At 41.0% G+C, this 119438-nt stretch overlaps 4 protein-coding genes and 1 long non-coding RNA gene across 10 annotated transcripts; 2 read left to right on the forward strand and 3 right to left on the reverse strand.

Annotated features, from left to right (window-relative positions):
* Window positions 1-870: 870 nt before the first annotated feature.
* Window positions 871-16383, reverse strand: BYSL (bystin like). Its single transcript, XM_020796744.3, has 7 exons — window positions 16037-16383; window positions 11975-12137; window positions 7536-7674; window positions 6982-7115; window positions 4925-5085; window positions 2946-3048; window positions 871-1843 (listed from the first exon to the last, which is right to left on the reverse strand). The coding sequence occupies exons 1-7, from the start codon at window positions 16320-16322 to the stop codon at window positions 1495-1497; spliced, it is 1335 nt and encodes a 444-aa protein (XP_020652403.2). The 5' UTR covers window positions 16323-16383; the 3' UTR covers window positions 871-1494.
* Window positions 16384-16419: 36 nt separating this feature from the next.
* On the forward strand, window positions 16420-36372 carry MED20 (mediator complex subunit 20). Of its 2 annotated transcripts, none has more exons than XM_020796722.3 (4): window positions 16420-18524; window positions 26584-26738; window positions 32131-32384; window positions 34535-36372. In XM_020796722.3, the coding sequence occupies exons 1-4, from the start codon at window positions 18511-18513 to the stop codon at window positions 34748-34750; spliced, it is 639 nt and encodes a 212-aa protein (XP_020652381.3). In that variant the 5' UTR covers window positions 16420-18510; the 3' UTR covers window positions 34751-36372. The 2 variants fall into 2 exon arrangements, with proteins under 2 accessions (XP_020652381.3, XP_078249244.1); XM_078393118.1 differs by having other exon boundaries at window positions 32136-32384.
* A 1055-nt stretch (window positions 36373-37427) lies between these two features.
* LOC110080646 (uncharacterized) lies at window positions 37428-53641 on the reverse strand. The gene is made up of 2 exons (XR_013545021.1): window positions 53145-53641; window positions 37428-41803 (listed from the first exon to the last, which is right to left on the reverse strand). It is a non-coding gene; the product is annotated as an uncharacterized LOC110080646 (long non-coding RNA).
* Window positions 53642-53681: 40 nt separating this feature from the next.
* On the forward strand, window positions 53682-110161 carry USP49 (ubiquitin specific peptidase 49). Of its 4 annotated transcripts, XM_072997363.2 has the most exons (8): window positions 53682-53872; window positions 56531-56633; window positions 84576-84702; window positions 90271-91681; window positions 93061-93265; window positions 96523-96631; window positions 97410-97615; window positions 101886-110161. In XM_072997363.2, exons 4-8 carry the CDS (start codon window positions 90299-90301, stop codon window positions 102074-102076), a joined length of 2094 nt encoding a protein of 697 aa, XP_072853464.2. In that variant the 5' UTR covers window positions 53682-53872; window positions 56531-56633; window positions 84576-84702; window positions 90271-90298; the 3' UTR covers window positions 102077-110161. The 4 variants fall into 4 exon arrangements, 3 of the variants coding, with proteins under 3 accessions (XP_072853464.2, XP_072853463.2, XP_072853465.2); XM_072997362.2 differs by having other exon boundaries at window positions 53682-56633; XM_072997364.2 differs by having other exon boundaries at window positions 53689-56633; window positions 97410-97464.
* Window positions 98935-115589, reverse strand: TOMM6 (translocase of outer mitochondrial membrane 6). 2 transcript variants are annotated; one of them, XR_013545020.1, is made up of 4 exons: window positions 115382-115589; window positions 113713-113817; window positions 110112-110230; window positions 98935-99235 (listed from the first exon to the last, which is right to left on the reverse strand). XR_013545020.1 is itself a non-coding variant. In XM_020796690.3 (3 exons), the coding sequence occupies exons 1-2, from the start codon at window positions 115501-115503 to the stop codon at window positions 113721-113723; spliced, it is 219 nt and encodes a 72-aa protein (XP_020652349.1). In that variant the 5' UTR covers window positions 115504-115583; the 3' UTR covers window positions 98935-99235; window positions 113713-113720. The 2 variants fall into 2 exon arrangements, 1 of the variants encoding a protein (XP_020652349.1); XM_020796690.3 differs by lacking the exon at window positions 110112-110230 and having other exon boundaries at window positions 115382-115583.
* Between the last annotated feature and the right edge of the window lie 3849 nt (window positions 115590-119438).

Raw genomic sequence — 119438 nt, forward strand, 5'->3', positions numbered from 1 at the left:
GTACAATGTGGGAAGAAGCAATTGCGAGAACCAGCATGTCAGCACACCACTTGTTGTCATCTGCAGCCATTTAAAGCAGTCAATGGAAAGCCTTGAATTCTGCAATACACAATGCTCAACATTCCTTTGGCTTGAACTGCAGCCTGTTTTACAAACCATTTGGGGGGAGAATAGCACAATTTGTAATTATTAGACATGCAACACTTAAGTGGATGGAGTAGAGGAACCACGAGATCTGAAGTTCTAGTACAGCGATGGCAAACCTATGCCACGCTTGGCACAGCTGGCCCACAGAACTCTTTCTGCAGGCACGCGAGACACAAGTCACTGGATCGCTACTCCCCCCCCCAGCCAAACCTCAGGAGGCGGCTACAGCCGCAGTGCTGTTGCTTCTACAGGCAGCGGGCCAGGATCCGGAGCAGCTGGCGCTGGTGGCGGATCCAGAGTGGGGTCTTGAGGCACCTCCGTGCCCGGGATTCCCCCTTCCACTGCCACTTCCAGTTCTGCCCCATTCCACCACCGCCTGCTGGGTTTGTTTTTCTTTCCCTCTTTCAGTTTGGGCACTCGGGCTCAAAAAGGTTCGCCACCACTGTTCTCGAACATGGGTTCCCAACCTGTGGGTTGTGACCACCAAGGGGATCATAAAGTGTTTTGGAGGGTATTGTCAGGCTTCAACCAACTTGGGATTTCTATCCACATGCTTATGATGAAGCTAACGGGTTTCTAGTTGTACTTCACTTTCTCAGCAAGGGTTAATGGCACTGAGTTGAGTTCTTAGAGAGGAAGGGAGGCAGGGGTGCAGGACAGGGTGTGCAGTCAAAAAGGTCCCTTCTTGTCTCTCTTTTTCTTCCTCTGTTATTTGTGACTAACAAAATTTCAGTGATTTTATTATTATTAAAATAACAGTGCTATGTCCTCATAATTTTGAAATGTACTGTGTCACATAACACAGATACAGATTTACACATACGTGTACTGTATTACTTCCAGGTTCAAACATGATTATGAAGAACCACTTTAGATTTCAGATCTACCAAAGAAATCTGCTGCAGATTTCCAGACTCCTCATATCTACCTGATGCATGCTTTACCTCCCACTAATCTGCTGCCCAACAAATTGATCTTGCCATTGTTTATTAACATCTTTTGTCCAGAACCTTCAAGAGGCAGAGAGATATTATAGTGCTTTCTGGCAGTAGCGATCTCGGTGAACATTACAATTCTACCATGAAAAGATTTAATCATCACAGGTTGGATACCAGCCTTTCAAATACATCTGAGTCGCAAAGAGTGCAGGTCTGTTTAAAGGAAACAATTATAAATACTTCCACCTGTGCACAAGGGCAACTTGCCAATCTCAAAATGGAGAGAAGCACAAGCCTCCATTCAATTTACACTGCGTTTTAGCCTCAAAAATAAAGTAGCTACTGCTTAACAGAGTTCCATTTTGAGCAGAACTGGATACGTCCAATATACGGCGTCCATCTCTTTCATTCAGTCCATGGCTACCGGCTGCATCCCCTCCACATCCCGACACTTGGAGTTCACTAGCTCCCTACGAATCTCTGGAGAGATCTGAGCATGGCTGTGACACTTGAGCAACTCCAACAGGGCCTCTTTCTGCTCAGAGGACAAATCCTCCTTGTAGCGCTGCACAAAGGTCAAGAAACACTGGTGCCAGAGGACAGGGAGGGTACGCTGGTCTGCCCGGAAGGATAAGAAGTGAAAGACCAAGGCATCCACAACACGGAAAGGCAAGGCATATTTCTTGTCAATGAGCAGACGGAGGAAGATGCTGTTGGCACCACTGTACTCCATCTCAGCAATCTTTAGCATCGCAGCCCTGTCAGTGTGAGAGGAAGAAGAGAAGTGAGGTTTTGAACATTGAACAATATACCAATGGCCAAAAGGAAGATACAAGGGGCCAAAAGTGTCCATTGGGGAAGTATGATGCAAATACTAGCTCAGAGAAATGAACACAGGATTCATGTTTGCTTTGAAAGATGGAGCTTGCCTTTGTAACAATGAGGAAGCAATGAGGAGAATGCAGCCAGGGAAATGGCTAGCCTAACAAGCACCAGAAATGGCAGTTCAGTCTTGTCACTGAATGTACAAATAGCCACAATGAGGCCTGCCAACTTCTTTGCTCACTGTACTCCCATGTCTTTGGCAGTAGCCTACTTTGCACAGGTCAAGCATCTGAAGCTTCTCCCATCACCTATTTCGAGCTGCTTTTCCTGTTATTGTTCCCCAATAAATATCATTATGAGAAAACATAGGTGGCCTAAACCCGAAGTATAACTTACGTAGCACTTCTGGGCACTGAGGAAGGATAGGAAAAGCAAGGGTAGGGAAACAGTTTGATAGAACAGACCAGATCCCCACCCCTATATATGGGCCGGATGATGTCAGAAAGCATCACTCTATCCCCTAATAACAGTGGTTCTTTGGTGATCTGTTCAAGGTAGTTCTGGCTTAATTGACCATTCATCTTCCTTATTTGGAGAGAAAGATGCAATCAGGTAGAGATGCCAGCAGAGTGCCAGCAGAAGGCGCTGTGCTCTCCACTCACCTTCCCAGCACAAGGAAGATAAGCTAATTCCAAGTCACAGAGGTCCTATCTAGACGTACTCTCTCTTCTGAGGGAACAGGACTTTAAGTAACCTCTGTGGACTGGATGAGGGACCCTGGCAAGCCAGAACAGGCTCACTATGCAGAGAGTTCCATTCCCCTGATGCAGACAAATAAGGCAAAGTTTCAGTCTAGCAGGTACTCCTGAGCTGGTTGTTTCTTTGTTGACACCAGAGACACGCTCCATCCAGCTAGACTTCGGAGAACATTCCATCAGGAACAAATACACATAAGCATAGGAGAAACTGCTATCTGCTCCCTCCCATTCTAATGCACTTGCCTTCCTACCCTCAGATTAGCCCAGCGCTCCTTACCCAGAATGAAGAACAGGGATAGAACACTTGGTGAGGATGCTGCCAATAATGATTGCTTCCCGAAGCGTGCATGTCCCTGACTCGCACAAGGGGAGGAGGATTCCTAGGGGGAAAGGAGGAAGGATTATAGAGCCATCCCTATCAAAGCACATAAAGGACAGCATCAACAGTTCAAACCATATTAAAAATAAATAAGTCCAGAGCAACAAGATCATTTAACTTTCAATGGGGAAAATCCTGCTGGCATAAATTTAGATTGGCAAATGGAAATGTTTAATTTAAACTAACGGAAAGCTTCCCATCCTGCCATTTCTGGCTCCAAGGGTCCTAAGCATCCCTTTTGCCCTGGGGAAGCTTTTGGGGGGTCTCAGGATGGGGATTGGAGGCTTTAATAGCAAAAAAGAAAAGAAAAAAAGAAAATCACTGCTGGATCACTGCTGGTGGGACCAGGACAACTGGCAGTGTCCTTTGACTATCCACAGGCAAAAGGGAACTCTAGGGAATCTCGGAACCTGGAGGGAGGCGAGATGTGAAACTTTACATTAGTTTAAGTTAAGTATTTCCAGTGCCTGATCTGAGCTACTCTGATATAAATTTTAAGATAAATTTTAGCTTTTGCTCACTATCTTAAAGGATGACCAACCAGAAATCACAGAGGTATGCAATGGATTCAGGTACACTGCTGGTGTGGCATACATACTCACACCAGCATGTTGTTCAACATTGCAATATAGCAAATTTAAGAATGTTATCATGAGACTCACCCAAACTCATTCAGGATGAAACTAGACACAACCACAGCAGACTCATCTCTTTAAGTATAAAGTTACCTCTTGGCAGGAATGGAACAGAACCAATGAGGCAACATGGGTAAGAGGTGCTGAATTCTTACTTTGCACCTGTCTCTTATCACCCCGCAGCACCTTTCCCTGATGTGTTGCTTCCAGATGGGTTCACTTTCACTACTGGAGTCAGAGAAAAGACTGCCATTGGATTACAGGCTGCATGAAGTAAGTGGCAGGGCAAGGGAGGTTTTCAGCGACAGTTGAATTTCTCCAGTTCTAATCCACATTCTTTTCTTTCTGCACATTTTTTACTATAATTTTGTTCCATATTCACTCTTCTCCTCTTATCTTCTCTCCTTCACCCTTTTGGTACTCAGTCCTGTACTCCAAACCCACCTTAGCCAGCTTATTGTTATGATCAGTCTGCCAGCATGTGCAGTGTTCTACTCCTACTCAAATACAGCGATCTGCAGTCCCCTCCATACATCAAGGCTCACTACTGCCACCTTACCTTGTAGCAAAGCATGTACCAGTCCTGACCTATCCCTAGTTTAATCTACTTAAAACTGTACATCAATGTTTCTGTCAATGTGCATCAGAAAGCATCTTCTTGTGGTTCCATCTCGACCTAATTAAGTCACTTAATTCACCCAAGTTCTCCTTCTGTCATCTTTAACCAGGCAGAAGCCATTCTGTTAAGCCACAGTAGAGGTGGAGATGGGAAACAAAGGCATTCCATCAGCTCTTTTGAGACCAGCTCCTTTAGCTTCCTCCAATCCTGTTTCTGTTCCAGCACATAAAGACTCAGTAACTTAAGAACTAACATCCGAGGTTGCTTCCAATTCCTTTTCCTTCCATCTACTGCCTTTTAAAGTGCATGGCAGAAAGTGGCTTTATTACTATACTTTGTGTAAAATGATTTGGGCATCCTTTTTATTTGAAGAGCAAAATGGAAATCCCCATTTTTTAAAAAAATGTGATTGGTCCTATTCCACCAGAGCTATCTTTCTTTAGCAGCAGAACATGGAAGCAGTCATACCGACAAAATATAACAAATCTAAACCAAACACTTGTACAAAAGAAAGCTCTTGAAATTGAAATGCTACTAACTACACAAATATAATGAAATAACAGAACCCAGAAATAATTCTACATACTAAGTTGCTATCATTTAAGTTTCAGCTTTCCTCTTACCTTTGAACCAAGCTCCAGGCTTGAACAAAGCCTTTTTTAATGCCATATAGAGATGGAAATTGAGACGTTTGTATTCTGCAATGTCATCTCTAATGCGTGGAAGAAGCACCAGATTGTAGAACCTCTGGGCCATCCTCTCTTTGAGATTTGATGAGAAAATTCTAGGATGAGAAGCAAAGATACCAGGTTGAGGAAGGAAACAACTTATTAGCCTAACTGAGGAGCAGAGTACTCCCTTGTACAGACACCATACATGACATGTAATCACTGCAGCATACAAATGGCATCTTCCAAATTTAGACACTGAAGTTCACCCGTGCGCACTATTTTACAGTGGTGCCTCGCATAGCGAGGTTAATCCGTTCCGGATTAACCTTCGCTATGTGAAAACTTCGTTAAACGGAAAGTAAAAAGCCATTAAACGATGTTTAATGCATTCCAAATCGGCTGAAAACTCACTGTTTAGCGAAGTCTTCCCATAGCTGGCAGCCATTTTCGCACCCTTGGTAAGCGAGGGAAGGGCGCGAAAATGCTGCGTGCGGCCATTTCGGCTGTTCCCACGGCCATTTTGGACCCGCCGAACAACTGATCCGCGGGTCGCAAAGCGAAGGTCGGTAAGCGAAACGCTTACCGAAATTCGCTATGCGAGTTTCGCCCATTGGGGCCATCAGTAAGCAATCGCATTAGTGATCACGGAAACCGCATCGCTATGCGATTTCGTCGTTATACGGTGCGCTCATTAAGCGAGGCACCACTGTATTTGCAAAATTTCTATACCATCCTTCAACAGGTAAAATGAGGAAATTTAATAATATCAAGCAAAATTAGAATCCCAAACAATTAGAATGTGGGTCCTGATGATGGCAATTTTAATTGTATTTTAATTGTATTTTAATCATTTTATTTTTATTGTATTGAATTTTAATTATTGTAAGCCGCCCAGAGACCTCTGGGTAGAGTGGGCGGCATATAAATTCAATAAATAAATAAATATGGTGGCGCTGTGGGCTAACCGCAGAAGCCTGTGCTGCAGGGTCAGAAGATCCGGCAGTCGTAAGATCGAATCCACGCAACGGAATGAGCACCCGTCGCTTGTCCCAGCTCCCGCCAACCTAGCGGTTCGAAAGCATGGGAAGGTAAACAGCGTTCCGTGTCTAAATCACACTGGCCACGTGACCACGGAAAGATTGTCTTCGGACAAAACGCTGGCTCTATGGCTTGAAGAGCGGGATGAGCGCCGCCCCCTAGAGTCGGACACGACTGGGCAAAAAATTGTCAAGGGGAACCTTTACTTTACTAAAATGTCGGACGCAGCAGAAAAGCCACATCCTAAGCATCTTTGGCGCTCATAACATTTTATATGAGATTCCAGGGAGAAAATCACACTTACCATCTATATAACAGAATACAGTGATGCCTCACTTAACAATTACCTCGTTAAATGACAAATCCGCTTGCCGATTAGGTTTTTGCGATCGCAAAATGATGTTCTAATGGGAAAAAACCGCTTTATGATGATCGGTTCCCTGCTTAGGGAACCGATTTTTCGCTTTACTACGATCAAAACAGCTGATTGTCGGGTTTCCAAAATGGCTGCCTGCTGTGCAAAATGGCTCCCAGCTGTTTTTAGGATGGATTTTTCGCTATACAGGGAGCAGAAAATGTCCGCCCTTTGGAGGATCTTCGCTGGACGAGCAGGTATTTCGCCCATTGGAACGCACTGAATGGTTTTCAATGCATTTCAATGGGCTTTTTTATTTCGCTTTAGAAAGATTTCGTTCTACAGCAATTTCGCTGGAACAGATTAACGTCGTCAAGCGAGGCACCACTGTATTAATCTTTGCAATGGCAATGGCAGTGATTTTCAGCAAATTACATGTGCACTGTGTCTGCAGTGAAAAGGAAGAGGAACCAAAGCACCATGTGGGAGAACAAGGAATGTACATCAGATGTTGCAAGAAAGGTGAGACTCAAACGAATAGTGACAGTCTGTGGGATGAGAAGCGGGAAGAGCAATGGCACTGTCGTAAATAACAGAGTCACACAGAGCATCCCACCTTGTTGCCTGGTACATGGCAGCTGCTGTCCACGTTTCTGGCTCTGTGATATAAAGGATCTGCTCCCAGTTGGACAACGCTGGGATAATCTTGAATGCTTTGGGTAATTTTCCACTCCTGTATTTTGACAGCACCTTCAAAAAGATTCAGATATAGTTGAAAACCAGAGACAGATCAGCAAAATTGCTTTAGACTTCTATTAACTGTTCACAAGGGCTTTTATGAAAATACTTTCAGCACCATTCAGAGATTTCCTCAAGCATTAGTACAAACCCATTAACATTCAGATCTAACACGTTTTCTTAAAATGCAACGTCAGGGCAGCACAGAGTAAGAACTATTTTCCCCAAGCCCGCTGCAGCAGTACATCAGCAAAAGGCAATAGTAGTACAAGAATTATGATTTCTAGGGTTTACGGCTCTTGGCTTTAGGATCACAGGCACACGCGTGCATACGCGCGCGCACAGAGAGAGAGAGAGAGAGAGAGAGGAGAGACATGTGAGCATAATAAAGAGAGAGAAAATACATACATTTTGCACAAAAACTAGTTTTACCTCTCTGACACCCTTGTAGACTTCTAGGACACGAGGGTTGAGCTGTGGCATGAGGCAACCAGATATTTCAGACATTACAGTCTCCACCTCTGTCTGCTTCTCTGTTATCTTCTCCATGATAATGTCTGCCAAGGTGCGTCTAATGGAAACAAAATAAGAAAAAGAAAACAAAATAAAGTGAAGAATTTCAAAACTCTCTCCTCAGCAAAACAAGAAGTAAAGGTAGCAATTGGATAGATTGCTTCTCTGCTGTCGAACTAGATAGGATAAATGCTCAGTTAGTCTTCTTCTCTAAACAGGGATAATCATATGGGGGAAAGCAATTCAAAAGACTACAGTGGACACAAAATGACAACGTCCTTAATACCACCATCAAACATGTTTGCTCGAGGAAACTGGTCAGCAAACCTACAGACAGAGGAACTGCTGCATTTTTTGGTATGCCATTTGCATTATTTCCGATACATAAGCCAGAGCAGGCAGCTCTTGGAAAGTTGTAAAAATGAGCATTCTAATACATTATTTTTTTAATGTTTATTTACAAATACATGATGCCAAAGACAGAGGCTAGCCTCACTCTATACCGTGCAAAGACGTGTTTTTGCATACGAGGAACAAAAATGAGTTAGTTAGAAATAAATTAATAAAAGGAATAGAAGCAATCTGCAGTCCCTAAGTTTCTGTCCTCTGCTGCAGTTTGCAGAGACAGAATACTGTATTATCATTTTGAGGTGTCTGCATAATGCTGAAAAAAACAGGTTGAGACTGGGACCTCTAGTGACCCATATCAACAGCAATATGGCTTGTTAGGTACTGAAATCACTGTCTAATGGCTGAGAAAACATGAATGAAAACCAAAACATATCCTGCAGCTGGATGCAGCATGGCTTTCTTTGTTTCATTCTTGAGGATCTGAGGAATTCATGACAATGCTCTGCATTACCTTCCTTAAGCCCAGTCGTCATGTCATGCTTGAATTAAATATCCTTGAAGGGCCTGCTGATGGATATAATCCCCTTCATGGATTGCTGCCTAGTCGTGGCGAAGGGGCTTGAGTAACTCAGAGAAGCTATGGGCTATGCCGTGCAGGGACACCCAAGACGGACAGGACATAGTGGAGAGTTCCGACTAAACGCAATCCACCTGGAGTAGGAAATGGCAATGCCACTCCAGTATCTTTGCCAAGAACGCCCCATGATCAGAAACAAAAGGCTAAAAGACATGACGCTGGAAGATGGGCCCCTCAGGTCGGAAGGCGTCCAACATGCTACTGAGGAAGAGTGGAGGACAAGTACAAGTAGCTCCAGAGCTAATGAAGTGGTTGTGCCAAAGCCGAAAGGACGCTCAGCTGTGGACGTGCCTGGAAGTGAAAGGAAAGTCCAATGCTGCAAAGAAAAATACTGCATAGGAACCTGGAATGTAAGATCTAGGAATGTTGGGAAGCTGGAAGTGGTCAAACAGGAGATAGCAAGAATAAACATCGACATCCTGGGCATCAGCGAACTAAAATGGACAGGAATGGGGGAATTCAATTCAGATGATTATCATATCTACTATTGTGGGCAAGAATGCCGTAGAAGGAATGGAACCATCCCAAAGAAAAGGAAATGCAAGAAAGCAAAGTGTGTCTCCAACTAGGTCTTACAAATAGCAGAGAGGAGAAGGGAAACAAAATGCAAGGGAGATAGGGAAAGCTACAGAAAATTGAAGGCAGACTTCCAAAGAATAGCAAGGAGAGGCAAGAGGGCCTTCTTAAATGAACAATGCAAAGAAATAGAGGAAAATAACAGAAAAGGAAAAACCAGAAATCTGTTCAGGAAAATTGGAGATATTCGAGAAACATATCATGCAAAGATGAACATGATAAAGGACAAAAATGGGAGGGACCTAAGAGAAGCAGAAGACATCAAGAAGAGGTAGCAAGAATACACAGAGGAATTATATCAGAAAGAGTTGGATATACCGGACAACCCAGACAATGTAGTTGCTGACCTTGAGCCAGACATCCTGGAGAGTGAAGTCAAGTGGGACTTAGAAAGCCTGGCTAACAATAAGGCCAGTGGAGGTGATGACATTCCAGTGGAACTATTTAAAATCTTAAAAGATGACGCTGTTAAGGTGCTACATTCAATATGCCAGCAAGTTTGGAAAACTCAACAGTGGCCAGAGGACTGGAAAAGATCAGTCTACATCCAATCCCAAAGAAAGGCAGTGCCAAAGAATGCTCCAACTACCGCACAATTGCACTCATTTCCCACGCTAGCAAGGTTATGCTCAAAATCCTACAAGGTAGGCTTCAGCAGTATGTGGACCGAGAACTCCCAAAAGTACAAGCTGGATTCCGAAGGGGCAGAGGAACTTGAGACCAAATTGCTAACATGCGCTGGATTATGGAGAAAGCCAGAGAGTTCCAGAAAAATATCTACTTCTGCTTCATTGACTATGCAAAAGCCTTTGACTGTGTGAACCACAACAAACTATGGCAAGTCCTTAAAGAAATGGGAGTGCCTGACCACCTTGTCTATCTCCTGAGAAACCTATATGTGGGACAGGAAGCAACAGTTAGAACTGGATATGGAACAACTGATTGGTTCAAAATTGGGAAAGGAGGACGACAAGGCTGTATATTGTCTCCCTGCTTATTTAACTTATATGCAGAATACATCATGCGGAAGGCTGGACTGGAGGAATCCCAAGCCGGAATTAAGATTGCCGGAAGAAATATCAACAACCTCAGATATGCAGATGATACCACTCTGATGGCAGAAAGTGAGGAGGAATTAAAGAACCTTGTAATGAGGGTGAAAGAGGAGAGTGCAAAAACAACCTGAAACTCAACATAAAAAAAACTAAGATCATGGCCACTTGTCCCATCACCTCCTGGCAAATAGAAGGAGAAGATATGGAGGCAGTGACAGATTTTACTTTCTTGGGCTCCATGATCACTGCAGATGGAGACAGCAGCCACGAAATTAAAAGACGCCTGCTTCTGGGGAGGAAAGCGATGACAAACCTTGACAGCATCTTAAAAAGCAGAGACATCAGCTTGCCAACAAAAGTCCGAATAGTCAAAGCTATGGTTTTTCCAGTAGTGATGTATGGAAGTGAGAGCTGGACCATAAAGAAAGCAGACCGCCGAAGAATTGATGCCTTTGAACTGTGGTGCTGGAGGAGGCTCTAGAGAGTCCCATGGACTGCAAGGAGAACAAACCTATCATTTCTAAAGGAAATCAACCCTGAGTGCTCACTGGAAGGACAGATCCTGAAGCTGAGGCTCCAGTACTTTGGCCTGATGAGAAGAGAAGACTCCTTGGAAAAGACCTTGATGTTAGGAAAGTGTGATGGCAAGAGGAGAAGGGGACGACAGAGTATGAGATGGCTGGACAGTGTCTGTGAAGCAACCAACATGAAATTGACAGAACTCCGGGAGGCAGTGGAAGATAGGAGAGCCTGGCGTGCTCTGGTCCATGGGGTCACGAAGAGTCGGACACGACTAAACGATGACGATGGATATAATATGCATGCAAGATTGCTTCTTTGTGTTCTTTCTCTGCCTACTAAGCACTTGGAAAAATGGACAGCTATTCTTAGACAGAAATATGGCAATGTGAAGTCAAAACCATTTATGTGACACCAGTATCTCCAGAAAACGGCACCAAGAAATTGCTGATAATCTTGCATCACATGTAAGACCACTACCACCTTACATAGGACCCTCTTCATGTACCATAAGTGCACAACTGTTAAGAATGATCAAAAAGAAGGTATTCAGTGACTGACAAGGATGAAATGGGCTTTGAATCCAAAAAGCAACTATGTGACTTCTTTCAGCTAACTGATAGAAGACAAGTAGTTCACTTAAGAGAGCTGACTTTTCACTGGGATTGGGCGGAGGGAAATAGGCAGGGTGAGGAGCACATGATAAAGCCCAGAAAAATATGAGGCTTCTAGGAGTCTAAAAATTGACAGACCTAGGAGCCCTACAATAACATGACAAGTTTTAACTCCTCAGTGAAGGAAACAATTCTTTTAATAAACATATTTAATAATAAATAACTCCTTTCTTCAAAATATATGCAACTATTTTATTTTGATTTGCTATTCATTTTCATTACATGCACTTTGCTATTTTATTTATATTTTGTTATTTTACAGCTATATTTTTTTAGTTGGGGCTCTTGTGGTGAAGGGTAAAATAAAAATCAAGCAAAAAATTTAAACTGGAGAACTGTCCTATATAGGATGTTAACTGTCCTAAATGGGGCGTTACACATTCATATAAAGGAAAAGACACACTGGAGACCACCTTCCACACAAGAGTGTGTGTCTTTCATTTTTGGTCTAATTGAAGTAACAAAACAAGACTCATTCAGACAGGCACTTTTTCTGCAGATGGTGACATTTTAAGAAAAAGCCAGGATCTGTCTTCTGAGATTTACCTCACTGGTGGATTTTTGTTCATGAACATCTCAATGGCCTTTTCATCTTCTGGATTCACAGTAACTTCCTCACAGCATTCTCCCTTTTCCAGGGCTGCAGCTCTCTCCAGTGATGGCCACTCATCATCATCATCATCTGAATCTCCATCTTTTGAGACAGGCCCTGGAGAAAGTAAGGACAACATTTAGACCTTCATATTGAAGCACAGCAAGCAATTTCCTTGAGGAAACACTGTCTTTCTTGATATCAAATGGCAGCAAGCTGGGAAGAGGCCAGAAGAGAGGCTTCTTCAAATCCCCTTCCTCATTCTCTGATTCAGTGGGGCAATACTTCACACGTGATTTTTAGTCCAATAGGCTTGCCAGTCCCAACGGTTGGATGCCCCTGGTTAGGCAAAAGCAACTGTCTTTTCTTTCCACTCAAAATGGGACCTGGCCAAGCGTAAATATCAGCTTCTGACCGCCTGCTCTAAATTCCACTGCCCATTTTGAAGTGAGATAGCAATGAGAATCACTGGCATCTTCTTCACAAGGGCCAGCTAGTGCAGTGAAGTTAGTGTGTATCAGAGAACCTCCTTCCCTTCCCCTTTGCAGCTCTAGGAACCACATAAAATCAGCTCCAGAAGGTTTCTCAGGTTTCAAGTACAGGGAGTGCTCTAGAGCACTGGTTTTTAACCTTAGCTTACTCAGGAGTTTTGGACTGCAACTCCCAGAAGCCTTCACCACCAACTGCGCTGGCTGAGGTTTCTGGGAGTTGCAGTTCAAAAACATCCGAGTAACAAAGGTTAAGAACCACTGCTCTAGAGGCTGCAGAGGGAAAGAAAGATCCCTTTCCCAGCCATACTGTACACCTACAGTTGTGTTCAAAATTATTCAACCCCCAATGCTGTAAAGGGGTTTAGGGACTATAGTGTACATTTGGAATTGTATTCAGAATGAAATCCTACAAGGACGTTTTAAAGAACCAAATGCAACTAAAATAACATCAATTGTTTCTGTAATACAGTAGTAAATGTTTCTTTTGTGGTTTCTTCATTGCCACAATTATTCAACCCCTTAAAGACTACCACTCTGAAGAAGAGAGGTTCATTCAGGTGTTTTCGATCAGGTATTGAAAACACCTGTGGATGTCACCGAGCACCAATCAAGCATAATAAGCACCAATTAGGCAGCTTTAAAATGACTGTGATACTCAGCTCCTTCTAGACATTTACTGGTGTGGTTACAAACATGGTGAAGTCAAGAGAATGGTCCAGGAAGACAAGAGAAGAGGTGATTTGTCTTCACAGGAAGGGCAGTGGCTATAAGAAGATTGCAAAGAAGTTAAACATACCAAGAGACACCATAGGAAGCATCATTCACAAATTCAAGGCAAAGGGCACTGTTGAAATGCTACCTGGTCGTGGAAGAAAGAAGATGCCCGACTTCGACTGCTGTGCGCTACCTAAAGCGTAGAGTGGTGAAAAGTCCCCGTGTGACTGCTGAGGAACTGAAAAAAGATTTGTCAGATGTGGGTATAGAAGTTTCAGCTCAGACAATAAGGCGCACACTGCGTAATGAAGGTCTCCATGCCAGAACCCCCAGGCGCACCCCTTTGCTGTCTCCCAAGAATAAGAAGAGTCGACTGCAGTATGCCAAAAGTCATGTGGGCAAACCACAAAAGTTGTGGGATAGTGTTCTGTGGACTGATGAAACAAAATTAGAACTGTTTGGGCCCATGGATCAACGCTATGTTTGGAGGAGGAAGAACAAGGCATATGACGAAAAGAACACCTTGCCTACTGTGAAGCATGGCGGAGGGTCAATAATGCTTTGGGGCTGTTTTGCTTCTGCAGGTACAGGGAAGCTTCAGCGTGTACAAGGTACCATGAATTCTCTTCAGTACCAGGAGATATTGGATGAAAATGTGATGCAGTCCATCACACACCTGACGCTTGGGAGACGTTGGACCTTTCAACAGGACAATGATCCCAAGCATACCTCCAAGTCCACTAGAGCATGGTTGCAGAGGAAAGGCTGGAACATTTTGGAGTGGCCATAGCAGTCACCAGACTTAAATCCGATTGAGAACCTCTGGTGGGACTTAAAGAAAGCAGTTGCAGTGCGTAAGCCTAAGAATTTGACTGAACTGGAGGCTTTTGCCCATGAAGAATGGGCGAAGATACCCGTAGATCGCTGCAAGACACTTGTGTCAAGCGATGCTTCACGTTTAAAAGCTGTTATAACTGTAAAAGGATGTTGTACTAAGTACTAAGATTGAATGTCACTTGGGGGTTGAATAAAAACTAATAATGATGTGAGCACAGAAAAGACATTTGTGGTTATTTCATTATAAACTTAAGGTTATATTTCTCTGACCTACAAGTGCCTCTTTCATGTAAATGTAAGCAAGATGACTGAATGATCAAAATCAATGTCAAAATGGCCAAAACATTCAATTTCAGTGGGGGTTGAATAATTCTGAACACAACTGTACGTTCTCATGTAAACAGTGTCTTTATCCATTATAGCACAGCCTTTGAGTTTGTCCATTTTTTAAAAAAAATTTAATGTAGCACTGATACATTTTATTTCAAGGCTTTCCCGTGTTATGTTACAATTCTATTTTATTGTTTATATTATTACTTAGTTGTAAGCACCTCCAAAAAAAATCATCAGAAATTCCCCACACAAACAAAACATTAAGCACCTCTGAATATCAGAGCAATTATGAAGGTGCTGGAGAAAGGCCCATTCCCCCATTCACTAGGACAGTGGTTCCCAACCTATTATTGGACTGCAACTCTCAGAAGCCTTCATTTGCGCTGGCCAGGGATTCTGGGAGTTGCAATTCAGTTCTAGGTTACCCAAGGTTGGGAACCAATGCACTTGGGCAAGGCTGGTCCAACGGTCTAACATGACCAACTGAAGCAGCTGATCTGGGGTGCTACTAAATGGCAGCAAATGGTTAGTTATTAAATGTATTACTATCAGGAGGGAAATAAGTACATGCATGATCTTCTCCCCCAGGAGCTAAAATAACTTAACCAGTGGAAACACTGTGACCATGGGAAGGTCAATCACAACTAGGCCTTGGACAATGGGCATGTTTATCAACATTTCTTGATGAAGGCTCGGACCTGAAAGGAGGTCCTGGCAGGATCCTGGGAAGCACCTTGCAGCAAACCAAAACATGGAAGTTTCTATCTTAGTATTCTCTGCTGACTGAAGTTCCTCTCCAGGACTTGTACTAAGACCTATTCCAGACTTTCCTGAAGATGTTCCGCTAAAATATATAGAGCTACAACTATATACAGTTCCCAGTGTGATTTAGTGGATAGGGTAATGGAGACCTCGGTCTGATTCCCTAGCTCTGCCATGGAAACCCAGTGGGGAGTGAAACTGGTAAAACCTCTCCTCCAATACCACACTTACCTTGAAACCCTATTATGGTAATCATAAGTCAGGTTCTGACTTGACAATAATTATATATACACATGTTGTTTTTGTTGTTTTGTCGTCAAGTTGTGTCTGACTCTTTGTGACCCCATGGACCAGAGCACATCAGGCCCTCCTATCTTCCACTGCCTCCCAGAGTTCTGTCAAATTCATGTTGGTAGCTTCGGTGACACTGTCCAACCATCTTGTCCTCTGTCGTCCCCTCCTCCTCTTGCCCAACATCAGGGTCATATATACAACATATATACACATACAAACATATTTATATACTACTGACTTTTACATTGTTTCATATACTATGTAGTGTGTATCTCTATACTATTGTATGTAGTGTGTACCCAGTACGGTGTAATAGATGGAGTGGTGAGTAGGACTCCGGAGACACCCTCACTGGTAAAACGACCTACCCTGAAAACCCTGTACTGTAAGGGTCCTTAGGGATCGGTTCAGACTTGATAGCGCGTAATACTGTAGTTGGCCCGTTGGTCATGTTTGTGCTGGCTTTGTGAGGGTGTGAGTACAGTATGGTGATAGCTGTATGTAACCCAGCCCATCTGAAGCGCATGGACTTGGGCGGGGGCTGCCGGAAGGTGACGGCTCTGCTCCAGCCGCCCTCACACTCACCCAGGACAGTCGTCCTCTTCTTGGGCTCGTCACCTCCGGCAGGGCCGTGCTCGGCCTCCAGCTCCTCTTGCTGGATCCGCGCCTGCTCCAGGATCCTTCGCGAGAGCTTCTCATCCACGTAGTCGTCCGTGTCTCCATCGCCGCCGCCCTGCTTGCCGGCCTTTCCACGTCGTTTGACCCGCGTGATGGGCTTTACCGAATCGCTCTGGATGATCTGCTCAGCCAGCGACACGTTCCCCGTCGCTCCCGCTCCGCCGGAGCCTCTCGCCCGCTTCACTTTCGGCATGATCGCCGACCGCGAACGACTGGCACCCACGTGGGAAAGTGCCGCTCAAAGGCGCATGCGTCGAACGACCCGTGAGACGGCAGAGTTTACAAGGCAACTACAGAGACAAAACGTGAGAGAGACGCCTCTCAACTGCTGAAACGAATGGCTTCCGAGTTCTCCAACTATTTCAAAATGATCATCCTGGGATGGAAACGAAAGCTCCACAGAGCGATCGATGGAGGACATCCAAGATTTTATCATGGTTGTTGACTTGTGTTACAGCTTTATGTCCCCCGGAAACAAAACGTAGCACTAAGGAGATTTCCTGATTTTTGTAAAAACTCCAATCTTATTTTAAGGAAATATTCCCTGCTTCAGAAAGCATTGTGAAAAAAGCCCTGGCGTTATTCTTCCACTGTGTGTTAAAGATCTCAAGTAAAAATCTTGAGAAAACAGCTTACAGCAGCACTTTTTCCATGCAGTCCAATGCAGGTTGAAGCTGCATGGTTTACAACCCTATACAGTTCGCTGATACTCGCCCAGTGTGTTGTAATGGATAGAATGAAAGATTAGGGCTCAGGAGATCTCGATTTGAATCCCTCCCTATTAGGCCATGAAAACACATTGAGGTGAGGGTGGCACTGATGCAACTACTCCTTAAAGACTTTCTTACCATGAAACCCCCATTTTTGTTGTTGTTTAGTCATGTCTGACTCTTTGTGACCCCCATGGACCACATCACGTCAGGCCCTCCTGTCTTCCACTGCCTCCTGGAGTTTGGTCAAATTCATGTTGGTAGCTTTGATTACACTGTCCAACCATCTCATCCTCTGGCGTCCCCTTCTCTTCCTGCCCTCACACTAAATCGGGTCATAGTTGACCAGCATTTGCTAGATGCAATACTGTACCCTTACTGCTGAAGCTCAGGGAACACTGTTTAATATCCCTGTCTTACAGTCCGGTATGAACACTAGAGAGAGACAAGACGTGGTTTATTCTCTTGGATTTTCCAACCACAGATGGGCTATGCAAGATATCACTCGAATCACAGCAAACATCTGTTTATGTCTGGCTTTTCCGTCCTAGCTCAAATCCAGAGCTTAACTACACACATAAGCCTGGTGCTGATGTGCTTGGAGGCCTACAATGACATGACTTATATCAGGTAGTAAGTCTTGTTGAGTTCAATAGAACTTACCTCCATTTCCAGTGCAATTGTATTGCAAGTGTCTAATACCATCACTTATAAAATAAAAGTTTTTTTACACAATGTAGAACCAGAAGTAAAAAGGGCAATAATTCCTTGCACTACATTGTAGTGAGACAACTAATGATATCCAATCACAGTTGTCCTGACGTCACTGTTGTGGTCTCACTGAGTTCTACGGGTAGGTCTCCCTTTGCATTGAAATTTTAAAAAAGAAAAGGTATTGAAACTGGAATAAATCTGTGCTGGGCATTAATCTATTTTTACATGATTGTATTGAGTAGTATCTTTATTGGATCCCGAATAACTTACAATCAAGGTGTTTTTTTGAGTTCTTCAGGCTTGGATAGTATAAAATCCAAAATATATTCCTCATCCCAAATTTTATACCTTCTAAGCTTGAAGAAAGGTTCTGCAGAGCTCAGAAGCTCGCCTTTATTTGTACTGACCCAACAAAAATATTACTGTACCAATAATTTTGTATCTACTTACGAATTCCTCAGCTATCATTGTTAGAAAAGAAAGAACGAGAACAACAACTGCCTCCTTCCCTAATACTGTCGTTTTAATTTCTTACAGTTATCAGTAGTGTGTTTTACTGCTTCCGGCCCCCTCCTTCTGATCACTTATTCGCATTATGAACTAAATAAGTACAGTATCAAGAACTCTGAATAAAATCCGAGCAACAACACAGTCGTGGAGACGGTTCTGCGTTACCCGTTTGGAACACTAGGAGGCTGGTTTTGAGCTGGTTTTGAGCCGGATTATCTCACTCTGTTACATCACTTCCTTTTTGTTTTCCTCAGAGGGAGGAGAGGTCGTCTGAAGGGAGGCCAGCGGCTGATGTTCTGGCCAGGACGCAGACAGACAGACCCCACTAGTTCCCCACCTCTGCAAAAACAGCACCAGTCGTTGCCGACTTAAAAGAAAACAAAATTGGAGTCGTGATCGCTTATTCTGTCGAAAGGAGCTCAGCCCCACGTGGCGACCATTGGAAGCATGGGTGTTACCTGGTATGACTTTTTTTGCTACGGTTGCGGTGATACGTTTTGGCATGAGAATCTGTGCTGCTTTAGAAAATTAATTTTGCAGAAGATTGGTCTCTTTAAAGAGGCACCAGCTCAGGCTAGGGATTTGGTATGTAGAAATGTTCAAAGGGGGAGTCGGGGGAAGGACGATCTCTTTGAGTGTAACGTGGGGACAGTCGAACAATGCGTGTCTGAGGCTCTCAAGGGCGGAAGAGAGGACGCAGGCAGGCTTGGTCGTGTAGCGGTTCTCCGCTCGTCCGTGGCGGAGGGTGTCTTCGCTGCATGTTTGCTGTCGGAGCTGCGCATCCTGCAAAGGGCAGATGATGCAGACGTGCGAAATGCTCCGCTGGGAACGCCTGGGAATGGTTGATGTTTACGGGGAAGGAGGTGGCGGAGATCCGGTTGCGATAGCAAAGACCACCGAGAGGGCGGATTCTGTAAGCGCCGTCGCCCTCGGCTGGGGTCGCCGCTATTGCCCGCGGGACGGTTGTTCGCTCGGTGGGTTGCTTCAGTTGCTGATGGCCACCAGAGTGGAGCTCGCTGGGGGACGTGTTGCCGCAGCGGCTTAATGATCACTTCTAATTATGCCTTAGGAACATCTTCAAGGCCAGCCTTGAAATGCGAGGGGAAAACTGTGCTGTGATCTAGCAAAGGTAGAATGCTTACACACATGCCAATTTTTATCTGTGGTTACTTTTCTAACCTGCTTTTCCTCCAAAATGCTTGAAGTGGCATACCAGGTTCTGTACAGTGGATATAAAAAGTTTACACACCCTGGTTAAAATGTCAAGTGTCTGTGATGTTAAAAAATGAGACAAAAATAAATCATTTCAGGACTTTTCCCACCTTTAATGAGACCTATGAACCATACAACTCAGTTCAACAACAAACTGAAATCTTTGAGGTGGAGGGAAGTAAAAATTTCAGGATGCCCGTAATATAAGCCCTACCACAAAAATAAGCCCTGTGAAACCCCACCCTCCACCATTGTGTAGCAACCAGAAGAAGGTGGCATGACTGTAAAATAAAACATCCCCTTAAAATAACCCCTAATGCATTTTTGGAGCAAAAATTAATATAAGGCCCTGTCTTATTTTCAGAGAAACACGGTAGGAGTCAGTACACCCCTGCTATCATTTAAAGTGCCTCTGAGGAATCCCAAATAAAGATCAGCTGTGCTAGTAGGTCTTTCCTGACATTTTCTTAGTCACATCCTATGGCAGAAGCCATGGTCCACAGAGAGCTTCCAAAGCATCAGAGGGATCTCATTGTTTAAAAGTATCGGTCAGGTAAAAGGTAAAGGTAAAGGTTCCCCTTGACATTCTTAGTCCAGTCGTTTCAGACTCTAAGGAGCGGTGCTCATCCCGTTTTCAAGCTGCAGAGCCAGCGCTTGTCCGAAGACAGTTTCCTTTGTCACATGGCCAGCATGACTAGGGAACACCATTGCCTTCCCACCAAGGTGGTACCTATTTATCTACTCGCATTTGCATGCTTTCGAACTGCTAGGTTTGCAAGGAGCTGGGACAAAGCTACAGGACCTCACTCCATCACGTGGATTCGATCTTACGACTGCTCATCTTCTGACCTTGCAGCACAGAGGCTTCTGTGGTTTAGCATGCAGCGCCACCACGTCAGGAGAAGGGTACAAAAGAATTTCCAAGGTATTAGATATACCATGGAACACAGTGAAGACAGTCATCAGCTGGGGAAAATATGGCACAACAGTGACATTAATCTTCAAAATTGATGAAAAGATTAGAAAAAAATTGGTCAGAGAGGCTGCCAAGAGGCCTACCGCAACGTTAAAGAAGCTGCAGGAATATCTGACAAGTACTGGCTGTGTGGTACATGTGACAACAGTCTCCCATATTCTTCATATGTCTGGGCTATGAGGTAGAGTGACAAGACAGAAGCCTTTTCTTACGAAGAAAAACATCCAAGCCCGATTAAATTTTGCAAAAACACCTCTGAAATCTCCCAAAAGATGTGGGGAAAAGTTTTATGGTCTGATGAAACCAAGGTTGAATTTTTCGGTGCTAATTCCAAACGATATGTTTGGCGCAAAAACAACACTGTGCATCACCAGAAGACCACCATACCCACAGTAAAGCACAGTGGTGGCAGCATCATGCTTTGGGGCTGTTTTTCTTCAGCTGGACCTTAGTCAAGGTAGAGGGAATTATGAACAGTTCCAAATACCAATCAATATTGGCACAAAACTTTGAGGCTGCTGCTAGAAACCTTAACATGAGGAGGGCTAAACATGAGGAGGAACTTAATTTTTCAGCATGACAAACAACCCAAACTGAATGAAAAACTGAATGCAGACTTCCAAAGAATAGCAAGGAGAGACAAGAGGGCCTTCTTAAATGAACAATGCAAAGAAATAGAGGAAAATAATAGAAAAGGAAAAACCAGAGATCTGTTCAGGAAAATTGGAGATATTAGAGGAACATTTTGTGCAAAGATGAACATGATAAAGGACAAAAATGGGAGGGACCTAACAGAAGCAGAAGACATCAAGAAGAGGTGGCAAGAATACACAGAGGAATTATACCAGAAAGATTTGGATATCCCAGACAACCCAGATAATGTGGTTGCAGACCTTGAGCCAGACATCCTGGAGAGCGAAGTCAAGTGGGTCTTAGAAAGCTTGTCTAACAACAAGGCCAGTCGAGGTGATGGCATTCCCATGGAACTATTTAAAATCTTAAAAGATGACGCTGTTAAGGTGCTACATTCAATATGCCAGCAAGTTTGGAAGACTCAACAGTGGCCAGAGGACTGGAAAAGATCAGTCTACATCCCAATCCCAAAGAAGGGCAGTGCCAAAGAATGCTCCATATACCGTACAATTGCACTCATTTCCCACGCTAGCAAGGTTATGCTCCAAGGTAGGCTTCAGCAGTATGTGGACCGAGAATTCCCAGAAGTACAAGCTGGATTCCGAAGGGGCAGAGGAACTAGAGACCAAATTGCTAACATGCGCTGGATTATAGAGAAAGCCAGAGAGTTCCAGAAAACCATCTACTTCTGCTTCATTGACTATGCAAAAGCCTTTGACTGTGTGGACCACAGCAAACTATGGCAAGTCCTTAAAGAAATGGGAGTGCCTGATCACCTTATCTATCTCCTGAGAAACCTATACGTGGGACAGGAAGCAACAGTTAAAACTGGATATGGGACAACTGATTGGTTCAAAATTGGGAAAGGAGTACAACAAGGCTGTATATTGTCTCCCTGCTTATTCAACTTATATGCAGAATATATCATGCAAAAGGAATCCCAAGCCGGAATCAAGATTCCAGAAGAAATATCAACAACCTCAGATATGCAGATGATACCAGTCTGATGGCAGAAAGTGAGGAGGAATTAAGGAACCTTGTAATGAGGGTGAAAGAGGAGAGTGCAAAAAACGTTCTGAAGCTCAACATCAAAAAAACTAAAATCATGGCCACTGGTCCCATCACCTACTGGGAAATAGAAGGGGAAGATACGGAAGCAGTGACAGATTTTACTTTCTTGGGCTCCATGGTCACTGCAGATGGAGGCAGCAGCCACGAAATTAAAAGACGCCTGCTTCTTGGGAGGAAAGCGATGACAAACCTTGACAGCATCCTAAAAAGCAGAGACATCACCTTGCCAACAAAAGTCCGAATAGTCAAAGCTATGGTTTTTCCTGTAGTGATGTATGGAAGTGAGAGCTGGACCATAAAGAAAGCTGACCACCGAAGAATTGATGCTTTTGAATTGTGGTGTTGGTGGAGGCTCTTGAGAGTCCCCTGGACTGCAAGGAGAACAAACCTATCAATTCTAAAGGAAATCAACCCTGAGTGCTCCCTGGAAGGACAGATCCTGAAGCTGAGGCTCCAATACTTTGGCCATCTCATGAGAAGAGAAGACTCCTTGGAAAAGACCTTGATGTTAGGAAAGTGTGAAGGCAAGAGGAGAAGGGGACGACAGAGGATGAGATGGTTGGACAGTGTCATCAAATCTACCAGAATGAATTTGACACAACTCTGGGAGGCAGTGGAAGATAGGAGGGGCTGGCGTGCTCTGGTCCATGGGGTCACGAAGAGTCGGGCACGACTAAACGACGATGGTTTCACCAGAAGATTAACATTTTGGAATGGCCCAGCCAGAGCCCAGACCTGAATCCGACTGAATATCTGTGGGGTCATCCGAAGAAGGCTATGCGCAGGAGACACCTTTGCAATTGACAGATTTGGAGCATTTTTGCAAAGAAGAGTGGGCAAATATTTCCAAGTCAAGATGTGCCACACTGATAGACTCATACCCAAAAAGGCTGAGTGCTATAATAAAATCAAAAGGTGCTTTGACAAAGTAGTAGTTTAAGGGTGTGCACACAGATGCAGCCATATTATTTGTTTTTTTATTTTTGCTTCCCTCCATCTAAAAGATTTCAGTTTGTTGTTGAACTGAGTTGTATGGTTCATAGGTCTCATTAAAGGTGGAAAAAGTTCTGAAATGATTTATCTTTGTCTCATTTTTTTACATCACAGATACTTGATATTTTAACAGGGTGTGTAAACTTTTTATATCCACTGAATATTCTCCTTACAACAGCCACTTATGGTAGAGTAGGTTGAGAGAAAGGGGCTGACCCAGTGAGTTTTATGTCAGAGTGGCGTTTGAAGTTTGGCTTCAGTTTGATTTTCAGACTATTGCACCCTGTTGAGACTGGCAAATTTTTGTTATTTAAAATAATCTTATTGAAATGAAAAGGAGCTATGTGGCCATTACAAAATACAAATGCAAGAATTGGCAATACTTTTATAGACCACTAAAAAAGAAATTCATAAAATCTGCTAACTTTTGTGGATCAGGATTCATCAGACATGTACAGACTGGTGTGAAGAACTTACAGTATTTTTTGATGTATAAGACTATACTTTTGTGTAAAATCTTTAGAATAAAAATTGAGGGTCTTCTTATACACGGAAGTAAGCTGAGGAGAGAAGAAAAATAAGTGGAAGGGAAAGCAGGGATCAAAGCAATCCTGCAGTGCTTTCATCCCTTTTCCCCTACACTTGCTAAGTCCCACTTAGATTTCTTACTTTTGGGTTAGAAAAGGGGGCGTCTTATACATGGGGGTGTCTTATACACAGAAAAATATGGTAAAAGTCCAGCAGTTCATGGCAAGACATATTTTGTCAGTAGAGTTTTCTTTAGATGAAAAGTCCAAAAGTTCTTGGCAAGATGGGTTTCCTCCAGCACATTTTTCTTAGATATAAGTTGGGAAAGATGCAGACCGCATTAGAGTTTGTTATCCATAATGCACAAGTCAGCTACATAAAACTATGTGCATGTTCTATGCCATCAAGTCAGAGCCAACTTATGGCAACCTTAATAGGGCTTTCAAGGTAAGTGAGATATTTAAGGAGTGATTTTACCAGTTCCACTCTTTCAGTGAGTTTCCATGGCCAAATGGGGATTTGAATCCTGATCTCCAGAGTCCTAATCTGGCACTGTATCCACTACACTAGACTGGGAAGCAAGAGGGTGTGTTATCATTAAAAGCTATTTTGAATAAAATTTTCACCAACTGTAACCAAGAATGGCTGTCAAGCAAGTAACTCCTCTTCAGCTTCTTCAGCTGAAAAGAAGGTCTTGAGAAGAATGTCACATTTTAATCTCAGTTATATAGGGCAGACTTGTACAGGAGAAGGAATACTTGCATGAATTACTTCTCTTCTAACAAACTGTACTCTCATACAACATTTTAACTATGTGGTGTCCATCAGATGTTTGGGGGCACATTTTCCATAAACCCATGCTACCATGGCCAGTAGTCAAATATGTTGTAGTCTGAAACATCTGGAGGGTAATAAGTTCCCACCCATAGGCTAATCATAGTTATGCTACATAATTTGCGCCAATAGAAGTTTGTGTGCCTTCACCAGGACAGCATTAGAATAACTTCTGTGATTATACACACAAATCTAAGATGTGGAGTGGGGGATCTAAAGCAGGTGGATTATATATGTTGTGGCCTCTGCTGCTCTCGCTGAAATGTATTATACAGGCTTGCAAATGAGGCCGTGGAAGTTAGTATGCCTGATTTGTTTTTGATATTTTTTTTTTACCAGCACACTTTCTGACTTGTATCAGCAGTTCGTAGCATCTCTGTAGCTGGGGAGAACAATAATTTTCCTGGTTTCTGGGTCACCCTGCTTGTCTTCCTAATTATAATTTTTGCTTGCCAGAGATGACTGTGCAGCCGCCTTATTCTTAAACCTGTTTTTGTACTTATAATGGCTCTGAAATAGGAAGGTTTTTTTCTCTTCATCTCAGATAATTACACGGTATGACAAATTTTGCTGATTTAGTTAGTATGATACACTAGCTCTTTCATGTTTTCTTTAGCATCTCTCTCTCTCTCTCTCTTTCTCTCTCTCTCTCTCTCTCAATTTGTGTTTACTGTGTCTTTAAAAGTTCCCACTTATTCACCATTTCGAGTTTCTTAACTAAAATAAATTCTGGATATCAGAATGAGTATATTGCAATAATTTATTGCCCACTGCTCTACAGAGGAATAATGGCATCTTAATTAAAAGCCTACCAGCATATGCATGCTTGTAATACATGTCTTGTTGAATTTACCAAAGTATTGCAATATATTAATACTGTTGTTTTTATTTTAAATTGCTTTTACTGTTATGTATTTTTGTTAGCCGCCCAGAGTAGACTTCGGTATAGATGGGCGGGGTATAAATTGAATAAATAAATAAATTTATACCCTGCTGGTGTTTAGAATCAGAGCTGAAGTTCTTCATTAAGTTGATTGTGAACCTGATTTCTCGTGTAAGAATTTGATTTGTCCCTACCAAGACTTTCGGTTGGTTCCAACATCTTCCCCATGTTGAAGACAAATCCTTACCTTTGCTCCTGGTTGAAGGCAATAGTACTTTATCTGTAGATTGCAGCTGCCTTGCAAACTTGATAGTGAAATGGGATCAAATGCTAGTTTCCAATCCTAGTTTGCCTGGAAGTACAAGCTATACAGTAGTGTAAAATCAACCTGTAGTTTGCCTCAGACTAAGAAAGGGAATACATCTCTATATGTAAGCCATTGACCTCTTGCTGACAGCTGGCTTTCATAGCATCGGGTCATAGTTCAGTATTACATATAAACCACCCTGTAGGGCTATTCCGCTTACAAAGAGACACAAGTCCTGTAACTTAGGCATTTGCTTAATTTTTTTTTTACTACAAAGCCAAAAACTTAAAAGGTGGCAGTCGAAAGATTTATATAAAGCAGTGCTGCAGACCGAAACAGTTCATTTTAAGGTACCTTTGTGAAAAAGATCCCTATCCTCCAGACTGATATTATCCTTTGAAAAGATTTCATTCCATGTGCTCACGTCCTTCTGAAAATACAATATTTTATGATTATTCACAGGCAATTCACCTTTAAATGACAATTGTGACTACATGCCTGACATAATTTTTGTTTATTTCTAACTATCCATTTTCCAAAAGTTTCTATAGAAGGAAGAATGCTGACATTCAGCAAAGATGAACTCCAGGAAGACGGGGACATCTTGCAGTCTCATTAGTGTGTAATGTGGAAGAGTGAACACTGACAGCCTGTAGTGGGAAGAAAATACTTTTCTCCACATCCCTGCTTGAACTCCATTTGGTGGAAAAGCACGAAGCAAATTTAACAAATAAATAGTGGCACTCTGTTCCTTCACTCATCATAGTTAGGCAGAAGGAAAAGTTGACAGTGCATAAGGGAGAAAAGTTTTAAGTTACCGAGAATTCCTTTTCTTGATAGGAACATATTTCCTACAAAGTCCCACAAAAGCTTGAGTATAGCTCACTGCATTTGCTCACTTTCATTTTTTGTATTGTTTGTTTACATTGGTATAAAATGTGTCACGTGCCCTCAATGCTGTGTTAGTTGACAGTAATAATACAAACCTGGGTTTCCTTGGGTAGCCTATAAAACTAATAATGGCTGTGATCCTTATTATTTGGGGCTGGGGAGTATTACGTTAAAATCTTTCTCCTGTTTTAGTGTGTCTCAGATGCCCATAGCAGAAGGAAAAAGTGTCCAGCAAACAGTTGAAATCTTAACAAGAAAACTGGAACTACTCGGAGCTGAGAAACAAGGAACGTTCTGTGTGGACTGTGAAACCTACCATACTGCAGCCTCCACAATGGGCAATCAAGGTAAACATTTGATTTTCTACAATAAATTGGTGCCTTCAGATTTCTCTGATGAAAGTCCATTAAGGAACTTCAGGCTTAATTCGTCCCCAAGGAAAGAACTTTATGTAATACCTTTTCTGTAAAATGGCTTTACAGAAGTTCCAGCATTCAAAAATTCCTCCTCCAAACAATCAACCTATCCATCAGTTAATGTTATTTATAAACTAGGACATGAAATCAGGATTAGATCAAAAGATAGCACACATTGGAGGTAGCAAATAATTTGGAATCATTGGTTCCTAAATGGTTGAGGGAAAGTATGCTACCCTAGATAATGGTCAGAGGCAAGGAGCCTTCTGCAGTCTCTGTTAGAGGGTTGCCGTTCCTTTTTTGTGTCCTGTTTTTGTTTTTTTTTGTTTTGTTTTGTTTTTGTTTTGTTTTGTTTTGTTTTACTCTCAACTTGCAGAATTGCCCAGGCAGCATTTTGAGCAATTCTGCCAACAGAAAGAACTTGCACCCACCTATATTTCACTCACCTGGAACAGGTCTGATCTTCTAGGTTATCTTAGGCCTACTTGGGACTTGGGGACTCCACTCTTCAGTGCTTCCAGTCCTTCCTTGAGGGCTGATCTTAAATGGTGCAGTTTGGGGAGGCTATGTCCACTTCTTGGGACCTCCATTATGGGGTCCCTTGGAGATTGGCAATTTCCTGATGCTTTTCAATATCTATATAAAGCTGATGGGAGAAGTCATATGGAGATTTGGAGTTCATTATCATCAATGTGCACGACATACATGTGCACATCTCCTCTTTTCATCATCTGCAAGTGATACGGTACAAGTCCTTGAGTGCTGTCTATTGTCAATAAAGGTTTGAATGAGGGCCAGTAAACTGAAACTGAATCCACATAACATGGAGATCTTACTGTTGTGAGGATCATCAGACCTGTTAGAGGGATATTTATCTGCCCTCAATGAGGGTTGCACTCTCCCCAAAGGATCAGGTTCACATCTTGGTTGTACTCTGGGACCTAATATGTGCTGTGGCCAAGAACGCCTTCCATCAACTTCAGTTGATTGTCCAGCTGCACCTCTACCTTGGTAAGAAATGCCTAATAACAGTGGTTCATTTGTCAGTAATCTCTAAAATAGACTACTGTGATATGTAGCCCTAATCTGTGTAGGGCTGCCCTTGAAGTTAGTATAGAAACTTTAGCAGGTCCAGAATGAGGCAGCCAGACTGATCACAGGTACAGTACTAGTAGATATGTACACATATCCCCAGTCTCGGCACACCTTGATTGGCTCCTTGTTAGTTTCCATGCTCCCTATTAGTTTCCATGCTCCCTGTTAGTTTCCAAAGACCTATGCCTCCATGTGGGAGGCATAGGTCTTTGGGTGAAATGTAGTCTTGGTGCCCATTAGGCCCTATATAGCATCAGTCCCCAACATTTTTTGGACCACGGAGCAGTTGGGGGTGCGGACTCTGTGCGCAGGGTGGCGGGGGCACCCCCATGCTCACGGGTGGGCATGTCACGCTCACAGGTGGGCATGTCGAGCTTGCAGGTGGGCGTGTCACGCTTGTGTGCACAAGCACGACACGCCCACCCACAAGCACGACACGCCCACCCACTCAAAATCTGCTGGGAGTGGGAGCAGCAGCAGCACCTCCATGGCAAGCGCGGGACTTCCTCCCTGCCTCGTAGGGGCTTGGTCCCACCTGCCCCCCAAGGGCCCACATGTCCAGAAGGGGAGCCGTCTACCTGCCCGGCAGTTTTCTCCCTCGGGGGTTTGACACCATTGGGGCTTCTGGTTTTAGGTCTCTCCTCCCCCCCTGCTCTTCGCGGGTCACCTGGCAAGGCTGCTGCGTCCGTCGCCTCGTCCTGTCTGCAGCTGAGGTGAAGGAGGGGCCTCGCTCACAAGCTGGCCATGTGCTTCTCCTTCCTCCTACCTGGCGCTCCTCCGCTCCCTGCCCAGACATGCTGCGGGAGGGGGGTGATGCCAAGAGAACAGCCTTCTTGCGTGTCCTCCCCTCCCCCAGTCTCCTTTCACAGCCTGCCACGGAGAGCTCGCGCCTGTCCATTCGTCCGTCTTGACAGGCTGTCGCTCGTTCCCTCCCTCTCTCTTCCTTTCCTTTTCCTTTCCTGCTGCTGCTTATTTGCTGTCGCCACCAGGGCTGAAGAGCCGCGGCCAACAAGGCTGAATGAATGTTCCATCTGAGAGAACAAAGCAGCCAGTAGCAGGCACGCCAGCTGGCACACCCGCCAGCCAGTGGGGAGCCGCGAAAGTGTGATACGCCCGTCCGCAAGCACGACACGCCCCCCCCCATACATGTGGGGGCTGGAGATCTGTGTCCACAGCCCAGTTCAAGGAAGCCCATGGACCAGCACTGGGCTGTGGACTGGGGGTTGGGGATCCCTGCTATATAGGACACATCTAAAGAACTACACCTCCCACAAAGAACTAGTCCTCTCAGGAAGGACTGTGGCAGTTTCCTTTGCTATAGAAAGTAGGTCTGACATAGTTTGAAAGATGGGTCCTGTTGCAGTTGAATAAAATATAGGTGTGTGTAGATTTCTGTGGTCAGGAATGCCCAGAATATTGCCTTGGAAAATTTTGGAGTCATTAAAAAGCAAAGCAACAGTGAACAGTTGTTGTTTCTTCTTCTTCCTCCTCCTTCTTTCTTCTTTCTTCTTCTTCTTCTTCCAGGGTTTCAATGTTTCATATACTATACTGTGTTTTTAAATAATTTTGCCTCAAATTCTTTTATACCTTCAAGCCTCTAGTGCTTTTAATGGCTTGCTTTAGTATGCTTTTTCTGGTGTGTGTGTGAGAGAGAGAGAGCGAGAGAGAGAGACTTCTTAACATTTATGTTTTTAGTGTACGTTGCCCCGAGAGCTATTAGCTAGGGGGGAACTAATGAACATTAGAAATAAATGCATACAGCCATTAGAGATGTATAGTGGGATTCTGCCAGAATTTCTTCTGGCATATAAGTCTGATATCTCTTTTGGGCCCCAGTCAAAGTGAGGGTAGCCCCTGGCCATTTTTAACCCACCATGAGAAAACACTGTCAATCCGGCCACAGCTTTCACCTTTCCACAATTGGTGAACTTGCTTTGCTTCCCTGCTGCTTCCCATTCTTTACCTGCATCATGTGAAGCAAGTGACAACAGCAGGCTACAAACTTCCTGTGGCATCTCCTTTCGCTCACATTTAGCCATCTCTCCTTCATATGCTGTTGCCTGCCTTGCTTTCCACCCATTCTAAGGGCTAGGGTCCAAAATGAAAGAGAGGATAGAGCTTCCATATCATTAATTATTTGTGTGAAAAGGGGAAGCTCAGCAAGCACTGCTTAATAGGCAAGGCTACACTGCTGAAATCCCCTCTTCTTTGTAGTTACTAACGGTACAGGATCCTTATCCTCTTCTTTGTGTGGCCACCTTATCAAGGACCCCTAGAGAGGAGAGTGAGGAAAGAGAATTTTTTTAGCACTCTGCCCGCAGTCTCCAAGAATAATAAAGGTTGTGATTTTCTCCCCCTTACTCTATCATAGGTACTGTACAATTATTATGCTCTGTTTTAAAAGAAATTACAATTAACAGAAAAAATGGTAAAACTTGAGCTCAAAAGCCTCCATCTTCTAAATAAATTCATCTTGCTTCCTTTAAGAATCAGGCAGCGTTTGGAGATTTGATATCCTATGCCACAGAATAACCTAACAACAACAATAATGTGCCAGCAAGTTAATTCTGACTTATAATGACCCCTTTCCGGGTTTTCCAGCTAGAAACTACAAAGAAGTGGTTTACTATTTCTTTCTTCTGTGGATGCTCTGGGAATATATATGGTAGCTTGCCAAGTCCACACCGGTTGGCTGTTCCGGAAAACACAGTAGGGAATGTAACTTTCAATTTCTGTCTCTTCAATCAGTTAACTAAACTACTGAACTGTCCAGCCAGCTTGCATAAAGATACTAGGAAGTTAGAATGCAGATTTTGTTCGAGCCCAGGGCATATATGTTTCAGTCTCTGGTATTGGTAGGTTAACCTTTCAGTCCATTTTCTGGAAATCTAATAATTAAAAGAACAAGTCTTGTTCCTCTGCCTAATTAGTGTGTAACTGAGTGCAGTTATGGGCCTGATGCCAGAGAGAAAAATGATGGATATAATCAGTGCTTTTTATTTTAAAAAGACAGTTCTTAAGAATTTAGAGCAATTTTTAAAGCCAAACTATATTATTTTTATTGTTAAAATTAGAAATGGGCACGAACCTCAGTTCAGACGTTCATGCCCGTTTGTCGAACCAGCACCACAGTGCCATACATTCCCTTCCCCCACCCACCCCAGCCAGCTCCTCCACTCACCGACCAGCGTGCACTGCTCTCCTCCTCCTCTTTGGGCATTTGACTAGTCCCAGAAGGAGCACATGGTTCCCGCCTCTGCCTCCTCTAGCAGCTGCCCATTCAGATGAGGAGGTGAGGCAGGGATTCCTGCAGTGCTGCCTTTGAGTGGCTGGCTGTTGGAGGAGGCCGAGGAGGGAAGCACACACTCCTGCTGGGATTGACTGAACACCCAAAGAGGAGGAGAAGAGCAGTTCACGCCTGCTGGTGAATGGGGGATCCAGGCAGGGTGGGTGGGGGAAGGAAATGCATGGCACCTATGGTGCTGGTCCAATGAACTGGCATGAACCTCAGAACCTAGGTTTGTTCCCATCTCTAGCTAAAAGGCATTTTGTTTTAAAATGGCCTTATGCAATTATAATCACTTCAAAATATATTATAAATTGTTTGGCTTAGTGATAAAGCAGGAATGGAGTTCCTGGAGAATTTTCAGATCTTATATGTGAATTGTTAAACACAGATTTTAATTCTATATTATTTGAAAATGTATTCATACAAAATTTTCTATAAATTTTATAAGTGATCTTGGAGTGTTGTCTTAATCTTATGAGAGGTCATTGCGTTTCGCACAGATTTTTTTAGGTTAATCTTTCCAGCTCTTCTAGTAGTCTGGTACATACAACTGGAAAAATCTGCAGTTCTCAAACTGGGAGAAAAGATATAACTATACTGAAGATTTTTTCCCTCAGTGTACCAGACAATTTTGTTCAGTGTGCTCTTGTGACTGGTTTAAGTCATATGTGTTGCTATTTGAAAGATACTACTTTAGAATGGGCAAATGTTAACTTGTCTCATGAAAGAGGTTCTTTTGGGGAAATAAAGTTAATTATGAAATGCTATTTGGCAAACAGTGCCAGGCAGTAATTAATGCACAACACAGAGATTCTGTATTAGAGTCAATAGTTTGAAACACAAAGGACAAAAAAGGATGTAACAGATGTTTCATTTTAAAGCATGTAAGAGAGAGGGAATATCCTTCCTGAAGCGAAAATAATGCTGCTCTTGTTTCAGGGCAGGCTGCCAAGCTGATGTACGTGATGCACAATTCCGAATATCCTCTCAGCTGTTTTGCTCTCTTTGAAAATGGCCCCTGCCTCATAGCAGATGCCAACTTTGATGTTCTTATGGTGAAACTGAAAGGCTTCTTTCAGAATGCCAAAGGAAACAAGATAGAGAGCCGGGGCACTCGGTACCAGTACTGCGATTTCTTGGTGAAGGTTGGCACTGTTACCATGGGGCCAAGTGCTCGTGGGATATCCGTGGAGGTAAGGATGCCTCTAAAAAAAGAAAGAACCAAATATGCCACTTCAGTGTACTGTATTATACGGCCTCTGTTCAGGCCAGTGCTTGGGAGTATTATTAATAACTTGTTACCTTTTTTAACATAGTTAATTTCTATTGCTTATTATTAGTTATCAACAAATGTTCTTTGTTACTAATGAGTTTCTTTTTATTTACTACTTTATTACTTTAAAAATACAAAAATGGCCTCAAATGACCCCATAAAAGCAGTGTTTTAAAAATAACAAGTACATATTGAGTAAATATTACTCATGTACAAAAAAATGACATTATCAGTCTTCATATTATTGTTTTTAAGCTATCATGTTGCTGTTATCACTACATGAAAAAGAAGGTGTTGCAGCTAATGGCAGTGCTTTTAATTTGTTAACTTCCATGCTCTGGTTCAGGTACAGCAAACACTTCTCTGTATCAGGAAACAACTATCCAAATATAAAGAGTTTGTATCTAATGGCATACACAGCACCTGCACATGGAGATATCACCATAGCATAAAACCTAGAGCTATAATGGCCACTTGTACATCATCAAAAAAGAGTAGGAAAGCAGATATTTATTTGCATATACTAATTGCTATAGAAATAAGTCCTATAATTTAAATAATGATTTAACAGTAAATAAAGGACTGCTCTTGGTCATCCTACTCAAAGCATGCATGTATGCACAGGAATTGCACCAGAACAATCCAGGAGTCCTGCCCTTTGATGTTAAAAAAGCAAACAAACAGGTAATGTTCCTACGTGCACCAGGTGGCTTCTAACTGCCCTCCTTGTTCCCAAAAGTACTTTGGAAATAAAGCTGTTCCAAGATATACTGTTGTGGGGGAGGATGGTCGCCATCAGCAAAACATGGCAGCCTCTATTGAAAGAAGCCCCAAGAAGCCATTATCCTGGGTACAAAGTTCCTTGATCCTTAGAGCTGGCCTGGACCACGAGCAGATCATTTGTGTTTTTTTCCCCTAAACAATTTTAAATTGTCCACCTGCACTGTGGGCGTTGCATGAGCGGTTTGACCAAACAGGATCCCAGCCAGAGTTTTTGTGGGTTACACTGAATTGAAATGCCATCTGAACCAGTGGCTCTGCAGTTGAGCTGACATCCATAGTGCTATCTAATCCTTACTTGCTTTGTCATTTTATCAATAAAATGAAGATTGCATAGGGCACAGCACAGGTTACTAAGTAAAGCAGGCCCAAGGCCAGTGTGCTCTGTCATGCTCCATCCCCTGAAAACAGAAGTAGCAAAAAGTCCACATGTTTTCCTAAAATCATTATTTTTCAATCAATTTAAGGTGCAGGGACACTCCCCATTGTAAAGGAAAAGTTTGTTTCATGAAGGATTCTTTTGCAGAATGAAAAATGTGCACTGGAGGGAGCTTCTAAGAAGTTCCAGAGACCACAAAATTTAGTAGCGATGCATGTAACCCAAAGGCACCCTACTATAGAGATAACTTCCTTTATGTTCTGTAACCGTCTCTGATCATCTGAGGACTGACACTCCATCTACCAAGTGTGAGAAGTGAGCCAGAGATAAATATTTGACAGTTCTGCAACTTTTCAGCTACAGGTCATACGCGTGTGCGCGCACACACACACCACCCTACAAAGTCTTGCCAAAGCCTTGATTCAGTTTTTTTTTAAAATCTAGAAAGAATAAAATTAGTTTTTGTTCACTTATGCATTTTGTGTCTGTTAGCTAATCTTACATCTTATTATTCTATATGAAAAAATCAAAATACAATTTGCTATAATATAGAATGGAAGGGCTACATTATAATATTCACATTTGCAGTTTTCTATTTGTTCTTGCTTTTGGAATATTTTCTGACATTTCAGTAATAAGTTGTACACCAAAACTGAAATGTACGTAACTAAAATCTGAGATCAGCTGCTTGAATCTTCTCAACCACCTCACTTTTTTCACTATATTTTTCCCCAAGCTATATTTTTATTTTTTAAAAAACATCCGGTGTCTCCTACACTGTCTGCAAAGAGTGGATGAGCATTTCACTGCCATGAAATCTTATATTCTTAGAGAAGTTGGAATGGAAAATTTCATTCCCTCCTGTAAAATAACTTGTGTCTGTCCTTCAGAGCTTCTGTTTCTCTTGCCAGGTGGAATATTGTCCATGTGTGGTAGCTAACGACTGCTCAAACTTATTAATGGAGTTCATGCAGAGCTTCATGGGAAGTCATGCTCCTGGAATCCCTTCTGTATTTGGCAATAAACACGACAACATCTACAGCCCAGCTGACACCATGGTTCAGTATATGGAACTCTTCAACAGGATTCGGAAACAGCAGCAGGTGCCTGTTGCAGGGATCAGATGAGGAAGACTTTATAAGCCTTAGTGAGCAACCACTTTACTGCATAGTCAAACTATTGGAGTAACAGTTCATCTCAGCACTCCAGACTGCAGTTGCTTCCCATTAAATGAATGCAGCCTGCCTCCTTTGGAGGTAGAATTAACTCTGTCTGATCTTAGACCTCAGTTTCAAAGTTTCAGTGGTAATGACATATTTCACCCGCAACTCCTGTCCTACAACGGAGCAAGAGTCCTACAACGGAGTAGAAAGTCGTAAGTTCAAATCATGTAGAAATGGGAAGACAGGATTTGGATAACTGCTTTTCTTGGATAGTTATGAACAAACTGAGGTTTCTATCTAATACTATGAAAACATTTTAATATGATTTTGATAAAAATAAGTTTATTTTCATACATTTTTGTTGAGTGTTATCTATTAGCACGATTTATGCTCCTGATAGTAATATAAATTCTGTTAAAACCACAGAGGTTTTTACACTTTGGGTTGAAATTTAATGTACTGTGCTGAAGCAAACAAACTCGGGACAAGAGAGAATTATCTTATCAGTGTTTAAGTTCTTAGCCTTCCACTATCTTCATAAAGCTGTTGAGAGGATTAACATGTTTGAGCTTTAGGATAATATCGTTGGAGTCTAGCAGCTTAATTCTTCTACCTTCTATTCTAATGTTGTAAAAGTATCTGACAGAACAGAGAAAATCCCTGGTCATGAAGAAGTTTCATTGCACAGAATTAAGCCATAAATCAATTTACTGTGACATTTTTCTAAGATCAAGCGGGAAAATACAGATGGTGCAACACTGCGACTTCCCCAGAATATTGGATGTTGTTGAAGAATGTAGCTTTGTTTATTGTACGTTTTTGTGTTGTGTGATTTGTTATGCTTTGTTTTCTTTCCAGTCCTCGAGTTGCAAAACCATTGTGTTTGTTCCTATATAAATACACTTCCTTTAAAAATCCCTAATTAAAAAACTGCTTATATTTTCTATTGGGGAGTCCAAATCTTGATAAAGAATTTGTTCTTAGACTCACAATTTGTCTGCTCTTTAAGGTATTCTCTTCTTTCATGGTGATTTGCTTGTGGTTGTGTGCTGTCATTTCCAACTTATGGTAACTCTATGAATTAATGCCTTCCAAAAGCCATGCTCAAGTCTTGCAAACTAAAGGTTATGACCTCAAATTTATCTCATGTTTTGAGCTTTCTCTTTTCTTACAGCCAGTTTTCTAGGATTTTTACTTTTGCTGTGAGTCTTGTTTTTCAGTGAGTTGTACCATGTAAAAATAAGATGCACTGAATTTTTTTTAAAAAAAATCCTGAGAAAATTGTCTTTTCGTGCTATGCCCAGAGGAACATTGAAGGAGCCTTCCTGAAGAATGTGAAGACTGTGAACATATCAGGCATTCCCTGATCAATGAGAGCACCCTGTTGGCTGATCCTTCCAGTCTGGAAGCACTGTTGGATTGCTTCCAGCACAAGGAAAGATGACTAATATGTCCAAAGTTTGAGAGCCTCATTTCAGTCTAAGAGTTGAGACTTCATCTAGAATCCATTTAGTCCTTTTCAGTAGCCTATGGTGTCAGTAAAGTTCTCCAGCACCATATTCTAAATAAATTCTTTCTTTTATTTCTTTCTGGCTGTCAGCTTTTATCATTGTTCAGTTTTCACATCCTAGTTCAGTAATCAGAAATACCATATTATGGCTGATCTTGACCTTGATTAATTCTTATAATTAAGGGCCTTTTAAAATTCTTACATAGCTATCCTTCTGCATCTTCTGTTCTGCACAGTGGGAACAGATTGTGGCCTTCAGCTCCCAAGTAGTAGTACGAGGGGGAAATGTATCCATATGCTCTGAAGTCAAGAGTTTATTCTACCCCCTATGTTGGGTTAGCAATAGCTGCTGATGTTTTTGTTCAGGTGCTGTTGAAAACTACATGGTTCAGGAGCATAATGCAAAGAACTTGGGGTGAAACACAGATAACAGTTGGTGGTATATAGTGATGCATATTAATGATCAAGGGGTTGTTGTTGCTGCCTTAACACTGACATGCTTACACAAAAATTGATAGTGAAGGCAAAGAGTGATTTTAGAATAATGTTCTGCTCTAGCTGTTACAGTGTGAAGAATTAAATCGACAGGTTGAGCATTTTGTGCCTAGCACACTGTTAATCCAGATACGTTTTGATGAGAATGGGATATTCTTTGTTAAATGAAGAAAGAGGAGAGACCACGGCATATATGGAACAGAGAAGAACTCCAGAATAGTTTGGCAACGGTTGCACTCCTTTTTAATCTAGCAATGGCAATATTTCCCCTCCCTTCACCTTAACTGAGGAAATGTATTGGTAGCAACTGCTTTTAATTCCCACCTTTGTATGGATTCTTGACTGAATTTAAAATGTGAGCATTCAGTAACCTTATTGTGTATGAGACCACAGCACTTTAATTTATAAGACTGGGGAGGGTATACTTCTAAAGAAACAGAAGGAAAGATGTTCTCTTTTTACTTCGAACAAGTTTTGTAAAATTAAATAGGGATTTTTAACAATTCACTTGCATTACATTTTATGTAAAGGTTCGCCATCGAATATGCAGGCAGAACCTGCATATACAAGAGTAGTGGATGCTGCATAAATTAGTATTAATTGTAATAACTGCATTTTATCTGTTATTTTAATGTGTTTTAACCTATGTAAGCCGCCCTGAGTAGACATTGTCTAGAGGGGCGGGGTAAAAATCGAATAAATAAAATAAAAAATAAAATAATAAATATACAGTAAACACAGCTGTCATCCTCCAAAAAGGGAATGAATAGTAATTTTTGGATGATATATATTCTGAATTTTAAATTTGTCCTGAAAACCTTGTTGTAGGTGGGGATTTTTTTGTCTAAACCAATACCATCCTTAATTACATCTGATCAATTAATGCCTAGCCCCAAATATTAATATGATGAAACTACAGTAAAGTTACATCATATGATTATAAAACTTAGGATCAGTATTATTCATTGGCTTTTTTAAAAAAAACCTGTCGGAGCTATTAATTACATAGAATTTTTATTGGCAGGCAATCATTCCTTAAGCCTTCCTATGTAAACATTAAGACACTTAGAAAACCTCTTCAGTATTTTCAGCCCTGTCCATTGGCGATGAGCCCAGAAATAATCTGACAAGATGATTCATGACTTGTACACAAAATTGTATTGCAAGTAAGTAATTTTAACAAACTAATAACCAAATTGAATCTGATCCATGAACTGCATTTGATTTTAATATGTTTTTACTCCTGTGATAGGTGATTAACAGCATTGGGTAAGGGCTGAAGTCTCAGGCATTTGGCTCATTAATATTTAGCTTTTAAAGGAGTCACGATAAGCCTCTGTTCCAAAGGTGTTTACATGGAAATGATACAAAGCCTCAGTGAGAGAGTCATGAATAAGTAGTAACAGCATTTTATTTATTTTTATTTCACTTTTTATGCCAGCTTTCACCTAATGCAGCAACCTAAGACAGCTCACAAGTTATTAAAATAAAAACAATTAAAAATCTAGTAATTTATACTGCATCAGCTGGATGATACCAGCCAGTGACCAGGATATTTAATTTAAATTAACTGAAAGTATCCCACCCCCATGCCAGTTTCTGGTTCCAAGGCTCCAAAGGGCTCCTTTTTGCCCTGGAAAAGTCTTTTATAGCCAAAATTGTGGCCAATTTGCCACCTAACCCCTTCCCCAGGCTAATATCATTTGGTGGCTTCCCAATCTTTGTTTTTCCCCCACTTTAAAAGATTGTAGTTCTTCTGAGATTCAGTTCTGAGGCATTAAGAGCTTTAGGTTAAAATATTCCCACCCTGCTGATAAGTCTGTTGTGCAAGTGTTTGCTAGAGCCACATTCATCACAGCCTTGTGTGACAAAGCTGAGTTATTGTTTGGCAAAAAATAAATCAACTATATTAATTGGTCTAAAATGCTCATTAACCAATTCTTAAAAGTTTGTGTATCACATTTCCTGATACTACTGAATTCTCTTCTCTGGATTCTTCAAATGGGTTTCTGCTATTGATGTTCCTTCCCTTCTGTATAGCCAACCTTTCATTCTTCCATCTGTCTAGCTTTCTCTGACCCTCCTGTTTTCATACTGTTTCATTCTCTGCCTTTCATGTTCTCTTCAATAATCTCTTAACTGCATTATTTTTCCAGAACTCTAGAAAGAAACTTTCTAACTTTCTATCTGTAATATAGTATGATAATATGGGCTTCAAGAACTTTCTCCTCAACCTCCAGGTTCCTCCTCAGATTACACACCTTTTCTGAGGCCCTTGACGAAGCTTTCATACTTAAACCCAAGATGAAAGAAAGCCTGACAGCTTACATATATATCTGGATTCAATACGTATTTACTGTATATTAGTTCAAAATACATTGTTATCTTTCAAGACAAAAACCTAGTTTATGAAGTCACATGTTTAACCAGTGATATATAAAATATAATGAACCCAAGCAGTGGTTGCAGGCATTTGAAATAATAGCAACTGTAAACTTGCAATTTTAGAAATAAATTGGACATCCAGTCATTTGAAAGTGGAGGGGAGCATTATACTTTTTAAAATGGGCCATATAAAAAAATAGAAGAACAATCCCTACATCACATGTTAGGGCATTCCACAAGGAGGGATGATGATATCACACAGGAGAATATTTCTTGTGCCCACCACAAGAGACCCAGTGGGGGGGAAACAAAAATTGGAAGCGAGAATCAATTTCCCTCTTTTTCAAGGACAATTTTTCTGTTCTCTGTCTTGGTCTCTGTGCATCACAGGCATAGATCCCCACCTGTACAAAGTCACTATTTAGAACTTTCTAGATAAGATTTTTGGTTGATATCACCACCCTCCTGTCTACAGCACCTGTGCTGAAAGGCTGTCTTTCAGTTGTGCTTCAGGTGATGCAGTGGGAACACCCGCCAGGACACCTTCAAAAGAGTTGGAATTTGTGGTTTTTCTTTCTATTTTTCACTCTAACAATATAGTTCATCTTTACAGTGGGGTCTTGACTTGAGAACTTAATCCGTATTGGAAGGCGGTTCTCAAGTCAAAAAGTCTGTAAGTCAAGTCTCCATTGACCTACAGTGCATTGAAAACCGATTAATCCCGTAACAGGCCGTTTTTGTTCCATTTTGGTTTTTTTCTGGTCTGTAAGTCAAATCTCAGTCTGCAAGTCAAACCTAAATTTTGTGGCCAGAGAAGTCTGTAACTCAAAAAGTCTGTAAGTCAAGCCGTCTGTAAGTCAAGGGTCCACTGTATTAACTTTTTCCTATTTTTGTTGCAATTTAGGACCGCGCACCACTAATTCTCAAATTCTCTGATTCTATCTCTGGCCCAAATATGGTAAATAGGAAAGCCAATTAGATTTGCATACACCTGGGAGGCAGGAAAGTTTTAAGGGTCGGATCATACTTCTGCACTATTAAAGAGCAGGCCGGGTAGGTGGGGCTTGTCAGCCATGGAAGGCAGCCCATCTAGGAGAAGGAAAACTCCGATTTCAAACCTCTGCTGCCTTGTGGCTATATTCACTGATGGAAAAGGCTTCAGGCGTTAACCTAGAGGCAAAATCCGGAGCTGGAATACCGAAGGCAGTTTGTGTCGTTCTGTCAACTCCTGCAATGTTGCTGGAACCAGTTGTATTAGCTCTTGCCTTTCCATTGGAGCATTTCAGCAACGTGGAGAGGGGGGATCTGCTGCCTGGGTAACAGCCTATCCTCCATTACTTTACCCAGGCTTCATGCTCTGGAAAGGACACTCCTCGATTCAGAGAATGTTACCATAGTCTCTCGAGACTGAAGGATGCCTATGCTATATCACCCTTAATAAACCTCAATTTTCCCTATGGACTCAAGGCCATTCTTTAAGTACAGTTCTACCTGTAAAGGTAAAACTCCCCTCATAGACAAAATAGGTGTTTCATTCACCCTGGCAAAGAACAGAACGCTCAACCTGCCAAGTCTGTCAGTCTTTCTATAGTCAGATTCAATGCAATGCCGGTGCCTCGCTGAAATCCTTTCATTGCCACTCCACACTAAGAAATGACCTTCTGCAGATCTCCGGGACTTTTCCAGGTGCTTCTCACATTGACCTCTGCACCATCCACTGTAGCCCCTTCAGCTTCAACAGTGACCTTCACAGCATTGTTGCTTAGGAAAGATATTTAAAAGGTTAAACACTCCAAACCAGTCACTGTTGAAGTGTTCTGCTTATATACCACCCCACAGCACTTAAAGCACTCTCTGGACAGTTTACAATTTTAGTTATGCAGGCTACACATTGGCACCAACCCCCAGCAAGCTGGGTACTCAGTTTACTGACCTCAGAAGGATAGAATGCTGAGTCAACCTTGAGCTGGCTACCTGAACCCGGGTCATAAGCAGTCTTCACTGCAGTGTAACTACTGCAGCATGAGGTTCCTGTCAACACTACAATTGTGCAAAACTTCTCTGTCCAAGCACTGTAACCCAGTATTAGAGAGTGATTGTGTCTGGCCACGCTTGGATGGCCTCCTTCTCCCTGGTACTAGCCATTAACATTCTGTGGTACTCCAACTTTAGCACTAATCCACATTCCAGTTTAGAAAAAGCCTCCCCCCTCCCATGGCTTCAAAATTAACTGGAAATTTCATATCACTGCATCAGCCAAATAGATTACACCGTATGTGAGCTGGGTATCTCTGATAGATCTTATGGCCTAAGCAAACAAGGCCCCAAGTTAATTCAGACTTTAGAAATAATTGAAAACTTCAAATTGGACTTAAAAATAACTGATATCTCATGTTGCTGGAATAAAATGTTATCTGTTCTGCTTGTCTGGCTCTACAAACATCTGTGTAACTGCATTTTGCAACAGATGTTTTATATATCTGACTTGCTGAAAATTCTGTTGCCATCTTAAGATTTTCTTTGAATCTCAATTCCCACAGTGAGAACAGTACAGTGCCACTTCCTGCAATACGGTTCACCACTTTATAGTTCCTCCTTTGGCTTCATGATACACACACGGACCAGTTCTAAAATGTGAGAAAAGCAAATGAACAAAGTCATTATATGACACATAGACACATAAATACACACACACACATTCTAAAAATCTCACATTGCCCTTTAAAAGCACACCTCCTAAGGTACAGGGATATTCATTTATGCTTTCTTAAACTAGTTTGTAAATAAAAACAGACTCTATTTCCTAAAAAGAACAATAGTTGATGAAAGTGATGTTATTCCCAGATAAGTACTGTAACTCAACAGGCAAGGCTCAACTCCTCTCTTGCCTCTTCTTCCCAAAAGTCTTGCATTTTGAGGAAACATAACCTTAAGAGATTGAGATTGCCATTCAGGTTTGGCATGGAGTTGGTCAGAAAATGGCCAGCTCCCTTAAATCTGTAACTAACAAAATGATTCACAAAATGTGGCTTTCCTCATTGTGGGATTTCTTGCATTCTAGGATAGAAAAGGACTTCGTGTTGTATTCTCAGAACCTCTGTCACTGAAACTGAAACACATGAAATGCCCAAGGTATGGAAACTGGCAAAATGTCCCTGACCTCAAAAGTAGGCAGCGAAGAATCTGGAGAGGACAGACTTCTATTAACCTTGAACTTTCTTTAAAGAAATTCTGATGGGAAATCTGACAAGTCTGACCAGTTATGCAAAGCTTTACTTATATTTCATAAGGAAGCCTGATTTCATTTTAATTCCAGTATACATATCAAGCAAACATTTAAGCTTAAGCAGAAAATCATGTTATCTAGCTCTATATTGTATAGATACTCTGAGATGCCTACTGTCAAGAGTGGGCTGGGTTTGAAGCAGTAATTAAGATGCAGCTTCTTAAAGGTGTTTTCTGTTTTGTTACAAAGCTTATTGTCTCCATCTGACCTCCAGGGTAAAGAAGGGATAACTGAAAGCAGTTGTGCCTAGCACTGGAGAATTAAAAAGAACAAAAGATAGCTATTTCAACTTTACTTGGCAAGGCAGAACCTGCCCACCTACTGAGCTTCAGAGACTTATGCGACTACAGTTAAAAGTAAAACATTTCGATTTGAAAAAATTCTATCAGGAAGGTAGTAGAGCAAACTAAGGCAGAACTCAAGTTAAAGCTGGTAAATCAGCAGTGAAAACCAATGGGTTATGAATAAAGCTTTGTGAATTCAGGAGCATGAGCCTGGTAGGGATATAGAACAAGTCTTTCTAGCAGGAATCTTTTGTTAAAACGGAGAAGAGTAGAGAAACAAATGGCATGGCATTTGAACCAACAAGCAAAATGAGAATATAACCCACTATTGCTAAAGATAAACAAGGCAAGGGAGAAGGGAGGGAAGGCAGTCTGAAATGTTTGCAGAGCAACATTCAAAAGGCATTTCCCTCCAACCTCGTGTATTACACAAGCTTTCTGATACGTGATCCTTTTGTTAGAGAAAGCAGCGTATGAAGCAGTCTGTAAATTCACTACAGCAGCAATGGAGAACCAGACTGTCTGGCTGAAATGCAACCAGATGTTTAAAGCGATCAACTCTCCTATCCCAATTAAATTAAGAATACTCTCCCAGCCTTGCATTTATTTATTTATTTATTTTTAATAACGTGGGAGGAATGCTTGCATTACATCTCTAGTCGCTGAAATCAGGACTAAATTGTGCTTCCAGTTCTTACATGGGATAAATGACTAAAACAAATCTTTCAGTTCCACAAAGAACTAGCACTCCTCAGACATTCTCCCACCTCCCTGCCTAATTTTTCAGCAGTTGCCGTGGTAACCGAGAGAAAGAGGCAGGACGAAATCTGAGGCCAGCGACATTAACCCCGCCTTCAATTTTCCAGCCAAAAGTCGTAGTATGAGTTGGTGGTGAACCCATTCCCTGTCAATCCTTATCAGTTGGGTAGCAAAGAAAAACGTCTCCTGCTCTAAGTCCTTCCGTGGTTGCCTAGATATCAAGAAAGGGCAGAAGTTTTGATTTTGCAAAAATTTAAGAGTTAAATCCCATAGCCCTCTATTAGTGTCAATTCGGTCTAAAATTGAACTGATTTTCCATTCTTATCTTTTAACGCAAAGTATTAAGTTTCCATCACAGAGGTTTGAAACAGAACAAAGTTACTTATTGGCATAGCCAGAAAGACATGGTTTTGTAAAACAGACAGTGCCTTACTCTATCTTGATCTTGTTCTGTCTATATATAGGTCCCAGCCAGAAGCTCCTTCAGCACCTTTTCACCATAGTCCGTATAAATTTTAGCAATTCATTTGCTCTTCTTAAAAGAGTTTGGACCTCAGCAAATTATGAGGTGCTTCTCTTCCTAAATTGAATGGGAAAATCAAACCTACAGAGAAGCATATGCTGTTTCCCCTTTTAAACAGATATTTCTGTAGTAAGAAAAGAGGTAAAAGACGCTGTAGTAAGAAAAAAAGGTAAAAGAAGGTGTCTTAAGGGTTACACTTAGATATCTGGACATTGTGTAAAATTTTGTGAACATGTCAAGACAACTTGACAATAAAGTTGGATGGTTTATTTTTTTTCCGGCAGGGTGGTGGAGGTGCCCCAACAATGCATTGATTTGCTAATGCCCTGACTTCATCAGTGTGATGGCCTTCCTTTCGGAATATTGATTTACGCTCTCCTGGCCACCCAGCCTCCCGGAACGTTCCATCTTGGTACTTCTGGCCTTTGTATTCACTGGGGACACTTTGTAGATTTCTATGAGTTTGTTCAGAGCAGCTCCTCCCAGGGATAAAGTAGAGATCGTCTCTATTTGAGGATCAACAATCCTCTTACCCAATATGTCTAACAGATGCCATAGACAATTTAGGGTATTTATGTGCATATGGGTGTGTGTGTATATGGGTATGGGTGTGTATATATGTATACACACATATACATACACACATACTATATATCACTCCTTTGTCCCCATTCATTCATTAAAAACTTTAGACAATGCAGACCCAGCATTAAGTCGCTCTTCCTAAAGAAATCTTGTTTCTTCCATTCTTTGACTTCCTGCTTCAAATTGTCTGCCTCAGTATAAAGCTAAAGCACTTTGATAACATGTGAAGTACTACAAAGATCAATTGTAAATGCACAGAATATGCAAACTTTGGGCCACTGCAGAACTCCTCAACTACAGATGCAGAAGAAGATTAAACTGAAAGGTTTTATGGAGGAAGCCAGGAGGAAATCGATCACACAACAAAACAAGGCATGCTTATAGTCATAGATGACTGGAACACAAAGGTATGAAACAAAGTGGGGGAAAAAAGGTTGTTGGAAAATTTGTTTAGGGGTCAGAAATGAAGCAGGAGAACAGCTCGTAGAGTTCTGTGAAGCTGCAAATATGTGCTTCAAGCAACCAAACATATGACTGTACACATGAGTACCACCAGATGGCCAATACAGAAATCAAATATATCAAGGGTCCCCAACCCCTGGTCCGTGGCCTTGCCAGGACTCGGCTGTGGAGGCAAGTCTCCTGCCCCCTGCATACGCAGATGCATGCATGTACGGCCCCTCCCACATATGCACAGCCCCTCCCATGCATGCATGGCCCCTCCTACAGCCCTTCCCCCCCACACACAGCCCCTCCCATGGAACCTCCCACTCATGGATGGACACGCACACAGCCCCTTCCACGCACGCACGGATGCCCTCCTGCTAAACCAGTCCGTGGAGGCAAGAATGTTGGGGACCACTGAAATAGATTACCTCATTGGAACCAGGAGATGGAGAAGCTGTATTCTCTCTGCCAAAACAAGACTAAGAGCAGATCATGAACTGCTAATATCCAACATCAAAGTAAAGCAGAAAATAACGCTAAAATAATTGTAGTACCAAAATATGTTAAACAATATTTCCGATGAATTTAAAGTCTGCAGATTTGCATTACTAAACTCAACTGACTGTGAATTAGAAGAGCTGTGGACTGAGATCACAGATAATATTTAGGAGGAATGTGAAGAAAATTTCTGTGATAAAAATAAAAACCTAGATAATGATGGAAGAAACACAAAAAAATTGTTAAGGACAAGCAAAAGATGTAAGAAGTAGGGTCAGAATCCTGAATGCAGCTTTTTAGCAAGTGACACATGGAGACATTATACTGTAACTATTATAATGGCCAGTGGAAACCAACAGAAGAAAATAACAAATGGGGAAAAAGAAGTACGTAGTCAAATCTCATGGAGACTGCTCTCTAGTTTCTTCAAGGAGGATAATAGTGTCATTACTATGTGCCATTATTGTAATATATTGAAACTTGTTAAAAATTGAGGTGAAAAATTTAAAGTGTCTATATTTGAAACAACGTTTTAAAATGGCTGAGATTAGAAATAACCCTTGAGGTATTGTTCTGAGGTCATCCTTGGTTGTTAACTATGTTACCTTCTTGTCTTAATTTATTTTATTGACTAACTGAAAGGACCAAAACCAGTGGACAATGTATGCTCTTTATTCAGGGTGCATTGTATTCCTAGATGCTTTCAAATTCTGGTAAAATTTATTTCAGAGGTAAGAAGTCAGGGAGATTCAGAAGATCAGCTGAAAAGGAACTCTTAAAAGATGAGCAAGCATCAAAATGTATCATTGGAAACCAAGACCAAGATTATCTATACAGTGGTATACTATGTAAAGATGTGAAAGCTGGACAGCGAAAAAACCCAATTGGGGGGGGGGAATGAAATGTGGTGTTGGAGGAGGCCTTTACAGCCAGCAGAATTTCCCACAGAAGCAAACAAACAAAAATGACAGAATTCAGGCTACCTTGAGCACATTATGATAAAACAAAGATTCACTAAAAAAGAAGACAACAATGCTAGCAAAGTTAAAGGGGAAAAGAGGAAAACCAAATAAAATACAGATTGACTCAGTAACGGAAATTTGAGTTTGCAAGAGCAGGGCTGTTACCTTTTGGAAGTCATTCATAAGATTACTGTAGTTGGAAGCAATTTGAAAGCACATAACGACAACAAGAAATCAGAATTTAGGCAAGCAAGTATTACTCAGTAATTCTGTTTGTAAAAATAATTTATATGTTACCAAACTACATCATTTTTATTATGTAATTAATTTACATATACATAGAATTTACATATACATTCAGATCACAGACTAATGAAATCTAGTTTTTCCTCAATTATTTTAAATCCTTATACCTGTATTTTTACACAGAGGGATTAGATATTGCTGTTATAGCTGTTGTGGTCAGTACTGAGCTGAACTACAACCTTCTTTTTATATAACAGTAGTTTTATAACTAGCTGTTGAACTCTATGTCCTTTACCTCAACTATTTGAATCTGGACTGCTTCTGTCTGTCTTCTGTCAAACTATTTTTTTTCCAGCAGAGGGACCCAGGGTGACATAAAAGCAATTCTAACGAATTTATTAAAAGAACTAACAATACAATACATGACAATATTTTAAAAAGTTAATCATATTAAATTACTGAATAATATCACTTTATAATTTTAAAACATTTTAAAATATAAAGGAGAAAATATCTAATAAAATCCCTTGTTTAGCAGTGATTTTCTTTTTCAAGACTTTTCTATATCAAAGGTCTTTGCCTGCTGGCAGAAGGATAACAGCGAGGAGGCTGATGCGGTCTACCATAGAAGGGAGTTCTACAGCTTGAGAGCATCCACTGAAAATATCCTCTCTTGTGTGCCTGTAAGAGCAGGAGAACTGAAATAAAAGCCTCTCTACAAAATCTCAAAACCTGAGGAGGACCATATGGGGAAATACAGTTTCTCAAATCGCCAATGATCTATTGTTTAGGGCTTTATAAGTCAAGACTGACTTTATAAATCAGTTGTGCCTGGAAATGGACTGGGAATCAGTGAAGTTGTTGTAACATAAAATTTTTATTCTTCCTGTAAACAGCTCCTGTCAGGAAACACTTTACAAAGGCAACTCCATAAAGAACACATTACAGTAATCCAAACACTAGGCAACTAAAACATGTGTCACTGCAGCCAGATCAGACATCTGAAAAAACATGCATAACTGGTGTGCTACGTTAGTTTGAACTGTGTGGGCTCCTGGCTGATGCTGAGATCTGGGGGATCAGGATGAATCCAGCACCATACCCAAATTGCAAACCTAAGTGTAAGTGTGTCCAATACTGTCAAATCCCTGTTCCCTGATCTCCCTCTCAACTGATCAGGAACAGATGTCTGAATTAAGCTTCAGTTTCTTTGCCCTCAATCAGTCTATTACTGACACTAGGTGCTGGTTTAAAATGTGGTCAGTCATATTAAAAGTTACTGAGCAGTCCTAGAGAACCATCCAGCTCCTCATACTAATTGTCCATCAAGGCAACCAAAGCTCCCACATCTCCTAACAAGGCCCAAAGCCACAAATTTTATAAATTCAGAGAGGTATTTTCAGATTTCAGGTAGATCTTTGCAAAGGTAACTATTTTTCTTTGTTTCTTTGATGTTCTGCATCACAAGTTTGCTCACTTTTCTAATTCCTGTTTCTCTTTGACAAAACTAATGCAAACCTATCTTTTACTCTGGATTAACTTTTAAATTGACCAACCACACATTATTTTTTTAAAATACGTAGAACACAAGATTATTGAGAAACATCAGCCCACAACTTTATATAAATTATTTAAAAATACAGCATGGTATTACAAAATATGATGTAGAAATATGGATAGGGTTATAGGTCCTATTCAGTTATTAAAGATGTGTGGTATCTACATACACTGAAGGGAGCACACCAGTCCCACCTCTTCAGCTGTTGCATTCAACATGGAAATATGACTGTATAAAGACTGAATGTCTTCTCTCTTCACATAGTGTCAGAAGGAGGGAGAGAGAGCCATAACCTTGACCAGGGGGCGAATTGATACCCATGCCCCTGGTTGACCGCCCCTTTGACAGGATCGCCTTGGACACTGTGGGGGGGCATATGTATGTGTTAGTAATCACCAAGTATGCCACCAGATACTCTGAGGCCATAGATAAGGTACTGGCCAGGGAACTGGTGGGGGTGTTTTCAAAGATGGGGTTTCCCTGGGAGGTACTGACCGACCAGAGGACAAATTTTTTGAGCACCACCTTCAAACAAATGTGGGAACTGCCGAGGGTGAAGCCCATGAGAACATCAATTTACCACCCCCAGGCAAATGGCCTGGTAGAAAGATTCAACCGAACCTTACAGGGGATGTTTTAAAAATTAATTCAAGAGAAACCTAGGCAGTGGCACACCTTCCTAGCTCCCCTGATTTTCGCCATTAGGAAGGTCCCACAACTGTCCACGGGGTTTTCCCCCTTTGAACTGCTATATGGAAAAACCCCACAAGGTGTCCTAGACCTCTTAAGAGAGAAATGGGAGGAAGGGACTGACCATTCTAAGCTGGTGCTGAGATAAATCATAGACCTGAGGGAAAACTTGCAAACTGCTTGGAAGTTGGCCAAAGAAGCATTAGGCAAATTCCAGGGCTACCAGAAGGAGAGATATGACCACAGGGTGAAACCCCGGGAATTCCAACCCGGTCAAAAGGTGTTAGTTCTGCTACCCACTGAATCAGCAAGGCTGTTCGGTAAATGGCAAGAGCCATATGAGATAACACAAAAGTTAAGTGACGTAGACTACGAGGTGAAAATGGAGGATAAGAAAAAGAAATTGCAAGTTTTACATGTGAATTTATTCAAATTATGGATTGATAGAGAAGCCTTGTTTGGAGGTTGTGAAAATGTAGAACTGGGGCCAGAAGCCGCTTTAACCGGGGAGGAAACTAGCCCTCTAGTGTTAGTAGACTCGAGGGTACGACAACAAAAGCTAAACCAAGTGTGGAATTTGGAGAAGGAATTTCCTGATGTGTTTTCGACAAAACCAGGATGTTCTTCCGGGGTTGAACACTGTATAGAAACCCTCCCTGGATAGTGGTGAGATCAACAGGAAGAACCTGGCCAAGACAACTAGCTAGCGTGATAGAGAAGGAGGTAGAAGAGATGCTGAAACTAGGGGTCATTGAACCATTGAAGGGACCCTGGTACAGTTATCCAAACCTGATGGGTCCTTAAGGTTTTGTATAGATTGGAAGGTCAATATGGTCTCTAAATTTGATGTATATCCGATGCTAAAGGTGGGAGACCTCCTAGACAAGCTAGGGGGCGTCAGATACCTTTCATCCATAGACCTGATGAAAGGCTACTGGCAGATACCTTTAAGAGAACAGGATAAGGAAAAAACAGCTTTTTCCATGCCCATTGGGCTTTTCCAATTCTCACAAATAACTTTCGGGCTGCATGGGGCAGCCGCAACATTCCAGCGCCTCATGGATGTCTTAAAACCGGTGCAGGATTGTGCGGCAGCCTATATTGATTACATCATCATATATAGCACTTCCTGGGAGGAACATCTTACCCACCTACGTAGGGTATTAACAGAGTTGAGAAGAGCTGGTCTGATAGCCAACCCCAAGAAATGCAAAATAGCCCTGGCCAAGGTGGAATATTTAGGATTCAAGGTGGGTAATGGGGAGATAACAACCCCAGGAAGAAAAAGTGACAAAAATAACCCAATGGTACCAACCACACACCAAGAGAGAGGTGCAACAATTCCTGGGGCTAGTGGGGTACTATCGACAATTCATACCCCAATTCTCCACCCTGGCCACTCCTTTGACGGACCTGACTAAGAAGTGGGCACCCCGGTGGGTTCAGTGGGAAAAATCTCAAGAAAGGGCTTTCCAAACTCCTAAATCTATTTTGTGTGAACTTCCGACCAGGTTTACCCCCAATTTCAATCTCCCCTTTGTCCTGTTTACTGATGCATTGGATTGTGGTCTGGGAACAGTGTTGTTTCAGGTACACAATGGAGTAGAGTATCCAGTCTTATATCTGAGTTACAAATTGACCCCTTGAGAGAGAAAATATGCAGTGATTGAAAGAGAGCCCCTAGCTATAAAATGGGCTACTCATGTTCTCAAGTATTATTTGTTGGGGGGGCCCTTTACCCTGGTGACAGACCATCCCCCTTACAGTGGATAGCCTAGATGAAAGACACTAACCCCCATCTCACTCGTTCGTATCTTTACCAACCCTTTACCCTCACCATACAATACAGAAATGGGGAAGAACATGCTAACGTAGACTTATTTTTCTTGGCAGGGTCCATGGGCGAAGAGTGAGGTGGAGTGGACGGCCCTCTTGGATGGGTGTGTGTGGAAGAAGGAGAGAGAGACCCCTCTCTCGGGAATGCCGTCCCTCCCACCGACTGCTGAGAAAGAGAGCCAGACCCCACCAGTTTCCCCACTCCAGAAGATGAGACCTCCCGGACAGGACCCAGGGAATTTGGAGGGAGATTTGAAGACTCATGATTACAGAACCCGGGATTATCTTGGTGGGCACGGGAGAAAAAAGGCGGGAGATAGTGGAGGCGGGGTTATGGGATATAAAAAGGGGGGAAGGAGAGTTACCAGGAGGCTGGGAGTGGATCTGCGTAGAACATCCATGGACAGGGAAGACAGAGAAACTGCGTGTCCCGAAGGAGGAAGCTGATGCCCAGAGGAGGTGTGAGTTAAACCCCAAACCCTCATACTGGGGTGAACGAGAGACTAAGGAGTGGAGGAGGAAGTTGAGAGAGGAAAGAGAGAGAGTGGAAAGAGAACGGAGGGAGAGGTTAGAATGGAGAATTTGGGAGAACCAACAGAGAGCGTTCCTGGAGACAGGGGAATCCCCCAGGGAGTGGGACTGTGTGGATATTCGAGAAGACATTATCCCCCTACTGGAAGGAGAGGGATTATACTGAACTCTGATACTCCACCGGAGTGGCCCGGACCCTGGAATGGCCAGGGTAAGAACCCTTTCAAAGTTGACCACTGGAACCCCCCTTCAGATAATGTGGAGATTACCCAGGTATAGTAACCTTCTATCTTCACACAATCATGTTTCTGTGATCAGCAGAAGAATGGAATGGGTGGGCCTAGCACATTCAAAGAACATGATATATCTTCTTGAAAACAGAGTAAAATTTATGTTAAAAGTAACAAGGATCTGTAAAATTTAATGCCCTGATCTGTATTCTGTGAAACAATTGTTTATCTGCAGAAAGTAAAGCAAGTTAGAACTGCTGAATAGCTCAGTGGCTTAGGTAGAGAAAGGCTGGGAATTTGATTCACCACTGCACCTCCTTGACAGAGGCTGGACTTGATGATCCATATGGTCCCTTCCAGCTCTGTAATTCTAAGATGATGATGATGATTCTTAACATTGGTCCATAAGAAAAATGCCAAAGCAGTTAAGACATACAGTATTTGTATTAGCCTTGATTAGTATGCCAAGAAAAACTGTCACAATGTACTGTACTAAGTAATCCTGTGATTTTAGGCTAGATGTTAAGCAAAGTTTAGATGTGCAGTGTTCATGTTAGAGTCACAGATGCAAGCTGGGATTTGATGGCAGATTAGGAAGGGCTCCATATTTTTTTGCCATTGGACTGTGAGTCACAACGTGCTAGGTGAGCTGCTGGAGCCATTATTTTTTCCACTGTAGTCTGTGAACTAATGAGAACTGTGATCTGATAGTATATTTAGGGAGTATCCATAGAATAATTATGAGGCTCAGTGAGTCAGATCCAGGGTATTTACTTACTAGCAGCATAACAAAGCACTGGATAAATTATATTGACACATAGCGTAACCAGAACTCTTAGACTATACAAAACAAACAACCCCACGCACAATAAAACAGTAGTACACACAAGATAATTTTTTTTAAAAAAATTAAAATCAGCGTCGGCATTTTAAAAGTAAAATTTTAAGCAAATAGAAATATCAAGGCAATTACGAGATGGCGACAAGGCGTTTATTGCGCAACGGCCGTTTCATTCATGAAATTTCCCTCCAGACAGTAAAGCTTCTACTATTCTCGGAACACTTGTCCCTTTTTTTTTCTGCCCAGAGGAAGCGGCATCTCGATGTTATATTTATCTCGGAAGTTTTTGTAAGTAGCGGCCCTCTGAAGAGAGCAGCAATTTCGAGACTACCGCAAAGGAATCAGTTGGGGAAGCAAAAACAAAAAAAAACAAAAAACAAAAAACAAAAAAACAACAACACTCCAGCCAAACCGTAGACTCGCAAACAAGAGAAGCCTTTCTGACACGGAAGTTACCCATTCCTGGCACGATACGGCCATTGGCAGGTCATAATAATACAGTAATTCCCTCAGGGTAGCGCGCGCGTTATGTACACGTGTGTTGACATAATAGGCCGTCTGAACCTGCCCTGGTCTCGGGACGCCTTCGGCGAAAAGCCTCTCCCTCGCCCTCCCGGCCCACAAACCCTTCATCAGCCACGTCCCTCCCTCTAAAAGGCTTCTGCGGCCGCTCCGTCCAAAAGCGACCGTACCTTGGCTTCCACTCTCCTCAGCAAGGCCCTCCACGAGCCTCTGGAGAAGGGAAACAGGGGGACTCTGAAGGAAATGGGGCGCTGCGACTTTAAGAGTCTCTTTGTCTCTGAAACATCCTTATTTACCCTCCTGTGGTTCAACCAAACTTAAACTCCCCTTTTCCCTGCTCCCCACCCCCAGCTTCACAAAGCTTCGGATATCATAAACTCCGGGACGGAGTTGACGTATTCCCCAGTTCCTAAGAAACGCTTTTGGTTTGGAGCAAGACGCTGGGATTTGCCAAGCTCCGCAAATGCCGTAAACTAGTAGCTAAATAGAGAGCGAATGTGAACGTTTATTTTAGTTACGCTGCTAGAGCAAGCTGTTTTAGAGACTCCTTTGATTCTAGATAAAGAACCCACATCATTTGACGCGTCATTAGCGTAAATCAGGGAGAGATTCCCGCTCTTTCCCAATACGTAAATGACGTTAAGAAGAAAAGAACCGTCCCAGAAAACTCTTGGGAACCCACCTTGCGCAGATAGCGTAAACAGCACCGTTGGATAGCGAGTAGTCGTAAGGCATCCCTCGCTAGGGGTGGAAAAGAAAGGATGTGTGGCGTGCGGTTCAACCAAAGACAGTGCGGGGCGGAGCGAAGTTGCCAGCCAATGGCGTGCTGGGGGGGCGTGTCAGGCACCGGTTGGGGTGTCTCGCGCTTGGTGACAGCTCGCGCGTGCTGATGATGGCGGTAAATAAAGGGACCGGGGGGAGGAGGGGGCTTTACCCCCTTGGGGCTTAAACCGTACATGAGGGTAATTAAGAGTCCCATTTCTTGGACAGAGAGGGGTCCTCACATAGCCCGGGGAGGCTGAAGGCAAAGGGGGGGCTTGACCCCCGAATTGGGGTGGGAGGGTTGACGGGGCTCCACCCCTTTGGGGCTCAAAATCCAAATGGAGAGTGGGGGTGGGTGGGAGTTGTAGTGATTTGAGTCCTACCTTTTGATTTGGAGGGAATTCTGTCTGCCCGTCTGGCCTGAGGGGAAGAGGTCTTGACCCCCTCAAGAGTAGGAGGCTTGAAGAATAATCTTCTCCAGCCTCACGCTGAGCGTAGTGGAAGGCGACTCGCACTGGAGTGGAGGGGAGCAGATGCCTCTCTCTCTGGTCGGGGGAAGGGTCGTCGGAACCCTTGCACTGCGTGAGCGCAGGAAAGGGCACCGAAACCACATCGAGTGGAAGGCAGAAAAGATAGTTATGACAGGATCTGCCGCCTGTGGCATCAGCCAGCAAAGGCTGAAGGCAGACACCACTTGGAGAAACAGACGGGGGGGCTTCGTCTGCAGTCTAAAAGCTGGGAGTACAGGGAAGTGTTAGTTGAACGACCGAATCTGAGGGCTCAGACATAAACAAAGGGGGGTGGGCACTGAACTGGGACCATATTAGAAATTAAAATTGTGCAACCCTGGAGGGAGGCAGTGGAAAGAGATCTTGTCTCGCTCTGCACTTTGGTAGCTAGGAAAGGAGGGGGGCCTTAATAAAAAGCAGCGGAGACTTAGGAGTAACTCCGAGTTATCCAGACAATCAGTGGTTCTAAAGAGGAATACGTACTAGGCTGTTGGGCATGCTAGCATGGGATATGTATATATGAATTAAGAAAGTGAGGGAGGTCATAAGTCAGTGAATGTTATTGTTACTAAACTGCATACTGTTCTTTGTTTGCTTGGAGTAAGATGCTTAGGTGGTTCATTTCATGTGCTGTGGTTTTAACTTATTTTTTGAGATACTGTACTGTGGTTTGCATCCTTATTATCACTGAATACATTAGTATAAGATTAGTTTTATAAGCGGCGTTGCACCAAAATTCTTTTCAACTTGTTGCTCTTATTAGTGTGTCTACATTGCGCAGCTGTGCTGGACAAGTTATTCCAGAGATGAAACCATACACTACAACTACTATCTCTCTGAAGTTAATGCAGATGATACAGGATAGATCTAGCTTTTCCAATAACTAACTTGTAAATGTTGTTTGTCATACCGTAACCATACTGCTGAAGTCAGTATTTTTTGTATGACCTTCACATTTTATCAAAAAAATAGGAAATTATGAAGAAAATGATTTTGATGTAGTGCTGCTAATTTAGTGGTTTGTATTGTTTTATAATTTAGTTGAATAAATTACCTCAAGAAAGTTACTATGTGATTTGAAACACATTTTTGTCAAATGATTCATCCTATGTGAAAACAGATGAAGCTTCTTCTCTGATATGTTGATCAGTTGTTTTGCTGGATAAGTATGATCTTGTAGTGAACACATCTTGTGAGCTGCTGTTGCAGTTACCTGCATCTGTTAAGTTTTCACTGTTGAGGTTTTTCTTGTTTCAGAATATGTTGAGTCTTTGATCTTTATAGAAGAGGAAGTAAAGCACTATCATTTAAAGTTTTCACATTTCCCCCTCCACAACTGATGGAATAATGAGACTATTCTTAATTTGAATGTCAGGCATTTCTGGTTCTTTCCCCCCTACAATTTGAAAATCCTGCTGCTTTTCTTTAGTCACATAAAATAAATTTTAGTGTGAGGAAACAGAAGTATTTTGTCTGTGTAAAACAAATTTGTGTGAAACTGCCAGAGAGTTTTAAGAAGTCAGAATGCACATTATATACAGATAATTAATAGGGAAAAGGCAGGCAGAAAAGAAGACGTGAGCTGGATTGACTCCATAAAGGAACCATGGCCTTAAATTTAGAAAAGCTGTTACCAATAGGACATTTTGGAGGTCACATTGATAAGGTCACCATAAAGCAAAGGTGACTTGATGACATGTAACAAGAACAACAAATTAACTGGATTGAGTACATGCTACATCAGATGGGCTGTGTAATATCTATTAAATCTCCCCCTTTCCAAATTAATTTAAAAAAATAAAAGTGAAGTGGAAGTAGGAAATTTTCACTCCATCTTTTGTGGAATGATACCAGCAAAATGGTACTAGTTGTTTATTAGATTTGACTAAGTTCTTACAGGAAAAATCATGGTGCAAAGTCGATTTGTTTTTATCTGTAAAAAAATTACAACAAACTTCAGGAATACAGCATACTTGAGGATCTTACATAACTTAACTTACACAGAGTAATTTTAAAAGAAATATATTTTATTCTGTTAAATATTATTTAGTGTTGTTCTGGATAATATTTATACAGATTCAATGTACTGCATTTCAGTTTGGTTTTGCAGCTTCACAAAAGCATGTGTGCTATTTTAAAAAACCTAGAATTGAACGACCAGATATGTCCTAGAGTATTTTGGAAGAAAAACTTCATACAGCAAAGGCAAAAAGAAAGAACTGAGTGGTGTCGTTGGGAAAAAGCAATAAAGGCTACATTTTTATATGCCTTATGTTTCCCCATAGGGTATCCAGTTTGGTGTAGTGGATAGAGTGACTGACTAGGACTCTGGACGCCAGGGTTCAAATCCCCACTTGGCCATGGAAATTCACTGGGATATTGGAACTGGTAAAAACACTCCTTAAATATCTCACTTATCTTGAAAGTATGCTTATAAGTCGGTTTCAATTTGACAGCATGAAACTATGTTTCCTCTACATTATTCTGTCATTGTTTAATGTGTGGCATTGTTATGGGAAATTTGAACAGATGTCTTCAGTATCTGAATATGTGGAGAATTTAGGGAGAAATCACAAATTAGAATGAAAATATTTTTTCATATCAGGCAAAAACAAAACAAAAAGAGAGAAAAAAAAGAGAAAAGCACCTTAAAGACTGTTATATTTTAATATGAACTTTTGTGAACAAGTCCACTTCTTCAGACATGAGAATGGGATTGCATGGCAAATACTTATACATGGCCCTGAAACAAAGAGATTGATTGTTTCCTGGGCACAAGTAGTTGATGATGTGGCATTTGACACCTGGCAGTGACTATTCAGACTCCTCTTGATATTCATTTCCCCATCCAGGAAGCATTTTCAGTAAACAGTGACAATGATTGGTAAATTAAATAATCCCAGGCTGTAGATAACAGAGGGACAACATCCATAATGAGTATCATAATCTCTGATTAGATTTGTGAGGTAGCATTGGGTAATTAGTAAGGAAATATACAGTGGTGCCCCGCAGTACGACAAAACCGCAGTATGACGACTTTTTTGCAATCGCTATAGTGATCGCAAAACAATGGTTCCTATTGGGGAAATCCGCTTTACGATGATTAGGTCCTTGCTTCGCGAACCGTTTGTTCGATTCCAGCTCCGCAAAATGGCTTCCCTTCACAAAATGGCTGGCTTCCCTTCGCAAAATGGGTGTTTTCCGGACAAGCTTCGCAGGACAGGGGTTTTAAACAGCTGATCGGCGGTTTTCTATGGGCGATCTTCACTGGATGACAAGGTATTTCCCTGTTGGAACACATTAACCAGTTTTCAATGCATTCCAATGGGGATTTTCCCGCATGACGACGATTTCACTGTACAGCAATTTTCCTGGAACGGATTATCGGCGTCATGCGGGGCACCACCGTAGTTGGGAATTACAGCAGATGGGACATTTGGTAATGTCCTAAGAATCCTTAGCTTATATTGAGTCCATTGAGATGTCTTATATTGAGTCCCTAGAGTTGCCATTCTGAGGAAGAACAAGAATCCAGAAAGAGACAGCTGAGATAAAAAATATATGTCTAGAACCCATGTCAGTGGACTTAATATAAGCTGATGATTCTTAGGACATTATCGGATATAAAATGTTGGTAATTTCTCAATATAGCCAAGACTCAGTGTACAATAGCATGCTAGTACAGACTAACACAGCTACCTCTTCTAAAACTACAGTATTTTTAAATGTTTCTTTGGCTTCCATTTTTAATACATTAAAGTCTAAAGAGAACACCTCATTATCTTCCACTGAGCAAATATCATCACTTTTAAGGTTGCCTGCATGATCAGGAATCTCAATTATTTGAGCTCTACATGGTAATTAAAATTATGCTTAATGTATTTCATTAATGCCTAGACTGACACACTGGTAAACATCCATAAAGAGAGTGTTATAGAGATAGACTAAAAACAGTGAAAGGATCTTTCCCTATATTTTTCTCTTTAAAAACATTGATGATGAAGACCTAGAAAGGCCTTTGTTAATGGGACTGGATGCTTTTATCCCTTCCCCAAGTACAGTTTTCTTGAACCAGATTCCTTCACTTACTCCTTGGATTGCCCACTAATATGAGTTCATTCGTATGTAGGTTTGTATTTGACAAAGGTGCAGTTACCAAATGAGGCATACCTTGTAGTAGATGTAGCAGAGTCTCTTCAGGCAATTTTGGTACACAAATGCCATTCCACGTGTATGCTGTTTTAAGGTATTTGTCAACTTTGGCACATTTGATGATTTGATTCTATGGAAGTTTTTAAAAAATGTAAACATGAAGCAAAATTGTCACATGTCTTTAAAAGAAGGTACCCCTAAACATTCCTAATTCCAGCTATTAATTGGTGTGCATAAAGAAAAAAACATGGCTCTAGTTGCTGAATAGAAATAACAGTTGCAATGTAGAGTTAAAGTAGGAGCTAATATGTAGCATTAAATTTCCAGCCTCTGGATATGAATCTAAGTGGGTACAGAGAAGAAGAAATATCTGTCTCATTTTGTTTATGTACTTTTTAAAAAATTGTATGTGCTATTTGCATTCAGCTTAATGGTCAGTGGTGTTTGTGTTTAGATGTTGCAGTAAGTCTGGCTTCCTTGTTGAAGAAACTTGCTATTGCACACTGCCCAATCACTCCTACCTGCAATGGAGTGATTGAACAGACTATGAAAAAAACTACATAATGATGTCTGAACCCCTCAAAAGATAGCATGGTGACCTGTTTATCCCCGATGATCTCAACAGAGAACCCTTGGTTTTTAATAGAATTCTGATATGTTCAGACAGCATGATTTAAAAAAAAGCAAAGGTAAAGTTCTGTAACTCATTTAGGCTTTTCCACTGCAAGTGAGAGTTGTGAGCTAGTGTGCACTGTCATGCTATCTAAATCCACAATAAAATACAATTATTATAAATCCATACACAATCCTTAACTGGCTCTCTCAGTCTGCTGGCTCATTCATCATGCATATTAGTTCACTTTGTTTATGAACTCTAAACAAGTATTTCTTTGGAACCCAAGGTTCATACATAAGGTGCAGGGGGAGTATGTTCCTTGCAAATGGAACACAATTTCTTCAAAGCAACTGACATAAAGAAGATAAATTCAGGTAATCCACGATAGTAACAGTCTGGAAAGGATAGGCTTACAGACCCCACATATACCAGATACCTGTAGTAAACAGAAGCTGGGAGTAGAAGCAGTTAATGCCATACTTTTTAAGAATGAATGACACAGAAACCTTTACCAGGTGGAGTCATATCAGTCTTCTCCAACTCTCTCACAATAAGACCATTTCCATCAATGTTTTGTGGGCTTCTAGTAATAATTATTATAAAACAAACTGCTTAAAACAGAATTACGTGGTAATTACTTTTAATTATGTTAATTTGTGTGTTCCCCATTTTTCGGGTGGTTGATAAAAATTGTGAACAGGCTACTTCTGTGTTGCATGAGTTGGGTCTGTATAAGAACTGGTAAATGATGAAGCAGTTGTGCCTCACACAATCTGGTCCTAATTACAAAACTAGTTAGCAGTGACTTGGATAATATTTTCAGTGGATGTAGTTAATATGTAGGCTGTGTAAGTCCTTGTATCTAAATAAATAACTGAAACAGAACCCTTTAGCAGATGTGCTTCCTATATGTATTGTATTGTTAACCATAGAACTATTCTGAAGTAGAGGAAAAGAAAATAATAAATAGGTTGCTTCAGCTTTCTGTATGCGATAGGAATTTGTTGTTGTTGTAGATCATATGCAATTAAGGATAATCCTTCATTTGATAATCCCTCACTTAGAATGTCTTTAATGTTTCCGCCAACTATTGTCTTTCCTTTTAATCAGTTGTGCAATACATATTTCCACAAAATCATGGAAATAATGGCCCCTCGTCTTCTGCAAACCAGTAGTGTACATCTGCTTATGTTCACTGGATTCAGCATGAATTATAGAATACTAAAGAACCAATGAGTCTCAACATGAGCTGAAAGCAGAATCTGGAGTGTGGTGGTTATAATAGAAACTATGGCTGATGCACAGAACTTCCTGACTTAGTGTGAGTGAGGATGTGTAAGCAGGTTCGGGATTATTCTTATTCTGTTCCTCATCTGGCAACACAAATGATGACTCAGAATTATTAAATAAAAAAGTTTTATTATGAACACAACTATTGGTTTCTTCCTTACTAAACACTAATGAATTCTGTAAAGATAACTGGGGAGGAGAACTCTCCTAAAACCATAATAAAGATTTATCATTATTCAGATCTTTTAGTAGTATATTTTTGCTTCCTTCTCTTCCTCTGTCGGTGCCCTCCAGAATCCGTTGCGTACCACACACAGCGTTCCGCAGCACAGATGACGAGCCCAATCTCCCTCTCTCGCAGCTTATTTCATCATCATGGGATCAACTGGGTGTACCATCCGCCCGCGTCCCCAGCCCCTGGGGTACACTAAGACAGTCCATTCTTCTGGACTCAAACCGGGAATAATAGGTCTCACTTTCTCTCGTGTGGTTAACCCTTCGTCTTCTAACTCGCTTGCTGCAGCTCTCTTCATAGGTATAGAGAAGACTTGGGCTTCAGCATCACTTCCCTCAGTTAATTCTTTAGTCACAATTATTTTTTCTGTCTCTCTTGACAGTATCCCTTCTTCAGTAGTTAGAATGATGTTCACACTTTCCCTGTCATCTCTCCTTACTCTCCTTTTCTTCACTTTTGTTGCCTCTCTCCTCTCTAACCGTCCTAACTGCTCTTTTTCCTCCGCGCACTCCCCTTCGCCTCGAGCCCCTTTCCATTTCACTGCGCGAGTTCCACTTTCTTCACTGGCGCGTGTCTGTTTCCTGCTCTGTTTCTTGCTCATACACTATCTCTCTTGTTGGTTCTATCTCCTGTCCTATGGTAGATGCTTGAGGGGACGGCTCACTCTTGGTTTCTTTCTCTGTCTCCTCCTCACACGTCCCCTCCCTTGAATGGGCCGTCCTCTTGACAACTATACTTTCTTCTATATCCTGTCGAGAAAAATAATCTGCGTTAATATGGTTCTTCCCTTTCCTATAATGAACCTGGAATGCAAAAGTTTGTAGGGTTAAATACCACCTAGTCAATCTTGCGTTAGAATCTTTCATACGGTTTAACCATTGCAAAGGGGCATGATCTGTCATTAAAATAAAAGTTTCTCCCAATAAATAATATTTGAATGTCTGAATTGCCCACTTTACAGCTAAAGCTTCTTTCTCAATTGTAGCATAACGCCTCTCTCTCTCACTTAGGTAAAGGTAAAGGTTCCCTTTGACAATTTTTGTTCAGTCGTATTTGACTCTAGGGGGCGGTGCTCATCCCCGTTTCCAAGGCGTAGAGCCAGCGTTTGTCCGTTGACAGTTTCTGTGATCACGTGGCTCGCGTGACTAGAGACGGAACACTGTTACCTTCCCACTGAGGTGGTACCTATTTATCTACTCACATTTACATGCTTTCGAACTGCTAGGTTGGCAGGAACTGGGACAAGCGATGGGAGCTCACTCCGTTGCGTGGATTTGATCTTATGATTGCTTGGTCTTCTGACCCTGCAGCACAGGCTTCTGTGGTTTAGCCCGCAGCGCCATCACGTCCCACGTCCCACCACTTAACTTTTTACTAATGTACATAATAGGATATTCTTTCTGATCCTTCATTTGAGACAGAACTGCTCCAGTTCCTCTATCCGAAGCATCTGTTTGAACTATGAATGGTAACTGGAAATCTGGTGCATACCGATGAGGTAATTCGCTTAATAAACTTTTAATTTTCTCAAAAGCTTTTTGTTCTAAACTACCCCATCTAATCCACTTGATATTCCTTTTTTTCGTTAAATCTGTTAAAGGCGCCTTTATCTCCGAGTAATTAGGAATAAATTGCCTGTAATACCCAGCTAACCCTAAAAATTGTTGGACTTCCTTCTTATTTCTTGGAGTTGTCCATTTCACTATTTTATCTACTTTTTCGGGTATAGGGTGGATCTTCCCATCTTCTATCAAGAATCCCAAGAATTTTATTCCTTGTCTAGCAATTTTACACTTAGAGGGGCTAACTTTCAAATTTGCCTTTCTTAATTCTTCCAGTACTCTTTTTAAATGTTTTTCATGTTCATCAAACCTTTTACTATAAATCAATATGTCGTCTATATAAGCAGTGGCAAATTCTTTTACTGGTTCTAACACTTGGTCCATCATCCTCTGAAAGCCCCATGCAATCCGAAAGGCATTTTTAAGAAATGATAAAGGCCTTTTGGAGTGACAAAAGCTGTTTTTTCCTTATTTTCTTCCCTTAACGGAATTGTCGTGTAAGTGGTTTTGTAAGCCTTCACGTCTCCATGTATGCATCTGAACTTCAGTTCTTCCCCACTTACAACCCCCTTCAAATCTCTGACCAAAGTTTTCCCGCTTCCTGAGTCAATCAAAGCAAGCTTAGGCTGCCCATTAACAAGGGCGGTTATTTCCCATTCTTTTTTAAAGCTCCTTTTTCCCCTCAGTCACCTGGCTCCATTGTTTAACCCAAGAGCAGTCGACTCCGGGACAATTTTTCCTTTGATGTCCTTCGGCTCCGCAGCGGAAGCAGGAGCCTTTAAGCTCCCTCTGCTCTCTCCAATTGGGGTATGCCTCCATGATCTTATGTCTCTGCCCTCCAATCTTGGGACCCTTGGCTTTCACTTCTCTCCCTTGCATTCCTTGCTTTTGAGACAACGACGAACTGTTTTCCGACGCCATCTTGTCTCTCTGCTTCGACCTCTCATTACTAGCCCAGCTACTCTTGCGCGACACTTCTTCTGTGATGCAAAAATCCTCCACCAATCAGATAGCTGCTTCCAAATCACATGGGTGGTTCCTCTGTAGCCAGGATTTCATATTTGCATTTAAGATAGTAATTAACTGTTCCATTACAAGTTCATATAGTATCTGTTCTTTACTCTTTTCTTCAGGTCTAATCCACCTTAATAAATTAGCTTTCATTCTTTGCACTAGCGTTCGGGGGTGAATACCAGGTTTAAGTCTCAAGCTTCTAAATCTTTTCTGGTAAACTTCCTCTGTTAAATTTAGGGTTTGTAAAATGGTAGATTTTACTTTATTATACTGTAGAGCATCATTGGGTGCTAACGTATCTACAATTTCTTGCAGGTTTCCAGAGAGGCAAGGAGTTAATATTAGAGTCCATTGTTCTTTCGGCCAACCTGCAGCTAAAGCTACTCTTTCAAAAGTATTTAGATAAGTTTCTGGGTCATCTTCTGTAGTCATTTTCTGTAATCTAATCGGAGCAGGACCTGCCACCCAAGGACTCTTTCCAGCATTTTCATCTTTGGACTCTTTCCTCTCAGGATTTTTAGCCATTTGAGACAATATTAAACTTTGTTGTTCATCTAATAAATTTATCATTCTGTCTTGCGATTGTTTGTTTTAAACTCCAATCATTTTCTGTTTGTGTTACCGGAACAGCTCTGCTTTGGGCGCCACTGTAAGCAGGTTCGGGATTATTCTTATTCTGTTCCTCATCTGGCAACACAAATGATGACTCAGAATTATTAAATAAAGAAGTTTTATTATGAACGCAACTATTGGTTTCTTCTTTACTAAACACTAAAGAATTCTGTAAAGATAACTGGGGAGGAGAACTCTCCTAAAACCATAATAAAGATTTATCATTATTCAGATCTTTTAGTAGTATATTTTTGCTTTCTTCTCTTCCTCTGTCGGTGCCCTCCAGAATCCATTGCGTACCGCACACAGCGTTCCACAGCACGGATGACGAGCCCAATCTCCCTCTCTCGCAGCTTATTTCATCATCATGGGATCGACTGGGTGTACCATCTGCCCGCATCCCCGGCCCCTGGGATACACTAAGACAGTCCATTCTTCTGGACTCAAACCGGGAATAATAGGTCTCACTTTCTCTCGTGTGGTTAACCCTTCGTCTTCTTCTAACTCACTTGCTGCGGCTCTCTTCACAGGTATAGAGAAGACTTGGGCTTCAGCATCACTTCCCTCGGTTAATTCTTTAGTCACAGTTATTTTTTTGTCTCTCTTGACAGTATCCCTTCTTCAGTAGTTGGAAAGATGTTCACACTTCCCCTGTTGTCTCTCCTCATTCTCCTCTCCTTCGCTTTCATTGCCTATCTCCTCTCTAACCGTCCTAACTGCTCTTTTTCCGCCGCGCGCTCCCCTTCGCCTCGCTTCCATTTCACCGCGCGAGCTCCACTTTCCTCACTGGCATGTGTCTCTGTTTCCTGCTCTGTTTCTTGCTCATACACTATCTCTCTTGTTGGTTCTATCTCCTGTCCTATGGCAGATGCTTGAGGGGACGGCTCACTCTTGGTTTCTTTCTCTGTCTCCTCCTCACAGGATGACACAAGCTTTTCAGACTAGCAGTGTATCCAGATGGATGTATAAAAAGATAGGTCTGCTGTTGTTGTTAATTATATTTGAAAAAATCCCACAAAGAACACTTTGAAATATAAATTGATGTACATAAAATTAACAAGAAAGTAGTATATGGTCCATGCAAATATGTGCCAGGTAAACATGTTAGTCTTTAAAGTGCAGGGTCTTTGTTTTCTCGCTGCAATAGACTTACTGAGCTTCATTTTCAGACTACCTTTACCTATACAAAGATGTACAAACTTTAGTAGTATCATTTTCTTTCAGAATATACTAATTTCAGAACTGAAGGGTCATTTTAAGTAAATACCGCTCAATAGTGGAATGGCATTATAGCTGTTTCAGCTGAAGTAAAGGGTTAAAAAGGCAACAGATACACTCCTGCCTTCAACCATACTGTTGCTCAGTGTGCTTCTGGGTGGGCTGCTGCTTGACAAATGGAGAACAGAAATCACATGGGTAAGGAACTTTCACTGTATCTGCACAAGAGTTGGAAGAACACTGAGAACACTGCTGATGCAAACATGTTCCACGATTCTGTAATAACCTTGAAATATTTATATTCATTTATTATTATAGTGTATATCTGTTTCAGATAATTTCACTGGAAATTGTATTGTTTACTGGGATCTTCTGATTACTTGCTGAATATGTCAAGTCACTATTTTAGTAATTCATATGGTTTTTGGATTTTTTTCACTTAAGTATCACATATAATGTTGTTGATGTGTAAGTCAGTACCTATGAACTGTGTAATTAGGTTTTCTCACGTGTACAATTTGCTGTTTTCCTTCACTTTTGCTTACATCATGGGCAGGAAAAGACCTGAGTGCAAGAGAGTTGCAAATCAGAGATTAAACTGTCCCTGGCATCTGGAGTTCTGTTGGAAATGTAGACATGAAAAATTAATTGCTGTTTAGCTTTACTTTCAGATGTAAAGTCTGGACCATGTGTGTAGATTATACACATAGTTTAAGAACTAAAATTGCATAGATCTAACTGGGGAGTATGAGGATAGCTTTTATTGAAATTTGATACTACTTATTTAATAAATAGCAATGTAAAGATTTTTAATTCCTGAGTTGTAAGTTTGGAAATACTGGTTTATAGAATTAACCTATTTGAACTTTGCATTTGCCTAAATATTATTTAATTTAGAGCAACATGTGGCAGAATTAGTGTATTATCTATGAACTTGTTTGTTACATTCTAGCCATTTTTGCAAGCTTGTTTATGCAGGCAGTTAACACTGATTTATATGAAGAGCATGTTTTATTGCCAGACTTTTAGTAAGTGCTTTTAAACTGGTCTGTTACCCTGATTTAGCAGATTTTGTTGTGCTTTCTCATGGAAGGGAGTAGTAAGGGGAGTCGGTTGATAGAGGTTTTTATCTTCAGCAGCTGGCATACAATGAAACTAACAGTCAAGGCCTCCAAATACTTGTTCTTGATTAGCAGGCTCTTAATATGGTTTTGTCTCCCACCTTCACATCTGTCTTATTTTATTGAAAGTGACTTGAAAAAATGTTGTTTGTTACATGCCATCAATTCACCTCCGACTTACAACAGTCCTATGAATAATTGATCTCCTAAATGTCCTGTTCTCAACAGCCCTGCTCATCTCTTGCAAACTCAAGTCTGTGGTCTCCATTAGGAGTCAATCCTCTTATTTGATATTCCTTTTTTCCTGCTGCCTTCAACCTTTCCCAGCATTATTGACTTTTCCAGAGAATCTTGCCTTCTCATGATGTGGCTGATGTTGGAAAACCTCAGTTTCAACATTTTTGCTTCCAGAGATAGTTCAGGTTTGGAAAAGTGAGACCTAAAATAAAGTTTTGAAGAAGAAAAATAGTGTTGTGAAACAGTAATAGAATTTTGTATACAAACATGATTGAAGTTGGTGACTTGATAACTTGAAATGTGTTTGAGAAACTTGATTCTGTCCTCACAGGTTGTTCTACCTATATGTACTCAGTAAGACTTTTGCCATGCTTTTTACGATTACGAATGTTTTTAAATGGCTAATGATAAAGCAATAGAATGTAATGTGTTGTATCCTTGCAGTCTGACATTGGACTCCATTATTTAATCTAACACCTGCTATCATTAGCTTTAGTAGGGTAACCAAGGCTAGGAAACTCTGTTGTTTGGCTCAATCAGTGTGTTGTTGTTGTTTAGTCATTTAGTCGTGTCTGACTCTTCGTGACCCCATGGACCAGAGCACGCCAGGCCCTCCTGTCTTCCACTGTCTCCCGGAGTTGGGTTAAATTCATGTTGGTCGCTTTGATGACACTGTCCAACCATCTCATCCTCTGTCGTCCCCTTCTCCTCCTGCCTTTACACTTTCCCAACATCAGCATCTTTTCCAGGGAGTCTTCTCTTCTCATGAGATGGCCAAAGTATTGGAGCCTCAGCTTCAGGATCTGTCCTTCCAGGGAGCACTCAGGCTTAATTTCCTTTAGAATGGATAGCTTTGTTCTCCTTGCAGTCCAGGGGACCCTCAAGAGTCTCCTCTAACACCACAATTCAAAAGCATCAATTCTTCGGCAGTCAGCTTTATGGTCCAGCTCTCACTTCCGTACATCACTACAGAGAAAACCATAGCTTTTTGACTATGCAGACTTTTGTTGGCAAGGTGATGTCTCTGCTTTTTAAGATGCTGTTGAGGTTTGTCATCGCTTTCCTCCCAAGAAGCAGGTGTCTTTTAAATTCGTGGCTGCTGTCACCATCTGCAGTGATCATGGAGCGCAAGAAAGTAAAATCTGTCACTTCCTCCGGGTTTTCCTCTTCTGTTTGCCAGGAGGTGATGGGACCAGTAGCCATGATCTTAGGTTTTTTTTTGATGTTGAGCTTCAGACCATTTTTTGCACTCTCCTCTTTCACCCTCATTACAAGGTTCTTTAATTCCTCCTCACTTTCTGCCATCAGAGTGGTATCATCTGCATATTGGAGGTTGTTGATATTTCTTCCTGCAATCTTAATTCCGGTTTGGGATTCCTCCAGTTCGGCCTTTCGCATGATGTATTCTGCATATAAGTTAAATAAGCCGGGGGACAATTTACAGCTTTGTCGTATTCCTTTCCCAATTTTAAACCAATCAGTGTTTCCATATCCAGTTCTAACTGTTGCTTCTTGTCCCACATATAGGTTTCTCAGGAAGTAGATAAGGTGATCAGGCGCTCCCATTTCTTTAAGGACTTGCCATAGTTTGCTGTGGTCAGTACAGTACTTGCCATAGTTTGCTGTGGTTAGAATCAGTGTGTTAATTATATATTAACTTCTGATTTTTAAAACTGGTTTTGATCTGCACCGACCTGATTTAAAGGTTTGTAATATTGATAGCATTTTTGGATTTAGGAAGTAGACAAATCCACTCACACAACTCTAGACCTATCCAGAGGGTCAAGGTATGTTAGTTTGTGGCCTGTTGTAGTGAAAAAGATGAAAAAGTTTTAACTGGAGTAAGCTTTTTTGTTCTCTGTAGGCCATTGAGTTTCCCTTTTAGTCTTTCCTCTTCAAGACCCCTGCACATTCCTGCTATCTGTTCTATTATGTCCTCAAATCTTCCAGAGTACATTTGAGGAACACGTAAGAGGATGGCAGCAATTCAGTCCTCCAGCAGTGCCTGTTCTGCTAGCAGAAAGACACCTTCGGTGATAACCGAATGAATTTGTGAAGTTTGTCACATAGATACATATAACATAGGGTACAGCACACTTCTGTTATTTGGTATGAATTTAAAAAACACAAAAGAAGATATCTTTGTTTTTATGTTCTTTCATTGGTTTCTGAAAAACCCTCTTAAACACAATTCATGTAAATTAAAGAGAGGTACAGAAAAGTTTTGTGCTCTTCTGTTTCTTCTTTCTTTTACCTTTTAAAGATCATCCAAGAAAATTTTCATCCAACAGCATTGCAAGGGTTGCTTTCAGCAGCCAGTCAGAATATCCAGGAATTAGGGAGTGGGGATATTGAATCTGTAGTCCTTCTTGTGGGAAACTGTGAGCTGGCCAACTAATTCCTGGTGCCCTCCCTCTTGAATTCTGCTGCTTTTTCCTTCATGCTTTACTACTGGTCTCAGAAGAGAAGATATAGGGGGAAAGAAATCTCCTAATATTCTAGTCGTTTTGGTGGTGGTGGTGAATTTGATTGCATTTTTTTTGGTCTTTATTTTCTTGCATTTCTTGGTTTTTGGGAGAGGGAACTGTGTGCATGTGTTTTTTTCATGGTTTTCATTTTATTTTACTTTTTTCCTATATGTGGGTGAGTGCTTTTCATGTTAGATTGATTCTTTTTTAAATTGCTATTTGGCTAATTTATTGTGCATGCATTCTGTTAAAGGTGTATATTTTGGCAAGTCTTCTGACTATTTTTTCTTTCTCATGTAATGTTGCCTGCTTTTTGGAGTAAAGAGTCCCTTAGCGTTTTGGATTGATTCTCTGTAGTCCTGCCTCTATGGTTCTTAGAAGTTTTTAAGGATTCTTTATGGCTTTCCCAATTTGATTCTCTGTTGCCTGCCTTCCCTTGCCTTTTTTTAAAAAGTCATTTGTAAGGATAGAAGTGCCAGAAACTAAATAAAAGAGCCCAAAAGAGGTGGTTCCTTCTCTGGTTAGCAAAAAGACCAGTACACAAAAGACATAAAAGGAAAGAGGCACCCCCCAGGAACCTGAAATGAAAGAAAAATGAAAGATTTTGCTATGCATATCCCTAATGCTTGGCCAGCTCTACTCTGTTCTTTAAAATAGCTTCATATTTATATAAGAAATATATAAATAGGAAATACTGGTAATAATAATCATACATATTACTAATCTGAGGTGATGATTCCCAACCTTGAGTAACCCAGATGTTCTTGGACTACAACTCCCAGAAGCCTTCTGTAACAGACTAACACAACTGCCTTCTCCTTGGAAATTTTCTCCTACCTTGGAGACTAAGCTTATCTTATTAAAACAACAATTTTGTTTCATTTCATCTTATTTCCACAATATATTTTTCTTGCTTCCTGCATTATAGTTTCAATACTACATATTTCTCTTTAAGTTACCAAACTTCTTGGTGGCTTCATTTATATGCTTTTAAATCTATCTCTCTCTCTGTCTGTCTGGAATACTTTAGGTTAACCCCCTAAGTATACAGCGGTGCCCCGCATGACGACAACCCCACAGAACGACGAAATCGCATGATGATTACTTTTTTCGATCGCTATAGCGATCACAAAATGATGTTTCCTACGGGGGATTTTCGTTTGACGCTGATTAGGTCCTTGCTTCGTGAACCGTTTGTTCGCAAAACAACGATTTTTTCCGGCTCCGCAAAATGGCTGCCCTGTGTTTTCCGGACCCATGCTTTGCAAGGCAGCCATTTTAACAGCTGATCGGCACTCAGAAAATGGCTTCCCCTATGGGCAGTCTTCGCTGGACAACGAGGTAATTTCCGCATTGGAACGCATTAAATGGGTTTCAGTGCATTCCAATGGGGAATTGTTATTCACATGATGACGATTTCACTTAACAGCAATTTTCCTGGAACAAATTATCGTCATGCGGGGCACTACTATACTTATTAATAAAGCACAGAGTCAACATAAAATCATATAATCTATTACTTTTAGGTAAAAATGTTTAGGATTGGGGTTTATACATCTTGGGATAATAACCACTTGTGCTTTCCATAGTTCCTGCCCCAAGAGGTATAGGAATTTGTTTTTAACATTTTGTTAAGCTTTTGTTAAGCTTTCGTGACAAGTACTGTTCTTAATGTGAAAGCAGGTTGAGTTCAGTTGTCATCAGCTTCATACCGCATTGAAGGGGACACTCATCAAACATGGAACCCTTGTTTAGGACTTGACAGTTGCTATGAAAAGTAGCAGCGGGACAATAATCTGCGTAGCTTAGTGCGCCAGCTGTGTCCATTTCTGGAGAGGTCTTATTTGGCCATGGCGACACATGCCATAGCTACGCACATCCCAGCTGGATTACTGTAACACACTCTGTGTAAGGCTGCTTTTGGAAAGTGTTCAGAAACTTCAGTGAGTCCAAAATGCTACAGCCATGTTGTTAACTGAGGCTGAGTACTGGGATCAGATAATACCACCATCCCTGTTACAGCGGCTACACTGGCTGCCAGTCTGTTTCTGGACACATTTTGAACTGTTGGTTTTAGCCTATAAAGCTTGGGTCCAATCTATCTCAAAGACTGCAATCTCCTGTATTCACGAAGGCTTTCACAGCCAGGATCTAACGGTTGGTGTGGGTTTTTCGGGCTTTTGGCCGTGTTCTGAAGGTTGTTTTTCCTAATGTTTCGCCAGTCTCTGTGGCTGGCATCTTCAGAGGACAGCACTCTTGTGTTCTGGTGTAGTTGGCTTGGGAGTGGAGTATTTTTTGGCTGTGAGATAGGCTTTTGTCCTTTTCTGGAGATGGGTAATTAGTGTATCTTGTGGGTGTATTGTTGTGATAAAGAGGAGAGATTATCTGTCACTGTGATTGATGGGTGTCATTAGCTGGTCTTTTGTGTGTAGTGATCCCCGGTCCTTGTGGCTGGGTAGAGTTCGTTGACTTTTTGCACACTGTATTTTTGAGAGCTGGGAGCCAAGTTTTGTTGAGTTTTAAACTTTCCTCTTTTTTTGTTGAAGTTCTGTTGGTGCTTGTGGATTTCAATGGCTTCCCTGTGCAGTCTGACGTAGTGATTGCTGGTGTTGTCCAGTATTTCGTTATTTTGAAATAGAATTTCATGTGCAGCTTGTTTTAGGGCATGTTCAGCCTCTGCAGATTTTTCTGGTTGTTTTAGTCTGCAGTGTCTCTCATGTTCTTTGATTCTGGTGTGGATGCTTCATTTTGTGGTTCCAGTATATACCTGGCCACAACTGCAAGGTATCCAGTATACTCCTGCAGTGGTGAGGGAGTCCCTTCTGTCCTTTGCTGACCGTAACATTTGTTGTATTTTTGTGGTGGGCTTGAATACTGTTTGTAGGTTGTGTTTTTTCAAAAGTTTCCCCATGCGGCCCGTGACCCCTTTGATGTATGGCAGAAATATTTTATTTGTGGGTGGCTGTTTTTCTTCTTCAGTTCGGTGTTGTTTTCTTGGTTTGATGGCTCTTGTGGTTTCATTTTTGTAGTAGCCATTTGCCTGTAGGGCCCAATTCAGATGGTCATACGCAAAACTGACCTCCAACTGGAACACAAGGTCTACAGAAAACCCACCCACACATACAGGTACTTACACAAAAACTCCAACAACCACCCACAGCAAAAAAGAGGCATAATCAAAGCACTGATAGACCGTACAAATTGGAACTGTGAAGCTCAGTTTCTCAGCACTGAACTCAACCTGAATTGGCAGGGGCAGGCCCACCCCCCACCCCGCAGGCAAAGCACTACTTTCAGAAGCCTCCAGCGGTTTCATCTTGCGAAACAGGGCCATAGGAAAAATTGTCTTGTGAGGCACCAAAGTCCTTGCCAGACCCAATCGTCCAGCGAGGTTTTCATCCTGCGAGGCAATCGTCTCGCGGGGCACCACTGTTTATACCAATGGTAATGCCCACTCGTTGTAGAAATGTTTTTTTGATTTGAAGAGTATATATAAAAGGAAAAATGCTGACTTTTGAATCTGAAAGAAAGGTATGTTTTGCACACACACACATATATATAGCAGCTTTTTCCCTGCATGGTGCCCAGTTACCCAACCTATATCTTTCATAATGCAATTGACAGGTAAACGTGCTAGCAATTTCAGTGCTGAGTGACCTGTCGGTCCTGTTCAGCTTTCCTTCTACCTTTAGTGCTTCAGAAGTAATTTTCTGCAGCTACTTGAAATTGGTTGGTGGGTTTTGTATAGCCTTAAAAAGTTTAAAACTGGCTCTGTTGCAGGATTGTGATGTCACAGGTGCCAGCCAATGAGAATTGCACACCACTGGCTTCTACTGTAAACTGGCGGAACTATTTTTTCCCCCAAATCTGACCCTAGAGAGGAATTGGTATGTTTTTGAAAATGAAATTGTAGATTATTTCAAAGTGATTTAACTGCCCTAGTTATGTGAGCTTGTGTGCAGTCTTTGAATAAGAGTTTCTCTGTGGCTTACCACAGGAAATTTTTCTTATTCAGGATAACATGGAGAAGAATCAAAGCATTTGTTGTTTACTGACAGTTCCAGGGTATCAATAGTAGAAACTCTTATAAGCTTAATTCATAAAAAGTGCAAGAACATTTAATGCATCTGTTTCTCATTGCTTAAACACTGTTCTGATTATCATGACTCTGATGTTAGAAAACTCCCCAAAATATTTTAGTTTGCATGAGCATTGGGACTGATATTGTTGAAAATGTATATAGAGGCATTGAGTAAAGGAACTGTTGACTATCATTGAAAGCAGCTATCTCTCTTTGTTTTGTGATGAATTCCACCAGTTTGCTTATTGCATATTGCTTATTGTTAAATGATTTTCCAAGGAACGCCATCTGTTTTGTTATAATCTATGAATATAGTGCTGAAGACACTACTTAGGCAGTTTAACCTGAGGCAACAAAGTTGGAAAAAATACTTTGTTTTCATAAAGCATCCAATAATGTAAGCATCTACTGATTGCAGTTGTATTTGTTTATTTAAAGCAGGGGTCTCAAACATGCAGCCCGGGGGCCATTTGCGGCCCCCCAGATGATAGTTTGTGGCCCTCGCCTTGCCTGCCCCCCCAAAGTGCCCACACATCCTCTGCTGTCAAGAGTAAAAAAAAGCCTTGACTCGCTCACCGGCGCTCTCTCAAGAGAGCACCTCTTGCACCCTCCATCCAGAACTGCAGCCTGCCAGCCAGCCCACCTGTCTATCAGCTAAGGTAACTCCTGGGCGGCTTCCTCGGGCTCTTGCTCCGCTTGGCGGAAAATCTGATGCGGCCCAGCCTCACCCAGACACTGCCTCTAGCGGCCCCCAGGTAAATTGAGTTTAAAACCCCTGATTTAAAGTATCTAAGAAATTATTGCAGAAGATATTTTCCACACAGTGGCTGAAATCCTCTTGGTGTAACTACAGCTGCGGAAGAATGATGATGTCAGAAGCATGTAGCAGGTTTTGGAAATAAAAATTCTTCCTACATCAGTGTAATCTTTTCCATCATCTGGAAGCTGTGGAAACCACGGGACAAAAGGAGAAAGTTTTTAGTTACTGAACATCATCACAGTTGGGATGATATTATCAGCAGTGACGACTTTCAGTAATTTAAGATTTCCTTTTCTCATTCTGTATCTCCCACACCTTCCACATGATGAAAGAAATTACATGGGAGCCTTGGGACAGAAGTAGGAATTGTTTTGTTTTAATTTTTTTATTATTATTTTATATAAATGCAGATATAATTCGTTGTTCCTCTTGTACATGAACAAAGAATGTACTTCTTAAAAAGTTAAAATTTACTTATTCCAACAAACTGAAAAATTACTTTGTCAAGCCTGGCAGAAAAATCAGTCTCTCTTTAATCTTGAGTTTGCAGTTGTTGAATTAATTGTAGCCCATAAGCTGATTCAAGAGGCTTCTTCCTCCTGTAATTCTTGAATTTGCAGCAAAATATTTCTTAGGTAAACTATACATTTTGTAATAAGGTGCCGCTGCTTATTTATTATTTCATTGAACATAATAAAACCAGTTTGCTTGGATTGTGGCGTTGTTAACAACATCAGAGAATTGTTCTGACAGTCTTTTAAAATGCTGTTAACCAAGGATTTATTATGTTTCAGCCTTGGGAGATAAGTTAAATAGCTTTTGAAAGATTTTGAAAAGATTAATAGGAATTCCCATAATGAAGAGAAGCCAACATTTCACTTGAGAAAGGATAATATTTTACCAAATTCATTTGACTGATCTGAAGTATCGTCATGTGTAATGCTGCACAATGATGTAGGGCAGGGTTTCACTTAACTAGAGCTTATTTTGGGGGTAGGGCTTATATTACGAGCATCCTGAAAATTCATACTAGGGCTTATTTTCAGGTTAGGGCTTATTTTCGGGGAAACAGGGTATACAAAAGCATTTGAGCAGAGTTCTGTTCTTGTTTAGGGCCTAGTGACAGAATGACAACCAGCAGCAGAATAGATTCCTCCTCTTCCTGAAAATCCCATTCCCTCCTCATCTTAGCTTCAGAGAACTGGGAGACTTCTATAAGACAGATTTTTGAGGCTGTAAACAGAGAAACAGTCGAGAAAAAGACAGGAGAGTTGAATTTGTTTGAGCCTAAATTAATTTTGGTAAGGACTGAGTATATACTTAAAGGATAGTACACTCTGATAGGTGTTGTCATTGCTGTTCTGTATTGTCTGTTTTTTCTGTTCAACAGTAATCCTTACTGAGTCCACTGATGTTTACTACTAAGTGTATACATGCCTCTGAGATTATTTTTGTACTACGTACATCCAAATAGATGTAGTATATTATAAAATAACTGTATATTGCCTTATTAGGAGAGGAAAACCATGTTCTGGAGCAATGTAAAGTATATGTGCACTACAGTATTAAATACAATAACATTGTTCCCAACAGTATGCAGTATGTCACAAAAAGGTGACTACAGTACTAGATCTTTTGTATCCCAAGAAGAACGATACCATATATATATTAAACAGCAAAGGACCTCACAAGACACATTAATAAATGCAAAATGAATATACAGTACTTTATTACTTATTGATTACAATTCTAACAAAAGGGGTTTCATGCATTCAACACATTCACACCACACACATACTCACCAAAGAGAGAAGAATTCTTTATTTGCATCATCCAAGTTCCAAAGAAAGTAGTTGGTTCCAAAAGCCTTTTAGTCTCAGTAGACAAATTATGGTTGCCCGGACCCCTCTTTTTATATTATTTTTGGGCAGGTTGCTAGCTGATGCTTCTTTGTTTCCCCCTAGATATATGGTCTTTATCACTTATTGTGAAGAATGGAATGCTTTTACTTAGAGTACACTTAGTGGGTCTTCCATCACTAGTGGACAGGTGTGGAATCAGCTTGCTCCAGTGGATCCTTGTACCAGGGTTGTCTTAATCCCCGAGTTTGCTCTGCTCCCTCAATTAGCAGCAGATGGTTTTTGTCAACTTACTGAAAACATAGTTCAAAAAGTTCACAGTTCAGTAGTTGAGTTTCTCACAATGAGGGCTTATAGCCAGAAATATTAAAAGTATTAAACTGTGAGGTGTTGATTGGTGTGTATTCTTTAGTATAATTGCAGTGCCTAGTGAATTTGTTAACATTCCAAACTAAGAACATTTACTTGCAAATATTACTATTTCAGCACAATTTAAGAGCTTTTTTCCATAAGCATCACCATTCTTACCAAATAATGTTTTTTGCACAAAATCCTTTTATTTTGTGTTTGTTTGTTCAGTCGTTTAGTCGTGTCCGACTCTTCGTGACCCCATGGACCAGAGCACGCCAGGCCCTCCTATCCTCCACCGCCTCCCGGAGTTGTGTCAAATTCATGTTGGTTGCTTCGATGACACTGTCCAACCATCTCATCCTCGGTCGTCCCCTTCTCCTCTTGCCTTCACACTTTCCCAATATCAAAGACTTTTCCAAGGAGTCTTCTCTTCTCCTGAGATGGCCAAAGTACTGGAGCCTCAGCTTCAGGATCTGTCCTTTCAATGAGCACTCGGGGTTGATTTCCTTTAGAATTGATAGGTTTGTTCTCTTTGCAGTCCAGGGAACTCTCAAGAGTCTCCTCCAGCACCACAATTCAAAGGCATCAATTCTTCGGCGGTCAGCTTTCTTTATGGTCCAGCTCTCACTTCCATACAACACTACAGGAAAAACCATAGCTTTGATTATTCGGACTTTTGTTGGCAAGGTGTAAAAATATTTAAATCTGAAGCTTCTGCTGCAAAAGACTTTTTAGTGGGTCCCCCCAAAAAAGTCCCAAATGCAAGAAAATGAACAAAAATTCCAGCGGGGACAAAATTTTTGGAATGTTGTGTTGTCACCTAGAAGAATGAAGTAAGTGAAGATTTAAATCTTTAGGTAAATTGTTTGTGCCTGTCATGTAGAACATTTAGATTCAGGCCACATCAGCTTTTATTAAAGGGGGCTGTGACTTGAAAAAGGTTGGTATCTACTTTATTAAACAATAATGTAAGACTATGCTCTGGTTTTCTGTCACAGAAATACTTGAAATTTTCTGGCCAAGCTCCTCCATTTCTTTGGCATGCTTTTATATGCTCTTGTTTTTCTATAAAATTTGACTCTTGTATTAACTTTTTCAGTGTCCCATATCTGAATGAAATATCCTGCCTTCACGCTGAATCAAAGGGACAGTATGCTGACATAATTGTAATTGGCTGGGTTTTTTGGCTCCTGAAAGTCTTTTGCGGAAAAATGATAAAGAAAGTGATAGTGATATGTTTTAGAAACTATGGAGAAACATGCTGATCGTGAGACAAATTCAAACTCATGATCCTGAACTTCTAAATAGAGGTAATACCCCCAAAGAACGTAGATACTAAAGGTATTGAATAGGTTAGCTGGCTTTGCACATGTCACTAGTGCAGTCTTAGATGCAATGGGAAATTGGCTTGTACTATTTAGTGACTGAATTATGAGAGAAAGGGAAGAGGATAATGAAATATGCAAAAAAGCTTTTAATCTATCATTCCTTCTTTATAGCCTTCTAAACACAATCATTAAGGAGGTTTTCACAGCAGGTATGGTGGACAGATGCACTATGGCTCCTTGGTACCTCAACAACTACAGCAGGACCTCCAGGTTTCAAATATAAAATTCATCCCTCTTCTGTAGTTCCTAATGGCCATTTGAGTTAGACTTTCCCCATGCAACAACATTCCCTTGCTAGAGTTAGAGAATATGCTCCCTTTGGATTTAGATTTCTTTGGGATCATTCCCAACAGACAATGCAAGGTTTAAAACACTTCATGAAGCTGTTCCAACTCGGACAGTGTGTGAGAGGTTTAAGGCAGCTGGGACCTTTGGAGTGATTAACAAGAGGAATTATCTGACAAGAGTAAATATATGATGGAAAAGGAGCAGGCAGGAAGTCAAACAGATCCTTTATGGAGACATCACATGTAAGTACTTGGTTAAACAGCCTGAGAAAGCAAGCAACTGCATGCAGAGCTGGAGATCAGACTGAACTCTTAAATTAAGCTTGTAATCACAGAGAAACATTGTGGCGAGATCTGGTAAGGAGACCTTGTGGATATCCCGGAATGACTTCCTCCTGTATCAAAAGGAATCATTGTAGAAGAGGCATGAGCCCCCTGTGATTTGAAGATGTATTTTTGTAGACTAGCACAGAGAACAATTCATTGTGTTTAATGATCTGAAAACATTTGGTGTGCTCCAGTAGCTAGCAGATATTTGCAATCTCATCTCGAGTGCCTTGTCTGAACCCACCTTGAACTATTGGCATTTCCTGCTCCATATATGATAGGAATCATAATACTGTAATGTAATCATATGCCATCAAGTCAGTTCTGACTTAAGGAAACCATTTCCAGGGTTTCAAGGTATAGTGTAATCATACCTAGATTTATCATTCCCTTCAAGAGGGCATTCTTCTGAACTGCAGCTTGCAGAGCCAGAGGGTGGGAGTTCAATTCCCCACTGTTCATTCCAGAAGAGCCATCCTGTGTAGGCATTGGGCAAGCTGCACAGTCCCAGGCTGCCCCCAGAAGAAGGGAATGTTAAGCCACTTCTGAGTACTCTCTACCTAGAAACCCCTGAAAAGAGTTGGTATAAGACAGAATTGACTTGATGCCACATGATGTCACAATTTTTAGCATCATTTTGATTGCATGGGAGATTAATGCAATGGTCCTATAGTTGCCTCACTTTTTGGCTTCTCCTTTCTTTGGGATTGGAATGTACATGTCCAGTCCGTGGACTATTGTTTTCCATATTTGTTGCCATATTCTTGTTAGGGTTTTGATAGATTCAGCTTCAATAGCTTAGAATAGTGCTGTTGATTCCCATCTATTCCTGGTGGTCTGTTCCCCCCCGCCCCTGGCTTTGAAAGCTTTCATTTCAGTTTCTGAAATTGTAGATTGTTCAGCATAAGTTACTTCAAATGAATCTGTCATTCTCGAGTCTCTTTTGTATCCTGATCTGTTTTCTATTTGATCCTTCAGCATCTGTAATCTATGTTTACATTTCCATTTGAGTTTTCTTAGATCTTATGGCTTTCTTTCTCACTTTGTGCCAGTCATTAAAAAGTTGCATGTGAGATTCTGATCCTACTTTTGTCCCTTTTTATTTTTGTTTCTCATACATTATTACTAATTTTATCATTCATCTATCAAGTCTTTTCTTTTGACTACAGGAATGGTCTTTTTCCATTTACAGTGGTGCCTCGCTTAACGAGCGCACCGTATAACGATTAAATCGCATAGCAATCCGTTTTTTCGGATCGCTAATGCGATCGCACAGCGTTTTTCCCATAGGGAAAAATTCGCTTTGCGAAGACCGGTAAGCGTTTCGCTTACCGATCTTCGCAAAACAACCCCCGCCGATCAGCTGTTCGGCGGCCAAAATGGCCACCGGAAGCCGGGAAATGGCCTAAAATGGCCGCCCGCAGCGTTTTCGTGCCCTCGTTAAGCGAGGCGAGGGCACAAAAATGGCTGCCGGCCATTACGAAGCTTCGTTAAACGGTGAGTATTTGGCCCATTTGGAACGCATTAAACCATGTTTAATGCGTTCTAATGGGCTTTTCTGTACCGTTTAACGATGCTTCAGCATAGCGAAGGTTAATCCGGAACGGATTAACCTCGCTATGCGAGGCACCACTGTATATCCGTGGTTGAAATCTTGTTGCTTAGCCTACTACACTACAGTAAGCCCATTGAATCAGTGTAGATTTGGTGAGTCATTTCTTCCATAAGTTTCATTGACTCAAATGGACCTACTCTAATTGTGATTTTATTGTACATTAATAAGTTGCATCTGCACTAGGCCCATTTGAAGCAGTGGAACTTATAGGCATGTTAACTTGTAAAATCCTCACTGATTCAGCGGGCCTCCTCTAGTGCTATTGACTACGCTAGGCAACAGGATTTCAGCCAGTGGTTTCAATTTTTTGCTGCACAGTCAACTTGAGTTTAGTAATACCAATCTCTTCTTTATATTGACTTTTAATTCATCATAAATATTATTTAAATTATATTTTGTCACAACGAGTGCTTTAGTTTCTTTTTCAGCTTTACTTTAATTTTTGATTTGATCAGTTAATGATCAGTACTACAGTCTGCTCTTGATCTTGTTTTGACAGAGAGAATAGAGTTTCTCCATTTTCTGCTTCCATTTATGCAGCCTGTTTTTGTAATGGCCATCTGGTGAAGTCCATGTGGATTATTCTCTAGTTGCAAGAAGCAAGTATTTATGATAAACAAATTGTTGGGTTACAGAATTTTATGAGTCAGTTTCCTGCTTTATTTATGGTGCATAGGCCAAATTTTTCAACAGTGTTTGCTTCTGCTTTGTATCCTACTCCTGCATTTCTCTATGATTATCGACACTTTGTTTTGACATAATCATTTTCCTCCTAGATACTTTCATGAAAGCTTTAGGCTTCTTCTTCAGTATCTGTAATTAAAGCATAAAGTTGAATGACAGTTACATTGATTGATTCAGTCATCTGTTGCATTATAACCTTTAACTATTAGAGTCACACTGATTCTTTAACCTAATGGCTGAAATCCTATTGTGAAGCTTTGGAAATACTGGGGAAAATCACAGGAGAATGGAAGTACTATTCAGTAAGGACTTCCGCATACATACCGTATTTTTCGCTCCATAAGACGCACCTTTCCATAAGACGCACTAATTTTTTAGAAGAAAACAGGAAAATATAATCTGTTTTCTTCGCTCCATAAGACGCACAGACATTCCACCACCCTGTTTTGTGGGGAAAATGTGCGTCTTATGGTGCGAAAAATATGGTATTGGCTTGCAGGGGGAGTAGCTGGCCACTCTTTCTAAGTCTAGTTGACCATGCACAAGGCAACATTGATACGGAAAGGAGTAGCAGTCAAAGGAGTTGCCACTGGCTGTTCTTTCACTGGAGCTAAATCTTGAGAAAGTACGAGTGGCAAAGAGAATCTTAAGGAGTAAGCATCAGAGTCAAAGATAACCCCTCAAGATGTTACAACTGCTCCAGTCAGTTGCCTGGGCTGCATAAACTTAGGTGCTCTTTTCCAGCCCTCACACAATATCTGCCTTCTTTACTGCCTGCTTGCTTGCTTGTTTGTGAACAGGAAGTAGTGGTTTGTGTTGGTGTTGTGACCAGCGGAGGCAGCTGCTGTTGCTGCTGTTGTTCCTATTCTCTTTCCCCAGTGAGAACAGGAGGAGGATGCAGAGGCACAAAACACACCACTGTTGCTGTAGCAAATTGAACAGTGCTAGCTACTTGGGTGTAATGTCCAGTATACTTCAAGAGTAACTTTACACCGAAATGAATAGGATTTCAGCCTCTGGGTTAAAGTTCCTTTCAGCTTACTGAGGATCATTTCCCACAAATTCCATGTCTGAAATACAGGTGCTCATGTGCCAGCAGACAGGAATGACTGCCCATCTCCCTGTATAAGTACTTATGGTGGGTTACAAACATAGATTTGCTCCATGTAATGTGGAAATAACCCTTTCAGTGATTGTATCTGAAACAAGAGGAGACCACAGAGATGTCTGTATGTTTGTCCTGCATACTACTTGAAAATGATATTAACGAATCAGGTGTATAGAAATAATCTTCAAGAGTTTGATCAATGTAATGATTTTATACTTATGTTCAGTTATATCTAGGATCACCTTTGTTTTGCAAAATATTATAAGCTAATTAATAATATTTCTTTGAGCATTCAGTAGTTTAACTACTGCTCAGTTGAATGGCTCAAATTCCTTCCCTCATTCCAATTATCATGCAACTCTGATCTTTCTGCATGTTGCCAGAGGCTTTTAATATGTAAGAATAGGACAGTGCTGCTATTCCTCATGTGATGTATATTCAAAACTAGCTTGTGACTCTTCTTTAGACACACTTTATTATATATACTCTACTAAAGGGAGGAAAGTAATCATCAGTTTTCACCAATTCTGCTCTCTTGTATGTGATTTAGTTGAAAGCATCAAGACAGTTCAAATATGGAGATGAAGATTATTGATAAAGAGGAAGATACTGATCTCTTTAAGAGGGATATTCTGTTCCTTGTATCTGCAGATAGATTTCTAACACACACACACACACACACACACACACACACACACACACACACACACACACACACTTATTTTCTGTAAGGTAAGAAAATGTGGACACCAACATTAAGCTGAGATGGTTACATCAACTGTTGCAGAACCTAGAACATTACTTCTCAAAGCAAAATGGTGGTGGCATTATAAGTCTAGCTGAATAATTTCAGTGTGTGCTTTTGTTGATTACAATGATGTTTGCTACTATCCTTTTATTTCTGCTCTATGTGCTGAAGCAAACTAATGTCTATGTTCTGTTAAAAACTACTTCTCCAGAGTAACTCATTGCATTGTTGTTGTTTCATACCTTCAAGACACCTCCAATTTATGACAATCTCATGAATGAGAGACTATTCATTATCTATTTCCAGAGTAAACTCATTTCAACCTTCAGAACACGGCCAAAGAGCCCGAAAAACCCACCACAACCAAACTCATTTCTGCTACTGTTACCTGGCTTTCAGAAGCAATTCTTGCATTGTTGTTACTCGTTGCTCATCATTATCATCACCTTTACTTATGTAGGATCAAGTTGTGTGTGCTGTTTTACTTTTAATCTCAGTGTTAAAAAGCATTCTGCATCACTTAGAATAGTGAATCTTAATATTCAGGTTCAACTGATTTGCTTGATGGTAGGCTTGCTATTATGTACTGGAATTATTCATATAGTGCCATCACTGTATATTGTGTACCTTTGCAGAAAAGTACCTCTGTTAAGTAGGACGTGGTGGCGCTGCGGGTTAAACCGCAGAAGCCTCTGGGCTGCAAGGTCAGAAGACCAGCAGCCGTAAGATTGAATCCATGCAACAGACTGAGGTCCCGTCACTTATCCCAGGTCCTGCCAACCTAGCAGTTCCAAAGCATGTAAATGCGAGTAGATAAATAGGTACCACCACGGTGGGAAGGTAACAGTGTTCCGGAAACTGTCTACGGACAAACGCTGGTTTTATGGGGATGAACACCGCCCCCTAGAGTCGGACACGACTGAACTAAATGTGAAGGGGAACCTTTACCTCTGTTAAGTTATACGGTATGTGCAATGAGTGTGGCTGTCCTGGAATCAGTGGTATAAAACTATGTTAAGACCCGCTTTTAAGGAGAAAGACAGGGTAAAAATATTTTAAATAAAATAAAATTAAATGAATGGCCTGCTGCATGAAAACCAATAAAGCGTCCTGTTTTATCTGACATAGGGTTGCAATCCTTGAACATTCACGTTGAGTAAAACTTGTTAGTTTTTATTCAAAAGAATCCATAAGATTATTTTTTTAAAAAATTCAGCACTATGTATGGCATTTCACGTGGCAAGATACATTTTTTTAAAAAAAGACACACCTTTGTTGTGAGGAAATAGCAATTTAAATTTTACCAGTAGAGAAGAAAGTGAAATGGGATGGTTGTTGGTAGGAGCAAGGAATAACAAATGGAAAGAGGTATGAGAGAAATACATACTTAGATTTTGTTTCAGTTGGAATTGTGACAATGTGGTTAAGACACAGGCTTTATGGACTGTATTCATGCTTCTTAGCAGATTCCTGGTTCTCCAGTAAGTTCCGACAACAGACCCAGGTCATGCCTCTTGTATGGCTCATATTTCTACTAAAAACTGATCAGGGAATAACAATACACTTCCTCCTCTCCCAAATGATATTTCTTGGGACTTCCTTATTAGTTTCCCTCTTCTTCCACTACCCCAAGATCCCATGTGACTTCTTTGTTAAAATTCATGAAAAGTGCTCATAGCTGGCATCCCTGGCTAACCCTGTCTCAGTGATGTCATACCTATTGAAATCAGCATAGTGGGAGGCCAATGACATGCAAATAGAGATATTCCCCATGGGTCTAAATGTCAGAATAACTTGAAATGCTGCCGGGGGGGGGGGGGAGGATTTTAGAGGGGAAAAGATAATATTAGTTGTGACCACAAAACAATGTAAGGACTGATTTATTCTATACTCACAAATATTTTTGGTATATGTAGATGCTTTATCATTTGCAACTACCATATGGCACATTTGTAACAATGTGTTTTGCAGAGGGACTATGAAACTGTGCATTTTTCTGTCGTTGTGAATGGTTTTTACTCCATTCAGACAAGTTGTTTATCCCTTGGAAATGGTCCATCATAAACTTAGTCCTTTCTCCTCCCATTTAATCTCTCTCTCTCTCTCTCTCTCTCTCTCTCTCTCTCTCTCTCTGTGGTAATCTATATAATAGTTGCTTTATATGTGCAAAATATATGTTCTAAAAATCACATACAAACAAAAATAATTAATTGTAGAATTTTTCCACAAAAAGCTATTTTATTTCTTCTTGTCTTTCAGATCAAAATAATCAAGCATATTTATTGATGGGGTGGTATCTTTAGATTTTATTTACAATATCATTGGTAATTTATTACGATTTATAGAATTAATGAACTCTATATGACTAGCAGATTGGTTTATAAAGTAGGAACTGTGAAACGAAGATCCAGAGTGTCTTTTTGCATGTGAATTTTATTAATCAGTGGCTGTGTTACTACTACGGCTTCTAGTTAGTTTTTGTCCATCGTTAAAAATATTTTCTCTGCAGTGGTTCTTGCAGTAAAATGATTTATATTGTAAAGCTGCACAGCCTGGGCCTTGTTTATGTATGTTTCAGAGGACTGTTTTCTTTCTAGGGCCTTTTTTCTAATGAAGACATAAGTTATGATTAAATTCCAGAAGAATGGTTAAGCTCCAATTGACTGAAATGGGGATGTTCCAGACTCTGATCATTGAGTTGCGAGAATATTTAAGTATGAATCGGTGAGTATTTAGTTCCATTTTAAACTTGTTCTTTATGCTGTACTTTCTTCCGTGCATGCCAGAATGCATACTGAACAATAGAGCTTTTGTCTTGTTTGTTATTGTAGAGGAAAGCACCCTGTATGATCATGAAGGTTATGTATCAAGTGTGAAAAATCTTTTCACAGTCATCTGGTGATGGATGGCAGTTGGGAGGGGACTATATTTGAACAGTGGATCTGGCTAGAGCTACCAGGAGATGAGTTGCAGGTCTTACACACACACACACACACATACACACACACACACACACACACACACACACACAGAGAGAGAGAGAGAGAGAGAGAGATACCCACACACTGTGTCTGACGCACACATTATGCATACCCACACACATCTATTCTCATACATAGATTCACACACACATATATTCATCCCCACTTATTCTCCTCTAGAGGGAGATACTAAACCTTCCCTCTCAGGACAGGAAAGGTTTTCCTCACTTTGCTAGGAAAGAAATGGTTTCTCTAATGGTCCAGAAACCATGGGAAACTGAACTATCTTTTGCTACTCTAACCTAATACATTCCATAGTTTCTCTCAAGAAAATTATTTTAAAAGAATAAGCTGTTACATCTCTTGTATATTTTAGTAGACTAGAGTTGTAAAAAGTCAGTTTTAAGTCCCAAAGGAAAATAGTTACAGTGGAAAAGGTGTATTAACTTTGAAGAGGTAGCAGGGGTACTGTAGAGGATACCTGCTGAAAGCCATATGTGACTAATATTGCCCAAACATGGATTCTTCATGGTCTCTGTGAATGCACACAAATGGGTTAAACTGCGCCTCCGCAGGACTCTTCGGAATATTCTAGAGCTTAAATAACTGACCAATAGAACGTTCCACGTTGTGCACATGCCCCGCCCGCCCGTGGTTACCTCAGTTCTTTTTTGCCGCCGCTGCAATCTGACTCCTTTGCGATACTTAGAGCTTTTCAATTTGTTTAAAATTTCTGGTTCTTCAGTGTGGCCTCCGTGAATGCACTCAAATGGGTAAAACAGCACCTGTGCTGGTCCTCTCAGAATCTTCTAGAGCTTTAGGAAAAAGTAACAAAGTTTAGGTTGCCCTCTACAGCGCATGCTCCGCCCGCCTCAGCTCCCAGTTCCATTTTTTCTGCCAGCGGAGTTGGAACCTCTCGACTAGAGCTCTCTTTTTCGCGTTCTTCTTTTGGCTATTTTCGTATTTGACCCGGCTTGTTCGTCAAATTTCCGCTTCCCTGTTGCCCTGACAGCGGACTGAACGACTTCTCTACTGGCTAATCCCTGCCAAGTACTTGATTGTCTTTTCCCACCGGTTAGACCGCCCGCTGTGGCACCACGTGCCATCTTCCTAATCCTTTTAGCACCTCATTATCGGACTTCCTCCCAGTAATTGCCGGCTTATGTCCCGTTCAGGACCATTCAGCCGCTGTACTGCTGGTTCCTGAAAGCTACCTTTTTTTAACAGCCAGTCTTTGTGTTTTTTGCCTGAGAGAAAACCATCAGCCCCATCTCTGTAGGCACTGCAAAGGATTTACCAAAGCCTGTCAACAACGACAGAAATATTTTCTTTGGAACCAGACACTCCCTGACTCTCAACCTTCTGAAATGGAGTCTACCCCAACTACATCTACTGTACGTTCTGAAGTTTGGGTTGCCTCACCACCACCCCTTCAAACTACTAAGACTGTGGACAAACACAAGAAAAAAACTCCTGCTAAGAAGCCACGTACCATTTCTTCTGCCTGCAGTGCGGCCACTGATCTAAAACAAAAAGATAAAACAACTAAGACCAAGGGAAAGTCTAAGGAGCATACCCTTTTAGTCCCACCAATTTCAGCATCTGTGCCTTTGTCTATTTTAGAAGATTCTTCTTGGGACCGAGAATCGTTTTCTGAAACGGGGACTTTATTACCACCCCGACAACAAGAATCACTACCTATCGATGCCGGACAATCGCCTTCCATGAGCCAACTAGGCCAGACTGTTGCTAGTTCGGCTTTGGACCAACACAGCCCTGTTTTTACCGGGCGGGCATCATATTCTCCTTCCTTGGCGTCGAGGTCTTTGGCTTTGAATTCTCCACCCCGTAAGAGACCAGCCAAGGCCAAGAACCTGTCTCCTCCTCGACGTCCACATTCAGAGCAGGAGGTGGTCGTTTTGCCTAGAAAATCTCACCACTGGCATAAACACAGGTGGAGTAGCTTGGACTCCAACATGGAGAGGAGGAGGAAACGTCAACGCCGAAGAGATGAATCTCTTTCTGACTGAGATTATAGTGAGGACCGAAGGAAATCTCGGCATCGACGTCGAAGATGGGATTATACATCAGACTCCTCTTCAATGTTGGAGGGTTACAGGAGGTGAAGGAAAAGAAGGCATTACAACTATTCCTCGTCCTCTCCATCAGTCTCTCCTCCTCGCAAGCATCGACGTCGAGATCACATCGATGTTGAGAGTCACAAGTCTTCGAAGCAAAACCATATGGAGGAGACTGCGATCTCTCATCATGACAAATCACTAACAACCTCCAAAGGCGCAGTTTCTGCCCAGGGACAATCATCTCAAAAGGACTCTGGACATCCTGCCAAGAGGCATTCGACTTCTGAGCAGGAGCAACTTATTTCCTCAGGCCTCTCTGAGCAAGAGGATGATATGATGTCTGAAGCTTCCCTGGAGACACCTGTGGCAGGGGAACCTCTTGAGTCTGATGCAGCGGACACTCATCCTTCATCTCCATCTGAGAATTTTTCGTCCTACGTCCAGATGGTCTCCCGCATGGCTCAGACTCTTAAGATGGACACTGAACAATCACCTCCACAGACTGAGGATCTCATTTTTGGAGATATCAATCAAGAGAGATCCCCGCCATTGAGGTTAGCCTACATACCTGCCTTACTGGACCTCATTAAAGAATATTGGGTCCAGCCAGCAAATTCTACACCAGTATCCCGTAGAACAGAAAATCTGTACCGCATCCATGGACCTGATACCACTTTCTTAATCAAGCATCCTGTATCAAATTCCTTGGTGGTGGAATCTAGTGCCTCTAAATTACCTGCGAAGGGCCATGTCACTCCCACCAACAGAGAAGGCAGGAAGTTGGAGGTCCTTGGTTGGCGTATGTACTCCCTAACCACTTTTGTATTGTGAGTCATTAACTATTTCATGGCTATGGGAGCCTATCAAAGGCAATTATGGTCCCGAATACTACCAGCCTTAGAAGTTGCTCCTGAGGACATCAGACAACTTTGTACGAACACACATGCTGAGGCCCTTACTCTATCAAAACACCAAAGGCTAGCATCTCGCCATGTAGCTGATGCCACAGCCAAGAATCTTGCCCCAATCATTACTCTGAGAAGGCATGCTTGGCTTAGATCTGCAAATATTATGGATGACATTAAAACCTGGATTGAAAACTTACCATTCGTTGCTTCAGGTCTCTTCAACGACAAGACAGATGATAACTTGGAGAACCTGCACAAAAGCAAAAAGACAGCTAAATCCTATTCCATCCAACAACAACCCAGATATAGTAAGTTCCAATGGTGCTCTAAGTATCCACAGCACATATACCAGCAACCAACATCCCAGTCTTACCGTCCTTTCAGAAACCAAGGTCAAGTTCGATTATCTCAAGCCTCTTCTTCTGCTTCCACTCTCAGACCGCAATCCAGTCAACGAAGATAATCCTATAAGCCTACGGGGGGGGAAAAGCAAAATAGTACCTTTGACTTAATCAAAACACCATCGGAAGTGCCCACACAACTCACCTGTCTCCATATCTGCAAAATTGGTTAACCATAACAAAAGACTACTGGGTCTTAAACATTATACACTCCGGTTACCATCTGGAATTTACAGAATTGCCTCCTCTAGGACAGGTCAAGCTTACATCGTTTGATCCTGTTCTAGAAGAAGAGATTCTTACCTGCTTCGAAAACAGGCCATTCAAAAGGTACCAAACCGGGACATTGCAAGGAGTTTTTACTCCCGTTACTTTGCGGTACCCAAAAAGGACGGAGGGATAAGGCCCATTCTAGATCTGAGAGATTTAAACACTTACTTTCATCCACAGCACTTTCGGATGGTCACCCTGGAGTCCATCATTCACCTGCTAAAGAAAGGAGACTGGTTTGTTGTGGTGGATCTGAAAGATGCCTACTTCCACATCACCATTCATCCAAACCACAGAAAGTACCTCCGTCTAATTTTCCAAAACACCATTTATCAGTATGTCGCTCTTCCCTTCAGCCTGTCAACAGCTCCAAGGACATTCACCAAATGTATGGCCCCTGTGGCAGCTCATATACGCCTTCAGGGGATACAGGTCTATCCATACATAGACGATTGGTTAATCGTCTCCCCATCCAGAAAAAGAGCACTAAGGGATACCAAACTTGTTCTCAACACCTTGAAATTCCTAGGACTCTCAGTCAACTACAAAAAGTCCCACTTGAAACCATCTCAAGTGGTGGACTACATAGGGGCAAGACTCAACTCCATAGAAGCTCGCATGTTCTTGCCACCGGAGCAAGAAAATAAAAAGAGCAATTCGCAGGTTCCAGCCGCATGCGAAAGTCTCAGCAAGACACACTCAACATCTATTAGAACTGATGGCCTCAACAACATGTGCAGTGTCCCATGCCCGTCTGAAGATGCGTTCCCTACAGTCATGGCTGCTTGCCCTCTTCGATCCCCTTCAGGACAGTCAGCACAAACATTTACTCGTCATTCCAGAACTTTCACAGCAGTTACGATGGTGGACGTTTCTACCACATCTCTTGATGGGAAGGCCGTTTTGACCTTTGCAGCTAACATGCCAGGTCACCACGGATGCAAGCCTGATAGGCTGGGGAGCTCACTGTGGAAAACATCAGATCCATGCTCTGTGGTCAGCTCAAGAAACCTCCCTCCACATGAACCATCTAGAGCTGGCTGTAATAAAAGCCTTCAGGCGCTCGCGCAGCTGTTGGCTCCCGGAATCCCATTCGGCGCGCCCTGAGACGAAAGCACTGCCATGAAGGGCGAAGCTCTGCTTTCTCCCTACTGCATTCTGCTCTGCTGAAGGGATGTTTTTTCGCGCCTTCGGTAAGCTTACCCAGGGCGCGAGTAGGGTAATAGGGCTTATTTTCGGGGGAGGGCTTACTTTAGAGGAATCCTACAAATTAAGGGGAGGGCTTACTTTCGGGATAGGTCTTATTATCGGAGAAACACGGTACTTTGATGAGAGATCTTAAACAGTAACCATCTGTGGTTTACATCTGTGATTTTACCAACTAAAAGATCAATAAACCTGTTGTATTGGCAGCCCGCATCTGAGTTACATATATTTGGTATAGTGTGGACTAGATCCACTGGTGGCAGCGTAAAAAGAGTAAATGCATCCAGAGGGTGGACTTGAGTGTTTAGGGAGAACGAACAAGGGACACTGAGTGGACGCGACAGACACATTGCAGAAAAACCTATTAATTTGAGGGGTATCTAGACTACCATTATGACTGAGGTCTTGAATATGTAGTAATTGAGGTCTTTCTTGTTTTTTTAAGGTTAAAGCAGTGGAGCTTTATGTAAGACATGGATAGATGCAAACATGTTGGGCGGCTACGACTTGCCCAGGACCATTCTATTCTGAACCCCCAGAAGTGGCACTGCATGGACTGCAACACCACAGAATCAATTTGGGCTTGCCTAAAATGTTCTCATGTGGCCTGTGGGAGATACATTGAGGACCATGCACTTAAACACTTTGAAGAAACCAGGCACCCTTTGGCTATGGAAGTAAATGATCTCTATGTGTTTTGTTACCTTTGTGAAGATTATGTATTGAATGATAATCCCGAAGGTGACTTGAAATTACTAAGAAGTTCTTTGTCTGCAATTAAAAGTCAGAAGCATGATCCAACAGCTAGAAGTGGGAGGACGCTGCGGTCAATGGCTTTGGGGGATGATGTTTGCAACCATCAGAGGACCCCTCAGGGACAGCCTCAGATGCTTACAGCTCTCTGGTATAGAAGGCAGTCATTGCTTGCAAAGGCATTGCGGACCTGGTTTGATAAGAGTTCAAGAGGCCAGAGAAAAATAGAACAAAAGAAGCAAATGGAAGAACTGGAAAAAAAGAAAGAAGTGGCCAGGCAACGGCGACAAGAGATGAAGCGGAGATTGTTGGAGGAGTTGGCAAACACTCCTCCAAGAAAAAGTGCCAGACTTTTGTCACACATTCGCAGAGAGAATCTAATTCCTCGAAAGTTCAGAGATATGGAAGGAAGTTCCCCTACCTCAAGACGGGTGCAAAATAGCAAGTTCAAACAGTTCTATTCCATCCGGCGAAAGCCTCTCATGACTCCTGGTGTGACTGGACTAAAGAATCTAGGAAATACATGCTACATGAATTCCATCCTCCAAGTATTAAGCCACCTCCAGAAGTTTAGAGAATGTTTCTTGACGCTGGATCTTTGTGAAACTGAAGAACTGTTAGCTAAGACTGTGAATGGAAAGTCTAGAATGTCTGGAAAGCTGATCAGTGGGCCTGCTCCTACTGAGTCAGGGAGGAATGATCAGCTGGGTTCACATGGCAGGCAGAGCCTGCCAGCTGGCTTAAATGGCGGGTCCTCAATAAGCAAAAGTTTAGAACTAATACAGCCCAAGGAGCCAAATTCAAAGCACATCTCTCTTTGTCATGAACTGCACACACTTTTCAGAGTCATGTGGTCTGGGAAGTGGGCTTCAGTATCTCCTTTTGCTATGCTGCATTCTGTGTGGAGTCTGATTCCAGCGTTTCGAGGTTACGACCAGCAAGATGCTCAGGAATTTCTCTGTGAATTGTTGGACAAAGTGCAACAGGAGCTGGAATCAGAAGGAACAAAACGCAGGATCCTCATTCCTTTTTCACAGAGGCAGCTCACCAAGCAGGTTCTGAAGGTGGTGAACACCATTTTTCATGGGCAGCTACTCAGTCAGGTATGCATTTACTCAATATTTCTTTTGCCCAGGGTGGAGAATTCCAGTGGCAGTGTTTTTAAAGTAAATTTTAATGGGTGGTTTGCAAAAAGATTTGTCATTGTTTTTTAGGTTAAGACTGGTATTTTCAAAAACATTTTCCCAAGGGACATTTAAGAAAAAAAAACTTTGTTGCACAACTGCCATTTCTCCTATTTTCATTTTACACTAAGATAACTTTTGAAGTTAGCAGAATAATTTTGGGGAAGCTGGGAAGATTATTTTAAATCTTTCTGCTGGTTGGCAAGTCAGCATCGCCCTCTCTCCAGCCTTTGTTATATAGGTGTTGGTGTTATTGTTGCTTTTGCTTAAAAATTATACTATCAGTAATATGATTATTCTGATTATCCTGAATATGACTGGGAATATCTAACTATCTTTTAGTTAATAAAAGAGTTTTGCTTTGGTTTTTGGCAGGCAAAGCCCAATAAGTGCACCAGTGCTTTTTAATCTCTCATCCTGTTACGCACTCCAATATATTTATACAGACTTACACAGTTTTATACAGAGCCAGCCTGAATAACCTTAAGTAATCTACACAGTTCAAGAAGAAATTGTTAAACTACTTCTGAGTACTTTATATGTAGACATCCCTGAGAAGGGTTGCTATGTCAGAATCAACTTGATGGTGCACAACTATTATTATATCTAAGCTTGCAATAATATTGCATCAAAGACTTTAGCAGAATGAGTGAGAGTTCATGTTTTAAGCACCACAATTCTGTTCCCTTATTTCAGAGGCCTCACTATATAGCTCTTATGGGATGTTTTTTCTATAACACCATTTTGACATTATGCAGTATGAAGTGCCCTTCCTTAGACAAATAAGATGAATAATGGACTCTACAACTTATTGTAATTATAAAATTCTATAAAAATTAAACAGAATCTTAAGAGTCCTTTAAAATTATGATACAGACACCCCTCATTTAATCAAATTGGCAAAATTATATCTGATTCATTGAACTTATATTTTTATAACTTAAATTTGATTCATTTAACTTATATTTTTAGTGTGAGATATTTTAATTTGATCAAGTAACTTGCACACTTACCAAAGATTTCAGTAGGGCTAAATCCAATCTTGTATTACAAGACTTAAGAAATAAAAAATAGAAGATTATAAGAAATAAAATCACTTAGTAGAAATTCTTTTGAAGATGCACCTCTCTCCTCATAAGAGAATTTCAAAGCCAGTCTCCGTTTTACAGATGGTTGCAGATTTGGGTCAGTTATAGCTCAAAACAAGCCACACCATCTTGGTTGCCACCGTCCTCAAAATGTCTCACGAGAAATGTTCCTAAAGATATGTTTTACTAAATATTTTTTTCTTCTGCCAGGTCACCTGTATAACGTGTAACCATAAATCCAATACTGTGGAACCCTTCTGGGATCTTTCCTTGGAATTTCCTGAACGCTACCACTCCATCAACAAAGGGATTCTGCCAGTTAATCAGACCGAGTGCATGCTGACTGAAATGTTGGCAAAATTCACGGAAACAGAAGCTTTGGAAGGGAGGATTTATGCATGTGACCAGTGCAACAGTAAGTTATGTTATGTCATTTGCAGATATAATGCTACACTGTACCCAGAAAGAAATGTATGTGTGGACTATATGACAACGTAGGAATTCCTTTTATAACTTTTTAATCTCCATGTAACCATCCAGAAGAGAAAATAGTTAAATTTGTTCATATAGACCCGCAGACATGAAAACCTAAGGACAGTTTTAGTCACCCAAATGTTATTGGTGTGCAGCTCCTTTCAATGATCACCAGTTTAGCCCTTGATATGGGTTTACTGGAACTGCAGTTCAAAAGAGAAAGAAAGAAAACTGGGATGGCCACAGTTGACTCCACCTCAGCAGTAAAGAATTTAATCCCATTTAGAAATGATTCAGCTTGTTTGATAGCTTTAGTACTTTTCCTCTACTAAAAATAAACACAGCCGTTTCTCTGTGTGCCTCTCACTACTTAAAACAAGGAAAATAAAAGGAAACAATCTATAATTTTTCTGCCAGATTATTGAGACAGATGAGTCCTCTTAGGTTAGATACAGTGGGGTCTTGACTTGAGAACTTAATCCGTATTGGAAGGCAGTTCTCAAGTCAAAAAGTTCTCAAGTCAAATCTTCATTTCCCATAGGAATGCATTGAAAACCATTTGATCCGTATCTGCTCTTTTCCGTCCATAGAAACTAATGGGAAGCTGCTATTCCGCCTTCGACCACTAGAGGGGGATATTTTGTTTCTTTTTTTCTTAGGTCAAGAAAGGTTCAGGGAAGGCAGGGAAAATACAGTCCAGGCAGTACCAGGCAGTCTGAAGACTCCCAATCCACTCTCTAAACGCTGGGAGGAGTGAGGAAGCAGACAGGCACCCTTTTCACTGGCCAACAGTTAACCGAAAGTTCAAATTTTGCACTTTCCCTGCCTCCCACGTGGGTTTTTTTCAGTTCTTAACTCAAATCTAAGTACTTAAGTCAAGTCAATATTTTCCTATGAGAGCGGTTCTTAAGTCAAAATGTTCTTAACTCAAGTCGTTCTTAAGTCAAGACCCCACTGTACATTATAGACGCTGGAATAGTAAGAAATAGACAAGGCAGGATTTGACTTCTTTTTAAGGAAATAACCTTTCTTTCACAATGCTTTATGTTTTAAAAACAGAGAGGTGTATTCTAGGAAAGCCATAATGGATCTGGAGAAATTAACACTGTTCTGCCATCTTTAAATATTCTATTTGAATATACTTTAAACAGGCAGACTGGAATTCTATTCCCTGTTTTTCCCCCTTTTATTCAGTTGCAGAAATGTGGGTAAAGTTAATCAGTTACATTTCTGTCCTATAACCAAGCAAGATAATAATGCTGGAGAATGCATCCCCCCAACTGCTAAATGCTGATTGCTCAGTAATCTTTGTTTGGGAACAGGTGCAGTTACGTGTTCTTCTAATGTTTTGTTTCCTCTGCCACAAAGATTGGGGTTTTCTATTTTGTTTGCTTCAGAACACTAATAGAAACTGGAAGAACATTTTGGAGATTTAGTGAACAGGCACTACGGGAAGCCCCATACTTTCTTACTGTAGCATTAAAGGGTTTAGGAAATCTGCATTATCATGCATTCTTTTTGTCTTTAAAACTGTGAAGGGAAGGAGTTTTCTATTGTTAAATGGAAATGCATATTCAAACTGAGGTGGCTACCTCCAGTTTTCTGCTTTTAAAGTTTTTACTGTGTAGTTTACAACACAGGAGCACCATTCAAATGACCAGACTCCCAAGTTGTCCCAATTCACAAGTTCAGTAGAAAGTTACGTAACATTTGCACTTTTAGTTCCTACAGAACTAAATTGGAAAGGACAGCTACTAAACTTGAAAGTCCTCATCCTGTTTCTTTCCTTCCCCTCTCTAACAGGAGGGGAAGGATAGGCAATAGCACCCTGTCCTGAGGAGACACAGGATGCATTTTCTCCCTTAGTAGAGACTGCAACACCTTTGCTTGCTTATAGATGATCCATGGATGACTGAACATATTTTCATTTGTGGACTGCTATTATTGGATTTGGGTGCGTAACTACATATAATCTTTTGGCCAAGTCAGCTTGCAAAAATCACGATCTGTTAATGGTTGTTGTGGATTTTTCGGGCTCTTTGGCCGTGTTCTGAAGGTTGTTCTTCCTAACGTTTCGCCAGTCTCTGTGGCCGGCATATTCAGAGGAACAGCACTCTGTGCTCTGGTGTAGTTGACTTGGGAGTGGAGTATTTATGGCTGTGAGATGGGCTTTTGTCTTTTTCTGTAGATGGGTGATTAGTGTGTCTTGTTTTGGGTGTATTGCTGTGGGATCAGATCGGAGTACAGTAGGTAGCAGGAAAATACTTTGAGGACATAACATTATCTTTTTAAGATATAAAAAAACAGACATTAAAAGACTAATGTTTCTATTATTCCAACCCATCATTTGGAGGATCAGGACTGCATTCTCCTTCCTTTCATCCACTCAGCTTAATGGTAACTTCTTGGCTTGTTTAAACAATGGTTCAGTGTTTCATTTGAACTAGCAAAGCATATGTATGTGTTCTTGTGGATGTTTTAGACATTTTAAATTACTAGGAAATAATAATGTAGAGGGAACTTAACCTTTAATCTCCTTCTATAATGGTTAGAGTCTACTTTTTCCATGAATTGTAGTAATGCTGTATGGTTTTACTGTCAGAATCCTCTTGCTGATTTGTGTTAGCATAGGGAAGAGCATATTAAATCTTAGCAGCAAATTCCATTCATTAATGAGGTACTGGTTTCATATCACATGCCACATGCTTAGGAACACAACCAGCACTCCATTAATAAGTGGTGATTTGTCAGCAAGACTTAGCATGATTTGCCTTATGCAAGCATGGATCGAACAAGAGGATTCTGGTCCTTATATAAAAATATGTACATATGTGTATGTATGTCATAGAAGTTTAACTTGAAACAACTTTTTTTCAATCTTCATTGCTTTTGTGGTTTCATCAGATTGCAACCCTATACTGTTACATGGGAGTAAGCCCCACTGAACATGAGACTTCCATCTAAGTAAATATGTATAGGGTTATGGCCTTAGTCTCACTGTTAGCCAGTGAGCAAGAAAATTCAACTAAACTTTTATGTCACTTCATTCTGCGTGACATATAATGAAAATCATTTCTATGTCAGCTGTATGAAGACATTCATTTATACTATTTTATCCTACTTCTCAAGTCAACCAGACTCTCAGTATAGCTTACTGTACCGCCCTTCTGTTTTGTGTTTTTCTTTAATCTTTTGTAGGCAAACGACGGAAGTCTTCTCCCAAACCTCTTATTCTAAGCGAAGCTAAAAAACAGTTAATGATCTACAGGCTACCTCAGGTCCTCCGGCTGCACCTTAAACGATTCAGGTGAATTGCAGTGATAGGAATAAGGGATCATCTTTATATGTGTGGAAACCATGCAGTGTCTATACCTTTGTTGATTTATTAAATAGAATGCTTTATTGAATAGCATTTAAAAGCATTTTTAAAAGTAGAGAAAACAAGCCTCATGCTACTGGGCCTGCCTGATGGGCCTGCGGTCTGGAGGAGAGCAGGATAGTCAGCGGGGATGGCAGTGGACGGTGGCTGGAGCAGCAGGTGCTACAATACAAACAAACCCTGATGTGTGCCATAAACATGACTCTGAATCTCCATGCCTGCTCACTGAGGGACCTCCATATCTGAGGCCCAAATGATAGTGGTATTGGGAATGTCCCCCTTGACCTCACATGAGTTAGCATGATTGGTCTGGGCTCCATGGGTGGTATGGTGGCCAAGCCAAAAAAAAAAAAAAAAAAGGAGACGCAGCAAACACTATACATTGCAGTCTGTCTCCCTCTAGTGCCCAGTTATGGTAAATACACCTGGAAATACATACCCTCCACAGATACTGTGGTATATGTATGGGAGAGGGGGGATTTAGAACTTTTAGACAGTGGAATTGTGAATCAGCAGATATTGATCCCACCGATAGGGAGATCCTACATATAGTAGAAAATCTGAAAGAACATGCAAATGAAAATCTTCATTAATCATCTGTGCCCACAATGTCAAAATGATTGCAGATCTTGTAATAGCTTTGTTGCAACATTAACTTCATTGCCATTTTGTTAAATTCTTTTGATTGCATGTCCATGTGTCATAGGTGGTCTGGACGTAATCACCGTGAGAAGATTGGGGTCCATGTCCTCTTTGACCAGGTATTAAACATGGAACCTTACTGCTGCAGGGACACTCTCTCCTCTCTTGACAAAGAGACCTTTGTCTATGACCTCTCGGCTGTGGTGATGCATCATGGGAAAGGGTTTGGCTCAGGACATTACACGGCATATTGCTACAACACAGAGGGAGGTGCGTGTGCTTTATTACAAGGGGAATTGTTTATGTATTGCATCTTGTAGATCTATCATTTTTATAAAAATATACTTGTTTCCTGCAATAATAGCTTAGTACACATACACAGTCTACATACGTTTTTCATAGTGGTCTCTGAATCACACATGTGGGTGTTGCGCAAAGCTCGTCAGAACATTCTGCAGCTTAAGGACAGATACCCCCCTCCATTTCATATGTTCCTGTGTCTAGCAATTGTCCCTCAGTTCCCTTTAGCTGCCACTGAGGAAACTTCTTGGAACATGTTCCTAGAGCCTTTTCCATAGTTAAGCCTCAAATCTTACCATTGTTTGTCATCTTCATCTTCACACCCCTTCAACCTTCTGTGAGCTTCCCCTTTTAAAAAATTATTTTGTTATTATTTGTCCATGGGAACTTACCAGAGATTTCTCTGACATAAAATCCAGCCACTAATTAGCAGCCTGCTGGATAAGAAGAGAGTCTTGGCTCTCACTTTTCCACTTGAGGCCATGTCTCTGAACAAATGTTGTGCCCCAAAGAACATGTCAGTGGCAGCGGCCCTGATATGCTGTGCCTGGCTTCATTCAGCAGGTCTATCAGAGGATTCAAATTCTAGGATAGAGGACCTTCTCCTTGTTGACAAATGTCTATTCAACGAAAAGACCAATAACATACTGAGAAGCCTACACAAGATAAATAATACTGGCAAAAGAATGGGTTTCGACACACAGTACCAACAGTACTGGAAACAACCCTACCCATATTCATCATCAGAATTCTTACCCAAATGTCAAAGGCCTCAACCTATCATCAGCCTCAGTACTAGAAGCTGTAATCACACTACCAGAAGTACAAACAACCAAGGAACTCCAAACATCAAGAAAAAAGGCCAAGCAACACCTTTGACTTCTTGCATACCAAGATCCACTTACCATTGACTTCCACCACACTGGACACCATTACACAACTAGCACCATATCTAACCACCTAGTGCACTGTTACCTTTACTTTATTTAGGCTTATACCCCGCTCCTCTAGACAAAGTCTACTCTCCCAAAAGACCTCTTCAGACCCGCAGCACCATCTCAGATATTGCAGGAGGAGATAGCTGTGTTGCTAAAGTAGGATGCCATTCAGCCTGTACCTCTAGAAATGCTACCCAGTGGGTTCTGCCATCATTATGTCACAGTTCCAAGAAGGATGGCAGTTTGAGACTAATTGTGGACCTGAGAGATTTACATTGTTACATAGGTACCAAGAAGTTCAGAATGGTGACATCAGAAACAATAGTACCGCTTCTCAAAAAAAGGGACCAGTTTGTTGTGATCAGTCTCAAAGATGTTTATTTCCACATTACCATCCATTTGCACCATCGCTGTTTCCTACATTTCATATTGAACAACAGTATTTGCCAGTTCAAACAGCTCCCTTTTGATCTTTCTGAGCATCCAGGATTTTCGCAAAGTGCATGGTACCAGCAACCGCCAACCTCAGACTTCGTGGTACTATGGTGTTCCTTTATATAGATGACTGGTTGATTGTAGCCAAACCCATGGTCAGGGCAGAGATAGACATCCTATTTACCGTCTCTTGGTGGATCTCGGTCTTTGCATGAATCTAGAAAAATCAAATCCGAAAGTTCATTATATTGGTGCAATGTTGGGCTCCACAAATATAACAGCCTACTTATCTCTAGAAAGAACAAAATAATAGCCTTGACAAACCAATTCAATTCAGATGCAGGAGGCACAGCTCTCATGGCACAATGACGTCTGGGTCTCATGACATCTACAATTTCACCTACAATAAGCTTTCATGCCCACCTAAAAATGAGATCTCTTCAGGCCTGTTACCTGGCTTGCTTCAGTGCACTGACAGACAGCAATTCCAAATTGCTGGTTGTGACTCCTAAACTAGCACAGCAACTCTTATGGTGGACCAAGGAATCCAGTTTAACCATGCAAAGAGTATTCAAATATCTCACAGCCAAGATTCAAATGACAATAGATGCAAGCTTGGTGGGATGGGGAGCATTTTGCAACCACCAACAGATACATGCCTTGTGGTCCAAGAAAGAAACTTCCACATAAACGAACTGGAACTTCCAACCCTCACTATACACCGTGCTGTTTTCTCCTCTACCTGAAAGAGAATGGTCTATCACATTCTCCTCTCAAGATATATTTGTCAATCATAGTAGCAAAGCATCCCTCTGGTTCCAATGCATCACAATACTTCAGAAATCCAACTCTCAAGAAGTTATTGTGCGATCTGCAGAAATGTCTTTCCAGATATGTGAGCTCTACTGCCCACTATTGTCACTTTCTCTAATGCTTAACCAGTTTATGAAATGCCCTTCAAGCTGATGGCTATGGCAGACCAGAGACTTCTTGCTGATAAAACAGCCTTCCTGTTGGCTGTTGCTTCAGCATGTACAGCAAATTAGTTTTGTGCTCTCTGGCATAACCTATTTTTCTTACAGTTCCATAAGGATGAGGTCTCTCTTTTTCCTGATACGTTCTTCCTATCTAAAGTGGTGTCAGACTTTCACCTCAATCAGCCTCTTGTTCTCCCAACTTTCTTTCCATCACCTATGACGGCAGAAAGCCCTTCATACACTGGATGTCTGTAGAGCTTTAGCCTTCTACATCTCCAGAACCAAACATTTCCAAAAATACAACAAATTATTGTTAGTTATCAAGGTTCAAAGATGGATGAGCATATCACTCCGCAATGATTATCAAAATGGTTTGTAAACTCAATCATATTGTCTTAACAGCTAGCAAAGAGGCCTGTCCTGATTCTTTGAAAGGATATCTACCACAGCTGGTGCAGCTTCCACAGCCTTTCTCAAAGGTATATATGGTCACTGCAAATAAGTGTTTGCAAACCAGCAACATGGTCTCAACCCTATGTTCATCAGACATTATACGCTGGACTTCAGAGCTAAACTTGATGCTGTGTTTGGTAGATCATTTCATCTGTGTTGGCATGATAATTCCACGAGCTGGTAAGTGAGCTTATCAGTCACCCTCATGTGTGATTCACAAATACTGTACCATGATGAAGAACAGGTTACTTACCTGTACCCACCCACCCTCCCCTTAGTGTGTCACACTACTGTTCACTCAGGGATAGCAGCAGACATAGGAAACTGAGGAACAACAGCTAGGTATGGTAGAGGGGGCCTGCTCTAAAGGCCTTTTTTGCTTTGAGCGCTGGGATGTTCGAATGAGAACAGGTGCAGAAACACCCACATATGTAAATTCACAGATGACCACTCAGAGAACGACAAATACAGGTGAGTAACCTGTTCTTTCCAGTGATAGCAGCTCAGTTTATAGATATATAGCTTAGTTTTCATAGTGCATTGGTAGTAATATATCTGCTAGTAGCATTAAGAATCATAAATTCAATTTCCTTCCTTTTGTTTATAGCACTTCAGAAATTACTTTTTTGTTTGTCTTCTGAAAGAGTCAGGCTCTCTTTTTCTTTACTTTACAGCTACCTTGCATGGTTATTGTTTTGGTGGACTGATACTCCTGTTTTCTAAAAGTAACTTGTTTAGAAAGTAAATCCACTATGAATGGAAAATACCCCTTTCTTACTTAAAACACCTTCTTGCATTAATACATTTCAATCATTTACCTAGAAAAAGGCAAAAGTGCAGTAACTTAGTTATTAAGAAAAACAGTATAAAATGCGGAATCTGAAATTCAGACAACTGCTTATACGTAGAACAATGTAATGGGGGTTGCCTATTGAGAGACTTCTATTTTAGAAGTTACTCTGGCCTTTTTATTTCATTCACCAGATCCTTCACTAGATGCAGTTTCATTTGCCAAATGATCATTTGCCCCTCAAATCCAGTTGTCAAACCCAAGCCATAAATGTCAAAATGGAAAACAAATCACAATTTATTAAAAACACTGTCAGCAAGGGGATCCCTCCTTCCCTTGGTGTATTTGAATGGCAGAACCATAACATGTGGTACCTGCTTCTGACAATCTCTTCTGCTTCAAAAGTGGTCTGTTTTTTAATGTATAGGATGGCTGCTCAAGTAATATCTGTTCCAGTTTATCTTGCATACATGGAACTACTGTACTGTTCTTTGGGCCCTGGGTTCTGTTTAGGATTTTTACAGAGGATCCAAGCTTTTGATTTTTTTTTTCCTATGCTACAATCTTAAAAACTGTTTTATTGGGATAAGGTCATGCCAATAATATACTGTGTATCTGTGTTCCCCCCCCCCTTTTTTTTATTTCAGGTTTTTGGGTCCACTGCAATGACTCCAAATTGAATGTATGTAGTGTGGAGGAGGTATGCAAAACCCAGGCCTACATTCTTTTTTATACTCAAAGAACTGTGCAGGGCAAAGCAAGTATCTCAGAAACACAACTTCAAGCTCAGGTGCTGTCCAAACACAATGATAAAGATAGAAGACTGACACTCCCCTGAAAGGAAAAATTCTGTCTCTGTCAACTGGCTTAATTTTTTTTTAAAAAAAAAAGCCTTTGGAGTTCACCCATCTTGGCAGGAACAAATACTGCTGCAGGAATTGTTTGGATCCATGGTCTGGAGAAGTGGGCCTCCTATTATGTGCAACTCTGTTCTATGAGATTGTAGCAAAACATCTATTTTTTTTAAAGACAGATGTATTTGTAAACCCTTTCCTCTTCTAAACAAAACAAAGAGTAACAGCCTCCAGTGTCTAGGACCATTGATCTTCTTTCAAAGAGAAATCTAATGTGGTGTGGAAAAATACGTACATCCAAACTTCTGTGTACAACCAGGATACAAAGCCATCAAACTGACCACAAATATATAAATTCCTTCAGAAAGGGAAAATATAGGTACAGTAGACTTTCATTTCATCTTTACTTGATGTGAAGAGTTATTGCATCTCTTATTCAGTTATTATCCATTAACCATCATTTCAGTCCAGCATAGTTTGGGTAGGTGGAATTGTACTGTGCTAAAACCCATGCTAAGATGTTTTACACTAAGAAAAATGTGCTCATTAGCCCATTATTTTGTGTAACAGACTTGTTATCTTTTGTGCCCTGCCATCATTCCAATTCATTTGAATGAACAAATACTGAAATTATATAGAACAGTGAAGAATGTGTCACACTTCAAGTCTGTGCTAAAAACAAACAAATGTTGCTGCCCCTCTATCTATATTTTCAACAACTGCTAATATGACAAATACTGAAACTGAATTTACAGTCTCTATTTTCCTATGTAATGATTTCGTTTTGGGATAGCCATGACTTATGAGGTTTTCATTATGTATTGGCTATCACATGATAATCACTGTAGCCAGTTTTACAATAGAGAGGGCTGGTTTTTATATTACTGACTCATTTTCTTTTTCATTTACTGCTATCAAAACATATCTCCTTTTGTCCTTTGTACACAACATATGTGCAAAGAGGAATGTTCAGAATTGTATCAGTTATCACACGTGATAAATAGGAAATATATAGTTCACGACCATCAAATGTCCTAAACATTATGACCATCCTTCTTCTGCCTCTTAGTATTTTGGGGTGGAAAGCGGTACTGGGAGAATGTTTGTACTTAAATTATGATGGGGATGTGTTCATTCTCCTTCTCTTCCTTCACGTCAGTTCACAGAGCCTTAGAAACACAGTTCCCGAACAATTGCAAAAATCCTTCTTTGGCTTATATTGTAATTCCCTTTGTATATCTTGGTTGCATTCAACACTTCAACATAATTTTAAATATAATTAATTTTCTGTCTCTGATGGTTAGAGCTGTTGTGGAGCCTTTGTTTGCTGCAGCAGCTCTGCAGAAAATATATACCTAAATCTCAGTGTAACTGAACAGCTTGGTGCTTTTGAACTAGGAAACATAGACTGATATCATAAAATTATCCCATTGTTTACTTATTGCACATGAAGTGTAATGAAATTTTGCTGGAAAGTACTGCCCTATAGGGAAGCATACTTATTTTGCGTAAAGAAATGAATCAGTCAAAGCTTGGAAGTTGTGGATGCAGCCTCATTGTAAAACCAAAGGAGTTGAGCACTGTTGATGATTTCCAAGCAAATAACTGTTAGCCTGTTGCATAATTTTAAAAATGTATTGTGAAATCTCAAAAATTAGTCAACAAATTGTTATTTGGCATAAGCATTTATAGCCCATATCCCCCTTCTTCAGATACATTTGAAGTTGGCTAGAGCTCATGAAGGCTTATGCTAAATGAAACTTTTTAATCATGTTGGATGATAGATCTATTTTTAATATCGTAATTATTGAGTTTAAGTATGTATATGCTACTGGGATCCTTTGTTAGAACAAAAGCTAGGCACTTCCAGAAACACGTTCAAAAAAGAGCACAAGCTTTTTCATAGGGCTTGAAGATGGTGATATATGCATGGCCATTTGAAGCCAAATCCTAAAATATGAGCGGATGAATAGTTGGATTTCAGAAAAAGGACAAAAGTCCACTGGAGCGCTAAACAGGAAATGAAAAAAAGAGTATAGAATTGCTGTATACAGTACAGTATTACACAGTGCCAGACATTCTGACTGCAGTAGACTATGATCTGCTGTTTAAAATTGGATTAGCATGGTCTGCATGTAGTTTACAAATATAGGGTACCACGGATTACTATGCCCCATACTCCATGAGAAGCATCCTTAGTATTAAATTCAAAGCATATTTTTCACCAGCAGTGCTGCCAACTGGCTAGAGGGAAACTGAGTTTGAGCTTCAGTAACAATAATCTGATTAGGGTATTTGGTAATTTATCTGTCTATTAGCCTCTGTACAGGGTGCCTCTCAAAAAATCAGTTCTCTAATCCCTTGCAGCTTCCACAGAGTTCAGCCCCTGCCAGTTGCTTCCTCTTTCTTCCTAATATGCTGATAATGACTGCCAGTCTTCATTTACCACCTGTGTTTCATTGAAAACTCTTGTGAAGATTCATTTCTTGGCGAGAATTCAGACTGGGGGAATTCCTGAATTCTTGCAGCTGAAGTCTGGGAAATATAAAAGTTCCATGCCTACTTTACACTCTCATCTCCTTTTGTTTCTTCCACCCTCCCCTTCATATCTTGTGGGGCACTTCTGCCCTGCAGCCATTTAGCTGCCACCACTGCCAGAAGAAAGCACATTCACAAGACTTGACCACAGAGTATGGGAGCTGACACATTTTTGTGAAGAATGCTTCCATGCCCAGGCTGCTATGCTCCATGATTGGATTTCTGAGCTCTGCCAAGGTTTCTTCTTCTCATGCTATTGACTTATTATGGAAATACCGAAGACTTCATTAAGCTTGTGAACCTTGCAGGGAGGGCGGCACAGCTACACAGGTCAGTTAAAACAGTGGTCTCCAACCTTGGGCCTCCAGATGTTCCTGGACTTCAACTCCCAGAAATCCTGGCCAGCAGAGGTGGTGGTGAAGGCTTCTGGTAACTGTAGTACAAGAACATCTGGGGGCCCAAGGTTGGGGACCACTGAGTTAAAAGGCTGACATACCTATCATTAATACTCATCTTTTGACTGAGTATTGCATCATATATTTTAAAGTAGGAATAGCTGCCACCTAAATTAGATGCTGTAGAAAGCAAAAAGGGTATGTGTTATATTTGTAGCCATGAATGTTTCATTTTCAAGCAGATGTGGATAGTAGCCTCTCATATGAATGATAGAGTGCCATGAGAATTGGAAAATGTGCAATTAAATTATCTTGATAGGGAAGGAACTGTCCTTTGAGCTGAGCTTGCTGTTTCCAACACTGTGAGGTTTCTGTAATAATTAGCTTTTATTTGGGAGCGATAGTGTATAGCATTTGTATGCTGTTTTTTTATCTGTCTACTGCAAGCAGTGCTCCTGCTATGCTGTGTACACTGTTTTAAAGTGTCTTGGTTGGCAGAAAATTTAATAATTATTGATGTTTTTTGGCAGTGTTGTACCTTGCCATTATAATGAAAGCCTAACAGAGTAACAAATTAGACAATACTGTACGTCTTCCCATATTAATTTTCCTAGCCACATTCTGCTACTTTGTTTGTGTATGTTGACTGAACACTGACTGATCAGCTCTAATCACTGAACAGTACTTCATTTCACCCAAGAGCCTTCCCTTGCTTTCAGTGTATGACTGAAAGCACAGCCACATGCATTAACCCATGGAAGTAGTTCCATTTCCCTTGAGGTTTAACCATTCTAATACTGAATAGGAAGCCAGCTCACTACTAGATTCAGTACTTACTTTTCAGTGAATGTGGTTAGCAACAGGCTGCATGTTAAACCAAGAGGTATGTTAAAATCCTTTTGAAGGTTACAGTCTTTGAGTTAAACAAAGCAAAGCCAGTTCTGGGCCTTTAGGTAATATTAGCCATAAAAAAATAAAGCTAACTGGAACAAATCAGTACATGTTTGAGAATAAGCCTTCAGTATAATTTTTTTTAACCACGTAATCCTTCTCAGAAATCTATAAAGGAGTAAGCAAGCACTGACTAGAAGCACATGCCGCTTTGAAATAGCGACTGCTGTTTATCACATTTCGGAATGCTTTCATTACTGCCCGTTCCCTGGTTAAGGGCCAAAATATACATTGCCCTTGATAAAAATGATGTTCAAATCTTCTCCCTCCCATTGCATTTAGGTATACTAGCCCATGATGTGAGATCTTCACATTGCATTTCCTTGCTCCCATCAATAGGAAAATAATACAGTTTAATGAGATGAGTGTGCCTAAATGTTTCTAACCAGGATAAAACCATGAACTTGCTCATTTTTAGGAATGGTGCCATGTTGAGTGTAATGATTAGCTCTCACAAGTTTCTGTTTCTGTTCTAAAACAGAGGTGAAGTCTTTCATAATAATTCTGTATTTGTCAAAACAAAGACACAGAGGGATGAAGGCCTATCTGTTAATTTGTCCATTTTGAATCCAGAGTTGCAACCAGCATTATGTAACTTGTTTCAGTTTGTGGGAAAACAAATCATGGAACCTTTTTTTACTTCGTCCTACTGCAGACACTTGGAAAATATTAGTTCTATTTAACCAAGCAAATGAATTTGGATATCCCAGCAGGCCACTCTCTATTGCACTGCAAAGCTGAACTGTGCAGATGCACAATCATTTACTGCTTTTGAACTACAGGTATTTTCATTCACTTCAGGGAAAGCATAACACATCCTCAAGTTAATCTGTATAATAAAATTGTATTAAATGTGTCCTATGGACTCACACAAGGAGGCCTATGAAAAGAAGTCTCTTTGCTATTGAGAAGGCCTCCTGATTGTAAAGTTGCTTTGTGTGCCACGAATGTCTGATGAGAGGAAATTGGCAAGTGAGCGTTGAATGTCAACAGGTTTATCAGGAACATTTACTACAGCAATGTTCCAACTGTATTGCCAACTGAAAATAATTTATAAGATGGGCTGAAGGTTTGGGGGTGGGATTAGTTTTGCATACTAATAAAGCTTTGTAAACAATTTTTTTAAAGATAAAAGATTGGTGCCTTGTATCTAAAAACATTTAGCATGGAACACAAAATTTAAGTTCCGTCCTTCCCAAATCTGTGTCTTTACAATAATTTATTAGCATTTGCTTTTTTTCACATTTCATATCTACCTAAATGGAAAAGGTACCTACCAACAATGTGATGTATTTTACTGTATGTGTCTAAAAACTGTTTGTCAAATTATGCAGATGACTTGCTTATAGGTAGATCATAATTTTGGGCTTTGTTTTAAACATTTTGTCAGTAAAAAATTTTCAGATTAGAATTTTTTCTGAATTAAGCAAGCATATTTAACTATGATATGAGAGGTAAGAAGGCCTGGAACAACCCATTTACAAAACTATTTTGAAAAGGCTCTCAACTTACAGACTGGTGTTTTGCAGGATAACAGTTCTCTAATGTTCTACAGGTATTGCTTTCCTGTTTCCAATTAAGAGGACAAACTATTGTTCAATCCCATCTTCATGCAGATAATACTGTAGAATTGCATATGTAAATTATGTACAGTTAATTGAGGCTAAATATATATATGCAGAGATGATTAACAAAACTCAACACCATCATGCCAGACCTGTTATCCAGCCAAATAACTAGAAATCTCTGTTCGCCTTATATATAGCACCCAAGTAGGACAAGACTTGGTTGCTGTTGCATTGTTTTGGTATGCATATTTTGAAGGAAGTGGCAACACATCCCAATAGGCCCAAAGGTGACTGCCTACTTAAAGTGCAAAAGGCACTGTGATATGCAATAAAATGATGTTTGGAGCGTGTAGGCTGCACTGTATTCTTCAAAGTAAATTTAGGTGGGAATCTGAGAAAATAACTTGTCAAGCATATCAGTAGAGTTAAATTAAAGTATTGTGATGTTCACTGTAAAATTTTCACTGTGAGGAAAAATGTTTTCTTTTAAATAGACAACTTTGGAAAGATACTGCTCTTTTATCATCTGCTGAAATAAAAGTCAAGTCAGTCTTACCAAGATGTAAAAACAAAGCGGAAGTAACGTTTTCTACTAATTTTACCCCTCTCCAATCTTCTGCAGCAAGGGGTGAGACAGGTCCAGCTACTACAGCTGAACTTCTAAAGGCAAACTTCTCATTCTCAGCACCTCAACCCAGCAATCCTAAATTAAGAAGCATTGTCTTCAGCTTCTTAAAACTCCAGAGAAGCCAATGAAACAGAATTAAATACAGATCATGACATTTTGATATCAAATATTGCTGGCTATTCTGTAATTTGGGATTAAAGCATGTAGACTTCAATTTAAAAATTGTGATCTCAGTGAATCCTGCCACTAATACAATTATGGCAGTTTGTCAAATGCACCATTCACTCACAACTGGATAATGGGGCCTTAATGGCAGGTATGTATGTGTGATGGTAATAGAGGCAATGTACACCATCTGATCAATACTGTGCAGACACACAGCTCTGAGCTAGCAGTCCTTATCACTTCTGTGCATAACACTATTCTGTACTATTTTTGACAACCACTGGTAGCAGAGATGTTAAATCACAAGCAGCCTGAACTGTAAATTTTATTGAATTACAGAATTTCAAGGTAGTGTTCAAGAACCTTCCCTTAGGTTTTCAAATGCAACTATTATAGATTAGTCTTAAGTATTCAGTGCAGCTGAGATTTCTTTAAGTGAGATTCAGATTTTAAAAGCATGCATATTGGGCACTGTGTTTACTTAAAATACACAAGGGCATTCCAATGAAGTAAAGGGAGCATTTTCATAACATTTAAGATTTAGGGTACTAATCTAGTCTAAAAAGTAGAGAAAACGTCTCTGCCACTTGCTTTTCAGAAGCTGTACTGAGGTAGTTATCTTTAGCATATTCTAAAGGTATGTAAATGAGGTTTAACAATTCTTCTCTAAAAACATATCCCAGTACTGTCACTATTTCATGGTGAAAAGTTATCTTAACAGGAAAATTCAGAAATCTGTAAAACGTTCTCATAATCTGTGGTTTTCCTTAATGGTAAATTATTCTAGAACAGTTTAAGTCTATTATAGCTTTGTCTTTTGGGTCAGTCTTTTAAATACACATTTATAACTGCTAGCTATTGTAAGTTTGTTTGTTTTTTTAAAAGTAATGCTGTTTGCAGTTATACCTTTTGTTGCTTGTGTGGTGTTAATTATTTAAGCTGACTCAATAAACACTGGGGGATGAGGCTGCTTCTGTTCCAAGCAGGGTTTGTAGGGTAACAGTGATAGATGACATTAAGAACCAACATTCTACCATTGTTTCACATAAATATTTTCAAACATTAATATCCTACATTTTAATTGGAATTTAATTATTATAAATACAAGTGAAAATCAAACTATTAAATATCCTACATCTTAATTGGAATTTAATTATTATAAATACAAGTTACTAAGAGCTGCATTGTAAACTGGTAGATGGCTGGAAGTTGTCAAGTTATGAACAAACAAAGTTTTGCTGAAACTGCAGAATTATATGCTATATTCCATTTGCCCAAAAACAGACTTTGAAAAATCATGACAAACACTATCACCATAGATACAATACTTTAATTCCACCTTGGTGGAAACTGAGACTTTAGCTACATTTTATTTCTCCTTCAGATTTGGCTACCTTTTAATCCCACATGTGAAGAGATGGCTCTCAAGAATCATCTTTTTATTGTCTATGGAAACCCTAAAAGAGACATTGCAGTGGTTATGGCACAACATCCTAGCCTATTTTGTAAAATAATGTCAACTTACCAAAATACTATGCAACACCAAACAGTTCCTTTTCCACACAACATAAAACTATAATGCACAACACCACACAACCAATACACTGGCTGAAAAACTGATTATAATTAAGGCTTAGCTAGGCCTTCTAAAAATGTATTTTCCCTTTGAATAGTTAACATGTCCTATTCAAAAAAAAGGACCGAGGCTTGTTACTACTTTAAGTGTGAAATATGAATCATGTTTTTATGATTTTTGTAAATCTACTCTTTTTACCTTGTTTTTGTAAGCTGAAATTTCCTATTAAAAAGAAAAAGTCCAATGCACTGGAATGTCTTTATTTTTCATTTCACTTTTGAACTCTTCATACAGTACTTCTTTTACATTCTGAACATCTGCAAAAATTAGTACATGAGGTGCTACATTATTACTTGGATTCAAAATGTATCCTCCAGGCCACAATGAAATGAACATTATGAAAAGTACAGGTTAAAACCTTTACACCTGAATTCAACTTCTAGAGCTGCCAGTGCATCTAATTACTTGGAACAGAAGCTGTATGGAAGATAAGATTCCATGTACTGTATAACTAAAGCAAAGATCAGCTGCAACTCATTTTGTCACATAGCAAGAGGGAAGTTCAGTTCTCATGTAATTCTACTTCACTGATACCTGCAATCAAGTATTAGAAACATTACGGATAAGCTGCTGCTATACTGCATGTGAACTAATATACAGCATTCCCACAAATATATCTGGCTCCATAAACTGCACGACAACACAGCTGTTATTTAAAACCTCTGACTTTTTGAGAGCTATATACAATGATATTAAGTGTCTATGTACTAATGATAACAAACATACAAATATTCAATTTTAAAATGGCATCTAATGATTAAAAATGATTTGGATGAGAATTGCATGGATGAAAACGAAACATTGATGCATATTTCATATTTTCCTAGAAGGATGAGGAATCAATATGCTATAAAGATATCTGACTGATGCAGCCAAAGTTTTAAATCTACTCATTTTAAAGAAAGATGCAACACCACTTGCTTTATGTTGATATACATGGATACTGACCTAAGGTTGCAAGATATACCCAATTACTAAAAACTAGTTACAAATACAAAATATTTAATTTATTCCCCTTCAGACAAAGTACTGTAAGTGAAACATAGCAAAGTAACATGCCTACTTGAGGTTTGGTGAAATATAGCTCATCATAACGAGCTTTTAGAATGGCTTAGGAATAGAGATGGGGGTATTTGTATATGAATACAAATATCCCCACACTGCTGAATTTAACAAAGGGCCAGCCCCTGTGGCCGGCCCGTCCACTCACGTGTCTTCTGGTGACAGCAACCTTGCTCATCCTTCCAATCGCACTCGGAGCAACACTCTCTTCCTGCTTGGCTAGCAACTCAACTGCCATGCAGAGAGACTCCTCCTCCCTCCCACTGCCTGGAGTGGCCAGGTGAGCAGGAAGAGAGTGAAGCTCCGGGAGTGTTTGGAACGATGAACCAGGCTGCCGCTGGCCACATGAGTGGACAGGCCGGCCGCAGGGGCCAGCCCCTCGATAAGTTCAACTGTGTGGGGATATTCGTATAAGAATACGCCCATCTCTACTTAGGAACTGTCAGTCCAATGATCACAGAACTTGCAGAGTATCCAACGAAGGTCTAAACATTGCTTAGTACATGCAATAGCAGAAGAAATGGCCTAGCAATTTTCCTACAGATGATTTTCAAGCATACATCTTAATTTGAAAAAAAAAAACTAATTAGCAGTAAATTTATAACTTTTGGATTAATGTGTAAACTCCTGAAGTATGAAAAGCTCCTACAGTATGAAATGTCAGAACTTGTGGAAAATAACTGTCGAGTTACAGGTGCTTAAAGACATCCATCCATCCATCCCTTGCCTTTCCACTAAAAGAGAGCACCTAAGCTGTGCACACACACAGAGCTCCATCAGGTCTGTACACTGGCAACTCCTGTTGCCACCCATTTAGTTCTGGTTTGGGCTGGAAACATGCACACATGGGCCAAAATTAGAGGGAATGTTGGACAGCACTCAAGGCAGCTTAGGAAGTTTGTAAAAGAAGCAAAAACAGTTAAAACCAACATTTAGCTAAAACCGTAATAAAATCATACAAACACGCCTCAACATAAAAATCAATAAGTACATTAAAATCATTAAAATAGTAAAAGATGCAGATTAAAAAACAAAGTAGGGCAAATTAAACATCAAGTGCCACTCTAAAAATATGTTTTTAATCACTTGCTAAAATAAGCATGGAAACAAATTGCAAATTGGAAGAGAGTGCATTTCATAGCCTAGGAGCCACACAGGAGATGGTCTTATCCCATGTGTTTTATAGTTGAGCTTCTGAAACTACTGGTATTTTAAGAGGGTATCTTCTTAAGATCTTGAAGTCTGGACAGACTCATAAGAAAACAGGCAGTCATTTAGATAACCAGGTCCCAAACTGTTTAGGGCAGGAGTCAGGGAACTTTTTTACCTTTTACCTCCCAAAAAATTTATATACACCAACATTACCCCCTTGATTCTAAAGGAAGGAAATCATACATTATTTGAATTAAAAATATTATTGAATCTACACAGGCTGTGTACCGAACTAGCAGGATGCACCAAATGTGATAAAGATGTGCACTTATTTTTGCTGGAACACATTGCACTCCAGCCATGGTGTGGTATAGGGAGTAGTAAGGTGTCCAACGTGCCTAGCAAGTTGCATTAAATTTTTGCTAGCCACAAAATTCAAAGATGCCTGCTTCTTGGAAGGAAAGCAATGATAAACCTAGACAGCACCTTGAGAAGCCACCCCCCACCTTAATTTAAGGTTTCTCTTTTTTCTTGTCTGTTCTTTTTCATAGTTTGAGTCAGTCTCTCTCTCACTCACACTCTCTCCCACACACATACACACACCTTCCCTCCATTTTCTACAATTACATACATTTAAATAAGCTTGATGAAGTCCTCAGTCTCTTGCACCTTTCTTCCCTCCTTCCCTTGCTTGCTCCTTGATTCTTTCCCTCCTGCTGCTTGTTTGCAGTCATTTCCAGAGGAAGCAGTCATTCAGAAGCCCGGGAATGATTGACTGATTGCCTGGGGCTAATCCACAGCTGCAACTAATCAAGGAGCTTATCTCCAATCTCTGAACTAACAAGAGGATTTACAAGTGTCTGCTGCAACCAGGAAGTAACAGGGAGAGGTGGCTTACAATTTGAGATTTGGCTGCAGAGGGTGCGGGTGGGAGGGGGGTAGCACTCTGCTCATTACCCCCAGGATTTTCACTTTTACCCCATTTGGGGTAATTTACCCCTGTTCTCCAACCTATGGTTTAGGGCTTTAAAGGCTAAAACCAACACCTTGCATTCGGCCTAGTAAACAACTGGGAAACGGTGCGAAACTTACTATTTCATGATCATATGATTCCATATTATCCGGGGGCAGTAGTGGTAACTATAATATGGAATTAGAATCTGATTTGAATAATTTTTTTCATAGTGCTTTTATAGCTTTTCCATTTCTGACAACCATTCTTCCCACTCATTGTAGGAAGATAATAAAGTTATAGTCCAGGTCTGGATTTGAAAAAAAGAGAATGAAGTGGTGATATTCATCATGGCAATTGTGTTTCTCTGAAAAAGATCTTAACATAAGATTTTTCAGTAAAAAAAAATTAAACTCAGAGCATTCATGTTCAGGAAATACGTTTGAACAGAATAAGCCCTTTCCTATTTATTGATTCATTAAATAAATTATTACATAAATATTAATCTAAATTAAAAAACACAACTGAAGTCTATACACAGTACACTTTATTCCTACAACCTTAGCTACTTACCTTCTCTGCTATGGAACAGGTTGTGGAGCCATCAAATCAATGTCAGTTAAATTTCTTGCCACCCAGACACCCAGTGCAAACAGACCCAGGTTAACTATGAGGTTCCTGAAACAAATACAAACCAGAATTCATGGCTGGTTAGTGGTAATTGGTATTATACAATCCTGTTGAAAATTCTCCTGTCTAAAAATGCTAATGCCATATACGAACAAAGAATATTCTTAGAATAATCATAGTTTAAGAGACTACTGTATTTTCCTAATTGCCAAGTATGTTCTAATACTGCATATATGTACTGCCTGTTTATTTGGCTCGGTAGCTCAGTAGTTTAGATAGCTGGTTGCAGAGCCATAGGCTGGGAGTTCAATTCTCCACTCTGCCTCCTGGAAGAACAGCTAGCCTATGTAGTCATAGGCAAGCTGCACAGTGCCAGGGCGCCCCCAGAAGAAGGGAATGGTAAACCACTTCTGAGTACTCTCTACCATGAAAACTGTATAAAAGGGTTGGCATAAGTCAGATGCAACTTGACAGCACATGATCATTGTCACTCTCTGTTGAGAAAAAGCCTTATCAACTATTCACATTTGTCGTTCTTTGTGCCTAAACTACACATGGAGGAAAAATATTAAATTTTTGTTTTATATTTTGCATTATTATGATTTGTGAACATAAAGAAAAGCTCACTACATCAGACCAAAAATTAATCTAGTTCAGCAATCCATTTCTACAACCAAATAACCCAACAGAAAGTCCTTAAACAAGAAATGAAAACAAGTACTGTACATCCTTCTGCTCATGTACCCTAGCAACTAGCATTCAGAGATATACCCTTCAATCGTTAGATAATTACAGTTGTTATAACTACTAGTTACTGATAGCCTTACTTTCCAAAAATTTGACATCTGGCTCATGAATATCTAAAATCTTACTTCCCGGCTAAAAACAAAGCTTTACTTGCCACCCCAAAGCATAGCCATATAAAAGAACAGACACAGAACTACATATGGAATTGATATGTTATACAAAACCTTATACAGTACACGCTGATTACAAAACTGATTCAGCTAAACAGAGTGAATCAGTAATTGTATTAGTACTCTTGCATTATACAAGTGCTTCTGCGAGGCAAATTCTTTTTAAAAGACTGCAAGATTCATCAATCAGTTTTTCTTGTGGGTCTCACACTAAAATCTCGGTTTAATTCTCGGTTTAATGCAGAGACGCAGAAGGAATGATGTCCGCTGAACATTACAAATCAAGAGCTAAAATCAGCAAAAGACGACGTGAGGCAGACCTGAGAGTAGCTTACTATAGACAACAAAAACACGTTTCCGTTTTATTGGCATACTTTACACTTTTTAAAAACCTGACTACTCATGCAAAAGGCTCTCGAAGCGAAAAAAATCAAAGGGGGAGGGGAGGAAAGTGGAAATGGCACCTTAAAATGCTTCTAGGAAAAGACGGCATGACATGCCTCGTTTGCACGTGAGCCTCCAGGGCTACACAACCCGGACAAACATGGCAAAAGCAAGAAAAATAACATGCACGGAGCCAAATACCGTTGCAAAGCTGCCTAATGCCCACCCCCACCCCGAGCAGGTCGCTCTCGGAGAAGACCCAAGCCCCTTCGGCTCCCTGCCCTTGCCCTTTCTAACAATAATCATCTTACCTGCGGAAGTCATTGCGGTCGGTGGCGAAGCGGTAGGCCCCACGGAACCAGCCCCGGAGCCCTTCAGGCGACACCGCGCTGGAACTCCCGCCGCTGCCTCCCGCTTGCGCTCCGGGCGCCATGGCACTCCCCTCAACGACACACGCGGGTCCGCCTGAAAAGAAGTGGGAAAAGATCACCGCTGCGGCGCAGAGAAAGGACGCCACTTCCGGCCCGACGGCTTTGACCTAATTTCCTCTCAAGCGTGGGGCCGGGCCGTTTCTGCAGAGGCCGGTTCGAGCTTCCCGCCCCCCCTTCCCAACGGAAGAGAAACTGAGCGGCATGTACGGACATATATTCAAGTGGAGATGATAACTGAGAAGCAGCGTGTCCTTTTTCACCCCAGTAAATCGGGATTTCTGGGTTTGTTTGGTTTTTCCCCAAAGGACGGTTTATTTTCTTGGGAAAAGGAACGTCACCCCGCTTCCCACTTCAGCCGGCCTGAAGCGATACCCTCCACGGTTGGATGCTATGCAATTAGCTAACGCCGAGCGCGCCAAACGCGGTACCATGGGAAAGATGCCCAACTGGGAAAGGCCTTCTCAGGCGAACAGATTTTGATTAGTTTAAAGATTGTGCAAAAAAAGGGGTGGAGGGGGAGGAAGGAGTGTGTGTGACCCGAGGGATTGATGTCCTTTATACTCTGGGAGAGGGACTAGGAGAGCAGAGACACTCCAGCCAAACTACTGACGAGACCATACACCAGATCTGTAGTTCAGACACTATTCATGTAACATTTATTGCTTTCATTCATTTAAAACATAAGACAAAGGTATCAAGAGGCCTCCTTCACACTTCACACACTCACACACACACATACACACACACACACAGAGAGAGAGAGAGAGAGAGAGAGAGAGACTCTTCCCCATAGCTGATCAGTCCTACGGTAAGAGCAATGGGAGCAACGTTGTAGTGCTGTTCGAAGATCACCGTCTCCTCCTGGGTCATCCATCTTGTGAGCATCTTTCTCTTGGGCTGTGTCTATGGGCTGAAACTGGGTGGGCATAAGCAAGCAGAGGGCAGACCCTGATTTCCTGGGCAGGTACAGTCTGTGGTTGCCATGCAGGAATGCTGCTTGCATGTGTACAGTTTGCTGCTTTCACCACAGACCTGTTTCCAGCCAGCCTCCTTCCCCTTTCTTGTCTGGACAAACAAGTCCAAATTTAGAACGTCTGCCCACACATGCAGTTTCTTGCTGATATAGAAACTTTCTTGCAACTCTTTGCAGATTTGTATCAGGCTCACCATCCCCTCTCCCCCTTGCAAGTCTCCATCTTCTTTTTAGGCCTGGGATGCTGGTCTTAATGGAACCCACACTGTCACTCATAACAAGTGCCTGTGGATGACCTGTCGGCACGCTTTCTCTTACTGTTGTGGTTGTGCGCAACCACTAAACCCATGGGCTCAGTGGGGCCAGAAAACAGTAGCAATACGCTGAGTGGTCTTTCAAAAATTTTATTCTGAGTTGAACAAACAGACAAAGAAGCAGGCAGCAAAGAAGGGTTACAGAAAAGACAAAGAGAGGGCTAAAGCAAAAGAGAAGAAAAGCTGTTGAACATGTGCTGTAAACCCTTGTAATACATAATGACCCTCACCAACTATCATGTTAGGGTTTTCTCCCACTGGGAAAAATTAATCACAAGTTACAGACTTGAAACAAGACAACTATAATCTGGGTGTGGAAAAACAAAGGAATGTGGCTTTGTGATTAAGGTCTGACAACCTTACAGTACAGCTGTGAGTTGTTCCTTAGTGAAGGGGTCTGTGGCCTTGGAAGGACCTGGAGGCTGAGACAGATAAGCAGCGAGCAGGAGGTGAGCAATGAGCAAATCTCCACCTCCTATCAGCGCACTCCTACTAGGTTCTGAGGCCACTGCTGATCTGAGAGGAGGCGGAACTTAGCTCCCTGCTCCCCTCTTGCTGCTGCTAGATCAGCTGTGCCTGTAGCAGAATCTAATAGGAACCTGCACTCCTATTAGGTTCTAAGCTGCTGCTGATCTAACAGGAGGTGGAGCTTCAATTTCAGCTCACCTCCTGCTCACCATTTCCTTTATGAGCTCAGTTCAAAGCTATCCTCCAACAACCTACTGCATAACAAGTGCCCCTCTCTTGGGAGAATGGTCTTCAACTACACCAGTCCCTGGTGTCAAAAAGGTTGGGGCCCACTGCCTTAACGGTTACATCCGTCAGAAATCCCAGTTCCCTTATCTAACATAAAGGAGATACCAACTCCTACATAGGTCTTTCTGTTGGTATGTTTAGTAAAACCTCACCAAACTACATCCTGTTTATGCAAACCCACATTTACTTTAACTAAAAGCAGCCAAAAAGGGGTGGGGTGTTGAACAAAAGTACTGTATTACAGGGAGAGGAAAGCCTTGTGAAGCAAAAGCTTTATAGTGTGGTCACAGAAATGGACCAAGATGGTTAAATTAAAATGGACTTGTAACACATGCCTCCTGGTGTCTTTGATGAAAGGAACTAGTTTTAGTTTCCTGCAGTGGAACCAGAAAAGGTGTCTCTTGTAAGCTTAGGCTCCAAAACATTCAAAGAAAGAAAGAAGAGGCATGAAGCCTTTCCTCCCGCTTCTGTTGCATGTAACAGCAAAAGATCTACCCAGCTAGTCAAGATGGAGAGCATTTTTGTATATTGGAGCTCATAGGGGACAGCAGTGATTTTATTCCTATGCCCTTAAATCTGCTGAATTTGACCAGGGCAATGGCAACCCCATGGCCCAAAAGGACCATTTAAAACAAGGTGTGCTCTTCATTTATGCCTTGTTTTAAAGCAGATTTTATTTCTCTTCTGAAATTCAGCAGTATTGCTCCAAATTCAACAATGAAGGGTGGCTTGCAGGTCCTGGTGGATTCAGGGAGTCAGTGTAAAAGTCCCCAAAACCATCCTAAAACTTGTTCACTTCTGTTTCCAATAGTAGGGTGTTGCTAATTTCTGCTTCATTAGTGACAAACATTCCTCCCAACAGCTGCACCTGAACATTAGGAGGCTTTCAGATTGTTTGCAGCTATGTAGTGTGTGGGATGTGGTACATGTATCTTGGGAAGTCTATAAAGATACACAAGGAAGGAGTCTACAGAAAACCCACCCACACAGACCAGTACCTACACAAAAACTCCAACCACCATCCACAAGAAAAAAGAGGCATAATCAAAATACTGGTAGTGTGAATCGGATCCATGAAGCTCAATTTCTCACCACCAAACTCAACCATCTGAACTGGGCCCTACAGGCAAATGGCCATTCCAAGAATGAAATCACAAGAGCCAGCAAATCAAGAAAACAACACTGAACTGAAGAAGGAAAACAGCCGTCCACAAATAATTTCTGTCATACATCAAAGGGGTCATGGGTCGCATGGGGAAACTTTTGAAAAAACACAACCTATAAACAGCAGTCAGGCCCACCACAAAAATACAACAAATGTTATGGTCAGCATAGGACAAAAGGGACCCCCTCACCACTGCAGGAGTATACCAGATACCTTGCAGTTGTGGCCAGGTATATATTCGGACCACAAAATGAAGCATCCACATCAGAATCAAAGAACATGAAAGACACTGCAGACTAAAACAACCGGAAAAATCAACAGTAGCTGAACATGCCTTGAAACAAGCTGGACATTAAATCCTATTTCAAAACACAGAAGTACTGGTGTGATTGGGTTCTATATTTTCTGTAGGCAGCTCCTCTGTTTCCACAGGAAATAACAAGGGAGTCGTTTTTATAATTTTAGAACTGTCACATTTATTACCTCCCTCTTCCTCCAGCACATTACTTATTGGGTCAAATAATTTCAACTCGGGCAACAGGCCACAACTTACAGAACCGAATGTCTTTACATAGCCCCAAGGACTCATTGGGGAGGTTTCCAAGCCATTCTTGGCAGTTGGGTGTCCGGGGAGGAGTGCTCCGTAGGGCGCAAATAGTCCCACAACACGCATGGCGGATCCAGCTTCTCTCATCTGGGCAATTGTAGAACCTCTTATGCGTAATCTCA

The sequence above is a fragment of the Pogona vitticeps genome, chromosome 4 (genome assembly GCF_051106095.1).
Source record: "Pogona vitticeps strain Pit_001003342236 chromosome 4, PviZW2.1, whole genome shotgun sequence".
Taxonomy (NCBI): domain Eukaryota; kingdom Metazoa; phylum Chordata; class Lepidosauria; order Squamata; family Agamidae; genus Pogona; species Pogona vitticeps.

What these genes read in the sequence shown, in the direction of transcription:
- BYSL (XM_020796744.3), bottom strand. Translation starts at nt 16,322, where the DNA reads ATGCCGAAAGTGAAGCGGGCGAGAGGCTCCGGCGGAGCGGGAGCGACG. An exon ending in GAAGAGGACGACTGTCCTGG is followed by an intron (nt 12,138 to 16,036) that starts GTGAGTGTGAGG and finishes TACTTTCTCCAG; the next exon opens with GGCCTGTCTCAAAAGATGGA. An exon ending in ATCCCTGTTCTTCATTCTGG is followed by an intron (nt 1,844 to 2,945) that starts GTAAGGAGCGCT and finishes TCACACTGACAG; the next exon opens with GGCTGCGATGCTAAAGATTG.
- MED20 (XM_020796722.3), top strand. An exon ending in CTCCACAATGGGCAATCAAG is followed by an intron (nt 26,739 to 32,130) that starts GTAAACATTTGA and finishes CTCTTGTTTCAG; the next exon opens with GGCAGGCTGCCAAGCTGATG. An exon ending in CTCGTGGGATATCCGTGGAG is followed by an intron (nt 32,385 to 34,534) that starts GTAAGGATGCCT and finishes TTCTCTTGCCAG; the next exon opens with GTGGAATATTGTCCATGTGT.
- USP49 (XM_072997362.2), top strand. Translation starts at nt 90,299, where the DNA reads ATGGATAGATGCAAACATGTTGGGCGGCTACGACTTGCCCAGGACCAT. An exon ending in TGCATGTGACCAGTGCAACA is followed by an intron (nt 93,266 to 96,522) that starts GTAAGTTATGTT and finishes AATCTTTTGTAG; the next exon opens with GCAAACGACGGAAGTCTTCT. An exon ending in TTGCTACAACACAGAGGGAG is followed by an intron (nt 97,616 to 101,885) that starts GTGCGTGTGCTT and finishes TTTTTATTTCAG; the next exon opens with GTTTTTGGGTCCACTGCAAT.
- TOMM6 (XM_020796690.3), bottom strand. Translation starts at nt 115,503, where the DNA reads ATGGCGCCCGGAGCGCAAGCGGGAGGCAGCGGCGGGAGTTCCAGCGCG. An exon ending in GACCGCAATGACTTCCGCAG is followed by an intron (nt 113,818 to 115,381) that starts GTAAGATGATTA and finishes TATTTGTTTCAG; the next exon opens with GAACCTCATAGTTAACCTGG.